This window comes from Microtus pennsylvanicus, chromosome X, assembly GCF_037038515.1.
Source record: "Microtus pennsylvanicus isolate mMicPen1 chromosome X, mMicPen1.hap1, whole genome shotgun sequence".
NCBI lineage: Eukaryota > Metazoa > Chordata > Mammalia > Rodentia > Cricetidae > Microtus > Microtus pennsylvanicus.
The window spans coordinates 114,671,750-114,815,928 of NC_134601.1; the positions used below are offsets into that span (position 1 = coordinate 114,671,750).

General features: G+C 40.3%; 1 non-coding gene and 1 pseudogene across 1 annotated transcript; one reads left to right on the forward strand and one right to left on the reverse strand.

Annotated features, from left to right (window-relative positions):
* The first annotated feature begins 18,673 nt into the window (after positions 1–18,673).
* Positions 18,674–96,395, forward strand: LOC142840503 (heat shock protein HSP 90-beta-like; annotated as a pseudogene).
* Positions 89,612–89,730, reverse strand: LOC142841838 (5S ribosomal RNA). The gene has a single exon (XR_012909105.1). It is a non-coding gene; the product is annotated as a 5S ribosomal RNA (ribosomal RNA).
* Positions 96,396–144,179: the final 47,784 nt, after the last annotated feature.

The window sequence follows — 144,179 nt, forward strand, 5'->3', positions numbered from 1 at the left end:
ACAAGGCTTGCCACTCTCGCCATACCTATTTAACATCAGTCCTTTAAGTCTTAACTAGATCCATAAGTCAACTGAGGGAGGTCAAAGGATACAAAATGGAAAGGAAGAAATCAAAGTATCTTTATTTGCAGATAATATGATAGTATACATAATTCACCCCAAAATTTTCACCAGGAAACTCCTGCAGGTGATAAACAACTTCAGCAATGTGACTGATAAAAGTAGCAAGAAACAAGATTAACTTTAAATATCTGTAGCCCTCCTATATATAAATGATAAACAGACTGAGAAAGAAATCAGGGAAACATCACCCTTCACAATAGCCACAAATAATATAAAATATCTTGATGTAACTCTAATCAAGCAAGGGAAAGATTTTATGACAAAAACGTCAAGTCTTTGAAGAAAGAAACTGAAGAAGATATCAGAAGATGGAAAGCTCTCCCATGTTCTACTAATCAGTGGGATTAGTAGAGTAAAAACAGACATCTTACCAAAAGCAATCTACAGATTCACGGCAATCCCCAATAAAATTCCAGCACAATTCCTCACAGATCTTGAGAGGATTTTCAGTCTCTTAGGGAAACAGACACATACACCCCCCCAAAAAAAGCAGTCAAAATTGTCCTGAACAATAAAAGAATTGTTGGAGATATCACCGTCTCTGATTTCAAGTTGTACTACAGAGCTATAGGAATAAAAACTGTACAAAATCAGGCATGTTGATCAATGGAATCAAACTGAACTCCCAGACATAAGTCCACATACCCATGGACACCTGACTTTTTATATAGAATGCAGAAACACACACCTTGGAAAAGGCAGAATCTTCAAGAAATGGTGCTGGTCAAACTGGATGGCTGTGATGCCTTGCCTGGGCTGCACCTAAAGCTCACAAGACTTTCAGGTGTTTTGTTTGTTTGTTTGTTTGCTTGCTTGTTTTTTTGTTTTTTTTTTTGTAGTGAAGGAGATTGAACCTTAGGCCTTGTACGTGCTAGCAAAGAGTCTCATTAGGTTACCCAGGTTGGCCTTGAACTCACTCTGCACCCAAGCATGCCTTGACTCTGTGATCCTCATGCTTCAACTTCCAAAGCAGGTGGCATTAAAAGCCCCCTCCATCCAGGCCCAACACAAGCTTTAGGATCAGTAAGTCAAAGTTCATATCATCGACGTAGTTATGGGGTTTTCATCAGCATTGTTAATCTTTTCAACGGAGAGAACAGTGCCCAATTGTGACATGCAAGGTTTGCTACCTCGTCCTCAATAAGTTTCACCCAAGATCACTTGCTTTCTGACCCTGTACTCTTCTCACAGCTCTGGAAGGTGTCGGTTAATTTCTAACACCTTGCTCTGCCAGCTCATTTAAGTGGAGTCGCATGTCTGAAGTCAGTTTATCTAGGACGTGAAATGGGGATTGGAGTATGAATGATTCACTACAGAACTATCCTCAAGAGCACTCATGAATAAGAAAGTGAGAGAAATGGAAAAGAACAGAGAGATGCAAAGGTGATGCTTCAGCCACAGTCTAGCCTACCTTGATCCCACGAGAAACTCAGAAATGCAAATGGCTTAGTTATAGTACACTGTGGCAAGGGAGAGGCAGGATTTCATACTGCTCCCTCAAAGCAGTAAGTCATTGGCTTTGAGCAACTCCACCGAGGAAGTACAATCTCCGGGGCATTCCCAGGGAAAGAACTCCCAACCGATGTGGGACTCCCCTCTGTATGCTGTGAATATGTTTTATTACCATTGGTTAATAAAGAAGCTCCTTTTGCCTATGGCAGGGTAGAATATAGGTAGGCAGGAAAACTAAACTGAATGTAGGGAGAAAGAAGGAGTCATGCAGATGCCATGTAGCTGCTAAAGGAGAAAGATGTTTGAACCTTACCAGTAATGCAATATAAAGATTAATAGAAATGGGTTTATTTAAGACATACGAGCTTTCTAGGAATACGCTTGAACCAGTGTTGCAATTAATATAGTTTCTGTGTGATTATTTGGGTCTGGGTGGCCGGGTAACAAAAGTACAGTCATTGTTTACACCCAACTGGCTAAGGACAAGTCGGAAAAGTGTACAATTCTAAGCCATGAGCAGATAGTTCTCGCAGTATATGGCTATAGCCCAGCAAAGGGGAGCTGAGTAGTATATCTATAGGTTTCAACAACATGTTACCAAGAATCATCCTTTGGGAAGAAAAAATACATGCTTTTTTGTGCATGGCCTTCTTCTGATTGAATCTTAAAAGACTAGTTAACTCTCTATAAGACTATTTGACCTGGTATAGTTACCCAGTCAACCTCATTGTTGCTGTAAGGTCATATCAGACAGATATCTGTGTCATGCCAAACCACCTTGGAAAAGATAATACTAAGTGTTTAGCCTCCATCTAGAATAAGAAGCAGTAATATACATGTATTGTCTAATATGCTTGATTTTAGCTGAAATTCCATGTGACCCTTCAATTTAATATCTCATTGGGAATTTTATGGACTTTCTGTGTGGCTAAAACCAAAGGAGAGATGGTTTGCTTTGCACTGCTGACCACACCGAGGTCCACAATTTGTCCTGCAAAGTTTCCCAGATAGCTGAATTTCTCTTCCTGTCAATTTCAGACTGTTTTCAAAATAGCACACAAGAAATTTTTTTTCAATTTGAAAAGTCATTTTGTGAGGACATATTTGTTTAAGACATGCTCAAAGTGCTCTTGAAAATGACTTGGCAGAGCGAATTGGGGCCCTGCCCCTTCAAATTGATCAAAGAAGTTTTAACTACATCTCTGAAATAAAATAACAAACTATTCTCAAACTCACTTTTTTCTTTGCTGATAATTTATCTCCCTTAGTTTTTAATTTTACTTTTAGTTCTTCGATAGTTTCAGAAAGAATTTTACTCCTTCTCACGCCTCTTCCCCCTCTCATCCCCAGACCATCTCCCATTAAAGTCCTTCTTCTTCTTCTTCTTCTTCTTCTTCTTCTTCTTCTTCTTCTTCTTCTTCTTCTTCTTCTTCTTCTTCTTCTTCTTCTTCTTCTTCTTCTCCTTCTCCTTCTCCTTCTCCTTCTTCTTCTTCTTCTTCTTCTCAACAAGTACCGTGTGTGTGTGTGTGTGTGTGTGTGTGTGTGTGTGTGTGTGTGTGTGTGTAACCCACTGCATTGACTTAGGTTTTCCTGCATGAGTCTGGGTGGGGGAGTTATTGCAGGAACATAGGCAACTTAGCAGTAATTACATCCTTGAAGAAAGTGACTCCCATTTTCTCCAGCCACCATTACTGTCAATATTCCCTCAGGGAGAGGTGAGGCCTCCTGAGCCCTTCCTCCTTTCATGAAGAAGTGTTGACAGGCCCAATCTTGTGCAGGTCTTGTGAAGGTAAGCACAGCTGCGGTGAATTCCTGAGTGCATCAACTTTGTCATATCTAGAAGACACTGTTTTGCAGCAGTCTTTCCCAGTCTCTGCCTCTCACCATCTGTCCTCCCATTCTTCTGTAATGTTCTGTGTGCCTTGGGTGGGCTGAGCCCTCCCCAGAAACTTTATTTTCTGTACGTTGACCAGTTGTGAGTCTCTGTGTTAACTATGGTATACTAAAAACAAAAGAAGAAGCAGCTTCTCTGATGAGGACTGAGAGGTACACTGATCTACAGGTAGAAAGATAAATATCTAGAAGACAGTTGATATTATGGTCTGAAAAAGCATGGGACAAATCCGGACTAGCTGAACATAGAGGACAATGAGGAATACTGAGAACTCAAGAACAATCGCAGTGGGTTTTTGATCCTACTGCACGTACTGGCTTTGGGGGAGCCTAGGCAGTTTGGATGCTCACCTTAGGAGACCTGGATAGAGGTGGGCGGTCCTTGGGCTTCCCACAGGTCAGGGAACCCTTATTGCTCTTAGAGCAGATGAGGGAGGGTGACTTGATCGGGGGAGGGGGAGGGAAATGGGAGGCGATTGCGGGGAGGAGGCAGAAATCCTTAATAAATAAATAAATTAAAAAAATAAAAAAAATAAAAATAAATAACCATAGTAGGTTCGCCCTGGGGCCTATGACCTCATCAGTCACACGATTTTGACCAAATATATAGTACCGTGTATGAGTCTCCTTCTGCGGAGCAGGTCTTAAATCCAATAAGAAAGTAATTTGTTACCACTCATAACATTCATCCCATTATTTCACCAGCAGGTATGTCTTCCCAGCCTGGTTGTTATAGCAGTTCATGGGGTTCCCAGATGGCTAACATTGTTGATGTCCTTTCTCCTCGCACAGCCATCATGAACACCTTGCTTCACTATGAAAACTGGCCTGAAGGGAGGAAGCTTCCAGGTGAACACCGGTTTGGTTTCTCTGTATCCTTTGGCTAAAGTATGTATATGTTATTTTCAGCAATAGAGTCTTATTATTAAAATCTATTCATCCCATCTAGACAACTCCATGAAAGGATTCTGCTTTTATTCAAGTTTACCTGTTAGTTCCTAAAACATGAGAATGTGAATCACATATGTCTACATACATGTATATATATATATATATATATATATATATATATATGAACAATGGTAGCTAATGTTTTTATTATACCTCAGGAATCTTAGTTAATATGACAAATTTTATTTATACAAATGAATCAAACATTAAGATAAATGCTAAAATTGCAAAGAAGAATGAGACGTAAATCCAACGCTGAAGTTATTATTCACAGAGCCCCGAGATGACCAGACCATATTCAAATACATTAGAATAAATCTATGAACGATGAGAAACAGAACAATTTTGTTTAGAGTGGTTTAAGAGAATGTGATTGAAGTGGCATTTTATCTGGAGCTTAAAGAAGGAATGCATTTTCTGGTAAACCTGTTGTAGTTAAATAAATATTCCAATTTATAGAATAATCAGTGAATTTGTTTTTCAAAATTTAAGGTCACTACTTTTCTAGACAACTGAGTTCTGAAGCTTCCAAAATAAAATCATAATAAAAGTAATAGGAATCAACATTTTGGCATATAAATCCAAATCTCCAAAAAAAAAGAGATCACTTGATATGGTATGAATAGTGATGAAAAATTGCAAAGATCTTTGTTTCCTATCTAATTATTTCCTTTATGCATCCATTTCAGCAAACATTTACTGAACATATAGTGTTAGCCACGCATAGCAATGGTATTTGAGATGCAGAAAAAATGGTATTTGCACAGAGTTTGAATTCTAAAACTTCAGAATATATAGCCTTAGGCAATGAAAATGGTCAATTTTTAAAAAGGAATTTACATCTACAGTATTATATGTTGTATTGTTTATATTCTTCTTCACCAAAAATTTTTCCTATAGTTAAAATTCAAATGGAATAGTTCTGACCACATGCAGGTAACTCAAAGAAGGCAGGAATGAACATTAGTGAATATAAGGAGAACATTTCAAGGGAGTCTGCCACCTGAGCAGTTCCAGACTATGGAAGATGGATTAGGCATTGCTGACAACCATGAAATTGATGTAGCTAGAAAATGATTCAAGCATAAGAGTCACAGTCATAGTCATGGGATTTGGAGATAGAAGGAAATCCACTCATCAGAAACAGAAGTCTGTTTGTCAAACACTCATTCAATCTAAATAGGTCTTCCTGTGCTACTACCGTGGGTCAGGATTAATGTACTGGGGGGAAATTGGCATGCCAACCCACAAGCAGAAGACAGTCAAGAGTAGGCCACCCATTTGAGCTGCAGTCATTTTAGGACTCCCCATCCTTAACGCTCCCCTTCTCTCTACCTTACTACAAATATTAAAAGCAAAGCCCAAAATCTTAGACTTACAAAATCATTACAGTTTAAATGGTGAATTCATTCCTGAGATCAATTAAGCTCAAAATTTGCTCTTAAAAACCAAAAGGCCAAAGTTACTCCATGATCAACAGTCCACCCCTAGAAAATGAAATACATTTCCACAAAGACCTGTACAGAAGCTATGCTCACAACTGCCCAAATCTGAAAATAACCAAATGTCCTTTAAATACTCAATAGTTATTGATGGAGTGGAAATCTACCCAGGAAGGAAAGGTATTAAACATGAATATAAACAACATTGATGAGTTTCAGCACCATGGATGAATGCACAAAGGGGAAAAAGAATTTTACCATGCTAAGTGAAAGGAGTTGCTCTCAAAGGTTGAATTCTGGATAATTCCATTGTCACGACCTCCTCGGACAAATCAAAATTGTAGGGATGGAGAACAACTGGAGGGTAGCTAACGTTCAAGAGTGGAGAATCTTACTAAAAGGCATCCTGGTGGGGTGTCTTTGAAGTAACAGAACTGTTACAGATCTTGATTGGGATGGTGGTTACACTAACCTATGGGGAAACTCACATAGCTGGGTAGCAAAAGAGATAATTTTTATTACTATTAAAACACAATACATTCCAGTCTCATAAAATAGCTGTGTATTAAGCTACAATGTGGAGTGGTAATCAGATCCTACACAGAGAGAAAAAAATCTAATTTATTTTTAAAAAGTGAGAGGGAAGAAATCTTGAGCAGGCATTTGAAGCACCTGGAGGTGGATTTGCAGAGGTGGCAACATGTGGTGCAGGCAAAGCATAGGCGAGGGGAGGGGAAAGAGCAAAGAAAATGGGGCCTGAGAAACCATGTAATTTTCTGACATCACAGTTTGTTCAAGGAGCAATTCGGGCTCAGAGCCATAACAACACTGATTCCAAAAGACGGGAAAGTGGGATGAAGTGTTTTAAAGCAAATGGCATAGCTCTCAGTTTTGCGCAAGACTTAAAATCTGGGTAGGGAAAAGCTAAGTCAAAATGGGAGGTGGGTGAGCAAGCTGTGACAAGAGGACTTGTTTCCCTAAGCACTTCTGTGGGGTGACTCTTGCTACTAACCTGGAGCACTGAGCACAGGCAAGTTTATGTGCTTTCCAAGACAGTATCAAGATTATCTGCATGCCAGACATGGTTACACATACCTATGATCTCAGTACTTGGGAGTTAGAGTCAAGGGAATCAGGAGTTTCAGGCCAGTCTGGTCTACATGAGACCGTATTCCCCCTCCATCCCAAAAAGATGGCCAGCAAGATGGGCAAAAGCACTTGCTTCCAAGTCCAATGATCTGAGTTCAATCCCTGGGACCCACATTATAAAGGAGACAACTGATTCCCACAAGTTGTCATTTGACCTACAAGCACACATAGGTGTGTAGCATCTGCATGCCCACATATATACAGCCACAGAACTAAATAAATAAATTTAAAACTTGAAACAAAGGAAAAAAAATCACCTGCCTAAATAAATGATATTTTTGCCTTGCTGAATGAACCTAACAGCCTTATGTCAATTCTCAGTTCTTCAAATAATACACACACACACACATACACAAACACATCTGTATACTGGTGTTTAGAAAAATACTTATTTCAGCAAATGCAAATGTAATTAAACAAGTCTTAAATGTTTCAAGGCCTTTAGATATGTCCTTTTGGAGGATATATTTCTTCAATGGGTAATCCTAAATCAAGTATTCTTTTGTTGGTGGTGTTTTTTTGTTGTTGTTGTTTTTGTTTGGACTTCTTTTTTGAGACAGGGTTTCTCTGTAGCTTTTGGAGCCTCTGTCCTGGAACTAGCTCCGTAGACTAGGATGGCCTCGAACTCACAGAGATCCACCTGCCTCTCTCTCCCGCGTGCTGGAATTAAAGGCGTGCATCATCACCACCACCCAGAAAATCAAGGATTTTTAACTAGGGACATGTATGCTTCCCATGACACATTTAAAAAAAAATTCTGGAGAAATCTTTTGTTTCACAACTGGGGAAGTGAATGTGCTATTGGAATCTAGTGGGTAAAAACCAAGGGCATTGCTACACATCTTTCCATGGACAGGATAACCCCATGACAAAGAATGATCCTGTCCTAAATGTCAGTAGTGTTGAGGTTGACAACCCTCGTTACAAGCATTCTAATATAACATATGCCATTTTTCCATTAACGTACCACCTTCTCCTGAAATAACTTTTAATCATTAGAGGTTTTTGTAACACACATGTGATTCGTCACTTGGGTTTCCTGACTTCACAGATGAAGCTACTGATCAACCACAGGAAGCTGCAAACTAAAGCAGTGGCTCTGACTCGTACACCAAGTCCCTGCAAGACTGCACGCGTATCCACATATGCTAAGTACATTTTCCACATTTGGTACTTTTTATGGGGCAAATAAAACCCACGCTGCTTTCTCAAGATCACACAAAGATCAATCACTGTTCTCCATGGAAACATCACAAAGGAAATGTGCTTGCCCATCAAGGTCAGTGAGTCTGTCTCTGTGAAGGGACTATTTCTGTTCAAAGGCCAATGACAGGTAAGATCGGAGTGTTTCCATGGCTCTTGAAAATTTAAAGAGTATGGATGTTTTCAATGTAATATTCAGAAAGCAACTATTAATTTTCACTTCACTTTCTGCTACACAACAGAATTCAAACAGCCCTGATAACATCACTCAGAATCTTCTGTACCTCTCTGCCCTTGTCTTTAGAAGCTTCCTCTTTCAAAGCTGATGCTGTTGTCAGTTGGGCAATTACAAATTCCTACTCACCTAAATGTACATTAGCAATATTTCTGTATAATCCAAGACCCGGTGAATAGAAGTCAAAAGTTCCATGTCTTTTGGTGGAAGATTAACAGAAACACTAACACTCATGTTCAGGTAGTCTTCTTATACATACTGAGCCTTCTTTATTGCATCACAGATGTTTGAGCTTTTCAAACACTTCTCTCTCTCTCTCTCTCTCTCTCTCTCTCTCTCTCTCTCTCTCTCTCTCTCTCTTTTATCTCATGTCCCATCCAGGCTTAAAGCCTCAGCATGAAGGCACAGTGTGCCACTATCTTTGTTCCTCATTCCATTTCTTGAAAGAAAGCAATGAATGGTGTCAAGTCTAAATGGAAGCAAATATGCCACATCTCGCCCTGCATCTGTGCCTGACATTTCAAAACACCTCATATAAAAATCTTACGCCAACAGTTGCCACTGCTAAATGCCTAAAGCACTAGACGGATGACTAATAGCTCTAGCCCATGTCTTCCATCTATGTGTTATTATGAAGGCAATACGTTGGTTGGGGATGACAAGGACAGTTATTCAAAGAACACGTATCCCAAAGGCCTAATCTTCCACAAAGAGCTTTTTTTTCCTGTAAAAGGAAGAACATTTCATCCTGTGCTCAAGAACCACCTGATGCGATGAGCTTTGCAAGCTTCTGGCGTTTGTGCCAAAGAGAAGTTCTATCAGAAAAGGATGGTGGTATAAAACATAGTTCTAACCGGAAATTGTCATCGCCAAGGATTTGGGGGAGAAAGGTAGGTACTGAAAACTACATGTGTTAAACCAGCAAACAGAAAATCTCCCATTGGAGGCCGTGTAGCAGGGCCAAACGCTGAAAATATAATTGAAAACGTAAGACAAATAGCCCTCAAAGTCTAAAACTGAATAGCTTAAGGACATCACAGATGTACATACTCCACTTATTACCAATTCTATACAATGGTGGTTAACCCTCAAATTTCAAATAAAAGACAAATTTCCTTTTGGTAGATTCAAAGAATATTATATCATCTGATACCCAGATGACATCAAACACAAATTAAGTGTGGGTTTTCTCCAGACAGCCACGTTTGGCAGCCATATGTGGACAGTTTCTAGAATGGTCCCACTTTCAAACATTTTTATCATCTTGCCAGATCAAGTGCTAAATTTCAGTTTAGAAAATATGGTCACACTGTGCTCAGTGAAGGGCTGGTCTCCCATTAGGAAGCTGTCTCTGAGTTGTACACTTGTAGTTGATTCCTATGGAAAGATTTTTTTAAAAAATAAAAACTGGTACCTTGATGGCTGTTTGTCTTCAGGGGAGAAGGGAGACTTTGCTGTGGATGCTTCTACTGGGGAGCTGTGATTCCTATCAACTATCATGCCTCTCATTATTCCAAGGTCTCTGGAAGCATGAGCTACAGGCAGAGTTTCTGCCTCTTGCAAACAATGCCCTTAATCAAATAGCAACAGCCCTGAAACAGAACACACACAGTATTTTTTTTTTAAAGAAAAAAAAGTATGGCTTATTTTTATCCTGGTCAGGCTCTGACATTTATGCTGGACTGCATAAAATGAATTTATTTTTCTATGTAATGAATAGCCCAGCCCTTGACTGCATATACTCCAGGTTACATTAATGCTAGAAGCAAAGAGGATAGGAATTTAGCAAGAGGACTAAATATTCTGCCCAATAAAACCACCAAAAACCTCCTGGTATGAAAGAACTTCTATGTTGCCTCCCAAAATGATTCATAGTTCACGTGTCCTATTTTCTCTTGTCGTGTGGGCAATTTTCAAAGGCATCATTGGGTCAATGGCAGTTTGACAGAAACCACTTTAAGCCCCTTGTCTGTCTGCATGTGTAGCCCTTTAATTCCCAGACGACCATCTTCCATGGCTTCCCTGTTGTGAGTGAGGAGTATCAACGTGTGATGAACAAATTGCATTCCTTAGTTATTGTCAGGAACAAAGATTTAAATTACATGTTGAAACTGGTATTCCTCTCTTGAAACTATTGCTAAATGAAGCATGAGTGATATGACTGTGAAAGTCCTTCCTGACTAGAGAATAGTAAGATTTGAAAACAGTCTAGAGCACTGGTGTCTTATAAGGTAAGAAGAAAAACTGCCAACACTCGGCAATTCTTGGGCTCCTGGAGACCCTGCTCCCTTGGGGGTCATGTCACTCCCTTTCTTCTCATTCACATGACAGCGGATATCTTGATGTAAGATCAAAGTTGAAATGATTAAATGTCCTTCAAGAAGAAGAATACAAGAGGAACCAACTCAGGGACGAAGTTAGAAATTGATGACCAAAGCACATGCAAGATGCAAACTGGGCATCGTTTGAGATACTCGAGATGAGAGGAACCCTACCCCATCCTGCCACAGCCTCTCGTGATTCCTTCCTCTTATTTTCATGAAAGCAGCAAAAGAAGACAAAAAGTTCCAACTCGTAGTCCTATTGATGAGCATTTAAGGTGCTCATCAATTTAAACTGTCTGTTTAAATTGTATCAATCCATTTAAAATGGGAAATGAAATTTAAATGAAAACAGGCTAAAGGATTTCTGCAAGATCCTGAATCCTCCTCAAATGAACTTGACTTTAAATGCTCCACTTGATAGATCCTTGCTTGATAACATACCCCATGTTCCCAACACACATTTGCTCGGGTATATTGAATATCTAGGAACCTTTCTTTCCTTAAAATGGTTACTCATTCAAGAAAAATTAGCAGAGTTTCTAGTGTCTATTCAGCACTCATTTCTCATAGTATGGGGTGCAGTGTAAAAAGTGGATTTTCTCAGAACAAAGAATCACAAAAATGTACATCATTGGTAATACTTATTGGTATACACAATAATGGCATTCTTCTTTTTAGTATAAAAGAAAACAAGTAGTTTTTCAGATATAAAAATTTCAGAGTAAGAGAAAACATTAACTATAACCCCCCCAATGGAAACAGCAACATTGGTGTGAATTTGATACTTCAATATGAAGTTTTCTGTAAATATATATATATGTGTGTGTGTGTGTGTGTGTGTGTGTGTGTGTGTGTGTGTACATGTGAAGACATGTTTTCTGGCTCTGTATTAAAATGCCCTAAAAGCAATATTGTCCAAATCACATGTCACCTTGAAATCTATTTTATCTCTAAGATGTGCTTCTCACTCAAAAGAAAGAAAGGCTGATTCATACAATTAGAGTCTGAGACACATTGTGATCCAGAATTATGTAAAAGGAATGCTAAATTTATACAATCATCATTTTTATAAACCCCAAAAAGTAATTGACTTAGGCACAGATTATCAATTGGAATTTTAAAAGAATAATAAAAAAAAGGGCTAAAAGAACAGTTGGTAGGGAACAAAGCTTCCTACCGAGTCAAAGAATAACCAAGCAGATCAATCTGATCCCAGAGAGTAAAGTATAAGTGCAAGACAGGGGATCAAGCTGTCATCACCCTAATCCAGGGCTCAGTCTTTGTATCAGCAATGGTAGACTAAGCAACTATCGTGTGTTACATGATTTGATGCATTAGAATGTGCCCATCATTCTAGCCACAAATACTGAAGTTTTTACAGCCAAATCCCTGTTTACAAGGAACGCAGCTAAATACAGCAAGGGACACCACAAGGAAATAACCACATAAATCCAGAAGGTGAAGCACTTTGGGCAATTTGTCCACCACTAGTTCATGGTCATGAAAAAGAGACAGAACAAAAGAAATGGATAGGGTATAGTCACCTGCATTGAGAGGTCTTGGAGTAGATTCTTTATAATTAAAGACAGTTTGAAAACAATAGTTTCAATTTGGTTAAGTATTTATTAGATCATATAAGTCAGTATAAATTTACCTCAAATTGTGGTAACGTTATTTTGTGAAAGATACACACACACACACACACACACACACACACATACACACACGATCTTGCTATGTAGCAGCCTAGCCTGGAATTCATTTTGCAACCCAAGCTGACCTTGAACTCCCAATCCTCCTCCATACACATAATGCAGGGCTAGGATTACATGAAAGTGCCACCTTGCCCAGTTCACAAGATAGTCTTAAAACATAGACACTTGATAACTTAGAGTGATGTGTGGCACAAGCCAAGCATAGAAGTGAGTGTGGTCCATGAACCAGCAATATCAGTATCAGCTTGTTGGAAATGCAATTCCCACACTAGGTCCCCTGGGTGGGAAATGATGATATGCATTTCAGCCTCTTCCCCTAAAGTCTTTCCACAGCCTGAAGAGTGCATCTATCTCTCCATCGGAAACCACTTAAGAGTGAATGGCTGAGATAACCTTATTTCTAGCCCCAACCTCGGGTATGCCTCCAGTCTATCCAGTCTACCTGCAAGTGGACTGAGATCTAGCCTCTCTAAACATACAAGTTTAAACCCTCAATTTACCCACCTCCCTCCCTCCAATCGTTCCTGCCTTGTAACTGCTCATAGTTGCTTTGCAAATTTCAACTTTAAGAGTTGAGCCTTGGATTCTGGTGAGTAGAGATGGTATTATTGTTATTCTTTTTAAAGATATAAGGGTGGAGGAGTTTTAGAGGGGCAGCGGTCCCACGAGGGGTAGGAGCAGGTGACCCTGAGGCCTTGGTGAGTCCCCCAGGCCTCAGCAAGTCCCCTGAGGCTTTGGCGGGTGGGAGACCTCAGTGGATGAGAGACAGACAGATAGATACATCATGATCATACAGAGAGTGTTTGGATATAGAGCCTGTTTAGTGGGTTATGGAGAGAAATGGAAAGGGGAGGAGGAGGAGGAGGAAGAAGAGAGAGGCAGAGAGTGAGGGAGAGAGAGGGGGGATGGGAGAGAGTTGGCAGGGAGAGAGAAAGGAGGGGGAAAGAGAGAGCAGAAGTTACCTTTTCAGAAGAGAGACAAAAAAGAGAAAGAGCACAGGCTAGAGGAGGCAATGGGATATCCACTTCCCTCAGTGGAAAGGGAGGGGTGGGAGAAGGTGGGTCTTGTCTCTTAAAGGGACAAGAGTACCCAGGTGACAGACCAGGCCAGCAGATCATAACAATTATACCTCAGCAGGGCATAGCACTCACCCGCTAAATGTACATAATTCTCCTAGAGGTGAAGGGGTGACTGATTTCTGTTGCCTTACTTCTCTTCCTGACAATGTTATCTAGCTCAGCGTGAGCTATGAAAATCCACTCCCCTACTAGGTATGCTGTTTTAAATGGTGCTCCGAAGATTCACATCAACACAGAACCTCAGAATGTGACCTTATTTGGAAACAGGATCGTTACAAACATAATCAAAGTTTAAAGATAAGGTTCTACTGCATGAGTGGGACCCAACCCAATGACTAGGGTCCTTATAAAAAGAGAGACATTTGAACAGAAGACACATACACCCAGAGAATGTCACGTACTGTGGAGGTAGAAGGAACACTGAGAATTGCCAGCAACAAGCAGCAGCTAAGCTTAAACAAGGAAGGCTCCTCCTGTACAGCCCCTGGAGCCCTGACAGCACCCTGATTTCCACATCTGTGAGAACAAATTGTTTGTTGTCTTGTCCATCACTTACTTATAGTGGCCCTAGGAAGCTAAAGCGCCGGATAATCCTTCCATGCTAAATGCAGAGTGAGAATATTATTATTAGGGGAATTGGCTCACATATGCTTGCTTTGTGCAAAGCACTGGGCTAAGTATTTTACAGCAGTTGTCTAACTCAGTCTCAAAACAGTCCTGTAAATTACATAACTCTGTTCTCTGTTCCATGGGTTAGAAAACTGCAGCTTAGAGAAGCTTGCTACCTTGCATAAATGCATCAAGTTAGTCAGTGACAGGCTGGACTGAAGGCATCTGTCTGATTCCACAGCTCATGTATTTAATCACCATGCTATAAAGGTCAGGATGAAAATAAAATCACATTTTTTTACCAAGATTTTTTAATGGCGTTTTTTTCCAGGGTTATCCCTCATATGAATTTGTATTATTTCCAAGCCAAAGGGGGAGAAAATGTCAAGGCCCTGAAAAACTGGTGACCTAGAGATATCCAGAAGGCTGCCACAACTCTTGATCTTGTCTCAGGAACTCTATCAATCAAAGAAGTGTCACTGTGGCTGTTGTACCACTTACTGGCATTTCTCCATTGTTTCTGGATATCGGCTTACACCAAAACTAAACCTAAAAGAGCTTCCAGTCAGGTCTATCCTACTTAAACTCACAACACTTGTTGTTGTGGGGTGGTGGTGGTGGTTGTATAATTCTCATTCGGACAGAGATAAAACAAGCACCAAGAACAATCAAAAAATCCAAAACCTTTATGACTGTTGCCTAGGTGAAAAATATCTTCATTAAATGGCCATTAGCTGCCTACACTAAGCTGGAAGCCAAAAAACTCAGTCGAAAATGAACCCATCTTTTGACTCAACAGCCTCTTTGGCTGCAAAATCCATAGCTACATCTTTATTGGTACCATGAGCTGCTTGTAGGAAAGGAGCCTACTAAGAAACATTATCCTTAAGTAATTAACAACTCAAATATGTATTTGGTGTTTTGATGATCTAACTATGAGAATTCAAGGTTTTTAAATTGCTAATATTCAAAAATTCAAAATTTACTACTGTTACCAGTAAAGTTGTTTTTATAAGAATCCTAAGTGATGAAAATGATTTTGCTTTGATTTGGTTTAATTTGGAGAGGTTTTGTTTTGCTTTCAAGTACCACAGCCCAGGAAATTGGGCGAGATTAGCTACAGCATGAAGCTAGAAACATTTGGGGTTTCTCAATTTTTTTCCTAAATTATAAATAAATATCTTCCTTACCTACCAGTTCCCAAAGCAGTTTTATTCTGTTTTCAATTTCTTTTCTGTGTTCATATAACCTGGTAAATTAGTCCCCAGTTGGTGTTGACTGTGGAACACTGGAGAGAAGAGGAAATTTTGAGCAGTGTTAGAGTCAGTCCCATCTATCTCACAATGCTATTTCTCTCCTCTTATACAGAGGGTTAAAGCTTCAAGCATAATGTTGCATTTGATTTTTCACAACGCTTACAGAAGGTAGGCAAAAAACGCATCATTGTGGCTTTTCAGGTTCCAGCAAGGAAGGACTGGGATTCTGATACCCTTTACTAAAGAAAAAGAAGGACATGTCTCAGCACATAGTGTTTTGGAGGGACTGCCATAAGGAAGAAAAGGACACCCACTTAGCCAGTTAGATCAGTGAAGATAATCTTGGCAACCAGTTCAGTGACAGATGCTCTGGCCAGATGGCCCTTTCATTCCTTTTACACATGAGGAAACTGAGGCTCATTCACTACGCAGATTCACTAGACAAATATTTATTGAATATTGTGCTTGGGATACAGATCTAGATTCTCAGTTGAACAAGAAAAGTGGAAACATCCAAATAGATAATTGCTCTAAAGGAAAAAGCAGAGGCTTTATTAAACAACACAATGCACAGAAGTATATGCATGTATTATATAGTAAAGAAAATTATGCCACTGGAGCCGACAATTCCCCTCACAAGAACCATAGACTAACAATGAGAAATATTCTTTAGAATGGTTGGTCAGGGTATTCCACATTACTTCACAAACAACATAGACTGTTGCCCTTGGTTGCCTCTCAGAGGTTAAAGGGAAGGCCCTGTTGCTAAGGACACCTCACTCTTAGGACATAGGACTCGAATTATTCGAGCTGGATCTAGCCTGAAAGCCTCCTTCCTGTGATCTAGCTTCCATGGTGCCAGAAAATACTCTGGAAGTTGCAATTAATAGCTCTACCCAGCTTTGACACATATGAACCTTAACAGGGCGAAATATTCATCAGTATGCAGCGTCAGAGACCAGCTTCGACAAACATACCACCTGCGAGGGTAGGGGCACGGGGATCAGCAAAGACACAAGTGAAAATAATAAAACACAGGATAAAACCAGGAGGGAGTTCCAGTGAGTCCTGAAATTCACCTGCAGTAAATTTTCAGTTAACTTTTATAACCCAACACAATAGGGGGAGAATACAAAAGACTACTTTAACATGATACAAAGGACAACTAGAACAGTTACTTGCTTCAATACTTTGAGACATCAAGCCATTAAATCATGAAAAAAGCATACTGTTGTTTAGGCAGTGAACCTACCCTAGACCAAGTATCCTGAAGGCAGCCACTCCCTAGGTCAAGCATTTTAATTCAAAAGAATGAGCAGAAGTAGGCTTGAATTTCCTGACCTTTGGTCAGGATGGAGCAGATCTACCTGTATGGGCCATCTTAATGTCCAAAATACTAAGTAACCACACCTAGGTCAGGGTGTAGCCATACTTGTTGTCAACAACTTTGAGAAAGCTAAAACTCTCTGACCTTCATTCAGACGAGGTGCAAATAGGCTCACATTTTGGGGCCTCCACAGGAGGAAGGAAGCAACACTCATGCATCAGTTTTAGTCAACTGTTGTCTAGTTGAACTTAAGGCCCATTCAACAGGAAGGAAACCATGCCTGGTACTAGATATCCAGCCAATCTCTTGGGACTAGTGATGTCTTGGGTCTTTGAAGAGGCTCCACTATAGCCAGTTGGCGAGCACAGCATAATTCCTAACCATATTCTAATCTTATCTTATACCCACAGATAAGTGTAGCCATCAGCCCTCATCAAAGAAGCAACTCTTTACAGCAAACAAAAACCATCACAGCAAACCACAACTAGACATAATGCAGAGATCAACCAATTGTGGGGAGCTCAGCCCCAGTGGATACATCCACATCACAGTTCGCATATCCATAGCTCAGGAAACATCCCAGAAAAGGGGGTTGAAAGATCGCAAAGAGCTAGAATTCCAGGAAGTCTGGTGCGGAACAGTCTCTCATAGAAATGGCTGCATAATGGGATCTGAACAATGGTAGTATCAATAGATATGCTAACAAGGAAGGGGACAATTTTTCACAGGACCACATTCCTGGACAAGGAACTACAGACTGCTGAAAGGCGGCAAGATAGCATCTCCCAGGGATGAGCTTCTAACTTTTTGCCCAATATTAAATGGTCAGCCCTAAAGCCATATAAACACAAACAACAAAAATGGACTTGGTAGGCGTATTTACACATCTGTGTATACATATACATATATGTGTGAGTGTAACAATAAAAACAGGAAAGAAGAGGCTATCAGTTTGAGAGTGAGGATGACATGGAAGGCACTGAAGGGAGGGGGTGTGGGAGGGGCTGGAGGAAAGAAAGAGGGGGGAAAGTAATGTAACTATATTTTAGTTAAAATGTATATTTTAAAGGCAGAGTGAGCAGGATGGTGGGGCTTTGGAATAAATGGAGTCTGCCCTGAGATACCAATCAAGTAGTTGCCTGAAGCCTGTGAGGCGGCCAGTCTGTGAATGCCCAAGGCAAATACATTCCAAGTAGAGGGAATGGAAAATACAAAGGCTCATTTACAGCAAGAACACACATTGAAGGTTCAGATTCAGGGAGGGCAATGTGACTGAGATAAAAGGGAAGAATAGTCTCTGAGGTCAGACTCTAGGGGACATGTGCTGGGGGAACATGTAGGACCTCTCAGCCCACAATCTGCATTTCACTCACAATATGATGAGAGAACCATTAGAGGTTTGAGACAAAACAATCTAACAGGCATGTTTGTTTCTTTTTTTGTTTGTTCAGTCATCTTTAATTAAAGTATAATTACATCGCTTCCTCCTTTCCCTAACCATTGAGACAGAGTATCATATACCCTAGGTTGGCTTTGAACTCACCAGGTAGCCAAGGATGAACTGGTCCTCTTATCTCCAACTTCCAAGTGCTAAAATTACAGGCGTGTGCCTCCACATCTTTTCTAACTTGTCACACCCGCCTTGACCAGCAAGGAAGACGCAACACTGGAGCTCTTCCTGCTAGCAGTTTATTCAGGACCTTTTTTAACAATTGTATCTCTGTCTCTGTCTCTCTCTCTGTCTCTCTCTGTCTCCCCCCCCCGGGGGGGCAAACCTCTCCCAGCCCTTAAAAAGGCACGGGCCGCCAACCCCGGATTGCCAGGTGGGCACTGCCCATAGGTCCACGCATATGCAAGCAGCTGACAATCATTTCGTGATCATAGCATGAGTCAGAGAGCACTCGCTTTCGGGATCATGGAGGGCGGGAGCCAGCACCGTCAGGTGAGGCTCCACGCAGCTCTCTACATTGCCATCAGGTGTGGCTCCACGCAGCTCTCTACAATGACTGATATTTTAAAAACATCACCTGCCAATTGTGTTGAGAAAAGATTGTAAATAGGATGAAAGTAAAAACAGTGGTAGAATCCAGAACAGAGATAAATGCAAAGTGAGCTTCTGCTGCTGCTTCTGTTGTTGTTGCTGCTGCTGCTGCTGCTGCTGCTGCTGCTGCTGCTGCTGCTGCTGCCGCTGCCGCTGCCGCTGCTGCTGCTGCCGCTGCCGCTGCCGCTGCTGCTGCTGCTGATGATGATGGGGAGAAGTCAGAATCAAATTATTTTTCTGAGAGAACTGAGTGGATTCTAGAATAATTGGATATGAAGTACAACAGAAAGAAAAGTACCAGAAGCAAATTTAGTTTAGAACCTGAATATCCAGGTAGATTACAGTCCCATTAATATAAATTATGCATCAGCATATTTTTCTGTAAAAGCCCAAATAATAACTCCAGCTTTATAATATCTGTTGTAACAGCATCCAGACTATAAGTGAATGAATGTGCGTGGGTCTGTTCCAATAAAACTTTATTTAGAAAAAGAGATAGTTTTCCTGGCTTAAATAATAAAGACTATAAGGATGAAAAAGACTACAAAGATAATTCAGGATGAGGTGTAAATGGCCTGTAGCAGATTTCATTTCCAAAGATGGCCACACCAGCATACTTCTCGCTCTTTTGTGATCCTCCTCAAGAGACTGAGTTTACCCTTTCCTGAATATAAGCTGATCATTGTTTGACCAATGAGATGTTCATTTTGCTTGACTTACTTCGTCAGTGACACAAAGCAGAGGCAACATTCTGTGCCTCCCAAGATTAGGCCCGAAGAAGTCTTGAAGCTTCTGCTTTTATCTCTGGAATTTTCACAGCTGAAAACCTAGCTGCTGGGAAGTGAGGAAACCTAAGCCACCAAGGACTGTAAGGAGAATAACTGAGATAGCTAAGATTCCAGCCAATGGCCAGCATCAAATGGCCGCATAACAACATGCCATTTTGGAAGTGGTGCCTCCAACTCCATTACACATCCCAGGTGGTACCATATATGGTAGAGACAAACTGTCTTCATGAAGCCCCGCCTGATTCTAGATATCATGAGCAAATAAATAACTACCATGTTAAGCCACTTTTATTTGGGGTGGATTTTTCCTCAGCAATGGATCTGAGGGCAAAAATGACATCAGTCAGCTTTCACTGAATTACGCTACAGTGAAAAGTGACTAAAAGTCTCAGTAGTTTGCAACAACAAACCTTTATTTCTTGCTGGTTATATGTTGACTGCAAAATAATAGTTCTATCACATAACTTCTATATTCTGGAATCCGGCTAAAGGCACAGTGACTGTCCTCAGTACAGTATCAGAAGGGAAAGGGCAATAGCAGAACAACACAAAATGTCTTAAAGCATCTGATCAGACGTGTGTATGTCTCCATCACTCCCATTTCCTTAACCAAAGCCATTCAAGCAAATTTCCTAATAGTGGATACTTGGCAACAAGTACTTATTATAGCCTGTGTATGAAATGTTTCCCACAAACCCATATGCTGAAGGTTAGGGATCCAGATGTGGTGCAACTTGGGGAGATGCTTGAAGCTTCAGGAGATGAGTCCTGGTGGGTGGAAGTAGGCTCCTTGGGGAAGGTGCCTTTGAAAGTTGCCTTGTCCCTTCTCCTTTCCTCTCACTCCATTTATATTCTGGCCACCATTAGGTGAACATCTGCCTTCTCTATATGCTCCCATTGCTATGATGGTCTGTGTTGCATCAGACTCAAGCTACTGAAGTCAACCTACTATACAATAAAACCTCCAAGTCCATGAGCCAAAAGCAATCTTTCTTCTTTTTAACTTTTTAATACAATAGTTAGAAATGTGAATGCAACCATCTATGACTGAGGGAAAATCAGGAGTTCATTCTGTATAATAGATTTGAAATGCTTGTTTGACATACAGATGGACATTAATGGTAAGGGGTTGGCTATACAAATCCAGAGTTCAAGACAGAGGCTAAGGCAGACATTCACTTGACAACAAAGCATAGCTAAGTCATGAAACTGAGACCATCCAGAGAGGAAATCAGTTAGAAAAGAGTTCTGCTGACTAAGCACTGTGGCATGCCGAGGTTTAATGGTTTTGAAGAGGAAGTCACTCCAGCAATAAAGACTGAGAAAGGACCATCAGGAGGGAGTGGTGTTACACAAAGCAGGCAAAAAAAAAGAGTTAATAATTCAGTGTATTGTGCTGAATAGGTGGGACAAATTAAACAGTGGATGTAGCAGTGTCAAAGCCTTGGGGGAACTTTGAAAAGGAAAAATAGGCCAGGAGGGTTAGAGAGCAACTAGTGAGTGAGGAAGCGAAGAGAAATGCATGGAGCACTCTTAGAAGGTGACCAGAGAAACGGGAAAGTAGTTGGAATGGGATGAGGGTCAAAGAAGAGTCTTAAAAGAGGATGGGTGCTGCGCCATTTGTCTAAGCACAAAGAACGGGGGCATCAATGATAGTGTAGTCACCAATGGCTCAGAGAGTTTCCCTTTGAATCATCACACATCTGACACATAGTGAGGATGAGAAGCTAGACCTCGAGTCTAGTCTGATGTTCTTCCAGCAATTCAGTCTCCCCTAGTAAAATTGTTCATGTTGTTGACAGTGTGTGATCATCAGAAAGCACAAGGCTAGCACCATTTTCAATACCACCAGGCATCCAATGTGTGCTATCTACCAGGCATCCGATGAGCACTATCTAGCAGGCATCCAAAACCCATGTACATCCCCAAAAGAAAGGGACAAATCTCTTCTAACACTCCTATCTTAAGCAGTGTGTTTACAAGTACATTGTGTGTGTGCATATGTTAATGTGAAGGGTGCATATGGGTGTGCATGTGTGTGTATGTGTGTGCGTGTGTGTGCGTGTGGGCATATGGAGGGCAGAAGACAATTTCATTTGCCATTCCTTAGGCACTCTGCATCTTTCGTTTGAAACTGGGTCTCTCTCACATTTTTTGTTTTTGTTTTGTTTTTCCAAGACAAGGTTTCTCTATATAACAGTCCTGGCTGTTCTGGAACTCATTCTGTAGACCAGGCTGGCCTCAAACTTACAGAAATCTGCCTGCCTCTGCCTCCTGAGGGCTGAAATTAAAGGCATGCACCACCATGCCCGGCAAAACTGGGTCTGTTAATGACCTGGATCACACTAAGTAGGGGAGGCTGGCTAGCCAGGGTTCCATCTGTCTCTACCTCCCCAGTCCTGGGATTATAAGCATGTGCCACCATGCCCAACTAATTTATGTAGATATGTGGATCCAACTCTGGTTACCAAGCTTGCAAGTCCAGCACTTTATCAGCCGAACTACTGAATTGTGTAAGTTGTACCACCTTGTCCTATTTACATCAGTCTTTAACCTTGTCTCAATGAACTTGAGGCATTCCGTCCTTTATCAGAATTTCAAAATATGGCCAGTTGTTTCTCCCGAAAGCAAAAAAAGGGGAGAAAATAGTCTGCATAATTTCCATAGCTCTAACAATATGAGCCTAAAAACCAGGTTTTGTTTTCCTTTTGGGCTTCTACCAAGAAATAAGAGTGGGGGAGACTCTGGCTGCATTCCCTGTAACGACCTCTAATTATGGCAACAATTAACATCTGCCACCTTTTCTGTTTCCTCAAGTCTTTCTGTTCTTTCTCTAAAGATCATAAAAGTTAGCTGCATGCTGGTATCAAGAGAAGGCATCTGATCTTCCACTGTTTCTAGCTTTTGCGCTCACTGCCCCACTCCAATATTTAAATATACGGCTGGGGTTCATGTGCCATTCATTCTCTGTGTCTTTCTTCTTCTAACCACAGAGCTCCTCGAGCCATCCCATCATATGCTCAGACATGGCCACAATACTTCTGGATGTGTAAGAAAATCTCCATCTTTTCTGATGCTTCTAGGAATTAACGAGAAACTTGAAAAGTGGTCTCTCACCCTTCCTACCTAGAACATGATCTCGACTCCAGTCTAGATGGCACAATATGGCAAAACCCAAGATTCTTCCAGCCACTTCTTAGTTTGTTCCTGGAAATAAGAACAAAACTCTGCCCTCAGATGTCCAAACGTTTGGAAGTGGCTCACTGTGCTTCGAAAACGTGCTGGAGGCAGCTCATACAGGCTCCCTAGAGCTAGAGCCATTTTATTCATCTCTCTCCAACTTCTCAACCAATTATGTCATATTAGTAACTTGATAATAGAAATAGAGTACTTACAGAAATGGGAAAACATAACACATTGAGTCTTTGAATCCCAGCAGTGCCAACAAACAAACACGAGACCTTCACAGGATATTTAACCTCTCTAAGCCTGCTTCCTCTTCCACTAGCCAGAGAATGCTTTTTACAGAGGAGTATTTTGAGAATTATGGTTAGTGGGGATTTTCAATTATTATTTTCAGGTCTGTAATTAGCCATATGACCACATCAAATAGTACATTCATGTGCCTTTGTCACAGAGAAAAACAATGTGTTTTGTTTCCCCCTTTTATTTTAGCTTCTCAGCGAAGAGCAACCTCTACCTAGCCTTACTGTTAGCACGTATGTGCTAAAGGATGTAATAAAGAAAGTCAATCACAATACCCCAATGAACCAATTCCTGTGTCAACTCCTCAAATCATCAGTAAGAATCACTATCAGGGTGGGAGCCTGGAAACATGGCTCAGGGCTTAAGAACACTTGCTGCCCTTACAGAAGACCTGGGTTTGATTGCCAGGACCCACATGGTGGCTCACAATTATCTGCAACTCCAGTTCCAGAGGATCAGACCTCTTCTTCTGGCCTCTGAGGTCATCAGGCACGCACATGGTGCACACACACAAACACTTGCACACATTTTTTTTATTTTTCAAAGAATCAACATGAAATATGAAAAGTAATCTGGGTGTCTCTCATTCTTCCTTTAAGAATGTGCCATTTCCCATCGCCTTTCATATTCTCTAGATGGCACTGACAGAGACCCTCTGGGTATGACAGTTTAGTTCTCACCTGGTCTTCTCCTGCATTTTGGCCTTATTAATCTAAAAGTTTAACCATGGGCACTTGTCACTTTTTAATCTAAAACTTCCCTTTCTGGATTTGTGTGTTTCCCCTTCCCTGGGCTTTCCCATTCTTAGCTATATTTTAGAATCAGATGGAGAACTTTAAAAATATTGAAGTTTGTGTTCTACGTCCAGAGATTCTGGATTTTTTGTTTCTTTGCTTGCTTACTTACATGCTCTGGAGGTATGGCTTGACATGAGGGGGTTTTTTTATTTGTTTTTTGAGACAGGGTCTCGTTGCACTGCCCATACTGGTCTAGAAGTCACTTTGTGGCCCAAGCTGAGTTCAAGTTCATGATTCTGCCTCGCTTAGGCTTCGGAATGCTGGGATTATACCTGATTAAGCAGGAAGATTTTTAAGATGACTATAACATATCACTAAGATTATGACTCCCTCTTGCCCAACAGGCTCCATGAGAGTGTTGCACACTCTCTCACACCTGATGCAGAGTATAGTAGCAACTACTGGTCAGTAGTGTAGGAATGCATTTAAGCTCTTACCCTTTTCACAATTCTTTCTCACACAAAGAAGAAAGTAATCGTGATCCACCTAACATTCTGATCCTAGAGACTTGAGTCCAGCAATCCCAGGAGCTTCTGTAATTAGATCTTACGGCCATTCGTTGACTCAAGGAGTGGTTATTCTTACACCAGTGATACACTCTAACCCTTCTTTCACATACTAAAGAGACAAAAATGAGTCCATGTCTTTCGGAAGCTGAGGGACACCTAGCAACAGTTTTGTTCATGAAGGAGAAGCAAGACTACCCACCCGGAAAATGCTTGACAGAAACAAGCAGAATACCACAGTAAAACTTCTCAGGGGATAATTGAGACCTCCTGGTCCATGGATAAATGTGGCAGCATGAAACCTTCATCCAGAGCCTCTACGGAAATTCCTCATGCCTAATCATTCACAGTATTTGGAACGCACTGAATGGATACTTTATGTATGACTCCCAATTACACACCATGAGAAATATAAGGAGGATTTGGTTTAACAAAAGTGAAAATTGCATATGTTGTCACACACACGGTGAATTTTAAACTCCTTCCTTCGAGAGTCTTGTTCAAGTTGTTCATATGTCCATAAACTTACAAATCTACCTTCCCTCAATTTGTCATGGTTACAGCACGTGTTGACACCTTGGTTTCTACAACTAAAGTCATACTTCCGAGAAAATAGCTTTATTATTTGCCCAGGAATAATAAAAAATTCTACAATGATCTTGCAGCCAAAAAACAAAGAAAACCCACCTCCCTCTCTCCCTACAAATCTGAGATTCTTCCCTTGCGAATAATCCAGTTGGGAGGAGTAATAGAAAATTCCTATGACTTAATGAATCAATCAGCTGCATCCTTATCCCTAGAAGGATGAAGAAAGACCGGGATCCGTGAACTAGCAAACATTTGGAAGAGAAGGAAGAAGGCCATGCTGAGAATCCTGGGAAAGTAATTTCCCCACCTCCATATCCCACTTAAGGCTAGTAATCCATTTCTGCTTTGGGTAAAGTCGTCATAAAGTCCAGTATACCAAACTGGGCTTGATTCCATTCCTGTCACAACAAGCTTCTTATGTCTGCTGACTTCTACTTGTTTAGCTTTTTTTGGCATTTACACCTAAACATCCTGAATATTAATTGCCTATAAATATCTCTAGGTCTTCTGGTGGGTGGGAGGAACAGTTCTCATCAGGGGTCCTACTGGCATTTCAGATGTGAAAATTCTCCCTCATGCTGGACGTTTTCCCTCCCTCCCTCACCTCAGCAAATGGAATCAGCCCACCCCCCAAGTCATTGTGACAATCAAAAATGCTCCCACACATTCCCAAATGCTCGCTGGAAGGGTGATGCTGACGTGGGTTGAGAATCGCTCATTTTACACCCTGAGCAAGCAAGACACAAAAGGCTCACTGCTATCTAGTATAGTCATTTTGCCCAAAGAACTTTGCAGATGAAATTGTCATTTTATCCCACCACCTTCATTAATAAAGCAGATATTATAAATTATCAAAATACGTGAAACCTTTCTATCAGAAACAACAACCCAAAAATGATTCACCCCCTCTTGTGAGAGCTTGAACATCACATATATACCTCTTAATCTTTCATTAATCTGAATTTTCCTAATAAAATCATAAATATTTTTTGCATTTATTTTGAAATCTTTTGAGAGATTTATGAAATAATGATGCCTGAAAAGTTAGTCTGTACAACTTAAACTGGACCTATGGACAAACACATCAGTGTCCCCCAGGGGGCGCCATAATCCCCCAACAAGTCTACCAGCCCTTCCTTCTGTGTCTGGTTAGGCCAGTTGGCAGCCCACTTCCATTACCAGAGGGTTGTTGGCAGAGAGCAAATCTCCAGTGTGGTCTCTTAGGAACCAACCATGTCAGCTGTGGGGACCCATGATGCTTTGACTGCACTGAACCATCAGCCACCTTTCTCCAACATACTTCCATTATCCTTGGCCATAAGTGATTACGAGGTGGGCCTAGACTGACCTGTCTCCAGGTGAGCTCTTGAATTAACCCTTTTCTCCAGGGTGTAAGCATTCCTTTGCAAAAAATCTTAAATGCTTCCATCCACTCAGGCATACGATGTCTACATTCATCTCACCAAGAAAGAACCTGCTTTCTACTTTTGTAATTCCCCATAAATAGGGAAGAACTCGAGGCATCCCAAGCCAACAACCCTTATAGAAGAGTTACTCACAGTAAGCAGAAGCTAGGGGCAAATTCATCAACTAGAAACCAGATGAACAAACTGTGGTATAGTCACATAAGTGTATAGTACCCCCAAAATGATCAATAAATGATTGATACATTTGATATTTATCCATGCTCTAGTGTGCATTAGAGTAGGCGTGAGCAGGCACTCAAAGGAATGGAGCACATTTGTTTACAGAAAGGCAAGTGGGGTGATACTAATGTGTCATAAAATTTTGAATAGTATGACCACAGATGGCACAGCGGGTAAAGGCACTTGCCCCTTTGCAAGTCTGGCAGCCTGGGTTTGATCCCTAGAACCCACAAAGATGAAGGAGAACTGGCTCCACAAAGCTGTCCTCTGATTCCCAGACACACCATGGCACTTGCACCCACACATACACATCAAGTACATACATAGGTTACTTTTAAAATATTTTAATTAAGGAATTTTTTCAAGGTTAAAATACTGATTGTCTCTGGGAGAAGACTGTATTTGGGGAGAAAAGCATAAAGGAACCTCCTGAGGAAAATGAAATTGTTTTATATTTTTATTTGTACACTAATTGTTTGAATATATAGCATAAAGTTAACCTATACACTTAAATGTTATGTGTTTCAGTCTGGATAAATGATTGTTCATTTTTGAAAGTCCTGAGCAAACATAAAGTCATGAAAACAGTTAAAAAGCCCCAGTGAAGCCTTTGTCTTATGATGCCTAATGTTCTTAGCAATATTTCCTCTCACAACATAGTTCATGCTTTCTTCTGAGTTTTACATACTTTAACAGAAGTTACCAGAAGTCCTTTCTTCTACAAAGCAGCTTGGCCTAGGGAAGTATCAAGAAGTGTAAATAAGCCCCAAACACACCAGCAGCCAATAGACTCAGTTTTAAACTTCATGTTCATTATGCAAGAACTTCTTCTTTACCCTCAAAACCTTGTGGGGATCTTTGAGAGAGGCCTCAACCTCTACAATGGCCGTTGGAGCAGTAATTCCTCTATGTGCCAAGATTCCTCCTTTCTCAAATTCAGTCTTTGTTCGCGTGAATAATTTATGACATATTGTATAGAAAACAAACACAGAGTCTACCTGATTGACTGCCCCTTTTAGCCTTTCAAAATGCAATAAAGCAATTTATCAATCTAAAATTCTTTTCCTGAGCAAGCATTTAATTACTGCACAATTACTCAGACCATGCCTCTGAACTGGTACTTGCTAACTCTAGAGCAATAATAATTTAAAAATGGAGGAAACTATTCAAAGAATCACATTCCACTTGTATACAATGGCACAGTGGGCTTCTTTGACTGCTTACGACACATTTTATCACAGTAAAACCAATTAGAATTTCAAAGGAAGTTATTGCAGCATTGCTTATGGGTTTTTGTTTCTCAATAGTCCAAGAAAAACTTGATGAAAGCTTGATTTATTATTGCAAGTCAGAGTTCAAGGCCACTAGCTGAGCTCAGCAGAGGCAAACCCAACAAGAAGCCAGGCTGAGTAAAAGATGTTCCAGTAGTCTTTTAGATTTTATCAAAATATGAACGCATTAAGCAACAAGCAAGTTGCAACTACAAAACCAAAACAGATTGTAATGTATGGTTCTTTGCAGGCGTTAGACGCTGAATCAAATGAAAAATTTGAAAGCAATGGCTTTCAAACTTTTCCCTTTATTTTTGTGTACCTGCATATGTTTGATTGATGGGGGCACGAATGTGCCACGTGCATGTGTAGAGGTTAGATGACAACTTTGTGAAGTTGGTTAGTCTCCATCAGGTTTGCTCCGCAATTGCTATATCCAATGAGCCATCTTACCAGCCCAGAAATAGCTTTTTTCTTGTTTTGTTTTCATTTGGTTTGATTTGGTTTTGGTTTTTAGAAACAGGGTTCCCTGTGTAACAGCTTTGGCTGTCCTGGAACTAGCTCTGTAGACCAGGCCAGCCTTGAACTCACAACCCCTGCTTCTGCCTCCCAAGCGCTGGGATTAAAGGTGTGTGCCACCACTGCCCAGCAGCAAGAGCTTTTTAAGAAAGAAGTGACCTACAGGTAAGGTTCCATTTGGATTGGCTTAATTAAGTTGTAAGAGCTAGCTAGAAATATGCATGAGCTAATAGGCCAAGCAGTGTTGTAATAAAAAAATAAGGAAGTGAAAGCAGGAAAAAAACATACTCCCTTTGGCAGCACATACACTAGAATCCGGGTTTCTTTCTTTCTTTGCGGTCAATGTGTGAAGCATATATGACAGCTGCTGACCCTAGGGGTTGCTTCCCAGATTTGCTGGAGTACCATTTCAGATGGGCTGCTTCAAGAGCAGACACTGGGACTTGGATTTGTGTGAAAGGCATTTATGAAGAAAGAGCTCCTGGGGTAAGCTGGCAAAGGAAAGAAGGAAGACAGGGAAAAGGAGGAAACCAAATGAGCACGTTCTCAGGCATCTGGACCTCCCAGTTCATTTGGTCCCATGGGAAGCTTGAGAGCATAAATCCTGCCTGGAGACATGTGAGCATACTGAGCCAATATTGGTCAATGGACCAGAGGTGGGAATAGGAGGGCCCCGTCAGTAGACCTCCAAAAAAAGGTGTAGACAGCCATACATTGGGAAATGTAAAGGCGAAGTGGAGACTGGAAATAAAGAGTCTTGGTTTTCAGCATTTACTCATTTTCATGGAGTAAATATTTCTACCTTCGCCAATGTCAAGCTTCTGACTTGGCATCATTAAATGTGGAAAGAAAGACATGCACATAACACCTTTATTATATAATATACCTACTATATGAATTCAATAGACATATATAACTGAGTGCACAGATAAATGCACGTACCAAAATAAAACAAACCGGGGATTTGGGGGAATTCACTAACTTTCGTTTTATATAGATTATTTTATTGTTTATGTATAGAGTCAGTTCTTCTTATACACAGTTGTTGAATTCTAGAAAGCTGCTGGAACAGTAAATTACGATGTTTCTAGAAGAAATACAAAATTAAGTTCCTATGGGCTTCTGATCAAAACTTCTGCTATTTATCAAGTGTTAGTATACATAAACTTGTTTTATTTGTTTTTCTATTTAAAAACACCTTCTATAGTATGTATTGCTGATTCATGAGCATTGAATTCAGTGCCTAACCAACTATAACTTAGGTATGAATGAAGTTTATCTAATATGTGTATTTTCTTCAAAAAACACACCATAGCCTTTTTGTGCCCTGGAACACTAAAAATTACTTCAACACTATGTTTTGGGTTATTTTAAACAGAAAAGTGAAAAACCTGGCACTAAGTATACAACAAAAGAATATTTGTTTAAAGTATGGGAGCTGAAATGAAAAGGCCTTGTTCAGCCTTAGCTGGGAACATGCACGTGGGGCAAGGCAAACTTCTCACGGCTTTGCACGTGCACATGTTCACAAATGGCCACAGTATCGGCTTACGGTTACAAATAAATTTTATTGAGTAGGCAAATTCACAGACACAGAATACATGAGTAACAAGGGTCGCCTATTTAGCATTATTTTTAATAATAGATATGGCTAGCAACCCTTTTCAGAATTCTGGAAAATTGACGTCAGTTCTTGTGAAGCTGCATAAACCAGCTTCAGCACAGCATGGACTAGACTAGACCATTCTGATCACTATCTCTACTGGTGGGTAAACCTACAAAGCAGAAACCAGTTCTTTGTTGTTGTTACTATTCTAGCCACTAGGACAAGTGCCTGGCTCACGGCAGGTAATCAGAAACTGGTAACGGGCGAATGACTACAAACAATTTTCCTCTTTTATGGTGGAAAAATAATAAGCTCATACCAGCAAGCATGTTTTGCTTATAATATACCTTATTTGAAGGGTTTTGGTTCCCATCCAAAGTTTATGTCTACAAAATTTGGTGCCCAGCATTTATAGTTTTACAGATAAGAAAATAAGGCACTGAGCTGGGGAGACCATTCAGTCAATAAAGTGCTTGCTGCAAAAACATGAGAATTTGAGTTCAGTCCCCAGAACCTACATTAAAAAAAATAATGAAATCTCTGGGCATTATGATGTGTGGTCATAATCCCAGCACTGGAGAGGCAAAGAACCAGGAAGACCCTGGAATTCCTTGGCAAGAAAGTCTAGCTTACCTGGTGAGTTCCAAGCCAGGGAAGGACAGTGTTTCAAAAAAATGAGGTAGCCCGTATCTTGAGGAATGACCCTTGAGGCTGTGCTCTCCCTTTCACACATACACGCCCACATGGTCACAGGCACCAGCGTACACAAACACACATTCACATGTGCACATAAAAATGAAAAGAAGGCCCTGAGAGTAAGTGGATTCCCAAAGATGACAGTCTATTAGAAGGAGAGCCAGGGATCCAAAAAAAGAAAGAAAGAAAAAAGAAAAGAAAAGTAAAAGAAAAATCTTCAGACTTCAAATCATGTGGCTGCGCCACACTAGGGTTATTGACAATGTGGACAGCAAATCTATCTGAGCTCTGCGTGTACAGAGCACCACATTTGCTTCAAAGAGTTCAAGTGAACAAACCACTAGTCTACCCAAGGGGAAAATAAACAGCATTGAAAACCACCTCCAATAAGAACTTTCTAGTCACTTAGATTATATATTCTTACATATGTGTATGTTTCTAGATTTTAAACACAAATCATTTAACTGCAGGTATATTTGTCTCATCAATGTTTAATGGAATGTTCCAGAATATATCATGTGCTGCAGACTGCTGAGGTATCTTCTGAGACTTCTGCAAACTTCTAGACTATGAAATGACAAAAATGTTTGTGCAAGCTCCTGGCTATCTCCTAAATCATATTTCCTTTTAAGAGCAACTTATTTCCTGTTCGTGTCCACACACCGCAACTTATCTGCTTTTCAACTTTTACCAAGGTTTTCTCTTTCACTTACAGCCACGACTAACAAAGAACTATCTTTTAACTGCTTTGTACCTGATGCAAGTGGAGAATACAAAACCACACCAGGGTTGACTGGCTAGGCAGCCTGTGACATTAAGTGCTTAAATGGTACAATTACATTGATATAACACAGCCTCAGAAAGTAGAATTTAAACTGCTAAACAAGAATCTGGAACAGCAGATGCCCCCAATTGTACTACCAGATTCAGATACTGATTCATCTTTAGAGATTATAAATCATGGCAAAATAATGTCTGGACCCTAATAGGTACTCAACAAATAGCTCAGTAACTAACCAAACTCTGAGCTCTCCTTCTTTAGGGTAAAAAGTGTATAGTCATTGAATGAAAGATGTTCTTCGCTCTAATCATGGCTACTGAGCCACCTATTAGCTAACTGATGTCCAGGAAAAAGGTTGTTGCTTATTTGCACATAGTGACTAAGCATCACTGAGTCACTTTTTTTTCTGATTTCTTAGTATGTAATTCACAATCAATCTTTTTTTTTTCTATGTAGAGGATTTGTAACTGCCAAGAAATGAAACTCAGATCATCAGTGAGGGAGAATGACTCTCCACCAAGTGTGAAATCTAAAAAAAGATTTGAAATGATCCTCCTGAAATGCATTTAATAAATGTCTCCCCATGGGTTAACTCATTGCTTAACAATTGCACGTCTGGAAATTTCACCTTAGAAATAACAAAGAACGCATGTTTTGCTTGACAAATGAGATTAGAGGATACTAAAAGAAAAAGTAACAGAAAAAAATAGTAACAGTCAAGAAATACAATGGTAAGATATTTGTTCCCCACCAATTAACCTGCCAGGATTTAAAAACTGCACTAATACCCACCGTTGTTAAGGATGAGAACACTTGGTGTAATTGGTGCACCAGGTTTTGAGGCGCACTTGCCTGAATGTATTGAAATCCCAAACGTCCATACTCTGTAACATAGCTATTCCACCTCCAGGCATCTATCATATAGAAATATCTGCACATATGCAAAGTCTCCAGATGTAGATATAAGACTAATTGCTACAATGACATTTATTGTTTCTAAAAACCACAAACAAAAAGTCTGTAAATATTACCAAGAAAGTCTATATTACGTCATGTTAGTATAGTGGAATAACTTGGATCCATTTACAAAAAGCAGTATGTTGGAAATACAGAAGCAGTCTGGTGGTTAACAGTGCCTACTGCTCTTGCAGGTGGCCTGGGTAGGGTTTCCAGTGTGAATACTTATCTTCAGCTACAGGAGTTCCAATACCATCTTCCCACCTCCACAGGCACTTCACTCATGTGCATGAACCCACACTCACATACCTAGGTAACTAAAACTAAGATATTTCTTCAAATGAAGCAGGGTACAGATATATTAGCATGGATCAACCACCATGGCATATTACTAAACAGGAAAGACAAGCTGCATCATAATGTATGGTCTAATAAAAACGACTGTGAACAGCAATGTACAGACTCAAATGTGTATGTACAGAAAAGGGTATAAAGGGAGACAAGATGAAATGTTTGTGGTTATTTCTTTGGAGATTCAAAGTAAAGAAACACTTGTACATTTTATTATATGTACAAAAAATCATCGGAATTTTGCTAGTATAACAGCACCTGGATAATCACTTAAGTCATTTTTATAAAATAACAAAAGCATAACAATTTCTTCTTTAAAAAAAAATTCATCCCCTTGAAAAAGACTACCTATTGGAAAGTAGAGAAGCAAAGGAGACATTTTGAAAACTAACAGTGAAAAGTCTAAGAGAGTAACAGTGGCTGAAAGTTCAAAGACTAGTTGCTGACTCTCGACTCTAGAAGTTAAAAATTGTCCACTGGATGATGATCTCAGGAGTCACAGGGTATTCAGGTTAACAGAGACCTTGACTTAGTCTGATCAGAACCTGAAAGGAATGTGGGAAAATGTTTCCATGTCAGCAGCGAAAGGTGTCCACAAAGTCTTTACCATCCTTCCCTTCCAGAGGCAAGGGTTCAGCTCCCCTTGGCTTACATCTAGGCATGCTCTGTTATCTGCTTTGACTAGTAAAAGATGGCAGAAAGGACAGTGGGCTGGTTCTGAGCCATAACACTGAGCATCAAGCCCTTGGATTACCTGCCAACTTCCATTCTCTGATTCTAACAAATGCAAATTATACTGAAATCACCACCAAAGGCAGATCCAAGAAGCCACATGGAGAAAACAGGTAGCAAAGAACTGAGACCCCACATGACACCAATATAAACCAGGTTTCACACTTTGGAGTGTCAGATACTCTGGGCCAGAGACAGACCATCTCAGCTGTGCCTCTCTAACTCACCAATCTATAGTTAATCTCAAGAAAAATAGCTTTTTTTTCTTTAAATCACCAAGTTTTGAGTAGTTTGATATGCAGAGATAGGTAACCAAATGTGGTTCTTTTCCTCCCCATTATGATATGCTGCAGAGTTTTTTTCTCATTCCTGAGTTCATTTATTTTTTTTAAATTTATTTATTTATTAAAAATTTCTGTCTCTTCCCCGCCACCGCCTCCCATTTCCCTCCCCCTCCCCCAATTAAGCCCCCCCCAGCCCGAAAAGCAATCAGGGTTCCCTGTCCTGTGGGAAGTCCAAGGAACCCCCATCTCCATCCAGGTCTAGTAAGATGAGCATCCAAACTGCCTAGGCTCCCACAAAGCCAGTGCGTGCAGTAGGATCAGAAACCCATTGCCATTGTTCTTGAGTTGTCAGTAGTCCTCATTGTCTGCTATGTTCAGAGAGTCCGGTTTTATCCCAGGCTTTTCCAGACCCAGGCCAGCTGGTCTTGGTGAGTTCCCAGTAGAACATCCCCATTTGTAGTTTGATACAGTTGGATTTTACCACAAACTCTATAGATATAATTGAAGTGATATATTATTTGTGCTTTAATAAATAAAGCTTGCTTGAAGATCAGGGGGCAAAGCAGCCACACTAGTCAGCCATATGGGCTAGGGAGTGGTGGCACACACATTTAATTCCAGGACTCGGGAGACAGAGGCAGATGGATCTCTGTGACTTCAAGGCTACCCTGAGCTACACAAGATCGATTCAGAAACAGATCCAGGTGATGGTAGCTCACACATTTAATCCCAGGGCTTTGGAGCCACACACCTTTAATCCCAGCACACAGGAGCAATATGGCTGGGCTGAGAGAGAAATATAAAGGGGAAGAGACAAGGACTCAGTAGAGTGTGGAGTCTGAGGATTCATGGAGATGGGATCTCACCCATTCAGTCCGAAGATTTGGTAAAGGTAAAAAAATCTCTCTAGTGGTAGCCAAATCCAGTTCAGTCATTTCCTGCCATCATATAGGAAATTCTTTCCTAGAGAAATTAAAGAACCTAATGGCTATTGTAGAAACCATACTGCTATGGATGATAGATCAGCTATAGAAGAGAGAACACAAAAAATCAGGAGAAACCATAAAGCAAGGATTTTTGAAAACTTCTATAAATGAACAAAGACCAAGATTAAAAATACTAATAAATGACATTATCATTGAAGGTCTAGTAAACACAGGTGTGGATGTAGTAATAATTTTATCAGAATCTTGGCATCCAAATTGGCCTCTTCAGGAGGTAAATGTTCAGTTTTTAGGAATCAGAACTTTATCTCAGGTAAAGCAGAGTGTGAGATGTGTTGAATGTACAGGAAGGACAGAGAGGAATATTAAAACCATATGTGGCTAACATAGAAATGAAATTGTGGGGACGTGACTTGTTACAGAAATGGAATACTCACGTTAACATTCCCCTAATCTTATAAAAAACATAAATTAAGGTATGTTTCTGGGGAAAATATTACAAGATATTATAAAGAACAATCATTGATAATTCAGGTTGTACAAGAACAGGGCACAACAGCTGCTGATATTTCAAAGGTACCAACAGCCCTACCTTTAAAATAGTTGACAGACAAACCTGTATGGATTGCACAATGGCCTTTAACATCAGAGAAACTGCAGACTTTAGAACAACTGGTACAGGAGTAACTAAATGCTCAACATATTGAAGAATTAACAAGCCCTTGGAATTCTCCTCCATTTCTTGTTAAAAATAAATCTGGAAAATGGAGAATGGTAACAGATCTAAGAGCTGTTAATAAGATGATTCAGCCAATGGGCTCTCTACAGTCTGAAATTCATTTGCCTTCTCTATTGCCTAAAGGATGGCCCCTCATAATGATTGATTTAAAAGATTGTTTCTTCACTATACCTTTACAAGAAAAAGGCAGAAAATATTTGCCTTCACAGTGCCTATTATAATAATTCTCAGCCTGCTAAGAGATATCAATGGAAGATTCTCCCACAGAGAATGTTAAATAGTCCTAACCTGTGCCAATAATTTGTATGGCAGCTGTTGGAAAGATATGTAACCAATTTCCTCAATCTATAGTTTATCATTACATGTATGACATTTTACTATCTCATTCAAATGTAGATACTTTAGAAAGAATGTTTGAAGAAGTAAATAAAATTTTGCCTTCTTAGAGATTATAAACTGCTCTTGAAAAAATAAAAAGAGGAGATTATATTAATTATTTAGGTTATAAAATAGCTTTTCAAAAAATAAGACCCCAAAAGTGCAAATTAGGAAAGATAAATTTCAGACTCTTAATATTAAATTTTTAAAGATTGCTAGGAGATAATTCCCATCTATGGCAAACTATTGGGATAAAAACTGTTGAACTGATAAATTTAAACAAAACCTTAAATGGTGACAAAGACTTGAGTAGTCCCAGGAAATTTTCAGCTGAACCTGAGAATGGATTGGTTTTGATTGAAGAGAAATTACAGAAGGTACATGTGGGTTGTGTGGATCCGAATCTTAACTACATTCTTCTCATATTACCCTACAAACATTCCACTACAGTAATTGTAATGCAGAGGGAAGATATATCTTAGAATGAATCTTTTAAAATCATATAAGTATGATTTAAAAAAAAATAAAAACTTATGTGGAAAAGGTCTCTGAGTTTATTCTAAAAGGAAAATTGAGACTTTGTCAATTAACAGTAGACACAGCAGAAATTATTGTACCTTTTAATAATGATCAAATTGACAAGTTATGGGCAGAAAGTGAACCCTGGAAAAGAGCTTGTAGTAATTGGTTCCATCCAGGAGGAAAGTTGAACAAAGGAGATTAGATTCAGAGTTCTTGTTTTGAAAAGAAAAAAGGAGGAATACAGATATGATAGAATTAAATGGTAGATTATTAAATCTACTCTAAAAAGAAAAAGGAAGCATACAGATATGATAAGATAAAAAGATTATTGAATTTACTTTCAACAAAAGCAAGTACTAGTTGTAAATGTTTTACATTGGACTGGACATTTGTATATTGTATACAAATTCTGTATATTGATACAAATTTGAGATTAATTTTGTTAGAACATACTGTACAGGCATGTCTACTGTTGTTCAAGGTATCGAACTTATACAACTCATTTAAAATGTAATGTGAATTTCTAGTTCTTAAAAATTATTATTACTGATTGTTAAAGATAATAAGGTATTGCAGGTTAGTAGTTAACCACCTATTACAATTGAACTTGTAGTCACATTACGTATGTTTTCAAGGTCAAACCAAGATATATTTTAGACAGACAGGTCATCTTCAAATAACTAAGAGATCTACAAAATATGACATTTAAGATGCTTTAATAACATAGGCTCTTTTTATGACAATAAGACATATCTGCTACTGGCAGCACCAATCTACTTCAGAGAAGATGATGGACATTGTACTCCACATGGAGTTTACTTTCTCTGTGGCAAAAGTAAGTCACTATATAAGAAATTGCCCTTGCCTCAACTGCTGACAGTATGCTGTCCTAATAAGATAAGCATAACTGGACACAAAAGAAAGTGACTGTAAAACATTGTCAAGACAAGAAGGGACAGTCCTTCAGAGAATACTGCTTCACAGAAAAGTCTGTCAAATATTCTAGGCCCCAACATTGCAGAGGAACTGTGGGTACCTCTCCAGGTAGTCAGTTGTTTCTGTCATTTCTCATATTTTTGGAAGTCGCTTGCTCACACTTCCTGCTTACTCAGTTAATATTATTTCCTTCTTGGGTCTCTGAAGGAGTTGAAGACTAGATAGTTACAGTTTTCCTTGTTTACCAGATGCAGAAAGCAAGTTATGATAGAAAGTAAATTAGGTACAAGACTTTGGACTCACCAAGATAGTCTAAATAGAGGAATATTTTCTCTGAATTTCTCAAATACAAATGAACTAGACACTGTTGATGTATTTATTGTCTGTATATATTGTATATACTTATTGTGTTTATTGTATGTAATTTTTCTTATTTTAGTCATAGCTTTTTTATTTTAGACTAAAAGGGGAAATACAGTGTTATATTATTTGTGTTTTAATAATAAAGCTTGCCTGAATATCAGATGGCAAAGTAGTCACACTAGTCAGCCATATAGGCCATGGAATGGTGGCATACATCTTTAATTCCAGGATTTGGGAGACAGAGGCAGACAGATCTCTGTGACTTTAGAATTTCCCTGGTCTACACAAGATCAATTCAGAAACAGATCCAGATGGTGGTGGCTCACACGTTTAATCCCAGTGTTTGGGAGTCACACACCTTTAATCCTAGCACTAGGGAGCTGGAAACAAGAGCAATATGGCTGTACTGAGAGAGGAATATAAAGGGGAAGAGACAGGAACTCGCTGGAATGTGGAACCTAAGGATTCGTGGAGACAGGCTCTCACCTTTTCAGTCTGAAAATTTGGTAGGGGTAAAAGGTCTCTCTAGTGGTTGGCTACTTTGTTTTTCTGATCTTCGGCTTGAATCCCAATATCTGTCTCTGGGTTTTTATCATTTGTGCTACACATAATGCTGACCATGAAAACAAACTAACACCCTGACCCAAAAGATGTAATTGCCAAACAGAGATCTTCCTAGAAACTTCCAACTAATATTTGTTAGTTAGCCGATAATACATGGGTGGTTTTGAGCTGGAAATAATCAAGGCATTACTGAATTTGTAAAAACCAAATTGACAACCCCAACATTACAGGTTATTCTCACATCTCTGAAGCCTATTCTATAGAGGTTCATTCAGAGGCAGAGCCCTCCAAGGGTGGGTATACCCTGGTTCTCCCACCTGGTCTGGCATGGATGGGGACTGTCTATGAGTCATTGATGGTCTGAGTGGGGCAGCAAGTGAAGAGGATTCTGAGTGTGGAAGTGAACAATGGCACAGATGTGATCTTTGGGGACAGTCCGGGTGGGTCCTGGAATAGAGCTTTCAACATAATTTGGACCCAACGAAATCTGAATGCTTGAATTCTTGAAGCAAGAAGTGAGCAATGTCTGTCAAAACTGGCTTCAAGTTTCTCCAAATGCAATTATTTTCTTAAAAAAAAAACAAAGAAGTTGCTTGATTGCCCTAAACCTTGAAGTTATCTCTTCCTAAGAGCCACAGCTTCAAACAAACACATCTCAACTAGTCACCAAAAAAAAAAATACTGTCTCCATCCAGATGAATGCACACAGATGTTTCTGACTCCAGTCTTGCATGAAAATAAAATAATTAAAATGCTCTTTCCCATTTTTGGATTTTTTTATGAGAAATAGTTTATTGGGACTTTTTCTGGCTACTATACAGCTAAATTTTTGAAACCTCCCAAGAATAATTATGAATTGTTCTAAATAAACAGATGTGAGCAGCATCTACCCTAGATCTAGAGCCTGATACTCTGTAGACCAACAGCATCAGCTTGTTGGAAAAGTCAAATCCCAGGCCTCACCCAGACCTACTGTGTTCAGAACTGAATTTCTAAGAAGGTCCTCAGGGCATTTAAATAAACAATACTGTTGGAGAAGCAGTGCTCTAGGGTACCACATTGTGTGGCTGCTACTTTAGGAACAGCCATATCTTCCTACTTCTGTCAAACAGAATCTATTTTCAACACATGTAAAAGTTGACAGTGAAATGAAACAATAGGGGTGTAGTAACTCATGCCTGTAATCCAACATGGAAACCAACAAATAATCTTGAGAGGCCAAGGCCAGGGGATTGTATGACTGAGACCAACCTAGACTACACAGCAAGACCCTGTCTCAAATATAGAGAAGGAAAAAAAGTAAGAAGAGAGGAGGGGGGAGTTAGGAGGAAGTAGGGGATAAGAAAATTGAAAGAAAACAATCACTCCAGACAGAAAAATACACTGCTTCACTTGGTAAGAAGTGTGTGAGTAGGACTTCGTCTAGATGGGTGGTATCAGGCACGGAATCGGATTCCCCAGAAATTGTATCAAATTCCAAAACCACAATTCTTCAGAGTGCAACCTTATGAAGAAATAAAACCTCAGTAGCTGCAATTAGCTGAGATGAGGTCATTCGGGAGGAGGGTGGACACTTATCCAATATGACTGGTGTCCTTATAAGAGGAAACACCCAAGGAGAAGACAGTCCCGTACTTATGGAAGCAGAGACTGAAGGGACAGAGCCATCGTGCAAGCCGAGGAACAGTCATGATTTCCAATGACAAGAAGCTAGCAAAAGTGAGAAAAGACCCTCCCTCACAGGTCTCATAGGGAGTATGGCCTGCTAGAACCTTGATTTTTAAATCTCTAACTTGCAAAATTGTGGCGCAAAATACTTCCATTGTTTTCAGCCACCCGGTTAGTTAACTTTGTGATAGAAGTCCTAAAAAACTAATATAGGCGCTAGAGAGGTGGCTCAGCAGTTAAGAGCCCTGATAGCTCTTCCAGAGGACCAGGGTTTGATTCTCAGCTCCCACATGGCAGTGCACAACTATCTGTAATCCCAGCTGCAGGAGATCTGGCACCCTCACACAGATGTACATGCAGGAAAACTACCAATGCACATGAAAATAATTAAATCTCTTAAAACCCTAATATAGGCAGTCAAAGAACTTAAGAACTCATACTACACATAAGAGGCCTGACTCCTGTGTAGGCCTTGAAGGGGATGCCTTCTGCAAGCAGAGCCTCCTGGGGCTTCTGGGATGAAATTTCTCTGTGCACCCCTACTGTCTCTGATTGTAATATCACAAAACCAAATTTTCTGGAAATATCTAATATATGTTTCAAAACAACTGAAAGAACTTTAATGTTCTCACCATAAGGGGGAAAAAAGGATAAATGTTTAAGGTAATGAACAGGTTAATTGTGTTGACTTCATCATTGCTCAACATATACATGTACCAAAATATCACATAACATTCCCTAGTATTTCCAACTGTTACTTGTCAACCCAACATCAAGTTCAAAAACAGAAAAATGTTAAGCAAAGGGGCCAATGTAGCTCACCTTTAAAAGCACCTCATATGACACCCTCCCCCCTCACCGCCCTTTGTTGGTATTGCTTTAGTCACTGTGGAAATGCAAACCATGAAAGATAGCAAAATGTTCTTCAGAATCTCACTCCCTGTTCAGGAACTGAGCAATCAAGCTGGTTGATTTGCTGAAGAGGAAGCTGCAGAAAACACCTCTCACCAGTCCCTCTCTGACTCTAGTATTCTTACTATGGCAAGAAATTTGGTTTGGGCTTGTTCCCTGGACAGCCACATGGAACCTTCTACTATTCTTTGGGTTCCTGAATCTTGGACTCAAAGGGCAAATCCTGCCCAGTGCCCTTTCTCAAGATACCAAACGTATGTTATTTGTTTTCTCTTATCCCTCCCTGTGGTTTACCAAGCATTTCAAAAGATCTTAGAGCCAAAAAGAACCTCAGTCAAGATCTGGTCCAACTGTCTTACACATGGTGAAATGGAGGTCAAGAAAGGTCAAATGTTGGGCAGCAAAGTCAAAATAAAAAAAAATAAAAGAAAGAAGAAAAAAGATGCCAGCCAACTCTCAGGTTTTGCTTCTTGTTCACTCCTCATCTGAACTAAGGTTCGGATTCTGCAACAACTTGAGCACAACCTTTGAAGTTGAACAGACTTCAGTTTGAATTTGAAATCTTCCACCTATGTGCTGTGTGACCCTGAGCAGTTTAACCTCTTGGTTTACTCATCCTGCCCATTAGGGATAACATATCCTACCTCAAACACCATTAGAATGATTGATGAGATAACAGATGGGAAGGTCTGTGTCCCTTGAATAGGTTCAGCTCACAAAATCTTTACCCTGACCTATTCTGCCCCTGAGTATCTTCCCATTCTGACTTCATCAGCGTTGAACAAGCAACAAGATGCCTGCAGCTGTTTCCGGCATGTGCTCAAGGCGGGTAAAAGAGACTGCCTCTATTTGTAGCTCTCTTAGGAGGAAAGAAATTTCCTAGAAACCTTTGAACAAGCTGACCCAAGTCTCATCTGCCAGAGCTGGGTCATGTGTCTATTTAAGGAGACTAGGAATAACCTTCAGCCAACTAGGTTTCCCCAGAATATGTAGATAGGATTGGTTTCCCTCAGAACACATGGCGGGGGGAGGGGATCAAAGTGGAGAGGGAGAGCAGCTCTGTTAGAAGAGAAAGCAGAAGGCAGAAGCAAGGGGAAGCAAGGCCTAAGAAGGGTAAGAAAGAAACAGACAATTCTAAGAAATGCCTTCCATTCACTGCTGGGTTTGTGACTCTGAAGTCTGTTTGAGAACTCTTCAGTAGAGGTTTGAGTTGTAGAGACGGAAGGCTCTCCCCAGACCTATATTTCACTCAAGGGGAGTTTCCTAACATTCTTGCTGCAGGATTTTACCACCCCTCTGGAAAATCTGTCAACTTTTAGCTACTTATCCTGGGTGACTCACCACCTGCTGTAGGCTCCCCCCCACACCATGACCAGTCGAAGTAGAAGTGGGTACCTAAGGATAAACTGTCTGGATGAGTACAGACTTTATGTTTATCCAGCTCTTAGACATATCTCATGCTAGCCGTGATCTTTAAGAAAAAAGAACGGAGAGAGGTGAAACAACTTGCCCCAAACTCAGCTATTAAACAGCATTGTTGGCTCTAATGTGCATCCAAAATACAATGTGCTTACTGCTACTTGCTCTGCCGCTTGGAATCCTAGGTAGAAATTTGACACATGTGGCAGTCATGAGCAAAGCAAGTAATTGGTACCAACTGAGTGGGAGTTCTACAGCCCAAATCCCAGGATGCTCAGTCCATCAAGATTCATTCATTTTCTGATCCAAAATCTTTCTAGGCACACATACGAGGTCTTCCTCAGTTTAAAACAGAACGTCTTGAGTATTTAGTAAACATTTGCAGAGCAGTTTCCATGTGGTAGGCATTGTGTAATGTGCTTTACAAATATTAACTCAGTTCCATTTGGTTCTAGAGAAGTCCCAATGTCCCGCAGTCATATGCGCTTCACCAAAGCCCTGGATGATTTATTCCCTTGGCAATCCACCGAATGTGATCCACAAGTCAGGAACAGATCAAACTTCCAAGCAGAAATCTGTTCCAGAGCTTAGCAATCTTCTGTCCTGTTCTTTTATTAGAAACAACCTATGCCCAAATTACCAAGATATGCCAATGCAACCAAATCGTAGTACAGCCTGCAATTGCTTGAGGAAAATTCTGGATTGTTCAAAACTTATTATAGAACATAATCTTTTTGTAGCGTCTTTTTTTTTCAATCGTGGCAGATTATAATCTTCCTTAAAAGGCAGGGGAACTTTCTGCACTGAGTTTAAGAAGGCCATAGGGCATTGGCTGGCAATGCTTTGTGTCAACATCCTTAATCTTCCTGTTGGTATTTTAAAATAACAGGTCAGCCATGCAAATTATAAACTGTGCAGTGTAAAAGTCCCTGTGAAGTGCTGCCATTTGCAAGAAGATGGGCTTTCTGACAGCCAAGAAGTCATAATATGTCTCCTTGGTTTCCATGTGACAGTAATTAGCATCTAAGCTCTGAAGTGTTTATTCCCACAGCCGAGAGGATGGCATTTGTAACAGGTTCCAACGGAGAACCATTACTGTTTGCAATATACAGTTCCTATTTTCAATATGGAAGCAGAAAGCCTTCAAAGTGGAAAAGTAGAGACTGGGAGATATTTCCCTTCACTTACCAGCTTGGGATCAGAGTTTTAAGGAGGATGAACGGTCAGCAGCCTCATTACTCTTACAGAAACAATTCATGCTTCTATAGACACGATCGGCAAAGTGCCTATGGGTGCCTTTTTCCCTTTCACGTTTTTCTCCTTTTTCCTGTTTCATTTAAAATGTTCCATACTTATATTGCAATACCAATAAAAATGACTGTTCCTCACATTTTAGGAGACTCCAGAAAATTCCATTAAATTGTAAAGAATGTTGCTTATTTGAAAACATATGGTTTGTCAGCAATAAATTGCCTTTTCATTAAACAGACTATTATGAATAAGCATTCTTCTATAAAATGTCAAATGAAGAAAATTAAAAAAATTTTTCTTCCTTCAAGCCGTCTACACCAATGTTTCTGAGATGTCTATGTGCAGAAGACTTGCTCAAACAGAGTCCTATCCAGTCACGTGAATCTGATTCAGTAGGTTTGGGGTGAAGCCCAAGTTTCTTCAGCGCCAACAATTCCCCAGTAACTGCTGCAATCAGCTGGAAACCACCCTTGGCACAGTTCTGGACTGGGCTAGTAATCTAGTCAGTAAAGGCAGAAACCTCACTGTGAGAATTCCTGTCCCACAGTGAAGAAAGACACAAGGAAAAAATACCAACTCGGACTCCAGAGGTGGTTCTGCTAGTCAAGTGCTTGGCACACAAGCTTAAGAACCTGAGTTCAGATCCAGACAAAGTGGTCTGCATTTGGAATCCCTTTGTTGGAGTGGGCATGAGAGACTGGTAGACCCCCTGGGACTCTCAGGCCAGTTAGCCAAGCCTAAAAGGTAAGTTCCAGGCCAATAAGAGACCCTTTCGAAGACAAAGAAGAGGAAGAGATAGAGAAAGATACTCAACACCAACCTCTTGCCTACACACAGACATGCATATACACAGCGATTATCCACACTGAAGTACTATGAATTTCCATCTCAGCTCAGTTCAGCCAGCTTACTGCGCTGCCTTGTACTTCAACAGCTGGAGACATCACTTGTACCCATCCAAACAGGGTGTGGAGGTAGCTGGAGGCTGAGGCAGGGGGGATTGTCATGAGTTCAGGCCCAATGTGGACTACAGAGTAAGACCTCATCTCCACAAAAAGGAAGAAACATACAATTTAGATATGGATATAAGTTATAAGACCAATCATAACAAGGCTGTGCTTTGACAAATGCCCCAAATGAAGTACAGCATAAGTATTCAGGGGCTAGCAAAGTGGTGATAAGTAGCCAGAAGATAATCAAAGAAATAGCCTAGAGCAGGCATGTACCATACTTTCCTGTTCACAAAAGATCATATAATCTCATGTTTTCCAAAGAACGGTCAAATGAAATATTGTAACTATGACTTTCTGCATTCTGCAGATGAAGAAACTAAAGCCGAGAAGACTAAAACTCAGCTGCCAAATCATTTGACAAATAAATGTCATTTTTCCAAGATGGACTCCCACGATGAAGAAATAACACATATAAAAGTAAATTATAGTTTCTAAATGCTGATGCAAGTATCCGTAGTGAATGACATTTCTTGACCACTTAATTATGCAAGGCCCTGTGCCAAGAACTTCATGTGCATATACATCATTTCATGTGACTCTAAAAGCAATCCCATAAAATAAGTGTTATCATCATCATCATCATCATCATCTTTTACAGAGGATAAAACTGAAGCATTGAAAAGTAACATGTCCTGGACTGGAGATATGGCTCAGCAGTTAAGAGCACTGGCTCTTCTAGAGGAGCAGGTTCTATTCCCAGTACCCATGGGAATGGAATCTGGGTGCTGTCACCCATGTGGCAGCTCACAACTGTTTATAACTCTAGTTACAGAGGACATAACATCATGTTCTGTGGTGTCCAAGTATACATGTAAGCAAAACACTCATATACATTAAATAATAAGCAAATATATAAAATTATAAAGAGGAAAGGAGCAAACCCCATGTTACATTGCTAATTAGAGAGTCTTTTCTAGAACTTTAGTCTGAGTTTCTTAGAATTTTAGCAGAGAACAAAGGATAGACCATGTGGCAGGAGCTATGATACTAAAAATAAGAAGCATGTGAGATTGGGGGAGAGCCTTAATTATCATCTACCAGGAAAAGGTGGACTTGTCTATGGCAAGCAAAGAGGACTTCGAGTTTCTCTTTTGTTTTAAGTATGAGAAAGAAAAAAGTCAGAGATGTTTTAGTGTGTTTCTGGCAACAGTGTCTAAGATGGCCTAGAGAGGGACGACATGAGCTAAGTAAATAGATTGTGACTGGCAGGCGTCCCCTGAGAGCCTGAGAGCGCGCGTCAGAGGAGCATGGTAGGCCTGTAAGCACGGAATCACAGAAAGGTAAAGAAAAGAATTACCACTCTGCATGAGAGGACCCACAGTGGAGAGGCAGCAGAAGTCCCTGGTGAGTTGGAGACCTTAAACAGACATTTCAAATGCAGGCACCTTTACTGTGCGTGCAGTGCCGCATATATCAGACAGCTTTCACACGACCTTATTTTGTCTCCAGGATTAGGCTGGAGAGGCAGATATTATCTGATCCATTTTGTAGATGGAGAAATAAAGGCTCAGAAAGTGAAAACTGATTTGCCAATGGCAAAAAAGCCAGGAAACCTAGAAGCAGGGAGTACATTTCTGAGCACACACTTTGCTGAGAGAAAACAAGGCAACATTTTACAATTTGCCTGGGAGAACTCTTGTGGTGGCTCACGGTGGCAACAGGTAACAGGACATTGCTAGCTGTTTGTAAAGAGCTTTCTGAACCAAACAAAATTCAATTGGATTTGATTGTCACCTGAAGACAAAATTTGCTAATATGTGTGTGCACAGCAAAACTATACAGAGGAGAATGTGATATGCAACTTAGGCCAAAAAGAAAATACTGGCACATGACAATGCAAACTTTGGTTTTTTTGTTGGTTTTTTTTTGGCATCATACATAATAACCACAGGGCATGGGGTGTGACCTCTTACGCCAGAAAGTGATTCTCAATAGAGTCATTATATAAATGCTTACTGGATTGAAGAATAAACCCATAGATGTGTTCAGCACTTCCACAAACCTCTGTGTGATGGCTGTCACTAGAGTATAGACTAAAAGTTGATCTCTCTCTCTCTCTCTCTCTCTCTCTCTCTCTCTCTCTCTCTCACACACACACACACACACACACACACACACACCAGATATCATTCACTACCTAATATTGTTATGTAAACTCTAGCTGAACTCAAAAAACCAGATCGATGTGTGAATACAAAGACCGCTTATATAGATTTCTATTAAATGAGATACAATTAACTCCCTTGGGGGCAAAAACATAAGGTAAACCTTCATATAAATTGGTCATATTACCAACCACATAGTAGACCATGGCTGGTCAGTCACCATATTCTGCCATTCTACTCTTTTTTCACTCACCTCTTTATTACAAAAATGCAAATTAAAATTCTCAGCACAACCCCCCCTTGCCTGTTGACCTCTGGTTAGATGCTATCACGGAGAGAGAATGATAGCAGATTGGAAGGGAGAAGAAAATGGTAAGACATTTGGTTTTAGTGGGATCTGACTCAACAGACGGCCTTCTGCTTTTCCAGCACTCTGATGATGGGCAAATGCTGGTAGCTGCCAGCAACTGAACACTGTAGTGAGATTAGCAGATTTGACAGTATGGACAGCTACAGGGACCCAATTTGAGTAGTGACAGAATTCCCAAATCAGTAGCTGTGAATGACTTTTGTGGAGAGCATGATACTAGGCTCTGGTAGCAGGGTAACATCACCCCTTCAGTTTTGTTCCTTGAGTCCTCTGGTCCCAGGGAGAGGGTACTTCCTATAGTGATTACTCTGGATTTTCCTATTGTTCCCTTTCCTGATCCTTGTATCTTGCCAACATGTTGTAAACAATGCCTGGTATTCCACTTCTCTCTGAAATACTTAGAAAAAAACCAGCTCTTGACTAATCCCTAATTGCTACACTGTGGTAGTTTTCCATACCATTGAAATAGTTTGGGAGTGTTTGACAAAGGTACATTCTAAAGGTAAAGAAAGACAGATGTGAGTTCTTATCTTCCCCAGTCCTGGTATCTGGTTGTTTAGTCAAAAGCAGTTTCCAAAAGGCAAGAAATGTGTTTTTCAATCCGTTGTTTCATCTTAATTTTTATTTTCATAAAAATATGCCTCATAGGTGACTTGACATGAAAGATGTGTCATTGATTATGTAGTTTGACTTACCCTGACAGCAGTACAAACATCTCAGTTTGAATAGAGAGAAGTCTAAGTACTGACTGATAACATCTCAGCCATAAGCCAACAAAAGACTCGCTCTTCTCCTCAGAGAAAACTTGAGCAAGCAGCTTGGCAAAGTGGAAATTATGTAGGCTTTGGAGTCAAAGTGGGTTCCAATTCTAAGAGATATTTATTAGCTCTGTGACTTCGAGCCAATTTTTTAACCTCTCTGAGCCCTGGTTTTATTGTCTATAAATTGAAGCAGGGAGGTTTTCGACCCTACTGGGTTGGTGTGAAGATTTGCCATGATGTAGACAAAGTGCTCAGGGCCTTCCACGTGCATAAGTGGTGAGCTGCTAGCGCAGTGATCCACTAATGGCAATTACAGCCTTTCCTGGTTGGCTTCCAAGATACTTCTTTCTTCAAAGCTACAGCTTTGGAAATGGAAATAAAGGGCACAGCTTACTCCCATATCCATCAGCCAAAAGCAGACTCCACAGAAATCAATACTGTCTTCTCCTCAGGAAAAAAAAATCTAGGACCTTAGAACCAGTGAACTGTTAGTTTTAATCCAGTGAACTGTTAACTGTAGAAGGCAATACATCTACGACCAGAATGATTTCTGTTGTCTGCCTTGGTAGCTTCTTAAATTCCACAGTGGCAAATAAGGTCTACAGACATAGGCACAACTTCTACCTAGAAGGTTATGGTATGCGTCTGCTTTTCTTTAGTTATACCAAGTGTAGATCTGATGCAGAAACCACTGTGGTAGTCCACATTTGACTGAAGGCAAAAAATTCAAGAAAATGGGCAGCCTGTGTTTCAAGCATTTAGGAGGGGCGTACACTTTGGGTTTGTGAAGATTTGGTTCTGTTGTCCACAGGTGAAATTTCTGTTGTTGTTATTATCAAATGCTGCCACAGTCATACTTAATAACACTGCCGAGAAACATATCACTCTATTATACTTGAAGAGCATATGCTGTAGAGTTCAGATATTCCACAATTTAAAATGGGATTATATTCTGATAAATGCCTCATATTTTGAAAATATCCTAAGTCCAAAATGTATTCACTCCATCAAACCCACTTGTAACCTAGTTGGGCAACACAGGCCACTAGATTGGGAGATGCGATGCGTCATCACAAGACAGTACCATACCAGTAGGCTGGAAATGTATGTATCTCAGTGTCAGGGTGCTTGTCCAGTGTGGCCAAAGCCCTGGATTTACAGATAGGGCACTTGAGGAGTTCTGGGTTTGCTATATGCATTGTCAGGAGAGAGGTACATGCACATAGTAAGAGCAGGTGAATGGACTAAGCTGTTAAGTACATTATTACAAAAGTGAGTGCCAATAAACCAAAACCAACTTGGGGGGGGGGTCCCAAACTAAACTATCTCCCATGTTTGCCAACAGCAGAAGAGGAAGAGGAAGGTCAAAGACTGAAGTAGGATGTAAAAGGGGAGCAGTGGGTGCTTTGGGATGAGGAAGCAGCAGATCAAAAGTCCCAGCGAAGGAAGACTGTATGGCTAGCACAACAGATTAAAGGAAGCACATGGATTGGGGAAAACAATGTGCAAGACAAATCTGAGGTTTCATCATGAGGTTAGGTCAAGTCACCCAGACCAAACTTCGTCGGTCATTGTGGGCATTTGTGACTGCAAGACAAAGAGAAAAGAATGCAAATGTATTCCATTTAAGATGTGATATGATCATCTATAACCCATGCAAGTAATTAAGCAGTTGCATTAAAAGGCACCATAAAATGGAAATGATTAAAAATGACACATACACACCTTTACCGTTATTATTCACACTGTGTAGTTGGTCACCAATCTCCCCATGCAGAACCAAGACTTTGTCTTACATGCTGGTAAGAGAAATGTCTTGCCTTTCCCTCTCTCTGGTCCACACATTAGTACTTCTGATTTTCCCATTTCCATTTGTTTAAGAACTAAAATATATTTGCAAGAATTCAGAGTACACTATCCTCTCAGAGCTTTGCTTTCTGAGAGCTTTTGCAGATCTCTCCTAATTGAATGGCAATTTTCTTTATAGCAGCCTGTTTTTGTTGAGTCTTTCTAAAGCCTTCAACCCAATTTTTGCAGGAAAAAAATAACCCTTTGAATTATGAATGTGTTCATGTTTCGTCAGCTTACATAATACTTCATTAAATTATGTAATTATCTCAAAAACTGGCAAAACAGGTTAGAGACTCTTCATAAACACACAGCTTCACAAGTCGGAGCATCCTAAGAAATAAGCCACAACCAGTGACCAGAGTCAGCACACCATGGGCATGGGCTCTGTATTTTAGAGAGGACTAAAGGAAAGCGGAGGGGATATCCAGCACGTTAAGCGAGTGTCAGCTAAGAAAGGGAAACTGAGGGTAGGTTTTAAAGAGAGCACGATTTTCACTGGAAACTGATCTCTTTAAAAGCTGCTGGTTTTATGGGAACATGTGTATTTGTGTGGGTACTTGCATGTCACGGCACAGCTAGGAAGTCAGAGGACAGTATTCTTGGGTTCTTTCGCCAGGAAGGGCCAAGGAATGAAACTCAAGTCATTTGGTTTATGCAACAGGCCCCTTTACCCACTGAGTCACCTTTCTGGCTAAGGAGAATTAATTTAATGGGGGCAAAAAGGAGTAGTTGTAAGTCAAGAAGTCTAGTATGTCAGATATTGGTATTGTGGATACCATTGATTGGGTATCATGAGAATACACAGGGACACCCGAATTTAGAAGCTATTTATTGCTATTTTAGTCCATCTGAGCTGCTGGAACAAGTTGTTGATTGGCTAGCTTATAAGCACATTTCTTACATACCATCCTAGGCGCTGGGAAGTTCAAGATTGAAGCACCAACTTATTCAGTGTCTAATGACGGCCAGCTCTGTCAGGTAGTTGCTAGGTTTTTTTTTGTTTGTTTACTCTTTTGGTTCTTTGGGGAGTCTGTCACCCAGCTCCCAAATAAATCACACAGAGACTTATTCTTACTTATGAATGCCTGGTCTTAATTTGGCTTGTTTCTAGTCAGCTTTTCTAAAATTATCCCATCTATCTTTTGCCTCTGGGTTTTTACCTTTCTCTATTTCTTTTCTTTTCTTTCCTTTTTTGTTGTTTGTTTTAGAGAGAGTTTCTCCTTGTAGCTTTGGCTGTCCTAGAACTCACTCTGTCGACCAGGCTGGCCTCAAACTTACAGAGATTTCCCTGCCTCTGCTTCCTGAGTGCTGGGATTAAAGGCGTGCACCAACACCACCTGGGACCTTTTTCTATTTCTATATACCTCTGTTTACTTCTTACTCCATGACTTGCTGCATGACTGGGTGGCTAGATGGCTGGCCCCTGGTGTGTTCTCTTTTCCTCCTTTTCTCATTTCTCCATCTCTATCCGTGGATTTCTCCTATTTATTGTCTCTGCCTGCCAGCCCCACCTATCTTTTCTCCTGCCTAGCTACTGACCATTTAGCTCTTTATTAGACCAAGCAGATGTTTTAGACAGGCATAGTAACACAGTGTTACTGAGTTAAACAAATGCAACATTAAAGAATGTGATATGTCTTTGCATCATGAAACGCCACAGCATAAACAAATGTAACACATCTTCAACTAATATTCCACACCATCATATGGTCAAAAGGGGGCAGCTATAAAGCTATAAAAACCTCTTTTCTAAGGGTATTAATCTCATTCATGAGGGATTTGCCTTCATGATTTAATAATTTCCAAAGATTCCCAACTTCTAATTCTATCATGATTAAATGTGACTTTTTAACCAAGAAATTCAGAGAAGGGGACACAAGCATTCGTATCAGAGCAGAGGATAAATTTGCCAAGTTAATGAGTTGGGTGTGATGAGAGACAGAGAAGATTCAGAGAACATTCCATTTCCATGCAGTTGGCCAGCCCCTAGCTTCCATGTTTGGTAGAAAAACACACTCCCGAAAGTGGTAGTGTAAATTGCCTCTTCCACTAGTTTTCCCCTTGTGCTGCCGACTCAGCAAAGCGACAGCACTGATTTGGAAACAATGGAAAAGAAGGCTCCTTTAAAAGAGACCTGAAATCATCTTTCAAAGTATGCAGAAGGGGGGCATGATTGCCAAACCATCAATACTGTATCCAAAGCTTTCAGAAAGCTTTAGCAAAAAGACAAAGCACTTGACCTCTCTCTCTCTCTCTCTGCCTCCCTCCCCCGTCTCTCTCTCTCTCTCTCTCTCTCTCTCTCTCTCTCTCTCTCTCTCTCACACACACACACACACACACACTCCATAATCTCCAAGATAGTGACTACGTCATAGGCACCACTGAGTGTGTTAATAAAAAAAGGACTTGTTTTGCTATCTGGCAACCAAAGTATCATTCTTTCCTAGGAAATATTTTCTGGATTCCATCATCCCTGGTCATAAATTATGTATTTCTAAATTGTTGGTACTCAGCTGAAAGAGTCAGTTGGACAATTACTTTGACAGAGGCATAACTTGACAGTGATTTCATAGCACAAACTTTATTGTGCCTGCTCTGATTAAGTTTGCCATTTGAAAATAAAATGATTTGAGAAAAGTCAATTAATCGTGTACAGAAAAAAAATAAGACTTCATTGGCTTGCATGCGGCATGGAATAAAGTGCAACATTCAATTTTCTTTGGTTTCAAAAAAATTAAAGTTGTGTTAATATTCATTCCTTAATTTTTATTTTGATTTTCATTTAATCTATGGGCTCTTTCCATGGAATTTAGCCCACTTATCTCTTACTCGACTTCCCACCCGACTCTTTCCTACTCACCTTCTTATGCAGTCCAGATTTTTTACCCTCCCCTGTCATAATTAGATCAGGAACGTGTATCCTGTTTTTAGCCTTTGTCATGATTATAAAGTGGAAATCGGCCCACCACCGCATGCTGGCCATAATCAGCCTCCTGCTTGTGTCTATAAATACCGTTTGATTGGAACACAGCCAAATTTGTTTATGTATTGTCTACAGCTACTTTCATGGAATAACGGTTGAGTTGTATAGTAGTGATTGAGAGCAGGTAGCCTCAAAGACAAAAACATTTCTATCTGGCCTTTTACGGAAGAAAAAAAACATACAATGCCATACATGGTAGCTAGCCCACATGTGTAATCCTAGCATGTGGGAGGCTGAGACAGGAAGATTGTTGTGAATTTAAGAGCAACTTACGTTACGTCATAGTGAAATTCTATCTAAAAAAAATAAAAAATGACAGAGACGAATGAGAGAAGAAAGGGAGGGAGGGAGGGAGGGAGGGAGGGAGGGAGGGAGGGAGGAAGGGAGGGAGGGAGGGAGGAAGGGAGAACTCTGCAGCCATGCTCTCAGGGTCTCTGGAGGAGCCAACAGTATGGTTTGCTCTTGTTGAACTCCTGGGATGTCACTCACCATCTTTTCACTGCTCTGTCTTTTACAAAATCACTCCTCCCAAAAGTCACTCAGAAGACTGTAGCGATCGTCTATAGTGTTAAAAACAAGAAGGAAGGCAGGAAGACACTGAAGCACTGTCACTTCAGATGCCAGGAGGCAGGTGTTTCTGTGGATGCCATTTATAAAAGCCACCTCAGCAGGAAATGTGTCTTCCATTTTGCAACTTCAGTGTCCGAACTGCAGTGTTTATTTTCATTTGTCCTCTTGCCTCTGTACCACCTCTCTCCAGATGGAAGAGCTCCCTGGGGAAAGGAGGCATACCTGCCAGCTTTAAATCCCCCAGCAGAAGGAATTCAATGGCTGAGTCGACTTTCAGAGCTCCTGGGCACAGCACCAACATGAGCTACCACAGCTGGCTGCCAAAGGCTGACGGTGGCCAGGGCTGCTTTCATTTTATTCTTTGGCTTCTATTGTCCCAAGATTTTCCCAGATGTCTACTTTTTGGCTTTGACTTCTACACTGTTGGTTTTACCTTTAATTTAGGAAGCATAGTTTGTTGTCCAAGAAGTTTGAGTCCAATCAAATTTCTCCTTACTCTGAACTGGCAAAATAATCCCTTAGGGAAAACACAAATACCATCCCAGAAGCCTGTGTGGAGTGTGTGTGTGTGTATGATTTTACAGTTCTTTATTATTATTATTGTTATTTTTATTTTTTTCGTTCTTTTTTTAAAAATGTTTTTATTGAGCTATATATTTTTCTTGGCTCCCCTCCCTCCTTCTCTCCTCCTCTCCTGCCCTCTTCCATGGTTCCAATGTTCCTAATTTACTCAGGAGATCTTCTCTTTTTCTACTTCCCAAGTACGTTAGATCCATATATGTCTCTCTTAGGGTCATCTTTGTTGTGTAGGTTCTCTAGGATTGTGAATTATAGGCTAGGTTTTTTGTTTTATGTCTAAAAGCCACTAATGAATGATTAAATATGATATGGGTCTGGGTTACCTCACTCAATATGATGTTTTCTAGACCCATCCATTTGCCCACAAATTTCAATATGTCATTTTTTTTGTTGTGTAGTACTCTAATGTATAAATTACCACATTTTCCTTATCCATTCTTTAGTTGAGGGGCATTTAGATTGTTTCCAGGTTCTGTCTATGACAAATAATGTTGCTATGAACATAGTTGAGAACATGTCCTTGTGGTATGGTTGCACATGCTTTGGGTATATACACAAAAGTGGTATTGCTGGGTCTTTGATGTAGGAAGTCCTGTAAATGTGCTGCTTTTATTAGTTAATAAATGAAGAATCTGCATTGGCCTGTTATAGGACAGAGCAGAGCCAGGCAGGGAAAACTAAACTGAATGCAGGGAGAAAGAAGGCAGAGTCAAAAGATGCCATGGAGCTGCCATAGGAGACAGATACAAGATGCCAGTTGGAACCTTGCCAGTAGGCCACAAGCCTCGTGGTAAAATATAAAATAATAGAAATAGGTTCATTTAATATGTAAGAACTTGCTAGGAATATGCTAGAGTTATTAGCAAAGCAGTGTTTTAAATAATATAGTTTCTGTGTGATTATTTTGGTTCTGGGAAGCCGGGAACAAAGAAGTGGCCTCCTACTACAAATTGGTGCCAAACTTGAGGCAACATTTGTTGACAGAGGTTTCTGTCCCACCTAGTCCTGCAGTCATTCAGTCAAAGAAACACACAGAGGCCTACATTAATTGTAAACTGGTTGGCCTATTAGCTTAGGCTTCGTATTAACTCTTACATCTTAAATTAGCCCATAATTCTTGTCTGTTTAGCCGCATGGTTTGGTACCTCTTATCAGCGAGGCATTCTCATTTTGTTTCCTCTGTGTTTGGGTAACAATTGCAGACTGAGCCTTTCCTCTTCCTAGGATTTTCCTGCTCTGATCACCCTGCCTCTACTTTCTGTCTGGCTACTGGCCAATCAGCATCTTGTTCAACCAATACAACTGACAAATCTTTACAGGGTATAAGACCATTGCCCCATAGCAGGTATTGAGGTAGGTTGTTTCCTAATTTTCTGAGAAATTGCCATATTGATTTCCAAAGTGGTTGTACCAGTTTGCACTGCCACCAGCAATGGAGGAATGTTCACTTTACCACACATCCTATCCAGCATAAGTTGGCCTCAGTGTTTTTGATCTTGGCCATTCTTACAGGTGTAAGATGGAATCTCAGAGTTGTTTTGATTTGCATTTCTCTGATGGCTAAGGACATTGAGCATTTCTTTAAGTGTCTTTCAGCTATTTTAGATTCCTCTGTTGAGTGTTGTCTGTTTAGGTCTGTGCTCCATTTTTTTATTGGATTATTTGTTCTTTTGATGACCAATTTCTTGAGTTTTTTGTATATTTTGGAGATCAACCCTCTGTGCAATATGGGATTGGTGAAGATCTTTTCCCATTCTGTAGGCTATCATTTTGTCTTGTTGACTGTGTCCTTTGCTTTACAGAAGCTTTTCAGTTTCAGGAGGTCTCATTTAATAATTGTTTCTCTGCATGATTGTGCTACTGGGGTTATATTTAGGAAGTGGTCTCCTGTGCCAATGTGTTCAAGTGTACTTTCCACTTTCTCTTCTATGAGGCTTACTGTGGTTGGTTATATGTTGAAGTTTTTTATCTATTTGGACTTGAGTTTTGTGCATGGTGGTTGATATGGATCTATTTTCACTCTTCTACATATTGATATCCAGTTATCCCAGCACCATTTGTTGAATATGCTTTCTTTTTTCCATTTTATATTTTTGTACTACTTTGTAAAAAAATCACATGTTCATAGGTATGTGGATTGATATCTGGGTCTTCAATTTGATTCCATTGGTCTGTTTTTAGGCCAATACCAGGTTGTTTTCAGTACTGTAGCTCTGTAGCAGAGTTTGAAGTCAGGGAATGTGATGCCTCCAGAAGTTCTTTTATTATACAGAACTGTTTGGGCTATTTTAGGTCTTTTTAGTTTTCCATATGAACTTGAGTAATGTTCTTTCGAGGTCTGTGAAGAATTTTATTGGGATTTTGATGGGCATTGCATTGAATCTGTAGATTGCTTTTGGTAAGATTACATCTTTACTCTGTTAATTCTACCTACCCAAGATCATTCCATATCGGGTGTCTTCAATTTCCTTCTTGAAAGATTTAAAGTTCTTGTCATACAGGTCTTCCACAAGTTTGGTTAGAGTTACTCCAAGATATTTTATGTTATTTATGGCTATTGTGAAGGGTAATATTTCTCAGCCCATTTATCATCTGTGTAAAAAGGGCTAGTAATTTTTTTTAGTTAATCTTGTATCCTGCTACATTACTGAAGGTGTTTATGAGCTGTAGACGTTCCTTGGTAGAATTTTTGGGGTCTCTTATTTAAATTATCATAATATCAGCAAATAGTGAGAGTTTGACTTCTCCTTTTCTGATTTGTATCCCCTTGATCTCCTTTTACTGTCTTATTCCTCTAACTATAACCTCAAGAACTATATTGAGTAGATATGGAGAGTGGATAACCTTGTCTTGTTCCTGATTTCAGTGGGATCACTTTGAGTTTCTTTCCATTTAGTTTGATGTTGGCTGTTGACTTGCTGTATATTGCCTTTATTATGCTTAGGTATGTTTCTTGTATCCCTGCTCTCTCCAAGATCTTTATCATGAAGGAATGTTGTATTTTGTCAAAGGTTTTTTCAGCCTCTAATGAGATGATCATGTTTTTTTTTCAGTTTGTTTATATGGTGGATTACATTGATATATTTTCATAGGTTGAACCATCCCTGCATCTCTGGGATGAAGCCAACCTGATCATGGTGGGTGATTTTTCTGATGTGTTCTTGGATTCGGTTAGCTAATATTTTATTGGGTATTTTTTCATTAATGTTCACGAGGGAGATTGGTCTATAATTCTCTTTCTTAGTAATGTCCTTGTGTAGCTTGGGTATCAAGGTAATTGTAGCCTCATAGAAAAAGTTTGGCAACTCATTGTTCCTTCTGTTTCTATTGTGTGGAACAATTTGAAAAGTATTAGTATTATTTCTTCTTTGAAAATCTTGTAGAATTCTGTGTTGAAACTATCTGTCCTTGGTGTTTGTTTGTTTGTTTTGCTTTGGTGACTTTTGATGACTGCTTCTATTTCTTTAGCAGTTATAGGTCTGTTTAATTTGCTTATCTTGTCTTGATTTAATTTTGGTAAATGATATTTATCCAGAAAGTTGTCCATTTCCTTTAAGTTTTCCAATTTTGTGGAGTACAGGTTTGTAAAATATCACCTAATGATTCTCCGGATTTCCTTCATGTCTGTTGTTATATCCCCTTTTTGTTTCTGATTTTGTTAATTTGGATATTCTCTCTGCCTTTTGGTTAGTTTGGATAAAGGTTTATCTATTTTGTTGATTTGCTCAAAGAACCAACTCTTTGTCTCATTGATTCTTTGTTTTGTTTTCATTATTTCTATTTGTTGATTTCAGTTCTCAATTTGATTATTTTCTGCCATCTAGTACTCTTGGGTGAGTTTGCTTCTTTTTGTTCTAAAGTTTTCAAATGTTATGTTAACTCACTAGTGTGGGATTTTTCCAGCTTCTTTATGTAGGTATTTAGTGCTATGAACTTTCCTCTTAATATTGCTTTTATTGTGTCCCATAAATTTGGGTATGTTTTGTGGTCATTTTCATTGAATCTTAGGAAATCTTTAATTTCTTCCTTTATTTCTTCCTTGACCCACTGATGATTCGGGTGAGCATTGTTTAATTTCCATGTGTTTGTTGGCTTTCTTGAATTAGTGTTGCTGTTGAATTTTAATTTTAAGCCATGGTGATCTGGTAAGATACATGAGGTTATTCCATTTTTTGTATCTGTTGGGGTTTGCTTTGTTACCTAATATGTGGTCAATTTTTGAGAAGGATCCATAAGAAGCTGAGAAGAAGCTTATGTTTGGATGTAATATTCTATAGATATCTGTTAAGTCCATTTAGTCATAACATCTGTTAATTCCCTTATTTCTCTGTTAAGTTTCTGTCTGGCAGACTTGTCCAGTGGTGAGAGTGGGGTGTTGACGTCTCCCACTCCACGTCTCCAGTGGTGTGTGGGGTTTAATGTGTGATTTAAGCTTTAAAAGTGGTTCTTAATCGCAGTGGGTTTTTGATCCTACTGCACGTACTGGCTTTGGGGGAGCCTAGGCAGTTTGGATGCTCACCTTAGGAGACCTGGATAGAGGTGGGCGGTCCTTGGGCTTCCCACAGGTCAGGAAACCCTGATTGCTCTTAGAGCAGATGAGGGAGGGTGACTTGATCGGGGGAGGGGGAGGGAAATGGGAGGCGGTTGCAGGGAGGAGGCAGAAATCCTTAATAAATAAATAAATTTAAAAAAAAAGAAAAAAAAGAAAATCATTTATACAACAGAACAAAAAAAAATAAAAGTGGTTCTTTTACATATGAGGATGCCCTTGTATTCAGGGTATAGCTGTTCAAAATTGAGATTTCCTCTTGATGGATTTTTCCTGTGACTAACATGAAATGTCCTTCTTTTTCTCTTTTTATTGATTTTAGTTTGAAGTCTATTTCATTAGCTATTAGGATAACTACACCCGTTTGTTTCTTAGGTCCATTTGATTGGAAATTTTTCCCCTAACCCTTTACTCTAAGGTTATGTTTGTCCCTGTATGTAGCAGAAGAATGGATTCTGGTTTTGTATCCAATCTGTTAACCTGTGTCTTTTTATAAGTGAGTTGAGTCCATTTATATCAAGGGATATTAATGACTAGTGATTGCTAGTTTCTGTTACATTTGTTTTTGTTGTTGGTGATGTTATTGCATGTGTTTTTCCCTTCTTTGCAATGTGATGCTGTGAGATCATCTATTGTCCGTGTTTTTCTGGATGTAGCTAACTTCGTCAGGCTGGAATTTTTCTTCTAGTACTTTGTGTAGGGCTGGATTTGTTGCTAGGTATTGGTTAAATCTGGTTCGATCATGGAATTTCTTGTTTGATCTATCTATGGTGATTGAAAGTTTTGCTGGGTATAGTAGTCTGGGCTGGCATCTGTGGTCTCTTAATGTCTACACAATGCTTGATCAGGACCTTCTGGCTTTCATTGTTTCAATTGAGAAGTCAGGTGTAATTCTGATAGGTCTGCCTTTATATGTTACTTGGCCTTTTTCCTTTGCAGCTCTTAATAATCTTTCTTTATTCAGATGTTTAGTGTTTCGATTATTATATGGTGAAGTTACTTTTTTATCTAGTCTATATGGTGTTCTGTAAACTTCTTATATCTTCATTTGCATATCTTTCTTTAGGTTGGAAATGTTTCCTTCTATGATTTTATTGAATATATTTTCTGTGCTTTTGAGTTGGACTTCTTCTATCCCTATTATTCTTAGTTTTGGTCTTTCTATCATACCCCATATTTCCTGGATATTTGTGTTAAGGTTTTGTTAGATTTAATGTTTTCTTTGACTGATAAGTCTATTTCCTCTATTGTATCTTCAGTCCTTGAGATTCTATCTTCCATTTCTTGTATTCTGCTGTTAATGTTTGAATTTGTGGTTCCTGATCATTTTCTAATAATTTCCATTTCTATAATTCCCTCATTTGTGGTTTCTTCATTGTCTCTATTTAGGTTTTCAAGTCTTGAATCATTTCTTTCATATATTTGATTGATTTTTCTTGGTTTTCTTTAAGGAATTTGTTGATTTCTTCCATTTTTTGTTTGTCTTTTCCTCCATTTTTTAAGAGAATTTTTCATTTCCTCTTTAAGGGCCTCAAACTTTATCCTAAAGTTATTTCTTAGGTCATTTTCTTCTGCTTCATCTATATTTGGGTGTTCAAGTCTTGCTGTTGTAGGGCCACTAGTTTTTGTTGGTGTTGTGTTACTCTTTGTGATGTTTAGTGTGTTCTTACCTTGTCTACCCATCTTTTCCTCTGATTGGTGTAGTTGGGGCTGTCTGTGTCTCTGGTGATCAATCTTTCAGTGGATTCAAGGCTCAGATGGTTGCTCCTCATGGTGCAGTCAAGGCCACAGTTTCAGTCACTCCAGAGGTCACTTAGTTTTCCTGGAGGTTGTTCAGGGCTCTGGGGCATTCTGCCCTGCTCCTATGGAGGTCACTGCCTTGGGCCTGCTCCAGCTGAGGTCATTGGCTCAGGCCTGCTCAAGAGGAGGTTGCTGGCTCAGGTCTGCTCCCTCAGAGGTCACTGGCATGTGCTTGCTCCCTTAGAGGTTGCTGATTTGTGCCCTGTTCCACAGAGGTCTCTGGTTTTGACCTATTCCCACAGTGGTGGCTCCCTTGTACCTGCTCCTGTGGAGGTCATTGCCTCAGGCCTGCTCTGGCTGAGGTCACTGGCTCAGGCCTGTTCCCACAAATGTCCCTGGCTTTGGCTTGTTCCCACAGAGGTGCCTGGTTTGGGCCCAGTCCCACAGAGATCTCTAGCTCAGGCCTGCTCTCTCAAAGGTCCCTGACTCATGCCCGGTCCCATGAAAGTCTCTGGTTCCATCCTGCTCCCTTGGTGGTCACTTCCTTGTACCTGCTCCTGTGGAGGTCACTGCCTTGGGCCTGCTCTGCCTGAGGTTGCAGTCTCGGGCCTGCTCTTGTGGAATTCTCTAGCTCAGGCCTGCTCTTATGAAGGTCGCTGCCTTGGGCCTACTTCAGCAGAAGTTGCTGACTCAAGCTTGCCCCCTGTGGAGGTCTCTGCTTAGAGCCTGCTCCAGCTAGGTCACTGGCTCAGGCCTGCTCCAGCAGAGGTTGCTGGCTCAGGCCTGTTCCCACAGATGTTCCTGGCTTGAGCCTGATCCTGTGGAGGTCCCTGGCTTGGGCCTGATCCTACAGAGGTCTCTGGCTCAGGCCTGCTCCTTTGGAGGTCCCTGACTTGTGCCTGGTCCTGTAGAGGTCTCTGGCTCAGGCCTGCTCTGGCAGAGGTCGCTGACTCAGGCAACCACAGTCCTCTGCACGGACAGGGAACAGGAACCAGGAACTGAATCCAGCAACCCGAAGAGAGATGATTCTTCAGTTTTTAAGCAGAAAATTGAACAATAAATACACTCTAGTCAGCACAAAATGGTGGTCATTGATAAAGTATACTCTTCAGGTCCATTAGAGAACCTGAAATTTGTCCAATGAAGAGTCCTTTCTTAGGTTCTCAGCTGACTTGTAAGGTGAGAAGTTTCCACTTAAAATGGTAATAGCACTTAAAAGAGACCAGGCTTTCACTATGGCTACATATAATCAAATCAGCTAGGCAAACCCTGGAAAACTTGATATGGAGAAAGGAAATGATAAAGTCCCTGCATAAGGAACTAAAGAAAGGCAAATAGGACAGTTATCCTAATGAAGAGGCCTGCAGTGTTCTGCACTCCTTACCTAATGGGAAAGCGTAAACACAGCTCTTGCCACTGGGGACATGTGCATCACCTGGGACTCCTTCCAGCTGAGACTCTGACAGTACCCCAGACCTGCTACCTTGGACCAAGATTCCAAGATGATTCATATATTGTTCTAAGAAATGACCACCAGTATTTTTTTTTAAAAAAAAATACTTTTTCACCAGGCAGTGGTGGCACACGCCTTTAATCCCAGCACTCAGGAGGCAAAAACAGGTGCATCTCTGCGGTTCAAGGCCAGCCTGGTCTACAAGAGCTAGTTCCAGAATAGGCTCCAAAGCTACAGAGAAACCCTGTCTCAAAAAACAAAACAAACAAAACAAAAAAAAATACTTTTCTCATTTATTAAGTTCTGGTTCCGTTTTTAATTGATTCTCAGTGCTAAGCCCACCCTTCTACACTCTGCTCTGTAACCTGACAGGGAGGCTCTGCAAAGAACCTCCATCACTTTCAGTCTTGCTATCTGGATAACCCTTCCCCCAGGGGTCTGTAGTCAAACCCACCATCCTCACCTCTCAGCTTAGCACTAAGCAAGTGCATATCTTCAGAAGTCCAAGTGTCAGTAAGATGGACCCTGTCCTCTACATTTATATGTTTGGGTTTTTCCAGTCTTTTCCTTTATTCTCTCAGCCTCAGAGATTGGAGTTGTCCCATGCAGTTGCAACACTCCATGACACTTTTGATTCTCTTTTTACCTGCTTGGCTACCTAGTGAGCAACTTTATACCTCACTGGCAATGTTTCACACAGAAATATCATTGTTGAAATAACTGGTAGGACTTCTGTGTCCTAACTGGATCCTAAAGTAATACACTAGAACTGTGGGTTGAGGGGATGGTTCAGCAGTTAAAGTGCTTGCCACACAAACATGAGGAATGAAATTCAGATCTCCCAGAAACCCTTGCAAATGTTCAGTGGGTGTCTCTACTCTTTGGTAATTCAACCTGGGAAGGAGAAACAAGGAATCCCCAGAGGAAGGAACATAAACCATATCAGTAGGCTCTAGGTTTGATGGACAGATGCAGCCTTGATGAATGAGGTAGAAATTGAGGATAGTTCCAGACACCAACCTCAGACTTCCACATGCAAGCACTTGTCACACACATACACACATGTGAATACACACACACACACACACACATACAAAAAAAGAAATCTATGAATACCCATACAGGCATTACACACACACACACACACACACACACATGCACACACACACACACACACACACACACAGGAAGAAAAGGAAAGGTATAAAGTAATACAGCATAACACTAAAACTAGCTCAGGGACAGTTCCCATGGAGCAACCTAGTGACTTTCTACTCCACCCTTCTCATCATAAGGGAAATATAAAAAGAACAACACACTGCATGTTTCTCAGGAAAAGGCCTTTCTCCCTCATAGGCTATGTCAGCTCTACTTAGGGGCCAGAGCTAAAGCTAAAGAGGAAGCACTCCTGTCCCCATCCCCACTTGCCCCTAGCCCACCCATAATGTCTCTTCTACTTCGCCTTCACAGTGAAATTCATGTGTTTCCCCTCCAGCCCCCCTTGTTACTTAGCCTCTCTGGGACTGTGGATTGTGGCATGATTATCCTTTACTTTACAGCTAATAGCCACTTATAAGTGAATACACACTATATTTATTTGTCTCTCTGGTACTGGGTAACCTCACTCAGGATGATTTTTTTTCTATTTCCATCCATTTGCCTTCAAATTTCATGATACAATTGTTTTTAACTACTGCGTAACATTTTATTGTGTAAATGTGCCACTTCTTCAGGTGAGAGACATCCAGGTTTCCAGTGCCTCACTCTTATGAATTGAGTAGCAGTGAACATTGTTTAGCAAGTGTCTTTGTGGATAGATGGAGAACCCTTTGGGTATATGCCCAAGACTGGTATAACCAGGTCTAGAGGTAGATTGATTCTCAACTTTCTGAGGATCCACCATATTTTCTTCCATGGGGGATGTACAAGTTTCCACTCCCACCAGCAAGGAAGCAATGTTCCCTGTTCCACATCATCTCCTGCTCCAGCACGAGGTGTCACTCGTTTTATTGATCTTAGTCATTCTGATGGGTGTAAGATGGAATCTCAAAGTAGTTTTGATTTGCATTTCCCTGATATCTAAAGATGTGGGTGAGGGAGGGATGAAGGAAGAAAGGAAAAACAACTGGGTTAGGTGGGCATTTAGGAGGTGGTGATGTAGAAAACCAGTGCAGTGGAAACTTCCTGGAAGTTATGAGGGTGACCCTAGCAAGGTCTCCTAGTAATGGAGGATCTGGAGCCTGAGCCAGCCATCTTCTGTAAGCAGGCTAGGCTTCCAGTGGTGGGACTGGGACACTCACCCAGCCACAAAACCTTTAATCTACAACATGTCCTGCCTGCAAGATGTGCTGGAGCAATGGTGCCTCAGAGCTTGTGAGAGTGGCTAACTTGAGGTCCAAGACTCATAATGATATTCTGCTATAGTCATAGATATGCCTAGCCCTATTGTCATAAGAAAGGTTTCCTCCAGAAGCTGATGGGAGTGGATGCAGAGACCCACCTCCAATCATTAGGCAGAGCTCTGGGAATTCCCTAGTGCTGTAGGATAATGCTTTTGTATGCTGCAAAATTTTGTCACTTGTATTGGTTTAATAAAACACTGATTGGCCAGTAGGCAAGCAGGAAGCATAGGTGGGACAACCAGACTAAGAGAATTTTGAAAGAGGAAAGGCAGAGAGTCAGACCATCCAGGCAGAGAGGGAGCAAGATGAGACTGCCTCACTGAGAAAAGGTACCAATCAATGTGATTAAAAAATAGACAAGAATTATGGGTTTAAAGTTGTAAGAGCTAGTTAATAATAATCCTGAGCTAATAAGCCAAACAGTTCATAATTAATATAAGCTTCTGAGTGTTTCTTTGGGACTGGATGGCTGTGGGACCAGGTGGGACAGAAACTTCTATCTACACCCCATAAGTGCAGGAGGAAGACTTTTAGGAGCCAGAGGGATGGAGGACACCAAGAGAACTTGGCCCACAGGACCATCTAAGCAGGGCCCATAGGGTTCACAGAGACTGAAGTGATAATCACAGAGCCTCTATGGGTCTATGCTAGTTTCTCTACATATATGTTAGGATTGTGTAGTTTGGTGTTTTTGTGGGACTCCTTACAATGGGAGTAAGGGTGTCTCCAACTCTTTTGCCTGCTCTTGGGACCCTTTTTCTCCTACTGGGTTGCCTCACCCATTCTTGATATGAGGGTTTTGCCTAGTTTTATTGTAACTTGTTATACTGTGGTTGACTGATGTTACTGGGTGGCCTGTTCTTTTCTGAAAAGAAATGGAGGGAGTGGATCTTGGGGAGGGGGACATACTAGGAGGAGTGGAGGGAGGAGAGGCTGTAGCCCAGATGTCCTGTATGAGAGAAGAATAAAGAAAAGAACAAAGACAAGGCAGAGAAGAGGGCACAAAAAGAAATTTCTGGTTTGCTGACCCAGGTGGGACCAAGACAGTTCAGAAGACCTGTAAATTTCCAGTGCTGAACTTCTCCTAACATCAACTGTGCCACCACATAGTCCCATTCTAAGAGGAGGGCTCAGCACCTGGCCAATGAATTCACTCTCCTGGGAGAAGTGGGGAGTTTCATCCCATAGCAACCAGCCTTTCACATACCACTGAAAGGGTGCTGTGTTATAGCAGATGTATGTAAGGAGAAGAGAGCAGACCAAAATATAAGCAGAGAACCCCTGATGCTTACCACGGAAACACACAGACATGCAGATGTAGAATACCACAGCTGTGTGTTACCTTGTGCCTTGGCATGAGTCATAGTTCCCAACTATGGCACCAGAAGAGGTAGATTCTAGCTGCTCGAGTGTCCTTGGATCTTCAGAAGCACAAAGTTATTAGAAATATTTAACCAATTAAATTAGAAAGAAAGCCAATCAACCAACCAACACACAAAGAGTCAGGGTGTTTAAATTTGCAAAACCCATCTACAAAAAAAATGGGGGCATAACAAGAATAGAGTGAAAAATAAAGATTGACAATAAATTCCAAAAGGAACACTTCAAAAATTATGTAACTTGATATAAACTGGCGTAATGAAGAGGAATGGCATAAAACAAAAGGAAAGGCAGATTTTTCAAGGAAATCAGAACCAAATTTAGAATACTCTATGTCCTTGTAAGTTCTGAAACCACTTAAAAGTATTGTCACTACAAATCATCTCTACACATTACTTGGACAAAGGGAAAGAGAGGCCACATCATAGTGTTGGCTTCTACTATGTGTCAAGGATTAAGGTCAAGAGACATAGATGGCATCAGTACATTTTCTCTCTGCAGTCAAATAAACCTGTGGTTCTGAGCATCCCTACTGAGGATGGAAATGAAGCTCACATGTCGTGAGTCTTACTGAAATTTGGGCACATGGGCAACTGCAACAGGGCTACACAGATGCCATAATCTGTCACCCGTGCCATCCAGCTGCCTCAAAATAGTCTATATGTACATTAGTGGCGCCCCAATTTTTAACATCCTGCCTTCATTTATCATTTCCCGAGTCTTGATTAAAACCAGTTTTGCTGGATTCAATTATGTAAGTGGTGTGTTACATAAGCCTCCTCTGGTTCTACTAGTTAAGTATGGAACTTCCAGCCACTAAGAAATCTATAGTTCAGCTCAATCAGAAAGAAAAGCTCCGTTATTATCTCCTTTGTCAATTATACCCTCAGGCTTTAGCCACACAATGGTATTTATCACCTGATAACACACCAGTGAAGGCTTGGACTAGGACAACAAAGTGAAGTGTAACTAATTCACCGATGTCCTACACCTCACCTGTAGCGGCCACTCCATTCATCATGGTACCCACCAAAGAGAACATCAGGGCGCTGCTTCTGTCTTGTGAGCTTTATTTGAAGAGGGTCAATAGAACCTGTCCTCTCTAAGTGCTGGCTCTCAAGCTTGAATGTGTGGCAGAACATTCTGAAGGGCTGGTTAAAAACAGCTTACTAGCTCTACCGCCCCCTCCACATTGCTGAGTTGGTGAGTGAGTCTGGGGTGGAATTTTAAATATTTACCTTTCTGACCAGATCCCAAGTGATGCTGACACTGCTGGTCCCAAACCACACTTTGAGACCTACCATTCTATTGAAAGGCATAAAAAAGGAACTCAGGGCTAGAGACATGGCTCTTGGTAAAGGTGATGCCCATGAAAGCCGTGCATGAGAACCTTGTTTAAAATCCTGGTGCAAAGGTAGCAGCATGTGCTTACAATTACAGTGCTGGGGGAACAGTGATAGGCGGGTTTCTAGAACTCACTGGCCAATCAATCTGACATACTCAGTGAACTCCAGGTTCAGTGAAAGAACCTGTCTCAAAAAAATAAAGTGGAGATTGAGAAAGAAACCCAATGTCATTGACCTTTGGCCTTCACAAGCACTTGTGCTCGATGTCTCTGTTTGTCTGTCTCTCTTTCTCTGAACAAGATAAACACCTCCCTTTCTTCTATAGTAATGAAAGCAGTTTTTCATTTAGGGTAGAAATGGTCCTAGCTGAAGGATTTTATTTTTCACTATCTCTTGTAACTGTGAATGGCCACATAACTAAGCCCTGCCCTTTTAGCTCTGAGCAAAACAGTGTGTGTGAGACTTGCAGTAAGCCTGCTTAAAAGGAGCAGGAGCCCTAGAAATGAGCCCAGGTTGTCCAGCCTTTCTGCAATCCCTTGCCCTTCAGTGCTTTCTGGATTCTAATATGTGACACAGCTGCCCTGTCATGAGGCACTCTGTGGGGAGACCAGCAGGAGTGAGTTTGAAAAAGGCTCGTCCCAGACCTTCCAAAAACTGCCCTAACTTTCCCCAGTTGAGCCTCCATGCTGACACCCTGGTTGCAGCCTGAGTTATCCTAGGCCACAAGCGCTCAGCCAAGAAGCTCCTGACTCTGTCGCACATGAATGTTGAGATGAGAACAAGAGTCGTTCCGGTCCCGTGTGCAGAGCTCCTAATGAACCTACCAAGCCAGGGCTGCCTCCACATCTTCAGCCCGCTGGCCTGGCACACAGGCAGGGGAACTAGAGCCCGGGCACGTCCTGTGCTATGAGGATGGCATCCACCTGATGAGAATGGTCATGGAGGGAGGCATCTGGGCCCCAGCAGTACCAAAAACCAACACGGGCTTCATGTTTCCTGACTTTGCTTAGGAAGCTTGAACGAGTTTATGGATGCCTGGCTCTTCTCCTTTCATCAAGTCTATAAAACAACAATGGTATAATTTTTAGCAGACACTTAGTTTGTACTGTGTTCCAGAAATTTAAACACTTTGCAAATATTAACCCATGAAAGACACCTCAGAGTCTTACTGCTTTTTTCCATTCGGTAAGTAAAGAATCTGGGACACAGAGAAGTTAAGAAGCTTCTTGAAGGTCACACAACTAGGAAGTGGTAGAGGCAAGATTATAAACCCAGGCCATCTCAGCCATGGAATCTGGGTTTTTAATGCTAAGCCCTGGTGTGCTAACATTTACCAAGCACTTACTGAGTGGCAGGCATCATGCTAAATCTTTACACACGAAGGAACTAGACTTCAGGGGGAGTGAAGCGACTTTCTCAAACCCGCAGGGCTAGAAGTGACAAGCTGAAATTTAGATCCACATTTCTTGGCCTCCAGGGGCCTATATTTTGAATACTTGCAAAAATGGGACTTGGATTTTAGGCCTCACTGATCTTCAAGTGTTCTCCGGGTCATATTAGGTAGCCCAGCGTTCCCTAAACTTGTCTCTGTGCTTCATCCAGAGGTCTTGATAAATTCAGGTTTTAGATCAACACATGAGAGCCTGGGCCCAAAGCTCTGCACTTCTCACAGGCACCCAGGTGACTATGGTGCCGCCCACACAGAGAACACTGCGTAGGGAGACTGCAAACAGCGAGAGATAGGCATAATCCTTAGCAAACCTTGGGTTTTAGAGGCTATAAAACAAAAGAGAACTAGAAATGTTCAATCAAGTTCTTTCTGGCTCTTGAAGTGCTTGACGTGGTGCAGAATGTGATCCCCACACCTTTAGAGCTCTGTGACCAAGCAACTAAGTAATGTAAATGACCACACACATCATTAACTGCATCTGATTCCACAGAAGACCCACACGTCCAAGTCTCTTGCTTTAAACCAATGAGGAAGCAGAGCCGGAGAGGGACTTTCCAGGTTACAGGGCTGGGATCCCTGACACAAGCTGATGCTTCTCAGACCTGGTTATGCCCACAGCTGTCCTGTTCAAATGTAAAGGCTGTTTGTGGGTGTCTGAGATAGCACCATTTCTGCCCTCTCCTACTGAGCTGTCCCCTACTGCTGCCAGCCAAGGGCTGGGCTCTGAGGAGCACCCACCCAGAATGCTTTGTGAATGGTGCCTCAGGGTCAGCAATGCAACCCCCATAGCCTGAACAGACAGGAAGCAAACATGAGACAGGAAGGAATAAGCGAAGTGGCCTGAATTTAGGAGGATCGCTACCACAAACAAGGAAGGTGAGGTTCCCACGTGGCCTGAGGTGCAGAGGAAGTGGTTAAAGTCCCTGTGAGAGCTGACAGCTCGAAAGCAAAGAGGTACCACAGCCAGCCTAGTTTCTGCCTCTGCAGCAGGCGTCTGCTCATCGTTCTGCGACAGGAAAGCCTGCCCACCCTGGAGCTGACCCAAGCTCTAAAATTAGGCACAAGCCCAGGTGACAGAGAGTATAAAGACCCTATCTTGGAGGCAGAACCTAGGGGCTAGCCTCAGCTGGAGCCCTGGTTTCCTAAATGTCTAGACCAGTGGTTCTTAACCTCCCTAATGCTGTGACCCTTTAAGACTGTTCTTCATGTTGCGGTGACCCCCAACCATACAATTATTTCCATTGCTACTCCATAACTGCAGTTTTGCCACTGTTATGAATCGTAATGTAAATATTTGTTTGAGACAGAGGCTTGCCAAGGAGAGTTGTAACCCACAGGTTGAGAACCACCGCTCTAGAGCCGTCTCTCTTCAATTAGAGAGTCTTTAGTCATATCCACTCCCTACTGCGTTGCTCGCAATATGTCAGGTGTTGTGGGAGGTGTGATGAAAGTAAAAACCCATGTGCTCTCAATCCTCACAGACTTTACCATTGATTTCAAGGCATCCTGAACCTAGCAGGGAGGTGTGGGTGTTTGGTGAGGACTTCGGAAGGGACAAGAGGTACGGGTCTAAGGAAATCAGAGCTTTCTAGGGAAAGTTGCTGAGTTGGGAGGCCTTAGGCAGGTGTGAGTGCGCATTAGAATGCCCTCAATTCTCACTCTGTTCCTGTATCTTCTGCCTTTAGCCTGTAACTTCTTAGCTTTCCCATCCCTGCACTGAGGGATCAGGCCTTGTAGCTTGTTTTGGCCACCTAGAGTTACCCACCCCCTGCCCTGGGGCATCCAGCCTTGTGGCTTGCTTTGGACCAAAGGAGGGATCGGAGAAATTACCTAATGGATCCACTCACCTTTTATAGTTCAGCCATCACTAAGGATATAGGCTTAGGCTACTCTATCAAAGGCAGAGACAAGCAGGCCACAGTCAACCCACTCTAGTTATTCCGGTGAAGAGATTTTCAGACCAATATATGAACAAGTTCAACCAAGGGCAAACAGAGACATCTAGTCAACTGTTTCAAGCACAAAGTGTTTATTGTTGTATGCCATGGAGGTTTTGTGACTGTTCCAGACATCATTATTATGAAAATAAGTAACTGATATAATAAGCAAAGAGGTTACGAGAATGGAACACTTGAGTCTTGCCTGCAGAGATTCCTTTGGAAAACTAGCTTCATGTGATTTTAATAACTACTACTTAAAATAAGGCTCTGCTGGTTAAATACGTTGGAGAAATGCCGAGTAAATGAAAATAACAGGTTTCTTGATAGAGGGCTTCCCAGAGACTTGTCTGCAAAATTGAACATTGTGAATCTCAGAGAGTGACTGTTCGGAATGCAACATTTCCCAAACAGTATCTGAAGCGCCCCACGGAGCTCGAGCGAGAGTTCAGGAACACATTATGAAACATGCCAATCCCAGAAAAACCATGTGCCATTTTGCTAGTAGCAAATAAGTTGCCCGGGGCAGGGATAGTGTCTTTTCTATTTGGTTCTGTGCCTCAGACCTACAGCACTGTTGGCCATAGTAGAGGGGCTCCGTAAATAGGTGCACATAAGAACCGGGGGTGGGGTGGGGGGGCTGAATGTGGTGCATGTTATCCCAGTTCCTGCATCCGTGCTGCTTGCTACCTATGCTGCCAATAAACATGTCCACTTTGTCACCCTGCTCAGCCCCAACTATTCTTCAAAGTTCTTTCTCTGAAAACATCTCTGACCTTCTCGAACAAAGTTGGGCAATGCAGCCACAGGATGGGGAGATGCACTGTTGGTTTAATTTTTATTGCACCAGGAACAGACTTCTCCACACTGGAGTTGTTTGAAGAGTATGCACCGGAAGAAACGGGAGGAGAGGCTAGGAATGAAGAAGAGAGGGGAAACAAGAATGAACGGGCACAGGGAGAGATAGATGGGAGGAGGGAGAGAAGGGTGGAGGAGGAGAAAGAATGGAAGGAGGGGGCAAGCAGAAGAAGAAATGAATGAAATGTACTTGGGGATCGTATCATAGCAACAAAAGGCTGGTGTCTGAAAATCCTGAAGAGATGGCGCTAGGAGCATGTGATGGAGGCAGATGAACACAGGGAAATGAGTTCACTCTTGATTCCACAAGGAGCTGCGGGTTAATATTTTAAGCAATAAAGTAGTATCAGATAAGTATTCCTCAGGAAATTGTTTACTATTTGTTGACAGTGTCAAGCTAAGGATTCCACAGCAAATCGAATCGAATTTGTCCCTTACTAAAGGAGACAGTATATAGCAAAAAGACAAGTCACCCAAGTTCCTCAACCACCTTAAAAAAAATAAGTACCTGCAAAGGGGAAATACTATACTCAGCTTAGGCCTGGTGATCAGACATGGTCACCCATGCAACCAAACTATTCATTTGCATGCCCAAATGGAATCAAATCTGCAACAGGGTCATCAAGAGAGAAGCACAAGTCCCAAGAAGAAGAATCTACTAGCAAATTAGAACTAAATATTTTCTTCTGAAAGCCAATAATACAAAAGCAAGGGTTTAATCAAGACCTGTGCTTCGCCAGCCCATACGCATGGAACATGAAGAGCCTGTCAACATTACAGGCTGCACTCTCTGCCCTTTATGGTTTCCAGCAGATGCTGACAGCTTTCTCACAGCCCTCGTGCCTGCCAAAGTGGAAGGTGTGGTTTGTGTTTGCCAAAGGCCGCCTAGCATTATAGGTACCTGAAATGTTCTCTGCTAAGTAAGAGAAAACAAGAAACAGAACATAACAAGTGTGCCTGTTGCAAACAGCTGTAGTCCTGAGTAATTCAAAGGTGGCTGAGAGCAGTAAGTTAGCTAAATGTTATTCGTATTGACATTTAATAAAAGGTGAAAATTCAATTCAGCCCCAATCTAAACAAGCCAAGAAAAATTACAGAACTGAAATGGCTATCCAGAAACTTCCAGTAATGCAAAAGACCCCGTGTCTGTGTCTGTGTCTGTGTGTGTGTCTGTGTGTGAGTGTGTGTGTGTGTGTATGTCTGTGTGTGTGTCTGTGTGTGAGTGTGTGTGTCTGTGTGTGAGTGTGTGTCTGTATGTGTGTCTTGTGTCTGTGTCTGTGTGTGTGTCTGTGTGCACATGTGAACACACACACAATGGAGGAGGAAGCAGGTTAGAGGAGAATGTGTGAGAAAACTTTGGTTTCGCGTATATTCAAGTGTCTGTCGCAGTCAGTCATTGCGGAGGAGCAAGCATGACATCTAGGTACTTCCCTGGGAGGGATGACTTTAATAATAGCTAAGCATTACCCCTAAAGAATCTATACAGTTTTTGTAAACTTGGGGCTGGAAATACTCGAGAATACCCACATCCAAATAAAAAAAATGAGAATGGTCCCAGGGATGCAGCTTTGGAATATTAATGGACCTAAACAGCACGCTTGTCTGATTATATCCAGGATGGAAATAACAGAGAAATGTTTATATTGGAGAGACTATGCTAAAGGCTCAGAGGCTAAGGAGCTGGTTTAGTGGGGAAGAGCAACCACATTGGAAGGATGAGGACCTGAATTCAAATCCCCAGCACCCGCATACAAAGCCAGGCATGGTTATGCTGATCTGTAACCTCAGACTAGGAGTCCGAGACAAGCAGATGCTGAGAACTTCCTGGAAGGAAAGCGTGAATGCTGGCTTCACTGAAACACCCTGTCTCAAGGCAACAGGGTGGAGAGCGATAGAGAAAGATGCTGTCATCCTGCTCCGGCCCCTCCACATGTGCACACTGCATTCTCCTTCACACTCACAGGCATGGACCACATGCGCATAGGTGACATACTCAGAACAAGGAAAGAAAAATAATTATCAGAAAACAAGAATTGTCCGTGTGTTTACGACTACTCAGAAAATGGGCACTTCATAGCCAAAATGAGGGTCCCACCTTCCCTAAACTGACCCTTGATAGCAAAATGAGGGTCCCACCTTCCCTAAACTGATCCTTGATAGCAAAATGCCCTCCAAGCAGATAGGCACATTCTATTTCCCAAATCCTGGGGATACTGCCTTCGATGTCAAAACTGGCTTTCCATAGGTGACGAAGTTTGAGATGGAAAGAATGTTCCATCATATCCGGGAGCCCCACATGACACGATCTGTAGCAGAAGGTAATCTGACATACACAGAGGAGGCCAAACCTGGGCTGACTGAGCTTCAAGTCAAGCAATGCCTGACAGTCACTAGGAGCTAGAGAAGGCAAGAAACAGGATAATCACCTGGCATCTCCAGAGGGGCCACACACCTGTCTAGACCTTGATTCTGCCCAAGTGATACTGACTGGATTTCTGGCCTTCAGTGCAATGAAAGAATCTTTGCCTCTCTCTGTCTCTCTGTTTCTGTCTTGGTCTCTCTCTGTGTGTGTCTCTGTCATCTCTGTCTCTATCTCTCCTTCCATTTATATCAGAATGGCCTGAAAACCACTATGTAGCTGAGGATGACCTTAAGCTTGATCTTTTGACTTCCTATCAAGTTCTGGGGTTACAGCCATGCACCACCACATCTGGTTGATGTGCTACTAGAAATCAAACCCAGGACTCGGTGCACACTAGGCAAGAGCTCTACCAACTGAGCTAAATCTCCAGCTCCATATGGATCTTCTTTTAAAACCACCACTCTGTTCCCACTGGCTCACTCTAGGATGAGTGCCTCAGGCATTTGGAACATGGGAACATGAGCCATTACATCCACATAGTTGACCCTGTCTTCCCTACACCTTGGCCCTTCATGACCTGCTGGCCTGGCTTTTATTTCTTGCACACAATGAGACTTGTGGATAATAATTTGGCTGTCTTTGTAGATGAGATATACATAGACAGATGGATCGATAGACAGACAAATAGATAGATAGATAGATAGATAGATAGATAGATAGATAGATAGATAGATAGATAAATCATAAGTTATAAACTCTTTGTTCTACTCAGTGGGTTTCCATTGTGATTCAGTTTAGACTTACGTGCTCTCTCTCCTTCTGTTCCTGATTTGGACCTTGAGATTTATGTCCGGTGCACCAATGTGGGTCTCTGTCTCTGTCTCCTTTCATCGCCTGATGAAGGTTAATATTCAGGAGGATGCCTATATGTTTTTCTTTGGCACTGGCTTTGTGGGAGCCTAGGCAGTTTGGATGCTCAACTTACTAGACCTGGATGGAGGTGGGGGTTCCTTGGACTTCCCACAGGACAGGGAACCCTAATTGCTTTTCGGGCTGAGGGGGGGGACTTAATTGGGGGAGGGGGAGGGAAATGGGAGGAGGTGGTGGGGAAGAGACAGAAATCTTTAATAAATAAATAAATTTTTAAAAAAAGAACTTTGTCAACACAACTAAAAAAAAAGAAATTAGTCTAGACACACAAACAAAACAGAAATATGTTCCATTCTGTCCTTGAAGAATCAAAGAAAAAACCTTCAACTTTCAACTTCAGCTCCAAGCCTATGTAGACACAAGCCTTTGCTGATGCAACCAGGATGTGTTGGGTTGTACCCATCTCTCACTTCAGTCTTCTTCTCCATGACTTGTAGTCTCTAAGCTTTTCCTAGGTTATTGAAATATCTGCAAGAATTTCAGATGCTTTCCCACCCTAACATGTAGTAATCACAGCAAGAAGAGCTTACCTCTTTAATGCTTACACAAGGGAAAATTCCCAACAGAGCTCTAGTTGGTCCATCTGGGGTGATAGCACCACCCTTGAGCCAATCACAATTGCCAGGGAGGTTGTTATCTCTATGAAATTGTACTTTTCAAATATTTCCATATGACCAGTATCTAATATGTGACTCAACAAAGCTGATCTTAACCCTAGGATTAGCTATATTTGAAATCCTCTGTTGGACAAGCAACAGCTCCCCAACGTCTCCGTAGACGACACGAAGGTAGCCTACTCAAAGTAGGATGAGTCGAGAACTAATGTGAGCAGCACGGAAAGAACCTTCGGAGAATATGCAGACACTGCACTCATGTTCTTCTCTCCTCAACCTTCCTATAGAACAATTCACTTTGCTTATGGAAAAATCTTGTCCAGAAGAATTGGGTGGAGATGAGTCCTCATCTCTGCTGCAGGGTTGTTTGGATAAATAGCCCAAATTGTCTACTCAGTACATGTTGTCCTCTCTTGGTAAATTTCAGGAGCCTCTTTTGGCCCATAGATTATGGAAAGAATAACAATAAACTATATAGACAATAACTTGGGTTCTCTGGAAGAGCCACCAGTGTTTGTAACTGCTGAGCCTAGAGTCACTTTAAGCACCCATGACATTCATAATTTATAGCTTGGCTAAGGCATGAAATGGCATTGCTCATGCTACAGAAAGCCATGAAAAGTATTTCATTAATGAATGAGCTAAACTGACCACATGTCAACCGTATCTCAGAGTGGCTTTGATCTTTTTTCCTGCATCCACAGAAGGATGAGAACAAGGAGGAAACTTAGTTTGTGAGAAACAGAAAACTATTGATATTGCTGCTGGAAGTGAAGAACTGGCAGTCTTCTACAAATAGACTCCTAACTGATAAACCATATTAGAAAATTGTAAACCAGGTGTGAGGGTACACACCTATAATCCCAGCACTTGAGGGTGCTAAGGCAGAAGGATTTCAAGTTCAAGTCCACCCTGACCAGCATATAAAGACCCTGTCTCATAAATAGAAAATAAGAGAAGACAAGGGGAGGGAAGGAGAATGGAGAAAGAGAGCAAGGTGGTGTTGTGTTAAGAAGAGAGAAGATCATCACGAGTCTAAATAAACCTATTATGGTCTAATATGAATTGTCCCCCAGAAAGGCTCATGTCTCAGGGGCTTGGTGCTCATCTGATGCTGCTGTTTTGAGAGGTTCTGGCAACTTTAAGGGGTGAGACCTGAGTGAAAAAAGTAGGCCACAGGGCATGGGTCCCTGGGGGACCCTTGTCAATGACCCCTTCCTATATCTTTCTCCGTTTCTTACCCAGCATGACATGAAAAAGTCCCTCCTTCATAATATTCCACTTGACAATAGACCCAGACATGCAGTTAATATGTTAGTTATGTTAGTATTGATGGAACAGTCTAAAACTTTGAGCCACATGAATGTTTAATCCCTTAAGGTGACCCTATCAGTAGCTTGTCACAGAAACACAAAAGTAACTAACACAGATCCCAAACCTTTCAGCCTTGCTTGAGTGAATACTGTAACTTTAAAAGCTATAATGTCTTCAAGAAGGACCTAGAAAACAAACTTAATATAGGAAGGGGGGGCACTTGGTTCTAATGTATACAGAGTATTTATATAACTTTCCTGATTCCTATCTCAGTTGTCTTTTCTTGGAAAGACAATACCCCAAAGCTTGGTGTGTGCATGGAACAAAATTTTATTTGCTCATGAATGCACACTCTATACTGGACTTGGCTACACAATTCTGCTGATCTTGCCAATAATCACTCATATGCTTGAACTCCAGGTCGGATGGGGCCTGGGCTCAATAGGATGCCAGAATTCTCAGGACTTTCTCTCTCTCTGTCTCTGTCTCTCTCTCTGTCTCTGTCTCTCTCTCTCTCTCGTATATATGGTATGGTATGTGTGTGTATTTGTGGTATGTGTGATATGGTGGGGTTAGGAGGGTGTGTGTGTGTGTGTGTGTGTGTGTGTGTGTGTGTGTGTGTGTGTGAGATCTCTTTCCCTCCACAAATTCTCTTCTGCAGAATAGCTGAACATCTTGCATAGTGGTTCAGAGCTACTAAAACCACAGTCAGGAGCTTGCATTTCTTCTTAGGCTTAATCCCTGAGCACACTTTGTCGATTAAAGTGGATCATAATGTCAACTTGATTAAAGGTAGTTACTACATAAAGACCAAAAATGTTGACGGACATACTTTCTGAGAGCTATAGCTATAAAAGACCATACAGTTTCTCTGTACTGTAGTACTGGATGCTTTAGTGTATTCCTTCAGTGAATAAATCCAGATTTATCCCCATTTTATAGATGATTAAAGTGAGGCTTACTGAGGATAAAGAAACTATTCTAAAGTCGTCCAGTTAGATTTGATTCCAAAGACAGTGTTCAATCCACTAACCACAGGAAGTCATTTTAGCCTCTGAACATGCAATTAAGCTCAGTTCTTGGGAATGTATTCATTAGGTGTTCCCATTGGGTGTTCCCATTGGGTGTTCCCTGGTAGAGGAGCAAAACAAAGGCATCCTTTCATCTTCCTTTCTTTCCCCTTCAGCTTCTACTACAAAATTAACATCCTCTACTTCAGGACTTCCAGTAAGTCAGCTTTCAAAGGCAATTCCATCTGATTTTCTCCAGGCTCAAAATTACTGATACTTCTGTGCAATAAATGGTACCCGAATCCCAGTAAAGGCTGGGCCTAAAGACACATACCCTTATGTTTCCCTTTGTGTCTGATTTCCATAACTGTCTGTAGCCTAAGATTAAGGCTTTCAGTATCCCTCAAAAGGGGAACTATGCTGCCTGCCAGTTCTCATCTTGAGATCCTTAAATCTGCTTTCGGGGCCAGTGAGGGGTGTCAGAGAGCCACTGAGCAGAAGGTGACACATCTCCATTATTAGTCTCAGAAGGAGGAGTGGACACTTTGGAAAATAAAGTTGGGGGATCCATGAATCCAAAGGGAGTCTCCAAGGAAGGGTTCTTAAAAAATGAATTAAAATTCTAAAAAAAACTGTCCAGAGACTTAATCTAGCCACAAATAACTATTAATATATATTGATATAAAATTTTGACTTTGACAGCTTTTCAGAGCAATCTGGTGCCAAGTCATTGCAATAAATGTTCAATTTCATTTCCTGTTTTTCCTGCCCTGGGCTCTGAAATGGTTTGGGAAGAGACAAAACAAAAAAAAGGGAGAAGTATAAGAGTGTGCCTACTTGAGTCACACTCGGGCACATGTTCCTCACATGCCAAATATTTCCTTCTCTAAGTTCTACCCCCTATTTCCCAGGGATGCATTCTGTTCCTAACGACACCATCACAGTCTGTGATGCAGAGTTCTCTCAACTTTAAACATCCTTAATGCTACAACCCAGGCTGAAAGCTCTCCAAGGACCTTAAAGTGTGGCAGCAGCATAGGAGCCCTTTGGGGGAGTATTTGCCGACCTCCACCCTGGATCCTGGAATGACTGGTGAATAGAGACAGTGTGAGTCTGCACGCCGCTGGGTTTGAGCACAGTCCCCGCTTTAAGCGGCTGCTATTTTGTACACACAGGAGACGATTTAATGATGATGAGAAATTGTCAGTCAGTTCTCCAAAGTCTATAATATACAACAGAGTATGAGGCAAAAATCAGTAAAATGTTTAAACTCTGTAAATAAAATATTAATGATATCATTTAAGTGACTTGTTTACCACTTAAGATAAGCCGCTCATCAACACAGTAGTGATTGCAGATATATCATTAAAATGGGCCCTGTTGATAGACTTCTGTAACACTTGATTATGGCAGTAATACATAAAATATACTCATGAGCAGTATGTGAAAATCTATCTTCTAGTTTTATAATTATAACATGAATTTATAGCCCAAAATTTGCTGCTTATAAATTATAGTCACAGCTTAAGGAATTAAGGGAAACATTAACTCTTACTCAAACTAAAATATTTCTTTGTTTTCTCATTTAATTGTTTGTCAAACAAAAAACAATCTATGATGTGACATGTAGATAAGTCTAGGATCATAAACTATTAGGATTTTCTTTTCCCTGCCAGACACACCTTTAGCATATAATTTTTTTTCAATTGTGCTTAGCTGTATCCAACATTTTATGTTTCCTAGGGTAAAGGACATGAAAGAAAAATGCGCTCAAACATTCCACCTTTACATTTTTACTGAGTAACCTTCACTGTTACAGGACATTGGGAATGCAGTGTTTGACAGCAAGTGAATCCTTGTTGCAAGGTATGGGTACCCAGCTTCATTGGAATAAGTCTTTTCCCAGTTCTTTTGGGCATGGGTTATGTGTTACAATATGCTAAGGGCCAAAGAATGGCAGGACAACCGAGTAATATTTCCTCTGCAATCAAGAAAACACAATTGAAAAATACCGCTCATGGGCTATAACTTTCAAAATAGTCAGCTACTTCTCCAGCCAGGCCCCGCCTAATAAAGGCTCTGCAGACTCTGAAAATAATGCAAGGGAACAAGAACCAAAACATGATCCAGTGAAAGAAATTTCAGTTTCAAACTATAGCAAGTCCATGTGAGCTACCTGTAGTATTCAAAGTGTGGCATTTTCTAAAAACTTCTAGTCAGAATCAGGTAAACAAGTCCTCTGATAAACGACTAAGAAGAGCAGTCTGGAATCCTGACTCTAGAGCAACATTCTAAATGACTGTATACAGACTATTGGCCTCCCTAAATTCTCATACCCCTAGTGTACAAGAGCAGTACTTCCCAGACAATATTTCTGGCTAATATACACTACTTGGCTGTCATTCGTATCACCAATAAAAATCATCTCTAACATTTATTAGGCTAATTAACAAAACCTATAATATTGATTTGAGATTAAGATATTTGAAGAATTATAGCAATTGTTTTTGGGAATGTTGATTTCTGATTAGAGTCTATGGAGAGTTAATAATCTCTGGAATGAACATGCTCAATTAGAGAATCTCAAATGGCCACCCCTATGGTATATATTAAAACTAAAATGCACAAAACATCAGATTATCTTTGCTAGAGTACCTTAAACTACGTCCAAGCAACCACATGTTTTGAGATATGATGCCATTATGGCAATGATTATAATAGAAGGTGGCTTTTAAGATTTTGTTTTCCATGTATCAGTTTTGATCAATCTGAATGACTTTGAGGTAAACAACACATATTTGCTAGAGTTACAATGTGATCCAATAATTCTATTTCTGAGTATACTTTCACAAATCTCAAGGCAGGATCTCAAAGAAAGTTTGGCGTATCCACGTTCATAGTGGCATTATTAAGAACAGCTAAAACGTGGGAACAATATGTGTCTATAAACAGAATAAATAAATAACTAAATAAGATGCAATACACACATGCAATAAAATATTTACTAAGCTTTAAAACGGAAGAAAATTCTGTCACCTAATACAACATAAATGAAGCTTCTGGGAATGATTTCAAATGGAATGTTAAGTACAAGACAATTACTATCTAGTCCTGCTTTCACGGGGTACCTACATTTTGTGGTTTGAATGTGGAATGTCTCCTGGAGACTCATGGGCTAGTACTGTGTAGTTGTCAGGGCTGAGGGGAGGGAGAATAAATAGGGAGTTATTTGATAGATAACAATTTCAACTTCCCAAAATGAAAATAGTTCTGAAAATAGATGGCAATGGTGGCTACTCAACAATATAATCATACAACAAGTGATATTACCATAGTAAATTTAGCTTTATATGTACTTTCCTATAGTAAAATGGGTGAAAGATCACTCATATCTGCTTTTCTCCTGTTGTGTGTGACTTAGTCTGATGATGATATTATATGAGTTTCTGTCTCTCTGTCATTATCTCAAACCTCCAGGAAGAGTCCACTAGTAAGAGAGACATTGTGATAAGACTTTAAAGGACTGCAAAGCAGTCCACTGTTGCAAATGAGGACTCTGGTGGAGGAGGAACCATAGAGGAAGCCAGGCAGGAGGAACCATAGAGGAAGCCAGGCAGTATACCAGAGGCCAGTACAAAGGTGTTTCCACCAGAGTAGGTAAGAAAGCCACCTAGGAAGTAACATTTGAAGTGACATTCACTCTCAAGTGCCACCCATGAATTTGAACCACCCTGAGAATTGTGCCTCCTTAAGTTTTGGCCCAAGGCTTGTCTTACACTACTTTGAGTCCTTAATCTCAATATAAGGAGCTTGGATTATAGCCCAGTGTCCACGGGGAAGCTTTAAAAGAGCCTGAAGGAAAAATACAGGTTTTTGAATGAAAACAAGTTACTCCTTTTTTTCTAAATTTTTTAATTTAGAGGATTAATTGGAAAGAGGTAAGGGTGAAAACAGGGAGATTAATTTACTCAAGACGTAATTAAGTAATGAGGTAAGGCAGTCATGGGTTGGAGAGTAATGGATGCATAAAGAGCTAAAGAGGGAACAGAATTGAAAGTGTGGTGACTAATTTAAAGTAGTGTTGACAAGGGAGACGAATAGCCACAGTGACTTCTTCCTTTGCTTGGGCTATGTTGACCACAGGCCAAAGCCACCGTGCCTCTAATAGAAGAACATTGCTCCATGCTTCTTCTCTTCCTGCCTTCTCCATAGATTGAATAGGGCTGGGGACAGAGTTTGCTTCTACTCCTAAGTGGCAAGGATTTTCCATTATTCTTTCCCTGTGGTTAGTTGGGGTCAGTTGCTCTTGCTCACCTTCTAATTATTTCTTTGAGCAAAAGGAAGTGCTAAAAAGGTACTTCCAGGGTGGGATAGCTCTACTGACTATTACCCTATGTCAGGCCTCTGTAATCCTAGAACAGCAGGAATGAGGGAGAAGAGAAGCAAAGAGAGAAGCAAAATAATGTCTAGATGAGCTGGCACTGACTCTCAAAGAGACAAAGCCAACAACTTCACCATGCGAGACACCTCCAGACAGGCCATATGCAAAGTGGTGTGTCAGAATAGCACCACGACATGGAGGGGAAATGGGGTGGGGGGACTTTAACAGCTGGTCACCATCTACCCCGTGTTCCCCGTAGTCCAAAGTTCACCCCAAGTGAAGTTAACTCATATGCATTTACCCGATTCCCGAATCACTGAGAAAACAAGATCCACAATCTGGAGTAAGGGTGGGAAATAGGAAGTGGAACTAAGAGTCTGGCCCATGCCTTAAAGAAAAGGATCACTGGGGCCAGGCAGAAATGAATGCTGAACAACACAAACAGCAGAGAGTCATTGAGACAAAGAGGTTAAGTGTGTTTTGGAAGGAAGAGAAAGTGGTCTGTATACACCATTGACTGAAACCCAGAATGGAAAGCAAACTACCATTCATTTGACTCCTAAAACCATAACATTTCTGCTGTGATTCCCTCGAGATTTGTCTTCTGTTCTATTGATAAAAAAAAAAAAGACACTTGTAGTTGCTTACTCCAAAACCATCTGCCTTGCTTTGTCATAAAACTGATTCTCAGGTAAACACACAGCCACCCATAAGACTACATTTTACAGTGTTGGCACTATTCTATGTTTAACATATGTTTTAACCGATGATATGTAACATGAATTCTAATTGTTCTTAATAATAAAAACCAGAGTAAGATATAGGGGCGAAAGCTGAGAGTTCAGAGAAGCAGAGCGGTCAGCTACTAGAGAGACCTTTGACCTCTACCAAATCCTCAGCCCAAAATGGTGATCCTGTTCTCAGACTGCCTCTTCAGGCTGTGTCCTCTAACTGACTGCTTCAGAATACATCTTCAGACTGTACTTACTGAGCTATTGTCTCCTTCCAATTTATATTCCTCTCTGCTCAGCCATATCGCTCCTGTCTCCACCTCCCTAGTGCTGGGATTAAAGGCATGGGATCACTGGTGCTAGGATTAAATGTGTAAGCCACCACCACCTGGCTCTGTTTCCCTTTGAGACTAGATTAATCTAGTGCAGCTCAGGGTGACCTAGAACTCACAGAGATCTGTTTGCCTCTGCCTCCTGAGTGCTAGGATTAAAGATGTGTGCCACCACTGACTTCTATGATTATCTAGTAGCTTAGCTCTGCACTCTGATCTTCAGGCAAACTTTATTTGCTGGATTACAAAAATGTATCACGACAATGATATATAAATATACCTATATGGAAGCCTCTAGAACACCTTCTTAAAAGATAAAATAGTGGCCTTTTCCCCTTGTCCATTTTTATTTCATTCCATGAATCTAGAAGTGATTGTTGGAACTCTAGCCACCATTTTGGACCATAAAGACAAAGGAGGATGGCGTGAGAAACACAAAAGAATATGAATCTTCTTTATTTTAAGTTATTATACCAGCATTTTGCTGTCTACTCTTAGATTTTACTTACATAGAGAAAAAATCATCTTGCATTTTTTTCAATACTGAATCATTTATTTGTTACTCTTAAAGGCTTTTATTTTTTATTAGACTCAGATTTATAAGTAAAAGCTCTCAGTGAGGACAGCTTACATCTTTTGGCAATCTGTCCCTGGCATTTTTCTTTAATTTCCTTCATTCTCTTGGCTAAAATTTTAGCATCGTCTACAGTTTTCTCCTTGTTTTTCCTGGTATGTTGTTTCTTTCGATCAATACATAGGTGTTTACATTGCAGGACATGTGGAGTAACAAGATGCTGAATCTTGGGTGGGCTTCTTACCTTCATTGTTTAAGGGCTTTCTGATAACATATTGGTGGACATTATTTCCTCTTTTAGATCTCAACTGCTGAGGCACAATAGAGTCTGCCAGGCCAGGAATATCATTCTCTCCTTTTTTACAGTGACAGAGTTGAAAATGCCCAGATTGTCATCCACAATGCGTCCATGAACAAACTTGTGCTTCTCCTCTCCAGGTCTCCTTGAGCCACAAGAATGCTCCTTACTCAAAAGTAGATGCACTTTGCTCTGGGTCAAGATACCTTGGTTCATGAAAAAAATCATTTGTTGTTCCTACCACAGATTTAGAACACATAACCCTTCCATTCTTCACCCAGAGCATCAGCAGCTACTTCTGTGACCATGCGCTTCTCACAGAAAGTGCAAAGCTTGCCTTCATTGTGTACTTTAATGAATTTCTGACAGCTGGTGTCTAGGAAAGAGATATTCAGCTTCATCTTGACATGACCACCTAGTGGGCACCATACAAAAAAAAGAGTCATCTTCTGTATTTTTATACTTCCCTTATGTGGTGGTTTGACACAAAATGTCCCCAATAAGGAGTGGCACTATTAGGAGGTGTGGCTTTGTTGGAGTAGGTATAGCCTCATTGGAGGAAGTATGTCACTGAGTGGGTGGGCTTTGAGATCTCCTGCACTCAAGCTATGCCCAGTGTAGCACAGTTGCTTCTGCTGTCTGTCAATCAAGATGTAGAACTTTCGCCTCCTTCTCCAGCACCAAGTCTGCCTGCATGCCACCAGGAAGATAATGAGCTAAACCTCTGAAACTGTAAATCAACCCCAATTAAATGTTTTCTTTTATAAGAGTTGCTGTGGTCATGATGTCTCTTCACAGCATTAGAAACCCCAATGAAGAGACCTTTTTTTGACCTTATAACACATGTAGCTGACCTGATCACTCTAAGAATAACATCCTTTAGCATCTTTCTTGGAATCCAAACCAAATTTGTCAGTGATTTCTATGTGTCTCAAAGCTTCCAGGACATCCCTATGTTTTATAATTCTTGCTAATTCCATTTAGTGTTGCTCATATGTATATGTTTAGGGCTGACTACTTGAGAGTGGACAGCCTGTCAGGGAGCTCGTCCATGGAGAAGACTGATTCTTCCTCTCTTAGTAGCCATTAATTGCCTGTGGCTCTTTACCTTGTTGTAGCAAATGGAGACCACTACAGAAATACACAGCTGGTCAAAATGCAGAGAAATGCTGAGCATGGAGTATCCATCCCCAGTTGATAACATCTATAACACAACCCCTAAAGCTCAAAGAATATCATGCAAGAGAGGGTAGAAAGATTGTCAGAGAACCAGGACATCTGCTACAAGATAATGTTTTCATATATATATATATATATATATATATATATATATATATATATATATATCATATAGTGGCACCCATCAAAGCTTAACAATATGTTCACCTAAATAACACCCACACTATAACAACATCAGCTGACAACTTAACATGGATGGATTTTTAATGACAAAATTGCCATTAATCAAGCATTTTTATCATATCCTCTCCTATTCCCCTCTTCTCTGGCAATGATTATTCTATTCTAGAGACCTGCACAATTAGATTTTTCTTTTTAGACTTCATATATGTGTATAATAATATGGTATTTGTTTTCTTATGACTTGATTGTATCACTACAACAATAATCTCCAATCTCACCAATATTGTCACAAATGACAGGATTTTTAATCTTTTAATGGATGAATAATGTTCTATGCTTTGTATGTAACACACTTTCTATATCTAGTCATATATATATATAGTTTGTTTCCATTTATTGTTATTATGACTAGCACTGCATTAAATGGTTTTCACTGCTAAGAAATGATCAGTGCTACTGCCTCTGACCCAGAGCAGCGCCTAAAAGCCCAATGTGTACATTGTAACATGTCTGATGACTTTAGCTTTCTTCCTTCCAACAATACCAGGTTTATATAAGGGTACATGTCCATATACTTCCCTTCCTATACTCTGTCATCCCAGAATGAACAGTCAGAAATTATCTCAGTGATGAGTTCAGGTCACATCTGGGGAAACTCAGTAAATTTTGTAGCTCTATAGAAATGGAAAGGGGAAGAAGCATTGCAGAAAGTTCCAAGAGGATTATGTGAAGAAGTTCTGCCAGAACAATCCAGCTGGATTGTTCCTTTCTTCTTCATGTGGAATCTCTGCTCAAAGCGCACATGGAAACACACACACACACACACACTTGCCCATGAGAGTACACAAGTCCTAAGCAGAATTTGTCAGTTTCCTTAGTCAGGCTTGGTTTTGCAATCAGTGATAAGCCCCAGCAAAACAAGTTTTTGCTGGACTACGTTGGAGTAACTCAAAGCAACCGGACCAAATGGCCCAAATACTTGTCAGAAGGCAAACATGTGTTTGCTACTGAGCCAACCAGAACCTTAGGTAATGAGATTTAAATGAGAAAAAAATAGAGATTCTTCAATAGTAAAAACGTAATCATTTCTTTTATGGTTTGACTACAAATAATTCTTGAACACAGCTTGGCAACAATACTATGTTAGGATGCCAAAAAGCACAGAACCTGGCCCTTACACCCTAAAGGGGACAAAGGATTCCTCTCTTTGGTCCTGATATTTCTTCTAATATTTCTCCACCCCTAAGGGATGCTTTCTGCCACGGCCCCTCTCCGTAAGATCCTGAACAAATCCAGATCAAAGTTTGATCTCCCCTGTTATTCTGTCAGGTATTATGTATATCACAGAACTGAACAGAAATGGAACTCCTCTTGCTCTTGCCCTCTCCAATGCAACCTGCCTACAGGAGCACCTGCTTGGCTCTACTGTCGCTTCCCCAGTATGAGAACACCAGAGAGGGGCTTCCTTGATCTGAAAAGAAAGTTGCAGGGTTTTATGTTTGTTGATCGATTGTAATGGTTTTGTTTGTTTGTTTGTTTGTTTGTTTTTAATTGAGGTAGTAGCTGTGTAGCCCAGGTTGGCTTGGAAGTTACTAAGTAGCCTTAGTTGACCTGCAAATCTCCTACACCAGCCATCCAAGTGCTAGAATTATGCATAGGCCACCACACCCAGCTAAACCTTCACTTTTCTACTTACTTCCTTTTGATTTGAATAATTAGAGCGGAAAATAACAGACAGGTTGATGTGGGCCTTAGTTTCACCAGAGGTGTCTTTCTTGCTTCTATTACTACCATGAGGAGAATAGGTCATGGCTAATCCTGTCATTCAAGGAGAATAAACATGAAGCAAATCTGAACTCGGCCTACAATTAGAGCAGTTCCACTGAGCCCAGCACAGCCACTCTGCCCAGATTGCAGACATATGCATACTAAAGGATCATTGCCACTGAGATCTTGTGGTTGTTTGCACCAAATGGTAATGGATACAAAACTATTCATTCATTACAAATAACTCAAAAGTACAACTCTGGATTCCATTTGCTTGGTTTCAATGGCAAACCCTCTGACTCAAAATCGGATGAGCTCAGACAAATTATTCACACTTTGCGCTTTTGTTTGCATATCCATAAACTGGGGGAAACATGTTAAGAGGATTAGATTTATCAAAACAGTCAAAGTACATGAAGCAATACCTGGCACACACTAAAAATAAATGTTTTCCAGTGTTCTTTCAACTAACAATAAAGCTGATATTATAGTTTTGCATAGGAATACAAAGTTAAGATGCAACTTGCAAACCCAAAGTTCTAGCAGGGATTTTGATTGAGATTGTATTAAACCTATAGATTAACTCAGAGAGCACTGTCATAGTAATAGTTATATGCATATTTGTATTTATATTCATAAGAATATTTCTCTATTTGGATGTTTTGTTTGATCTTTCAGCAATGTGTTTTACTTTAAACATTAAAATCTTGCAGCTATTTGGTCAGATTTTTTTTCTCTTATATTTATTCTTTGGGACTTTCAGATCATGCATCTCCATTCCATTCATTTCCCATCCCTTTGTATCCACCTTTTGCTCTGACAACCTCCCCCAAAAAATAAAATAAAATAAAATTTAAAAGAAAAAAAATGAGAGAAGGAAAAATTGATCTTGTCATGGAAACTGTAGTGTGATACAGTGAGCCATTCAGTAAACCCTTTTATCCATTGGTCTGGTCTGAGGCCTCTGGTTTCTGCTACGCTATCAAGGTTGGGCCTTCACTGGAGCTCCTCTTGGTTATCCTGCTGTTGCCCGGTGTTGTGGAAATCCTACAGTTTTGGGTCTGCAGAGTCAGTCCATTAACATGCTCCAGCCGATTGATCACAGATGGGGTCGATGTTGGACTGGGCCAACACATAACCCTGATCCTAGGCCTGAGTAGCTGCAGAGTTGGTCAGCCTGCAGCTTTCCACTGCCCTCACCACCAGGGTGAGCACTCCTGCACTGTCTTGGTGAGTTTATCCCTTACAACAATGAATAATGGGTGGGGCCAGTTCTCCTACTTTCCTTCCTCCTGGTAAGATTTCCCCCACCTACACCTTCAGGGTCAGCTCCACTGTGCTGCCCAGGCATGGTGTAGGGGCCAGTCTCCAGGGCCGACTCTCCCACTGCCTCAAGTGTTGACGGGGGGCATCTCTCCCCTGCCCAGGCCACCACATGACAGATGAGCAGTGGTGACAGCTCTCCTATGCTAAAACTTGGGGGCTGACGCACCCACACCTCTGCTAACAGGGTAAAAAGAAATAAAAGAGCAAGAATATAAGATTCTAAAAGAGGAACTGACATTTAAGGTTTAAAATACTCTCTGCAACTGATATCCACTGGCAAAGGGGAAATCAGTTTTCTCCAATGGAGATAACTGGGTATATCAGTCATACCACAGGAAGCGTCCATGCTCAGGAATAGTTAACCAGCACAAAATGAACATAGTTCTCTTTGTGGATTTTTTTTCATTTCATTTTGCTTTTTTTTTGGCTTTTATTTGTTTGTTGTTTCTTCATTTCTTTCTTCTTTTGTGTGTTTGTTTTGGTTTTCATTATTGTGTTTTTGTGAGATATTTTTCTATTCTTTCGTTCTTTAGGGGTTTGTTTCTAGTTTGTTTTGAAAGAGAGAAAGAATATAAAGTTGTATGGAAAGGGAGGTGGGGGAGATCTGTAAGGAGTTAGGGAGGGGGAAAATATGATCAAAATATGTTATGTGAAAAAAGTATTTCAATAAAAGTAGAACTCAAGTTGAACTTTAAAAAGAAGGGATATGTTATACTTTGACAAAACTAAAAGTGCAGGGTCAGGCAGAGGCATAGACAAATGCTTGTGTAACTCAAATGAAGCATCCTGTGTTAGTCAATATTCAGAGGTTTAATCCATTATCAGCATGGTGGGCAGTAAGGAGGGATGCAGGCAGACATGGTGCTGGAAAAGAAGCTGAGTCATACATCCAGATCCATAGGCAGTAGGAATAGAGAGAACCACTGATCCTGGCTTGGGCTTCTGAAACCCCAAAGCCCACCCCCAATGACATACTTCCTCTGACAAGGCCACACCCACTTGAACAAGGCCACAAGTTCTTCCTAATCCTTTCGAGTAGTGCCACTCCCTCTGAGCCTATGGGGCACATTTTCTTTTAAACCACAACACATCCCTACAAAAAGGTCAAGGGAATCTGTCTTTCTCATTGTCTATCTAGAGAAATACTAGGATGAAAGACCTGCCATGGCCTTGAGGTCATTGTCTAGAGCATCCATTGTCAACCCATGGGTTATAACCCCTTTGGGGGTCAAAGGCCCCTTTCACAGGGGTCATCTAATACCATTGAAAAACACAGATATTTACATTACTTTTCATAACAATAACAAAATTACAGTTATTAAGTAGCAATGAAAATAATTTTATGGTTGGGAGTCATCACAACATGAGGAACTGTATTAAAGTGTGGCAGCATTAGGACACTGGTCTAAAGGGTAAAAATCATTTACCATTAATTTTCTCAGTGAAAGTACCAAAAATGAGCCTACAGCTTGGAGATGCCTCTGGAATTTCTGCCTTTTAATCAAAATATTGAACTGTTCTGAGGCTAAAAATAAAACAAATAAAAATGAAAGTTGACAATCCACCACCAAATTTTATATAAATAGTTGAAAGAGTCCCCATATCTTGAGAGGAATGTAGGAATTACTTCCTCAATGGGGTTCTCTCCTTTCAAGTGTCCCTTGAAAACAGGGAAAACAGCCACTCCATCTGGACCATCTTCTTCCTTATGTCCGCCATATAGGGCTTGAGAGATGAGTCAGTGGGTGCTTTTTTTTTAAAGCCTACAGCACCCGGTATTCCCAGGCGATCTCCCATCCAAGTACTAACCAGGCCCGACCCTGCTTAGCTTCCGAGATCAGACGAGATCGGGCACATTCAGGGTGGTATGGCCGTAGACCAGTGGGTGTTTTATATACTGTTCTATTGCTGTGAAGAGGCACTATGAAGGAAACTCTTATGAAGGAAAGCATTTAATTGGAGGCTTGCTTAAAGTTTCATTTTAAATGTACTTGCCTAAAGTACATTTTCATCATGGTGGAATGTGAGTCAGCAGGCAGGCATAGTGCTAGAGAAATAGATAAGAACTTAATCCTGGTCAACAGAAAATGAGTGAACTGGGTCTAGCATGGGCTTTTGAAACCTCAAAGCTCATCTCCAGTGACACACTTCTTCCAACAAGGCCACACCTACTTCAACGAGGCTACACTTTCTAATCCTTCTAATCCTTTCAAATCCTTTCAAACAGTTTCACTCCATTATAACCAGGTATTCAAGGTATAGAGGCCATTCTTAATTAAACCACCACAGTGGGTAAAGGGACTTGCTGGAATGCGTGATAACATGAATTCTATCATTTGGACCTTCACTTTTATAGCATGGCACAACCTCCTGACAAAACATACATACATATATACATACATACCTTAGTAAAAAGAGTACCACAGGAAAGGGCTTTAAAGGCAGAGGTGTACTTCTGTAGATTAAAGGTCAGCATTTGCAAGTGGCCTTGCTGGTGGACACCTTTAATCCCAGCACTTGTCAGGCAGATGTCTGAGTTCAAGGTCAGTTTAGTCTACAGAGCAAGTTCCAGGACAGTCAGAACTACACAGAGAAACCCTGGACTGAAAAGAAAAAAATGAAAGGAAGGAAGGAAGGAAGGAAAGAAGGAAGGAAGGAAGGAAGGAAGGAAGGAAGGAAGGAAGGAAGGAAGGAAGGTCAGCATTTGCAGCCCAGCTGACTGTTCTTAAAACCCCTCTATCTTCTATCTTCAACACCACTAACTGTACTGGTCCAGGGCCTGCTCCAGGCCCTAGGCAGTTACCTTCTGGAGGCAATCCTTTTAGATCAAAGATTTTGGCTGGGCATGTTGGTGTATGCTTTTAATCCCAGAATTCTGGCTAGTCTTATCTACATAATATGTTCCAGGACATCCATGACTGTAGAGAGAGACCTGTATCAATAGAAAAATGAGATCTTGCAGAGCTAGTCAGTATAGTGATATTTTATTTGTGTTTTAATTAATAAATAAAGCTCGCCTGAAGATCAGAGTGCAAAACTAGTCACACTAGTCACACACACAGGCCAGGCAGTGGTGGCATACACCTTTAATCCCAGCAGTCACACTAGTTAGCCATAGAGGCCAGGTGGCAGTGGTGCACACTTTTAATTTCAGCACTAAAGAGGAATATAAAACAGGAGGAGACAGGAGCTCAGGGTAACAGCCTCATTCTGAGGATTCATGGAAACAGGATTGCCCATTTCGGTCTGAGGTTGAGGTAAGAGCTAGTGATGGGCCACTTTGCATTTCTGATCTTCAGCTTGAACCCCAATATCTGTCTCTGGGTTATTATTATTTGTGCTACAAGTCAGCTTCAGAATTTCTACAGAACAGAGGGTCTTGAAGAAACATCTCTGCAAAGATACAGCTAATATACCACTTATCCACAGACAGAATATATGTGGACTGCAGAGCTTTGGGAGTATGGTATTAGAATGTAATAACCACAGATAGAAGGTTCTCTCTCTCCCTCCCTCCCTCCCCCCCCCCCCCTCTCTCTCTCTCTCTCTCTCTCTCTCTCTCTCTCTCTCTCTCTCTCTCTCTCTCTCTCTCTTTCTCGTAGAATCCAGCTAGGCCCAAATCAGCCAGCTTGCATCACAAGACTTTTCTCTGACCTCAGATCTTGGTGAATTATACCATTTGCATAAAGGAAATCTAGGCCTCTTAGAAACTGTCACATGTGAATCTTTAAGGTCTTATCTGGCAAATCTGATGGGGGCGTCTTGTCCACATATGTCCTTAGGCTTGGTCTATATGCTCAAACACTAGTGTCACCTTAGTCTCTTGGTCAGTTCAGGAAGTAGCATAGACATCCTCAGCCAGACAACATAGGCATGCTCAAATGTTTCCAGCGTCCTCAGTAAGACTACCTCAAAACCCACTCAAGCTCCTCCTCTACTGGGGACTCTCAAAGGCCATAAAGTGGCCACTGTGCAAATCATGGACCTTATACAATATTCCATAAGCGCTGCTACCAATTTCAACCACTGACATGTATTGAGAGGCAAGCATTGTCAGATAAAAGGAATATCCTGATGATGAGCCAGGAGTGGCAGAGCTATTTATCAGAGCCTAGGAACTGGTTCCTGTGGTACCATATTCCAAGGCTAAGTCCCATGTGGCTGGATGTCATAGGCAAGACCATAGACACAGGCGGCAGACTCCCTCAAGTCCTTGGTCAGATTTATGCGTAAGTATTTTATAGATTTTTAATGATGTTATTTATCCATGATATTATTTCAATTCACAATTGTTCATCACTACAACATTCTAGTGTATATTTGACCTTGTATTGTGAAATTGTGGTAAACTAACTTAATCGTTTTAGTGGCTTTTTGATAGACTCTTTTGTATTTTCTACATAGATGGTCTTTTTATTTGTTCTTAAAGACAATTTTATTTCTCCCTTTTTCTATTTCTGGTCTTTTTATTTTTTTTTCCTTGCCTTTTACCACGAGCTAGGATCCCCAATACAATGTCAAATTAGAAATGATCAGAACAAATATGCTTTAATTTGTATTATTTGACAGTTTCATGCATATTTAAAATGAATTTTAGTCCTTTTATCTTTATTACCCTCTCTTACCACTCCCCCACAAACACACATTTAATCTCCTGCTGGACCCCTTGTCAGATAGTCCTCCTCGTAGTTTCTTTTTTTCTTTTTACATATGAACCACCGAGCTTAATTGCTTTCTTGCCTAAGCCTGGGTAGAAGTTTACTGGAGACACTGAAAAAATGACGCACTGCCCTACTCTCTTGAGGGTTGGAGATGATGTCAAGTTTTCACCCTGAACATCCTTGGTGCTAACATTCAAGTCAGAGACTGTCTGGGCCCACCCTGGTCTGGACTAATGCAATGCTTCCCCCACCCCCACCCCCTACCCCCCACACCCATGGCTGAGATTTTAAAACCAGAAGGTGAGGAGTTTTGAATTTCAGCCAGAACTTGGTCAACATAAGTCCCTCACCATGAATGCTTTCTATTCTAACAAGAAATGTTCCTTCAGAAATTGATCTCTAATGCTTCTGATGTCATGGATAAAAGTTGCTGCTGTGATAGCCTGACAGATCTGTCCAAGTTGCACAGGGGTAAAAAGCTGAAAATTGACACCATCCCAACTCTCAGAAATGCACCCTGACCTTGGTGGAGACAAGTATTGGCATGATCAAACCTGACCTCATAGATAATTTGAAAACCATTGCTCAGTCTGGCACAAAACTTTCATGGAGGCTCTCCAAGCTGGTGCAGATGTCTCTAGGATTTAGCAGTTTCATGTTTGTTTTAGTTAGGATTTCTACTGCTGTGATAAAACATCATGACCAAAACAACTTGGGGAGTAAATGCTTAATTTCATTTTACAGTTTATAGTCCATCATTCAGAAAGTCAGGTCAGGAACTTAAGGTAGGAACCTTAAGAACTAATGCATATGCCATGGAATGATGCTGCTAACTGGCTTGCTCCTTATGACTTGCTCAGTCTGCTTTTTGACACAGACCAGGACCTCCTGCCCAGGTTAGCACCACCTGCAATGAGCTAGACCCTCCCATGTCAATCACCAGTTTTAAAAATGTCCTAGAGGAGTGGATCACATCTTTAATTCCAGCACTCTGGAGGCAGAAGCAGGTGGATGCCTATGAGTTTGAGGCCACCTTTGTTTACATAGAGAGTTCAAGGACAGCCAGGGCTATACAGAGAAACCCTATCTCAAAAAATATGGCTGGAAGTGGTGGTGCAGCCCTTTAAGCCCAGCACTTGGGAGGCAGAGACAAATGGGATCTCAATGAGTTCAAGATCAGCCTTGAACTTGGTCTACATAGTGACTTCCAGACAGCCAGGACTACATAGAAAGACTCTCTCAAAAAGAAGAAAGAAAGAAAGAAAGAAAGAAAGAAAGAAAGAAAGAAAGAAAGAAAGAAAGAAAGAAAGAAAGAAAGAAAGAAAGAAAGAAAAAAGAGAAAAAGAAAAAAGAAAGAGGAAGAAAGGAAGAGGAAAGAAAGGAAGAAAAAAAGAAAGAAAAAAGAAAAATGAGTCCATAGGCATACCTCCAGGCTTTTTTTTTTTTGAGACAGAGTTTCTCTGTGTAGCCTTGGCTGTCCTAAAACTCGCTCTGTAGAATAAGCTGGCCTCCAACTCACAGAGATATGGATGACTCTGCCTCCTGAGTGCAGGATTAAAGGCATATGTCACCACCACCCGGCTGCATCCAAGCCAATCTTATGGAGTGATTTTTTCCAATTGTGTTTTCTTCTTTTCAGATAAACCTATCTTGTTTCAAGTTCACAAAAAAGACAGTATTGGATTTCATTCTGCATCTCTGGTGGCAGAGAAAGTTGAGATCACAAAGTACAATGATGATGAACACTATTGAGTCTTCTGCTGATGGATCCTTCACTGTAGAGGCATGTCATGGTGAGCCTATTGGCAAGGATGTAAAAGTGATCCTTCATCCCAAAGACCAGACAGAATGCTTATAGGAGAGTCAAGGGAGTGGCTAAGAAGCACTCACAGTTCGTGGGCTATCCTAACACTCTATTTGGATAAGGAAGGACAGAAGAAGATCAGCGATAATGAGGCAAAGGAAGAATAAGAAGAGGACAATAAGAATGATGAGGAGAAGCCAAGACTGGAGCTGTGTAACATGAATGGCCAGGCCTGCTTGTTGTTGGGGTTTTCTGTCCCACCCAGTACCCCACAACTGTTTAGCCCCAAAGAAAATCACACATAGATCTCCATAAATTATAACCTCTAGCCTCTCACTGGCTAACTCTCACATCTTGATTAACCCATTTTTCTGATCTATGTTAGCCATGTGGCTCAGTACCTTTTTTCAGTGGGGCAGATCACATCCTGCTGCTTCAGTGGTCTGGGCAGGAATGGGAGGAATCAACTTCCTCCTTCTCAGAATTCTCCTGTTCTCATTATATTATTTCTACTTCCTGTCTGGTTTTCCTGCTTATATTTCCTGCCTGGCCAAACAGTGTTTATTTATAACATGATTGACAGAATATAGACAATTCTCCTGCACCAGAGCTGGAAGGTCAGATGAGAAGGATGATACTGACACAAATAAGAAAAAAGAAAACTAAGGAGAGATACATTTGTCAGGAATAATTGAGCCAGACCAAGACCATTTGGACCAGAACCCTTGATGGTATCACTGAAGAGGAATATAGTGAATTCTATAAGAGTTACACCAGTGATTGGGAAAACCATTTGACCATCCAATACTTCTTTGTAGAAGGTCAGCTGGAATTCAGGGCACTGTTCATCATCTCTTGGCAAGTTTCTGTTGTCCTCTTTGAGAACATCAAGCTTTGTTCCATCATATGTTCATTATGGACAACTATGGTGAGTTAATATCAAACTATCTCAGCGTTATCTGTGCTATGCATGGCTCCAAGGATGAACATCCCCCAAGAAATGCCCCAGCAGAACAAAACCTTGAAAATCATCTACAAAAACAGTGGGAAGAAAGGCCTTGAGCTCATCACTAAGCTGGCAGAAGACAAAGAGAAATACAAGAAATTCTGTGAGGTACATTCTAAGAACCTAAAGCTTCGAATCCATGAAGATTCCACTAACTGGCAATGATACTTCTCTGAGCTACTGGGCTACCACACCTCTCAGTCTGGATATGAGATGGCTTTCATATCAAAGCGTGTATCTCCCATGAAGGAGACACAGAAATCCATTTGCTACCTTACTACTGAAAGCAAAGACTGGATAGCCAACTCTGCCTTCATGGAGCATATGAGGAAGTGGAGCAGTGAGGTGGTTTATATAACTAAGCCTGTTTACAGGGGCTGTATGCAGCAGGTCAAGGAGTTGTACGGGGGAAAGCCTAGTATCTTTGACCAAGGAGGGCAGGTAACTACCAGAGGACGAGAAGGAGAAGAAAATGGAGTAGAACAAGGGAAGTTTTGAGAATCTATAAAATCTCATGAAGATCTTTGGTAAGAAAGTTGAAAAGGTGACAATCTCCAATAAGCTTGTCTCTTCACTATGCTACATTATAAAAATCACTTACGGAAGAACAGTCATCACAGAGCAGATCATGAAGGCCCACGCACTCCAAGACAACTCTACAACTGGCTACATAATGGTCAAAAAACACACAGAGATCCATCCTGACCACCCCAGTGTGAAAGTCCGCAGCAAACACACAGAGATCCATCCTGACCACCTCAGTGTGAAAGTCCGCAGCAAACATACAGAGATCCATCCTGACCACCCCAGTGTGAAAGTCCACAGCAAAAGACAGAGATCCATCCTGACCACCCCAGTGTGAAAGTCCACAGCAAAAGACAGAGGCAGACAAAATGGCAAGGCTGTGAAAACCTAGTAGTGCTACTGGTTAAAGCCACTTTACTTTCCCCTGGCTTCTCTCTGGAGGATCCCAAGCCTACATCTACTGAATGATCATAGTAGGCCTGGGCCCTGATGAAAATGAATTGACAGTAGAGGAGCTGAGCGTAGTTTATCCCACCACTTTTGCATGACGCGATGTGGAGGCCCAAAAATATGAGCCTATTTCCATCTTGTCTGAAGGTCAAGAGAGTTTGGGGGTGCTCAAAATTGTTGGCAACAACCAGGCTTACACCTCCTGACCCAGGATTTGGTTACTTGATTGTTTTGACATTAAGATGGCACACACGGGTAGATCCACTCCACCCTGACAGTTAGGATATGCAAGCATACTTCTGCGCCTTTTTTTGTATTAGGAGGTTTAACCTGGGCAGTGGCTGCCTTCAGGATACTTGGTCTAGGGCGACTTTACTTCCTAAACAACAGAATGCTAATGACTTGATGACTCAAAGTTTTGAAGCAATTGAGTGTTCCAGTTGTCCTTTGTATCATGTTAAAGAAGTCTTTTGTCTTCTTCCCCTTTTTGTATTGGTGTACCTGTGTACGGAAAATTAAACGCGGGGGATTTCAGTGTTCATTGGAATTCCCTCCCAATACTATCCTATGTTTCTGTTTTATTATTTTTACTTGTGTCTTCATATTCTTTACTAACATTTTTGATTCCTATGCCCCCACTCTGGTAAGTGTATTTTTGTTGAAGCTGGTCTTGACAATGAGGATACTGTCATTTCACATGGAAGTAGACTTCCCACTGGGAAGCCTATGCCCTTTGTATGTTTCTCCCTTTGGCTCTCCAGCAGCCTTGGCTGACTCTGACCCACCTAGCTCTCTGCTGATGTCTGCAGGTTATCTCTTCCCTCCTGCCCTTAGTGTCTTAAGGAAGAAAAGTCTCCCCTCCTTCACCAAAGAGTAGGACTGGGTGTTGTGCATTATGTTTTGTTCATTTATTTATTTTGTTCTGAAATGAAAGGTATGTACAATAAAGAGGATGCAGTTTTAAAGAAAAATAATGTCCACAAATCTCTCAACAACCATTAGCTACCAATAGTTCCTCCAGGAGGGATGGGACCTCATAGGTCCCCTCCCCCATCCATGATGAAATGCTGAGAAGCTTAATCTGGTCCAAGTGTTATTCAGATAACCACAGCTACAGTAAATTCAGGAGTGCAGCAGTTATGTTGTTTCCAAAAGATGCCTTTTTGTTACATATCTCCCTATTCTCTGGCTCTTACATTCTTTCCATTTCCTCTTTCATAATGCTCTGTGAGCCTTGAAGGGGGAAATATAGCTGTCCATTTAAGGCCAACCATATCAAGACCATTTATTCTTCATACTTTGGCCAGGTATGGGTTCTTACATTAATGGCCACCCACTATTTCCATTGTTCTTGAGACAAAGGGATAAGTTTAGCCTTTCACCACACAGATCAGCTATAGACTATTCAACTGTGTCAGTGTGTGTGTGGGGGGGGTGTGGCAGGTGTGTGGATATGGATACACAAATGCGCACATGCAAGTGGAAGCCAGAGACAACCTTGGGTACTGTTTTTCAGGTACCACCCAACATATTTTTTAAGACACGGTCTCACTGGCCTGGAACTCATAATGTAGGCTATGCTGACTGACCAGAAAGCCAAAGAAATCTACATATTTCTCTCTCCCCAGCACTGGAATTACAAGTTCTTCACCATACCTGGCTTTTTATATGGATTCTGAAGACGGAACTCAGGTCCTCATGCCTGCAAGTACTTTACCAACTGAGCTAGGTCCCTATTTTTTCATTTCCTGGGTAACATCTTTTGATATACAACGTTTTTAAAATTTGTTTGTTTTCAGGCCGGAGAGATGGCTTAGCAGTTAAAAAGTGCCTGCCACCAAGACTGAGAACCTGAATTTGACTCCTAGGGCCCACATGGTGGAAAGAGAGCACTGATCCCCAGGCATTGTCCTGTGTCCTCCATGCATGTGCCATGACATGTGCATACCTATACTCATACACACGCATATAAATACTTTTTAAAGTTTTCAATTTTCACAAAGTCTAATTCATTGATTTCATTCTTTAGCTACTCGTGTTTTTAATAGCATATCTAAGAGACTTATTCTCAGTTCAAGGTCATGTATGTTTTCACCTGTTTCTTTGTCAGAGTTTATAGTTTTGGCTCTTAGATTTAGATCTTCAATTCATTTTGAGTTACTTTTTGTCTATGCTGTGATGTATTGAAGATAAATTCATGGTTTTGTGCTAGGATATCTAGTTTTCCCTGCACTTTTTAAAAAATAGACAGTCCTGTGCTTCTCCAAAAAATCTTGGCACCCATGTTGAATGACAACTAACCACCTATGGATGGATAGGTAAGCCAAATCTTAATTGATAAAAAGTTGCCTTTAGCTGATATGGTCTAAATTCTATACCTACAGGATACTTCAAGTTATATTTTGTTGAAATATATAGATATATAAGCTCAAATAGTTTCTCAAGTAGTGACATTTTGCTTCTATTAGGAGTATCTTTCTTTAACAAATACTTTAAATGTGACAAAAATTTTAAAATAAATTGTCTCTACTTTTGATTCTTCCTAATGGTTTGTAAAAATGTAACGCTGCAAAATTGTAAGTCCTCTCAAAATCATTCTATTTTTATACAAACTAAAAAATTATCCAATTAAAAATAGGAGCTTCATCAAAAGATGCTTCAAAGTAAAATATGCCAACATTCAATTATAGAATTGCAAAATTAGATCTTAGAAACCATTTGGACTCTCATCATTTAATTTCAGTTCCCCTGAAATAAACTCAATGCTTTCCTGTTTGCAAGCTTTGTTTGCATAATTTTACTTTTCTAAAATTATCAAATGAACTTTTAATGAATTCTTTGATTAAAAATTTCCAAATGCTTTTGAGAAATCAAAACAACAAAAGCTGGAAGACTTTAAAAAAATCTGGTTAGTTTTATGTCAACTTGACACAAGCTAGAGTTATCAGAGAGAAAGGAGCCTCAATTGAGAAAATGCCTCCATAAGATCCAGCTGTAAGGCATTTTCTTAATTAGTGCTTGGTGGGGGAGGACCCAGCCCATTGTTGGCAGTGCCATCCCTGGGCTAGTGGTCCTGGGTTCTATAAAAAAGCAGGTTGAGCAAGCCAGGAGAAGCAACCCAGTAAGTAGCACCCATCCACGGCCTCTGCATCAGGTCCTGCCTTCAGGTTCCTACTCTGTTTGAGTTCCTGTCCTGGCTTCCTGCAATGATGGACTATGATATGAAGTGTCAGCCAGATAGATCCTTCCTCCACAACTTGCTTTTTCATCATGGGGTTTGCTTCATTGCAGCAATAAACACCCTAACTAAGACAGCAGTGCCAATGTAGGACACATAGAGTGATTAACAAAGTAGTTCTTTAAGGCTCAAACATTTGATGATGCATGCACTAAAGTGCTAAGTATCTTTTTTATTATTTAAAACACTTTTGCGGACAATGTATTCTGGTCATGTTTTATCCTCCTCCAACTCCTCCCAGATCTTCCCCTCCTCCCTACCCGACTTCATTTTCTCTCTCTCCCTCTCTCCTCCCTCCCAAAATTACAAAAAGAAAATCAAACTAAACCAAAATAAATAAGATCTTCATTTAGTATTAGTTTTCTGTTTTGCTTTGTCTGTGGAAGCACATCTCACCACTTTGTTCAAGTCGGCCTGGAACTTGCAATCTTTCTGTCTCAGATGAAAATACACTGGAATGAACAACTATGTCAGGTTTCAACATCAATTTTGTCATAAAATTTGCATTTAAGTTACTCTAATATTGCATAATTAAAGACATTTGTAATTCTTGACAATAACAACTTCTGTTTCGGTTGGTGGGATATTGTAGTTTGTCTTTTTATAGTGAACCATGAATCATGTGTGCACCTTGACTCTTTATATAGCTCAGTTCCATAGGGTTCTCCGTTATTTTTTTTAAGAATATTGTCCTGGCTCTGATGTTAGATTTTTAACAACTTAGATTTGAACTACTATCCTCTTTGTGATAAGTCATTTTATTTCCAAATACTAAAGTTTAAAAAATGAATTTACTATTACATGACAGATGTTATACCTTGAACAGAATGAATCTCTGAAGGTTTTATTTAGATACACAAACCAGATGAAAATATCAAGCTATCTTTGAAATGAACTGATGATATTCGAAGCATCTGATAACACTAATAGAAAATTGGTATCAGGTAACTCTTCATGACCTTCCTCACCTTGTGATGGAGCCAACCCAGCAAGAGCTATTGCTTCACTTTTTATATCAGGACAAGAGAACCCTGGAGTAAAAATTAAGCTGGAAGAGAAAGTGAAAATAAATGTTGTATAAAATCATATGTAAATATCCTTAAGACATGGGCAATGAGTGCCCTGTCTGAGATCACTGTGGATCACAGACATACCTAAAGGGTAAAAGCATTTTAAAACCCATGGACAGCTCTGCTACTCACAATCAGTCTCAGTGATGACAGACAGTGAGCAACCACTCTAAATGTCTACATTCAAGATTAATACCTTGGCTGGAAATGTAGCTCTATCAGTAGAATGCTTGACTACCATGCATAAAACTCTAGGTCCATTCCTAGCATCACATAAATCAGGTATAGTGGCATGTGCCTTTATTTCAGGTCATGGGAGCTAGAGGAAAGAAGATTAAGGACAGTGAGTTTGAGTCCAATCTGGAATACACGAGACCCTGTCTCCAAAAATAGATTAATATTTTTTGAACTTTTTCCTGATGCCGTAGACAGAAAAAGCAACCACATTCAAAAACACTAATAGCAAAATCAGAAACAGGAGCAATTTTACAGGACAGGAAAGAAGCAATGGAGAGACTTATAAAAGACAAACAGAAAGTTAACTTGTGAGATGCCGGCCTTCAGAGAGCCGGCCTGCAACAGATCTGTACATAAGCAGGTATCACTTCCTGCTACTATTGGACATACTTCTTTTCTTTTTATCCAACTCCTGAGTTCTAAGGGAACAAATGATTTCATATGCAGTTCCAAAACTTAACATAATAAGGAATTCAAATTACTCTTAAATTCATATATGTATGCATACTTATATTTATTTGGATGTGCATATGCCTATAATTATATGCCAATCTGGCTATAAAACAGGTCAATTAGAAACTAAGTAGTCACTAGGCAGTGATGGCACATGCCTTTAATCCCAATACCCAGGAGCCAAAGCAGGTAGATCTCGGTGAGTATGAGGCCAGCCTGGTCTACATAGTGAGTTTTAGGACAGCCAAGGTTACACAGTGAAACCCTGTCTTGAAAAACCAAAAAAAAAAAAGAAAAGAAAAATAGAAAAGAAATAAGGAAAGTAGGCATTGTTCCCTAGAATTATAACTAGATCTCCATCTATAATTTGTTTTGTTTTGTCTGATTTTCCTTTCTTCCTTTGATTCTCCTGCAGCCCAAAGGTTGGTCCTGAACTCACACTCCAGCCTCCAATCTTGAACATGCATGTGCCACCATGTTCAACAAGTTTCTTTCCTTCCTTTCTTCCTCCTTTCCTCCCTTCCTCCACCCCCTTTGTCTTTTGAGGCAAGGTCTCATGAAGTACAGTCTGATCTCATACTCGATATGCAGTCGAGAACGTTGCTGAACTGCTAATCCTCTTGCCTCCCTTTCCCTAGCCTCTTAAGTGCTGGAGTTACAGACACCTGGATCAGAAAGTTGTTTAACACAATTTTCATTTCATTTGGACTGTAAAATGTCATGATATTCATTAACTATAATTTATATTTTACCTTTTAGTTTCAATTGATACTTTTTCTTCTAAATATTTAAAACTATATCATTTATAAAATCATAAATTGTATAGCTTAAATTTAAAATTTACTTTACATTCCTGTATGAACATATATCCAAATTTCATACATTTTGAATATAAATGGATTTTACTGTTATAATCCTTTAGACCTTTACCACTAATAAAATGCAAATTACATGAAAAATCTTTTTAAAGTGGTACTGGAGGTTGAAGCCACTGCCGCTCATGTGCTAGGCAAGTAGAACTACATCCCCATACCTTGTTGTTTTAGTTATGAGACAGTCTTACTAAGTGACCTGGGATGGTCTCAAAGTACTGATCTTCTTGCCTTAGGCTCTTCTTTTTAATTTCAGGGTTTTTTGAGAATTTCATTCATGAGTACATCATTTTCCCCCCTTCTCTCCAGCATTCAATCCTTAACCACCTGGTATTGTATAACCTGTCAGGCTGCTTGTCCCTGAAGAAAACTGAATTACAGGCACCTGGCTTGTAAAATCCTTTATCACAATTTTTATTTCATTTTGACTGTAAAATTTCATGATATTCATTAACTATACTTTATATTTTACCTTTTAATTTTAATTGCTACAACAGTCACTGATTACCTGTAGCTCTTCACCTAAGGGTAGAGTTTTCTGGTCCTCTGTATCTTAAAATCATTCTGGTCCCTCTTCTGTCATTATTTTCCCCTAAGCCTTAGGTGTGGGGCTTATATTTCAAACTTATATTTAAGTTTGGCACCCATGATCACTTGTTTTCTGCATTTTGACCAGTTGTGGATCTCCGTAATAGTCTTTCTCTATTACAAAAAGCATCATCTTTAATGAGGAGTGATTCATACCTTCTCTGTGGGTGTAATGATAGTATTTAGAATATAGTTAGAAATTGTATGATTCTATGGAAATGTCAGGAATAGGTTCTCCTCTGGGTCCATGGCCTCTCCAACCACAAGTAGTTACTGGGCAAGCTTTACATCTAATTAGACAGCTGTTGGTTACTCCCAAGACAAAAATGCCACTATCACACTACTGGGGATATCTTGTCTGGATGGCTAATGTTGTGGTGGTATTTAGAGTGGGGTAGGACTGTTGATTGCTTTTCTCCCTTGGCAGTTTGTATGTAAATTTTCTAATACTATGAGAGTTAGTTCTCAGGGAGGAAGCTATCAGGTCAGTTCCAGCTCAGTTCCTTTAAGTCCTATGTCTGACGTACATAGAGTCTTCAGCAATAGGGTCTTGCCTTCCATTCCCATTCCAAAGACCCCAGTTTTCCCAGTGTCACCCTACATAACATATGTGTCCTACTGATGTGGGAGTGTCATACATCAATCTGTTGATTTCATTGGTTAAGCAATAAAGAAACTGCTTGGCCCTCATAGGTTAAAACATAGGTGGGAGGAGTAAACAGAACAGAATGCTGGGAGAAAGAAGTTGAGTCGAGGAGTCACCATGATTCTACCACTCCAGACAGACGCAGGTTAAGATCATTCCTGGTAAGCCAACTCGTGGAGCTACACAGATTATTAGAAATGGGTTAGATCGATATGTAAGAGCTAGCCAATAAGAAACTGAAACTAATGGGCCAAGCAGTGTTTAAAAGAATACAGTTTCCTTGTAATTATTTCGGGGTATAAAGCTAGCCGTGCGGGCGGCTGGGTGGTGGGACACAGCCCCACTGCTCCTACTACAACATCCTACCATTTCCCTCACTAGACCTCTCCTCCCCATAGTCCCTGTCTATGTGTTTCCAGTACATACATCTAACCTACGATGTTCCACTTTCCCAATGATCTACCAAGAGACAGCCTACATAGCTATGCATATGATTCTGGCTGTGACAAGAGTCACAAGAAAGGCTGCAAGAGCAATGGCAATAGCCTGTATTGTTTGGGTAGTCTCTTGAACCCCCCTGATCAACAACTCAAAACGTGGTTATCCGTGCCTGGCACTGAGTTTTTGTTAGCTAGTCTGTGGCTCCGGGGAGAGAACATCATCATGTGCGGCATGGCTCCATTTAAATACAGATATTGTCTATTTCAAGTAAATATTAAATAATATGTTTCCCTGTGGCTTTTTCAAGCATCCTTAGTGGTATCTACTTCTCCTCCTTCCCTCTCCCTCTCTACTGCCCTTTCTCCCCAGTTAAAGGACCAAAGTTTTTCCCTTTTCCTTCTTCATAGGACGTCTTCTGCCCTCTAGAATTCCCTCTCCCTCATCACATAGTGATTTTCTAATTTTCTGGTTTCTGAAGTTACTCCAGGTTAGTATATTCACATCTAAAGACTCATCTTTCACATCATTCACATCTAAAGCTAGAGTCTAGGAGAGAGAGAGAGAGAGAGAGAGAGAGAGAGAGAGAGAGAGAGAGAGAGAGAGAGAGAGAACAATTCAGGTTCTGGATAACCTCATTCAGTATGATAACTGCTAGATCCATCCATTAACCTGTAAATCATTTTACTGCTTAAAAGAATTCCTCTGGCCGGGCGGTGGTGGCGCACGCCTTTAATCCCAGCACTTGGGAGGCAGAGGCAGGCGGATCTCTGTGAGTTCGAGACCAGCCTGGTCTACAGAGCTAGTTCCAGGACAGGCTCCAAAGCCGCAGAGAAACCCTGTCTCGAAAAAAAAAAAAAAAGAATTCCTCTGTGTATGTACAAGTGCCACTTTTTCATTTTCTATTCATCACTTGAGGAACATTTAGGTTGTTTCCATTTCCTAGCTACTGTGAATACAGTGGCAAGGAACTTGCCTTAGCCTCTTAAGCACCTGGAATCGCAGGCAGTACCAACACACATCTCATGAAGATCTTGAGTACAAAAGTGAGATTACTAAAATAATAAAATAAAGAAAAAATTTTGCCTGTATTTTTGTTGGTATGACTATTAGAGATTAAATGCAAGGCCTCAATGCATACTGAGCAATTGCTCTATCACTGAGCTACATATTCAACATGAACTTTATGGAATAAATGCATAGTAATTCATGAGTCACGTATTAATTTACTTACATTACATGTCTAGACTTTGCCAACCCATCCAGACACTCAGACATATTTAAGTTCAGTCATCTTTGAGTTTTGCCAATTCCATATTTTAAAAAAACCATAGCAACATACACTTTTGTCATAATGAAGGTATTTTTGTTCAGGTAGGAGCACAGACATATTTTATTTAACAGCCTGCTATCTTGATTCATAACTTGTAAATATTTAAACCTAATGGAATAAGGGCTTTCATTTGTCCTCTTGCCCCAGGCCCACAAATGTCAGGAATAAAGCTAGAACACACCATCTGCAGATGTGTATGGCAAATCACCATCCCCAAGCAGGCCTTGTACAGTAGCAAGTGCTTTTAGAACTAGACAGCAGTATTTTATCAGCATCTGCATGTCTTCTGTTTTCCATGTAGTTACTGATACCTGGATTGCCTTGTGGAAGGTAATAAATGGCCACAAATGCTTTCTGCAAGTTAGACACCTGACATCAACGTTCTTTAGAGGTAAAAGTCTATTTAATTTTTTAGTGACTATTCCCTTGGGCTCATTGCTGCCTGAAGAGTTTATTGCAGAAACAAAAATAATAAGCATTAGCTAACAATATAATAAATAATAGATGTAGGCTTATGCAGCACAATAAATGACAAAACCTTTGCAAGCTAAAGCAGTGAGATTCCCTTTCTACCTTCTGGAACAGCCCAGATCCGCATTTCTTTCCTGCACACACTTCATATTCATCTAACCTATAATGTCCCATATTCCCCACTGATACACCAAGAGGCAGCTTACAGAGCTTTGCATATGACTCTAGCTGAGAAAAAAGCCACAATAACTGAGTACTATGCAAAGAAGCTCTTGAGAATAACAGCTTCAATTATTTCTTGCAGCATTGCCTGAGATCAGAACACAACTCCTACAGCGATGTTGGAAATATTTAGCTTTATCAGGAATAGTCTGAAGGCTCTCCTTCATTGTGAGGCAGCTCTATCATGTAACAAGAAAGTCAGGCAAAGAAAAGCGGGGCACTGTCTTTACTCCAGATGTAGTTGCATAATGAAATAAGGTCTCTGATGAATCTTGATCGCACTCACTACTCGACAACTCTGTGACTGAATCTGGAAGTGCCAAATGGAAGTCCACCACTTGCTCCAACTTTTCTGATGCCTGATAATAATACTTAATTTTAAAATGAAGTCTGGGTTATAGATAGCTAGCGCTCAATTAATAGAATGATTGCCTAGCATGAGCAATGCCTGGGGTTTGAGCCGCAGCGCTGCAAGAAACAGACAGTGACACATCCTTCTTAATCACCGCACTTGGAATGTAGAGCCAAGAGAATCAGGAGTTCAAGTTCACGCTCAGTTACATAATGAGTTCGAGACTAGCCTGGGATACATAAGACCAGAGAGAAAGTGGGAGGGAGGGAAGGAGGGGGGAGGGAAGGAAGGAAGGGAAAAGGAGGGAGGAAGGGAGGGAGGGAGAGAGAGAGAGCGAGCTTATGACAAATGCTAAACTAGGCAGAATAATAGAGCAATGAGGATAAATCAAAACTGTGTCAGGCCCACAGGGAAATAAGTTCACTTTAAATGCTCCCTGCTTCTGATTCATTCTGCAGGGTACAGTCAAGGTGGTTTTTCTAAAGTATTGCTCTGATAAGATCAGTCTTTGTTAATACACACTTCAATTACTTTCCACTCCTCTATTTTTTAATTAATTAATTGTGGGGAGGGTTGAGAAAGGGTTTCTCTGTGTCATCCTTGTTGGTCTAAAACTCACTGCAACTCACTCTGTAGACCAGGCTAGCCTCAAACTCACAGAGATCCCCCTGCGTCTGCCTCCTGAGTGCTGGGATTAAAGGGATGTGTCACCCATGCCTGGCCTCAAGTACTCTAAAGTTAATACCTAGGCTCCCTAATGCAACAGGCTAGCTCAGGATATCTTAGACCACCACTCATACTTCCACTAGACCTAAAGGAATTTTTTTTACCTGATCTTCCATCTTCTTAAGATAGTCCTCCTCCGTGGCTTGTTTTTGATAGACAATTGTCCTGTCAAGACACATTGTAGTCATAGCCTTTTCTTGTAAGAAAGAGGTCTTTTCTGGCCCGCTCTTCTAACCAGGTCATCTGTCTCTATTCCCCAGGGATGCCTGTTGAATGCCTATATTAAGGAGGTGATAGCACTAGTTTCACTCCAGATTTGACTGCATGATAAAATAAAGCCTTTGATTTATTCCCCAGCTCAGATTTTCCTTTATCTGTGGAACTCTTGGAAGCTAGAGATTTCATTATCTCTATATCCTCAACACTTAAAACATTAGACTAGTCTAAATGAAGTTGAATTATGTTGGGCTGAGTTGAGCACATTTTTAAAATTTATTTTATTATATTTATTTATTCAGTCTGTATGCACATGTGCATGTGCAGGTCAGAGGATAACCTGCTAGGAATGCTTCTCCCTGTCTACTACCTAAGTCCCCAGTATCAAACTCAGGTCATTATGCTCGGCAGCAAGTGCCTGTACCCACTGATCCAGATCAGATCACTGGCACCCAGTGGTACCAATTTGAAAACAATATTGGGAACCCAAATATTAAGAAATCTAAATGCTTAGTTGATGAAATTGTGCTGGGTGGATGCCTGACAAAGACAAATGGGGCAATTCTGAGCAGAAAGAAAGCATGTAGACAGAATTAGGAAAAACAGTCTGGGATTGTATAGAGGATGAACTGAATTTCTACTCATTCTAATATACTCCCAACCAATAATATTCCCAGTAAACATTCTCACAGTCTCCTTCCACTCACTCCATGCAAGCCTATAAAAGTAGCAAGCACATGAGAATATAAGTCAAGAGCTATCATTTTTAACAGACATAATCCTGATTATCTTTAATATCCTTACTATGTAAACAGAGAACTCTTGTAAATAGGCATGAAAAAACTAACACCAGCTGGACCACAGGAAAAGAACATAAATAGAAATTTCACAAAAGAAAAAAAAAGACCAACAGATAAATTAGTAATATGATGCCAGTTTTGCCTATCAAATTGTCAGAGACTATAAAATTAATACTACTTGGAGTTTGCAAGGGTTTAGGAAAATAACACTCTTATATTAGGTGTGAGAGTGGAAATTAGTATAAGGCTTCTGGAGAAGAAAATTCTCAGATAAGAAGTCAAAGATATATTGTACAAAATAGTCAGCACATTTACAATCACTCAGAAATCTGGAAAACTGAGTAGCCAATAAAAATGAAATTAAAACTAGTGTGGTACATTAATTAATGATACATAAATATGTCCAAATACTAATACCCTATCTTAGTCCTTGTTCTATTGCTGTGAAGAGGCACCATGACTACAGTAACTTTTATAAAAGAAAACATTTCATTGGGATGGCTTTCAGTTCAGAGGTTTAGCCCATTATTACCATGGTGAGACACGGCAGCATGCAGGCAGACATGATGCTGGAGAAGGAGCTGAGAGTTAATAATCTTGATCCAAAGGCAATAGGAAGTCAACTGAGATACTGAGCGTAGCTTGAGCATATATGAAACCTCAAAGTCCATGCTCACTGTGACACACTTCTACAAAACCACACCTTTTAATGGTGCCATTCCCCATGGGGCCCACTTTCTTTCAAATTACCACATACCCCAAAGCTGCAAGTGTTGCCTTATTTAGGCAAAAGAACTTTGCAGATATAACTGATGATTCCATGAGTTTAATTATTTAATTTCATGTAATTATATAAAAAATCACAATATGCAAATATTAAGAACTCGGACTGCTTCATGTTCATATTATAACTTTTGGGTTATAAAATAAGATATGCATATATACACAATGCATGCTTTAGATGATATTAAATATCTAAGTATTACCAATGATACTTGTAGAAAACTGAATGAACTGGCATACTACAATAACCCAGGACTTCAGTCCAACTTTCACTATATTCAAAGCTTTCTTTTAAAAACTTGTAAAGATAATTAATTAAAAAGATAGAACTCCTAGCAGTCAAGTTGTTTTCGTGTGTGTGTGTGTGCACGTGAGAGAGAGAGAGAGAGAGAGAGAGAGAGAGAACACTATCTGTTCTTTACTTTAACTGTGGGAGTGGAATGGAACTTAGGTTAGTAGGCTTAGCATCAAGCACCCTTACCTGCTGAGCCACCTAGCCATCCCAGTAGTCAAAATTTTTAAAGTTACCATTATAGTATAGAACAATTAATTTAGAATAGCCAATCATTACTGACTTACAGCTGAGGCTGGTGGAAGGAGATATCCTCATGTAATTCATTTTTTCCCTAAAATAATATTTACCTAACTTTGTATTCTTTATACTTTTCATGATGTAAGGGTTAAAGATTCTACAACATGAATGCTGTTAAACAAGAGCTTTGAATTTTGCCTTATATATTTATTCACATTTTCAATATTTGTAGACTTAAAAAAGAAAAAAATGAATTTACTAAAGCTATTGAGTTAATGTGCTGTTTTTATCTCTATTTTTATTATCTGTATATTTTTCATCTATTTTGATTTCTGAATAATTATAGTATTTTAAAGTAACAGATTTCACAATATTATGACATAGCTACACTTCATTCAATCAGTAAAATTTAATATAAAATATGAAATTTAATATGTTCACTTCAAATTATATGTAGAATGTATATCCACATTAAAAAGGAGTGATCAAACAGTAATAAAAATTCAAACATAATTGATGTCATCTTAAGATTTCTGACATTGTTGAGTTTTACTTTTTAAACTAATCTGACTATATATCTTTCTTTTTTAAATTTAATATATTTTATTTTCTTAGAAAAAGAAAAACTATCTTTTTTCATTTTACATACCAATCCCTGTTCCCTCTCCCTCCCCTCCTCCCATTCCTTCCACCTACCTCCCACCCCACCCCCCCATCCACTCCTCAGAGAGGGTAAGGCACATTGCTTTGGGGAAGGTCCAAAGCCCTCCCTACTATATCTAGGCTGAGCAAGGTATCCATCCAAAGAGAATGGGTTTCAAAGAGCCAATACCAGCAGTAGGGATAAATCCTGATGCCACTGCCAGTGGCCCCTCAGTCTGCCCCAGCCATACAACTGTCAACCACATTCAGAGGGTCTAGTTTGGTCCTATGCTGGTTCCTTCCCTATCTAGCTGGAGTTAGTGAGCTCCCATTAGCTCAGGCAAACGGTTTCATTGGGTTTCCCCATCATGGTCTTGACCTCTTTGCTCATATTCTCACTTATTTACTGTGTTCTTTGCTTTGCAGAAGCTTCTCAGTTTCAGGAGGTTCCATTTATATATTGTTGCTCTCAGAGTCTGTGCTACTGGGGTTATATTTAGGAAGTGGTCTCCTGTGCCCATGCCTTGAAGGCTACTTCCCACTTTCTCTTCTATCAGGTTCAGTGTGGTTGGATTTATATTGAGGTCTTTAATCCATTTGGACTTGAGTTTTGTGTATGGGGATAGATATAGATCTATTTTCATTCTTCTACATGTTGACATCCAGTTATGCCAGCACCATTTATTGAAAATACTTTCTTTTTCTGTTGTATAATTTTAGCTTCTTTGTCAAAAATCAGCTGTTCATAGGTGTGTGGATTAGTATCCAGGTCTTCGATTCAATTCCATTTGTCAACCTGTCTGTTTTTATGCCAATAGAAAGCTGTTTTCATTACTGTAGCTCTATAATATAGCTTGATATCAGGGGTGGTGATGCCTCTAGAAGTTTATTTTATTGTACAGGATTGTTTTGGCTATCCTGGGTTTTTTTTGTTGTTTTTCCATATGAAGTTGATTGTTGTTCTTTTAAGGTCTCTGAAGAATTGGGATTTTGATGGGGATTACATTGAATCTATAGATTACTTTTGATAGGATTGCCATTTTTGTTATGCTGATCCTACCTATTCAAGAGCATTGTAGATCTTTCCATTTTCTTCTTCAATTTCGTTCTTTAAAGACTTAAAGTTCTCATTGAATACATCTTTCACTTCTTTCATTTGTATTACCCCAAGATATTTTATGTTATTTGTGGCTATTGTGAAGGTTGGTGTTTCTCCGATTTCTTTCCCAGCTTCTTTATCATTTGTATATAGGACAGCTAATGAATTTTTTAATTTATCTTGTATCCTGCCACATTACTGAAGGTATTTATCAGCTGTAGGAATTCCCTAATAGAGTTTTGGGGTCACTTATGTATACTATCATATTATCTGCAAATAGCAAAAGTTTGACTTCTTCCTTTCCACTTTGAATTCCCATTTCTCCTTTTGTTGTCTTATTGCTATAGCCAGGACTTCAAGAACTATGTTGAATAGATATGGCGGAGAGAGTGTACAGCTTTGTCTTGTTCCAAATTTTAGTGAAATTGCTTTGAGTTTCTCTCCATTTAATTTGATGTTGATTATCAGCTTGCTGTATATTGCTTTTATTATGTTTATATATGTTTCTTGTAGCCCTGATCTAAGACCCTTATCATGAAGGGGTGTTAGATTTTGTCAAATGCTTTTTCAGCATCTAATAAGATGATCATATGGTTTTTTTCTTTCAGTTTATTTATATGGTGGATTACATTGATAGGTTTTTGTATGTTGAATCATCCCTGCATCTCTGGGATGAAGTCAACATGATTGTGGTTGTGGATTATGGATGATTTTTTATGTGTTCTTGGATTCAATTTGCCAGTATTTTATTGAATATTTTTGCAACTATGTTCATGAGTGAGATTGGTCTGTAATTCTCTTTCTTGGTTGAGTCTTTGTGTGGTTTTGGTATCAGGGTAATTATAGACTCATAAAAAGAGTTTGGCAATGTTCCTTCTGTTTCTATTACATGGAATACTTTGAGGAGCTCTTCTCTGAAGTTCTGGTAGAATTCTCAACTGAAACCATCCGGCCCTTGTTTTTTTTTTTTGTTTGTTTGTTTTTGTTTTTTTGTTTTTTTATGGCTACTTCTATTTCCTTGCAGATTATAGGTCTATTTAAATTGTTCACCTGATCTTGATTAATTTTTGTATGTGGTACCTATCCAGAAAATTGTCCATTTCTTTTACATTTTCCAATTTTGTGGTGTACAGGTCTTTGTAGTATGGCCTAATGATTCTCTGGATTTCCTTTGTGTCTGTTGTTATGTCCCCATTTTCATTTCTGATTTTGTTAATGTGGATGTTCTCTCTCTGCCTTTTGATTAGTTTAAATAAGGATTTGTCTATCTTGCTGCTTTTCTCAAAGAACCAGCCCTTTGTTTCCTTGATTCTTTTTATGTTTTCTTTGTTTCTATTTTATTGATTTCAGCCCTCAATTTGATTATTTCCTGTTGTTGTTGGGTGAAGCAAACAGTTCAAGACTTGGAGCCTGAAATAGAGGCAATAAAGAAAACACAAACTAAGGGAATTCTGGATATGGAAAATCTGGGTAAATGAACAGGAACTACAGAGGCAGGCATAACCAACAGAATACAAGAGATGGAAGAGAGGATCCCAGGTATTGAAGATACTACAGAGGAAATAGATTCATTAGTCAAAGAAACCATTGAATCCAACAAATTCTTAACACAAAATTTCCAGTAAATATGGGATATTGTAAAAAGACCAAACCTAAGAATAATAGGGATAGAAGAAGGAGAAGAGCTCTAGCTTAAAGGCACAGAAAATACATTCAACAAAATCATAGAAGAAAACTTTCCCAACCTAAAGAAAGATATCCCTTTGAGGATACAAGAAGCTTACAAAACACCAAATATACTGTACGAAAAAAATGTTCCCTCACCATATAATACTCAAAATGCAAAACATACAGAATAAAAAAAGAATATTAAGAGCTGCAAAGGAAAAAGGTCAAGTAACATATAAAGACAGACTTATCAGAATTACACCTGACTTCTCAATGGAAACCATGAAACCCAGAAGGTGTGATTGTTTTTCCTTGGTTTTCGTTGAGAGATTTATTGATATTTTCCAGTTTTTGGTTTGTCTTTTCCTCCATTTCTTTAGGGGAATTTTTCATTTCCTATTTAAAGGTCTCTATTGTCCTCAGAAAGTTATGTTTAAAATCATTTTCCTCTGCTTCTTCTGGGTTAGGGTGATCAAGTCTTCCTGTCGTGTGACCACTGGGTTCTGGTGTTACCATGTTGCTTTTTAGGTTGTTGGATGAATTCTTGCATTGGTGTCTACCTATCTCTTCCTTCAATTGGTGCCGCAAGTGTTTTTGCCTCTTGGTCCAATCCTTTCAGTGACTGCCTGTGTCTTTGGGAACTGATCTTAGTCTGCTCTGTGCTGTCACTGTGTGTGTCTCAGGGAGCCACTAAGGTCTCTCTTGGCCCTCTCTCTTGGCCTGCTCTCTTGCCCTGCTCTCTTGGTTTGCTGCTGTCTTAGCCCACTCTGTACAGTCACAGCTTGTGCTTCAGAGTTCCTCTCTTGGTCCTCTCTGTGTATAGTAGCATGCTGTGTTTCAGAGTTCCACTGGACAATGTGTCTTTCAAATAATTTAGATTTACATTTATCCTTACCTCCAATAAAGTTGTATATAAGTCTTTCATCTTGTTCCTTCTTTTGTGTTTTTATCTATTTAAGCCATTTTCCTTATTGTTGTCTTCTTGTGGGTTGAGTTATATCTCTCTTATTCAGCTAAATAATTGATTTAGGGAATTATAGTATGCCTCTAACTCATAGTCTGCCTTAAGTAATGTAACACTTTATATATAAGAATCTCACAACACACAGAGAGAGGGGTGAAAATTATATAAGTACAATATTCTCATACATGAAATTCTCAAAAAATAATTAAAGAATCTTAAAACGCCATATCTCTATTCCTTCCCCAGACCCAGCCACTGGGGACTCAGAATCTCTACAAATTCTTATGTATTCTCTGGCAGCCTTTTCCTTATTTGCTCCTTCCCCCCTCACTCAGACCCCCCACACACTATTAATACATCTTTTTTCCCATTATGCTCTAATCTTGCTAGACTAAAATTTTAAAAAAATTCACTGTGATATGTATGCAAACTCATGACCCCTAAATATATCCACAGACTACTCCCAAGAACCTGAAAATGTGACCTAATATAGCAAAAAGACCCTTACATAAGTAATTACACTAAGGATCTCAAAGTGGTAAGATTATTTTTGATTGTCTGAGTGGGCCATAAATGTAATATCACAGGGTCTTTATGAGAAGAAATCAAGCCAAGTGGTGGTGGTACACACCTTTAATTGCAGTACTCAGGAGGCAGAGACAGGCAGATGGATCTCTGTGAGTTCAAGGCCAGACTGGTCTACAGAGTGAGTTCCTAGACAGCCAGAGATGTTACACAGAGAAACTCTGTCAAGAAGAAGAAGGAGGAGGAGGAGGAGGGGGAGGAGGAGGAGGGGGAGGAGGAGGAGGAAGGATGAGAAGGAAAATTGTCAAGAAGGCAGGAGCTAGAAGCAAGAAGACAGACTTTCTAAAGCTTCTGGAAAGAAAGCAATTTTGCTGATTTTTTTTTTTTTTTTTTACTTTATCCCAATGAGATTGACTATGCAGGTCTGACCTATAGAACTATAAAATTAAATTGTTATTTGATTGCACTAACTTTATAGTGATCTGTTAGAGCAAAGTTAAGACACTAATGCAGTCATTAAGTTACAATTTTGGAATATGTATGCATTCCATGAAGACTTATACATAAAGCACATTTCTATCATACGACCAAAAAAAAAAAACCTGTCTGCAAGGAATTGTACTGGTAGATACTGTTTTCAGTAGTGACAGCCAGATGCAACAGATAATCCCTTAGGCAGACCTTCAGGAGAGATCACAACTATCAGGGACCATGAAGAAATAAAAAGTAGCATTTTGGGGAAAGACAATATTTTTAGAGCCCTCCATGAGCTTAGCAAATCTGAGTCAGTCTCTATTTTCTCTCAGGTACCATTTTTTTTATTCTCTCATACATTACATTCTGACCATGGTTTCCCCTCTCTCCACTCCTCCAATACCCTCCTCCCTACCTCTCCTTTCCCCCAGACTGACTCCTCCCCACCCATTTTCTTTCAGAAAAGAGCAGGCCTCTTAGTGATAGCAAATGAACACAGCATAACAAGCTACAATAAGACATAACTCATATAACATAAACTCATATCATGGCTAGACAAGGTAACCTAGTAGGAGGAAAGGGGCCCCAAGAGCAGGCAAAAGAATCAGACACCACTATCCCCATTGTTAGAAGTCCTACAAAAACCCCAACCTAAAGAACCACAGCATGTATGCAGAAGGTCTGGTGCAGACCCACGCAGGCTCCCTGATTGCCACGTCAGTCTCTGTGAGCCCTGCTTAGCTGACTCTGTGGGTTTTCTTGTTGTGTCCTCAACACCTCTAGCTCCTACAATCCTTCCTCTCCATCCTCCATGGGATCCCCAAGCTCTGCCTAATGTCTGATTGTGGATCTCTGAATCTGCTCCCATCAGGTGCTAGAGGAAGCCTGTCTGATGAGAACTGGACAAGGCACTGATCTATGAGTATAGCGGAATATCATTAGGATTCATTTCATTGAGTTTGGTTTTATCCTAGGTCTCTGAGCTATCCAACCTCTGGTTCCAGATCATCCAGGTAGTGTCAGACATGGTCTCTCTCTCATGGTGTTGGTGAAGGCTGCCCATTCATTACTGACTTCTTAGACCCAAATAACCACACAGAAACTGCATTAATCATTTTTGTCGTAACTAGTATTACCATCCTAAAAATATCTTTCTAGACCTTAAAACATCTTTTTAGATAAACAATTTAAGCTTGTATGTTTCTCACCTCATATACTTTACATCTTTTATGTAAGATTCTTTTCTAAATTTGGTAATAAGGAAAACTATAAAAATTATAACTATGTAGTTAATCCCCGTCAGAGACCCAAGAAGGATAAACTATTACTTGAGTAAACAGGAAGTGCAGAGAAGGTAACTTCCAGACTATAGAAATGACAGAAACAGCTAGCTGCCTGAATAGTCACCTAAAGTTTCTCTGTAATGCTGGTTGTATCCATCTTCAGCCTACAGGCCTAGATTACCTGACAAGCTTTTCTGTGAAGCAGGATGTTCCAAAGGACTGTTCTACCTTGTATTGGCAAAGTCCCAAAGTTGCTTTCTTTTCTGTCCTTCTTGTCCAGTTTGGACAGCATGCTGTCAACAGTTGAGGCAAAATGGCTAGCTTTTGCCATAAAGAAAGCAAACTCCATATTCTTCGATGCCCATCATCCTTTTTTTGAAGTAAATAATGCTTCCAGGAGCAGATGTGTCTCACTATCATGAAAAGCCTTATATTACTGAAACATTTTAAATACCATATTCTATAGGTCTTTGAAGTGTTTGACAATCACCTATCTGTCTAAAATATATATCTATATGACCTTGAAACCATACCTAAGATGGCTATAAGTTTGATTGTTATAGATGACTATTAACCTGTATTTCTTTATTATCTTAAATACCTATAAAGGACTAAAACTTTACATAACATTTTTAGATGTGCTGCTTAGGTACAATATTTTATACAAGAATAGAAACATATACAGCATAACAAAATAACCTTAAATTTGTATAAATAAATAAAAATATCATACTAATGTAAGATGTTTGAGACTAGTGACTATTCGAATGTACTTCAAAAGTTTAACAATCTACCCTTTATCTCATCATTTCCATATTATATCCCCATTTTTCCCTTTAGAAATAGATCCTTGAATATAACTCCTTTGTTTAGCTTTTTCCTGACCATGACCAATAACAACTTGTAACCAACCCCCCTAAATGATGACAAACACTGAAGGACCAAAAGCCACTCACCCCACCTCTTGGAAATGTGGGTGACATGTTCTCTAGAATCCTCCCTATTGTCTGGGGGTATTGGCATCTTTAGGAGATCCTGAGAAAACTAGGAAAATGGTCAAGTCCTGAACAAGCTAGTCATAACATTTGTTGTCAGTCTCTGTTCAATGGGAAAGTTCAAGGCATATCTGAAGTCTTGACTGAAGAAGTCTGTGAGGCTGGCCCATCTCAGCCAGCAGCCTTGAAGCTGTTCTCTATAGAACTCTGAGAAAACTACAACAAAGGCACTCTGAGAGGCTGGATCACCTGGGCCACCCGTTTTTATTGGTGTTTGGTCTCCTTGCTTTGAAAATATATGAACTTTTAAAGGCAGTATATATATATATATATATATATATATATATATATATATATATATATATACATATATATACATATACATATGTAGATATGTTGTAGTCACTGCAACCATATGTTCATCACAGATATGGTTCCTAGTTTCTGGCCTGCAAAACACTGGCCCTGTTTACAGTTAGCTATAGATGAGGAGGTCTTGTGTGCCCTATGCCTTACTGCTGAACTATTGGCTACAGAGGATTATGTTGTTAGCTGTATATCTACTGGGGAGCTCACCAGGAGCCAATGGTTAGTATCAAACCTAGAGTCACACAGGCAGTTGTGGTTAAACTCAGAGGGTCACAAAACAAAACAAAAAGCTGTTAATATAGGAAAGAAATCTGTAGGAAATGAGACTGACAAGAATGGGAAGTAAGTGAGAGAAATGGGGCAAGAATAATCAGAATTATATGCATGTACAAAATCGTCAAAGAACAAAAATTTATAAACCTGACTTTAAATATTTTCCCATTTTATTCAGATTATTATCTTTTTAAATTAAATTACTACCTTGAATTTTCATTTTGATGCTTGGGTTTTTATTTTTCTAGGATTTTTGTGCAGGGCATGGTCTCATTTAGCCTAGGTTGGCCTTTAACTCCTGGTCCTCTTGCCTCTACTTCCCACATGGTTGGATTACAGGTATGTGTTAGAACACGTGACCTGTCTTGAAGTTTCTACATGTAAGCATCACCTTAGCTTTATTGACCTAAAATTTGAAAACAATACAAATTCTAACAATTATGTTCTTCTGCATAGAACAAACACTTTTGCTTTTCTTCAAAATTGTACCAGTTTACTGGGAGGTTTTTTATAGTCTTTGTGTCTCCTTTATTATGTTTCTTTCTTTCCCCTTCTCAGCAGTAATTCCCTCTGTGCATGTACTTGGCTAAAAGAAAGTAGGTGTTTATAATCTGCCAGGAACCATTGAGGATAAGAGTGAGAGAAGTTAATCATGTTGATAAGTATTGTGTGTTAAGTGCAAACAAGTGAGTCTAGGAAGCTTTCCTATAATAAAGTTCATCCAGTCTTATGCAAGGATTGAGTGATATCTAGTTTAGCTAATATTGTGAGTTTGGCACTCAAAGGTGACCATATAAGTTTAAACCATACACAGAGACACAGACACACACACATGCACAGACACACAGACACACACACACACACACACACACACACACACACACACACACACACTTCTCTGATTAACCTGTAAAGATTTTATTTGCTGCCTGCAGGATAAGGTCACATTCGAGTCAAAGAAACTGACAATGCCAGGAAAACATTTTAAAGAAGCACACACAAGGACTGCTTGCTCTCTCTTTATCAAAAAGGGCATCTGATTAACCTTCTTTGTAAGATAAGAGAAAAAATTACATGAATAGCCCACTGTGTGTGTATCTGCTCACATTACCACTTAAGATTTTTATATTTTTTTAAAAAAAGATAATTTCTAATTTCCATACTCCTGCGTCTAGATGAAATTTAGTTAATTCATTTTCTAAGACCATAGTAACTAGTGAAATATTTAAAATGACAAGAAATAGAAATAAAGCTTCTGAACTCTGGCATAAATGGCATCATCACTAGAACAGGAATTTTGAAACTTGGTTTTCTGCTAAAGCATCTATGGTTGAGTTTGCAGATAACATTAGTCACATTCTCCAGGTGTGGTAGTTTAAATGTAACTGCCCCCATAAGCTCATAGGGAGTGACACTATTAGGAGGTGTGGTCATGTTAGAGCAGGTGTGGCCTTGTTGGAGGAATTGTGTCTCTGTGGAGGTGGGCTTTAAGGTCTCATATAGGCTCAAGCCACACCCAGTGAGATAGTTCACTTCCTGTTTCCTGTAGTACTCTCAGCTCCTGCTTCAACACCATGTCTGCCTGCATGCCACCATGCTTCCCACCATGAAGGCAGTGGACTAAATCTCTGAAACTATAAGCCACCCCATTAAATGTTTTCCTTTATAAGAGTTGCCATGGTCATGGTATCTCTTCACAGAATTAGAAACCCTAACTGAAACACCAGGTATTCTTATTTTGTGTTCCTCTGGGCCAGGTAATTGCTATCACTTTCTGATAGACTTGTGAAAGAGAAGGTGTCCATTTCAGATGTGTTTGTCTTCTACTTTTTGAACTTCCCTTTTGCCGCAGGCACTGTGCAGGCACATTTATCCCCCAAAGGATAGGTATACTAATATTTTCTCCATTTCAAAATTGTAAAGATTAGTACACAAGGGCATTCAGGTGGTTTCCTGCAGACAAAGCTGGGCAACTGGGAGCTAGTGGTTCTGAAGCAGGGCTTCCATGCTAATGTGCTTCACTGAACTCATTGACATTATTTGTACTAAATAGAAATTAAAGGCTTCAATTTCCCTTCAATTATTATAGCAGAGTACCTGTTTATCACTGTATGCAGTTTTAAAATTACTTCTACCTCTTGCACACCTACCTGACTGAATTGTCATTGTTAAATCAGTTTATTTGAATCAATAAAAAAACTTTTAAGCAAACACAAGCCTCAAACTACTATGTCCAGGAATTTATAATCTGTAATATTCCAAGTTTTCCAGAATCTTTCTTTCATTGTGAAAATGTCAGCTTTACCTCTTCCAAGTACAAAGATGGCCACATGGAAAGTTTCATTCTTCTTTTTTTATGATTTATTTATTTTGTGTACATTGGCATTTTGCCTGTGTGTATGTCTCTATGATGGTGTCGGATCTGCTGGAACTGGAGTTATAAACAGTTGTGAGCTGCCTGCCATGTGGGTGCTGGGAATTGAACCCAGGTCCTCTGGAAGAATGGCCATTGCTCTTAACAGTTGAGTCATCTCTCCAGCCCAAAACTTTCAACTTTGTAAGATTTAACAGAAGAAATTAACAGAACTAGGAGTTCCTCAGCCTGCCCTGTGTTATCAGAATTTTCAGTTTACAGACAAAATCTAGAAAATAGTGCATGATACATTATACCACGGAACTACATCCTCACCCTTAGGTGGTTTGTTTGTTGGCTTGAGAGTCAGAATTTCACTCTGTAACCTGACTGCCCTCAAACTCTCTGCAATTCTCCTTCCTCAGACTCCCTATTGCTGGGATTTTAAGTATGAGCCATCTCGTTCTGCTGCCAATCCTTGGTTTCTTGAGACAGGATCTTCCTATATAGTTCAACCAGTTTGGCCTTGAATTTTTTGTGAAACCCAGGCTAACCCCAATCTCTCAATTCTCCTGCCTCCACTCCTGAGAGCTGGAATTATATACATATACCCACAAAACCTGGCTCTATCAAATCTCAACATGAAACAAAGGTATCTTTCTGTTTTATTTGACTAAGAAAACCAAAAGCCTAGGCAATAGGACATTTTATGCTTTTAAGTATATATTTTTTCATGTTTTGATTCTGCCTTTCCTTCTATGTGATCATAAAAAGATGAAACATTGAGGAACTTTCACAGAGAAGGAAACTGAGACCTAGAAGTCTCATCTCAGCTTTGTAAATGGAAGTGAGAACTAGTTCTAAATTTTTCACTGCAACCCTCTTTATCCCACCGCATACTGCCTCGGAATATCTTCATTTCAACTTGCTTTTTTCGTCATTCCAGACATTCCTCAGACTTTCTAACTGCTCAGTGAGAAAACTGTGACTACAGTTCCCTAGTAGAAGCAGCTTCCAAATTCTAATGGGCTCCTATTTGCTCCTCCTAACGATACTTAAACACCACTCTGCTAGTGTTGATTTTTCCAGCTCATCAGATAACAAATTGAGTCACTTCTGTGTTCCATGTGGCTGGGACATCCAGTTGCTGACTAATGGGACATTCTATGGAGGGAGGGAAGCAATTATGGCGCAAATCAGAGGAGCAGATACCATTTTTTTCATAAACTCTGCCTAAACCTATCACATCAGTATAAACAACCATTGAGAATCGTCCATGTCTCCGACTGCTACCTCTTCAATTGTATGTCTTTTTTTATAAATTCATTTATTTGTTTTATATGCATGGTATGTGCATGCCATGGCACATGTCTGGAGGTCAGAGGACAACCTGCATGTGTCACTTTTCTTCTTTCACCCTGTGGGGCCTGGGTGTCAAACTCAGGTCATCAGGCTTGGCAGCAAGTACCTCTACCTGCTGAGCCATCTTGCTGACCCATCTATTTTTTTTAATTATACACGAGGGTTAGTGAGATAATTAATTATGTGAAGTGCTTGCCACACAAGCTTGAGGAGCTGAGTTCAGATTCTTAGCACCCACATAGAAGCCAAGTGCAGCTAATCCCAGCACTAGGAAGGCACATCCCTGGACTTGGCTGGTCAGCCAGGCTAACCAAATAACTGAGCTCCAGGTTCAGCAGGGAAGATAGAGAACAATTGAGGAAGACATTGAAAAATGGACATTGACCTCTGGCCTAAACATGCATACATATGCACACTATATAAAAATCTAAAAGGTCATGGAAGCATGATTACCTTAAGGCACACAAGGAAATTAAAAGCAGAATATCCGGTCCAGATTTTTGACACTCCCTGATACAGAGCTGGCTTTCTTCCTTTGCATAGCAGGCAGACTACTTCAAGTAGTTGGCCACGTGTGAAATATTGCCCCGTGCTGGGTTTTCATCAGAAAAAACAAACAGAACCCAAGTTTCCTCATGTGTAAAAAGCAAAACACAATATATCCCTCCAAGCGCTGTGAGTACTGTGGGGGTAAAGCAATGGAAACAAGGCCAGCACAGGTCTAATGCATAGAACATGCTTCTGAAATAGCAGGGCATGGAGTGAACATAGAGTTCAATGCCAGGGTCACTGTCATCACTATTGACATTCCGTTGCCATGGAGCCTTCAGCTGCGGGCTTCTCAAGGACACTCTCAGCTCTAGAGAGACTCCTATGTTCTACAGCACATTCCTTCCTGGGTAGCCGACAAAATGAAAACACAGATGCATAAACTCATGACCACTTAGATACAACAGTTGACAGATTTGATTGGTCACCTTAGTCACACAGCTCCCTGTGGTCTAAGTAGTCACTGCCCCCCACTTCTCTCACCTCTGGCCCCTCCTACTGTTGTCTCCTCCTTTTCACAGGTGAGAGCCCCAAAAGCACACATAATAACCACCACCACCCCCTGCCACCACACAGAAAACTCTCAGAACCTGATTCTTAGGGCCCCACCTGCCATACAAAGACACCGGAGTAAAGAAACAGTTGGAGTTTGAGATTTAAAATTATTTGCAGTTTTGGATGGAAATTTTATATCTTGCCTAAACCTATTATTATTAAAATATATAGAAGGCACTTGAAATTCAGAACAACTTTCAAAAGCTAATTCTTCAAATCTAAAACTACTGGTAAGTAGGACTAGAAAATTAGATGCTGAGAAAAGTGGTCATTTGGAACAAAAGTAGTGGATGTAAGCCTTACTTCCTATATTGTTTTCTGAAAAATTTGAGTTACATGTGTCTTTTTGTAGTATAAGAAAAGAATAAGGCAATATGGATATTTCCCTGATTTCTACCTAACGAGATTTTAAAAGTAATTTCATCTGAGTTTTAAATGAAAAACAAATTATAAAAATAAAAAATACATAAAACATATACCTCATCACAAAGAATTAGTAACTTTATTCTTGGCAAAATTAACCTTTCACATATTAAATCTAACAAAAGCTTAACACAAAATATCCAGGAAATATGGAATACCATGAAAAAAACAAATCTAAGAATAATAGGGATAAAAGAAGAAGAAGGAGTCCAATTCAAAAGCACAGAAAATATATTTAACAAAATCATAGAATAAAACTTTCCCAATCTAAAGGAAGATATTCCAGTGAAAATACAAGAAGCTTACAGAACACCAATAGACTGGATCAAAAAACAAGTCCCCTCACCACATAATAATCAAAACACTAAATATACAGAATAAAGAAATAATATTAAGAGCTGCAAAGGAAAAAGGCCAAGTACCATATAAAGGCAGACCTATCAGAATAATACCTGACTTCTCATTGGAGACAATGAAAGCCAGAAGATCCTGGTCAAGCATTATGCAGACATTAAGAGAACACGAATGCCAGCCCAGACTGCAATGCCCAGCAAAACTTTCACTCACCATAGATGGACAAAACAAGATATTCCATGCAAAACTAGATTTAACCAATACTTAGCCATAATCCCAGCCCTACACAAAGTACTAGAAGGAAAACTCCAAACCAAGGAAGTTGACAACATCAACAAAACACAGACAATTGATAATCTCACAGCAGCAAATCCCAAAGAAGGGGGAAACGCACAAATTAACATCACCAACAACGAAAACTAAATTAACAGGAGATAGCAATCACTGGTCATCAATATTCATTAATATAAATGGACTCAACTCACCTATAAAAAGACACAGATTAACAGATTGAATATGAAAACAGAATCCATGCTTCTGCTGCATACAAGAAATACACCTCAACCTCAAAGACAGACATGGCCTCAGAGTAAAGTGTTGGGGGAAATGTTTTCCAATCAAATGGACCTAAGAAACAAGCAGGTGTAGCTTTCCTAATATCTAACAAAACAGACTTCAAACAAAAATCATTCAAAAAAGACAAAGAAGGACATTTTATATTTAAGTCACAGGAAAAATCCATCAAGAGGAAATCTCAATATTGAACATCTATGCCCCAAATACAAGGGCACTCTCATATGTAAAAGAAAAACTTCTAAAACTTAAATCATACATTAAACCATACACACTAATAGAGGGAGACTTCAACACTCCACTCTCACCACTAGACAGGTCAGTCAGGCAAAAAAATTAACCGAGAAATAAGGGAACTAACAGATGTTATAGCTCAAATGGACTTAACAGACATCTATAGAATATTTCATCAAAACATAAAAGAATATACCTTCTTCTCAGCACCACATGGAACCTGATCTTCAAAATGTACAAAGAACTCAAGAAATTGGTCATCAAAAGAACAAATAACCCAATAAAAAATTGAGTACAGATCTAAACAGAGAACTCTCAACTGAGGAATCTAAAATGGCTGAAAGATACTTAAGGAAATGCTCGACATCCTTAGTCATCAGAGAAATGCAAATCAAAACAACTCTGAGATTCCATCTTATACCTGTAAGAATGGCCAAGATCAAAAACACTGATGACAACTTATGCTGGGGAGGTTGTGGGGTAAAGGGAACACTCTTGCATTGCTGGTAGGATTACAAGCTGGTACAGCCCCTTTGGATGTCAGTGTGGCAATTTCTCAGAAAATTAGGCAACAACCTTCCTCAAGACTCAGCAATACCACTTTTGGGTATATATCCAAAGGATTCTCAATGGTGCCACAAGGATATGTGTTCAACTATGTTCATAGCAGCATTTTTGTCATAGCCAGAACCTGGGAGAAGCCTAAATGCCCATCAAGCAAAGAATGGATAAGGAAAATGTAGTACATTTACACAATCAAGTACCACACAGCAGAAAAAAAACAACATCTTAAAATTTGCAGACAAATGGATGGATCCAGAAAACATCATATTGAGTGAGGTAACCCAGTCCCAGAAAGACAGTTATCACATGTACTCACTCTTAAGTTGTTTTTAAACATAAAGCAAAGAAAACCAGCCTACAAATCACAATCTCAGAGAACCTAGACAATAAGGAGGACCCTAAGAGAGATATGTCTCTAATCCACATGGGTAGTAGAAAAAGATAAGATCTCCTGAGGATATTGGGACCATGGCGACCGTGAAAGAAGGTTGAAGTGGTGGGGAGAGGCAGGGAGGGGAGCAAAGAAAAATGTAGAACTCAATAAAATCAATAAAAATAATTAACCTTTCACAAAATGTGCAGTTCCTGAAGAATGGCGCCCAAGGTTAACCTCTAGCAACTGCATGCATGGGCATACAAATGCAAGCACACATACCATAAACACAAAAAGAAAAACTAATGTTTAATAATATCCTCTTTCAGCTATTTCTTAACATTCACATGAGGGGCTGGAGAGATGGCTCAGAGGTTAATAGCACTGGCTGCTCTTCCAGAGGTCCTCAGTTCAATTCCCTACAAACACATTGTAGCTCACAACCATCTATAATGAGATCTGGTGCCTTCTGGTGTGCAGACATACATGCAGGCAGAACACTGCATACATAATAAATAAATCTTTTAAAAATTCACATGAATTAGATGAGGGAGGGCTCATAAAGCCCCACCTCTAGCTGAGCAGCTATTGGCAGTTGATGGCTATGGAGGGAAGGAAAATCACTTTTTTGGGGGGAGCTGGTCACTGGTAAGTGGCCCTTGCTCCAGTGGATGCCCATTCATATACAGATTGGCAACACCAAGTGGACCGAGTGGGTTATCAAAGAAAAAAGGCATGGAGTTCGAAAGAGGACATGGAAAGTGTCTAAGAGGAACTGGAGGCAGAGGAGGTTAGATATGATTAAAGTACATTGTGTATACCAATGAAATTCTCAAATAGTAAATAAAGATAGTATGATTTAAAAATTCACATGCAAGATATTTTAAGCTTCAATGTTTGAACTCAAGCAACCAGAAGTGTTTGAGGGTTGGTGAATCATATTAACTAATATTTAAAAGAGAAGTCTGACGTGGGCTTATAAGCTAGACAGGTGCAAGGGAAGCTAGTCAATAGGAAGCATGGCCAGCTTATGGAAGGGAAACAGACTTCAGGTGTCACTACTGGCCCACACATCCCCATACTTTGGGTACTTCCAACTTTGACCTCTCAAACATGGCTATTTCAGGCACAAATATTTACTCAGCTCTCCCTGAGTTTTGATATCATTTTCTTAAGAGTCAAAATCCATTCTAATGGCCCAAGTCACACTCTAGATATCTCTTGTGGAACCAAGACATTATCCCTCCCAAATCATAAAATAGATGTGTATCAGTTATGAAGCTACTTTCCCATAACATCAAGCCCAGTCTTATCATACTTTGTGATGCTGTGGGTGAGCCCCTATAAGCCAGACTTCTCTTCCACCACCTTCTCCCTATACTGATTCTGCCAATGGAAAGGTCTAGAAGCAAACTGGAAGTCTAGACGTCTGGAAAAGAAATCAAGGTTAACTCTTTTCTGTATTTACTTCCTCTAGCTAGCAGAATTAGTTTGGCAAGACTTCACCCCAGTGGTGGTGATTCATGCCAGTCGGAGCAGTAGATTCAAGATTTTGATCTTCCCAACACTTGCAGAATGAGCTCATCGTGCCTCCTTTAAGCTCAAAGACACTGGTGCCAGCCCATTAGCCCTCACTCCTCCTCAGAGGTTCAAGTGCATGACTCACCCGGGCCTTTCCCCTCAAGCCTTTATGTTTTAAAAATTCCAAACGCTTCCTTTTGATTTTCCATTGCTATGGGTGGTGTCCTTTTGAGTGCTTGGGGTGAAAACCAGGACATTGTTTATGCCTAAGCAAGTGCTCTGCCACCAAGTCACATGCCCAGTTGTGGGTGTTTTCCCTGCATGTATATCTGAGTACCATGTAGTGGCCTGGTGCCTTTCAAGGCCAGGAGAAAGCGTTGGGTTCCCCAAACTGGAGTTATGGATGGTTATAAACCAAATTGGTTCTGGGAATTAAACCTGGGTCCTCTGAAAAACCAGCAAGTGCTGTTAATTGCAGGTCCATCCCTCCAGTCCTGAAACTTTGGATTTTTTTTGAGACAGGGCTTTGTTATATATAGTCCACACTGACTTTAAATTCCTGATCATCCTGTACCCACCTCCCAAGTGCTACCCTGCAAGGCTTTTGGTGTCTCTTTTCTGCTTTCAGGTCTCTAGTGCCTAGTTAACAATGTGGCTCACACTGTTAGGGTTCTTACCCGTCTCTAATTCTGGTCCTAGAGAATTTCATGACCTCTTTCTGGCCTCTGTGGTGCACAGACATATACTCACACAAAAATGCCCACATACATAAAAATAAATTTATACTTATAATAGTATAAAATATGAAACAGGGATAAATTTGACAAACTTGTCTAGTGGAAGTACACTGAGAACGGCACATTGATGACCAAAATTAAAGGTGACACAAGTGAATGGGAAAACATACCACACAGGGGTCAGGAAACTCAATATTGTTAACATGAATTCTTCCCCCCACACTGATGTATATATGCATATACTAACAATCAAAATCCAAGCAACCCTGATTTTAGAAACTAATGAACTGATACAAAAATTGAAAGGACTTAGAAAGAAAACGAAGTCAGAGTATTTACATAGGAACTCTAGAAATCATAATGTAAAGCCACTATCCTGGCTAGTTTTTTGCCAACTTGACACAAGCTAAAGTCGTTAGAGAGGAGGAAGCCTCAAGTGAAAAAAATATCTCCATAAGATAGGGCAGTAGGCAAGCCTGTGGGGGCAGAGTTTTCTTAGTGATTGATGGGGGAGGACCCAGCCCATTGTGGGCAGTGCCATCTCTGGACTGATGGTCCTGGGTTCTATAAGAAAGTCTGAGCAAGCCATTAGGCACAATTCAGTAAGCTGCTCTCCTCCGTGGCCTCTGTGTCAGCTCCTAACTCCAGGATCCTGTCCTGTTTGAGTTCCTGTTCTGGCTTCCTATAATGATGCACAGTGCTGTGGAAGCATAAGCGAAACATATCCTTTCCTCCCCAACTTGCTTCGGTCATGGTGTTTCATCACAGCCATAGAAACCCTAAGACTGCCAAAAAATTAGAAACCAATTGGATGGTATTGGCAAAAGAATTAATATATAGGGCAATGGAACAGAATAAAGGGTCCATAAATTAATCCACCCAATCTTTAACAAATGGTTTATTGTTGCAGCTGTTGTTTGTCTTGCTATGTAGCACATGCTAGCGTTAAACTTGTGGTCCTCCTGCCTTCACTTTTCAAATGCCGGGATTACCTTGGGGAAAGGGTTCTGTGAAGCAAGCACAACCACAGCAACTTGGACAATTGATTTTTGATAAACTAATCTCATATGGGGATCTTTTCAACAACGGTGTTGGAACAAGTACCCAATCTTTTGGGAAAATATTAATCACCAATCTTATCTCACATCACACATGAAACTTAACTCCAAATGGATCACAGAGCTAAACAGAGATTAAAGATAATGCAATTTTTAGGGCCAGTAAGGCGGCTCAATAGGTAAAGGCCCCTTGATGCCAAACCTGACAAACTTGAGTTCAATACTCAAAGCCAGATGGCAAACTCAGAGAACTGATTCTAGAAACTTGTCCACTGATCTCCAAATGTGCACACACATTCCCACTAAATAAATAAATAAGAAAAAAATAAATGTTCTAAGATACAGGTACAAAGGGAGAGAATGGTCCAGGAGGCTATCAGAAGCAGAATGAAAAGCTGAGGGAAGCTTTTTGGCTCTGCATTGGCAAACCTACCTGGATTGCTTAAGGAATAAACAGCAAGGAGCCCTGTGCAGTTGGGATTCTGTGAGCAGAGGCAAGTAGTAGAAAGCAAGATGAAAGAGACAGATGGACAGGGGACAACTGCAAGCAGGCAAAGAAAAACAGAAAAGATAGAGTTACTATTGTTGTCTTACAATTTAGAAGGTTCTCTGTGTTCGCAGGGTATGCAGAAAAACAGCAGAGTTCATTGGAAACTGTCTAGGCAAAATAATAATAATAATAATAATAACTGCATGTAGCAGGTCACCATTCTGTATTTTCTTCTCTCTTAGAGAAGAGCCTGTTTTGCAGCTGCCATTGTTATTGTTGTTTTAGCCTTTAGAACTCTAGAAGAACTTATTTGGTAATATGATATGAGGGTCTAATTTTTATATCAGAGAGCCAACTGTTCTAGCATCATTTTTTGAGTTTAAGTCTTCCCCTTATCAGTTTTGGATAGCAGCCAAATGATATACATATGATTAATCATATATATGCATATATATATATTAATGGTTCTTTTGTAAAGAGTACATTCTCTGCTCTGTGTCTTGTGTCTCACATTCATTGGTCTATTCATGTCCATACCATTCTTTGCAAATTGCAATTTTGTAATGTGTCTTGATTTCAGCTGGGCTGGATCTCGCCCCTCCCACTGACTTTTGTTTTTACTTTCTGAATTTAAAAGGTTGGCACATTATTGTTTCATATTAATTTTAGAAACATTTTGCTGTTGAGTTCTCCTAAAATTCCTATGTATGTTTTTCTATTTTATTACATTTAATTTATAAGATAACCAAGGAAGAATTACATTTACTCTCTTCAGTTCCTCCAAGCTTTCCATTATCAGGTTCATCAGTAAAGTTAAAATCGGTCTCCACGTCCTCCTTCCAGTCAGTTGACATTACTGTTAGAAAATAATGCTTGCTGAGCTTTATAAGAAATGCTAGTAATAAAAAGAAAGTTTTTGTGTCCGACAAACAATAACAAAGCCCCCTTTATCAGGCATAAAATTGGGCAAACAAATAGAAAAAAGTAGGCAGAAGATATGAAAAGGAATTTTCAGGAAAATTCCAAACAAACGATTTACATATTCAAGATTTAGTCAACTTAGCAACTAAAGAAACACAATTATTTACATCTGTCAAAATGAAACACTTTTTTATGATTATTTCCATTTTTTTCTAAATGCTGTACTTTCTGCCCTTTTATAAAGATATACCAGCAAGATATTTGATGCTCTTAAGGTTTAGTTGGTTGGGAAGAAAATACAGTAAAATTTTCTGAGAACTGTTCCCACTTGATCTTGGTGATTCCAATCTAAAGCAAAAATTAAAATTACTGTGAAATAATGCTCATCAAAGAGCATTTGTGACAGCAAAACTTTCCAAAACTCTAATATCTGACACCACAAAAAGAATTAAGTAACAGTATGGTACAACCACATGAACAATCCAAGCATCACACAACACGTCTGAAAGTCTTTCATAGCTGAGAAAGGCGTGCAATGAGAAATATTAAATTAAAATGGAAAATGCAAAATATTACATCTCATTTACATACCATTAACCGTGTGTGTGTGTGTGTGTGTGTGTGTGTGTGTGTGTGTGTGAAGAATAACTAATGATTTCTGAGTAGTGGATTACCAGTGCTTTTTTTCTAGTTTGTGTGTCTTTCATAAATTTTCCAAATTTTAAGCATGTATTATAAAAGACATGAAAATGTTAAATAAATAATATAATGCTCTATAGGCAACAAGAAATTTGAAAGAAGCTTTTTGAACTCTTAGTTCACTTTTAACCGTGTATCCTGTGGCATGCAGTGATGGGTAGCTAAACCCTGCCTATAGACTGACTATTCCGTGCTTGAAGAGTGAAATGTGTTGGCCACAACTATTTAGAGCCTAATGAAATGCGCAGAGTCAACATTCTATAGCTTTGTATAGTGTGTCCTAATCTACTTGGTGAATATTTATGAGCGTGTCTGGATCTAGGTTTTACATAACATTGGCATTTTGAGAAAGATGAGTTTGCCATGATGTTGGCAAAAGCAAAAGCACTATTTCTAAGGCTTATGTTGTCATTTGGTCCAGCTTCGAAGCCCAGCATGCCCAGGCACACCCACAGCCTTGCTGGCTACTGTAATTCGCTCCCTTCCCCCACCTCCCCTTGTAGCCAGGAAGGATTCCAGAGTATCCTTTTACACTTATGTGTAGCTGCCTACCAAGATATTTTTATCGTATCCTCAAACCCACTCATCTCCTCTCCATTCGCCTTCTTCCACCTTCAATAACTTCAACACTTTCCTCTTTCTGTAAACGAGGAAGTTCTCTTGATAATGTGTATTTGTTTTGCTAAGAAACAAATTGGAAGTAAGCCCAATTCAGTGTCAATAGAGCTCCTAAAGAGGCCTGCTCCCCACCTCTGTTTTGGCCTCTTGGTCAAATTTACTCAGCTTTGCAGTTAGCATTCGTCCCACTCACAAGCCTGGGCTTTCTCCAGAGAATGAAGAACCTGGGCCTGGAGCTCTGTGACTAATCACGTTTGCCCAGCCCTCCCTTTCCCTCATTAAACAGCTTTTAGAATTCAGCTTCCTCTGTCTACCAGTGAGTAAGTGAAAGGCAGAGGCACACTCTATCCCAAGCTCGAGTCTAACATAGCAGCTTCCTCTTCGCTACTTCCCTGGCAGCATGCTCGTGGGTGGACAAACACCCAAGTATTTGGCCCCATCAGTGCTGTGCACATCCACATCCATGCGCCCTTAGCTAGGAAATAGATACCAAATAGGGCTACGGAGAACTTTAATTCTCAAAATACCATGACGGCCCACGTAGTCAAACCCGTAATGACAGGAGTTAGGATGTAGGTTGGTGGTGCCAGGCCCCGGGTTCAAACTCTGTCATAAAAATACCACAAGATTCATGAAGTCCTTGTTTTTTATTGCTGAGTAGTACTCTAATATGTATAAATTCCATACTTTCTTCACCCATTCTTCCATTGAAGGGCATCTAGGTTGTTTCCAGGTTCTGGCTATCACAAACAATGCTGCTATGAACATTGTAGAGCATATACTTTTGTTGTATGATAAGGCCTCTCTTGGGTATATTCCCAAGAGTGGTATTGCTGGATGGAAATAGAAAACACTATCCTGAGTGAGGTAAGCCAGACCCAAAAAGAGGAACATGGGATGTACTCACTCATATTTGGTTTCTAGCCATAAACCAAGGACATTGAGCTTATAATTAGTGATCCTAGAGAAGCTAAATAAGGAGAACCCAAAGAAAAACATATAGGCATCCTCCTGAATATTAACCTTCAGCAAGCGATGAAAGGAGACAGAGACAGAGACCCAAATTGGAGCACAGGACTGAAATCTCAAGGTCCAAATCAGGAGCAGAAGGAGAGAGAGCACGAGCATGGAACTCAGGACCGCGAGGGGTGCACCCACACACTGAAACAATGGGGATGTTCTATTGGGAACTCACCAAGGCCAGCTGGCCTGGGTCTGGAAAAGCCTGGGATAAAACTGGACTCTCTGAACATAGCGGACAATGAGGACTACTGAGAACTCAAGAACAATGGCAATGGGTTTCTGATCCTACTGCACGCACTGGCTTTGTGGGAGCCTAGGCAGGTTGGATGCTCAACTTACTAGACCTGGATGGAGGTGGGGGTTCCTTGGACTTCCCACAGGACAGGGAACCCTGATTGCTTTTCGGGCTGGGGGGAGACTTAATTGGGGGAGGGGGAGGGAAATGGGAGGCGGCGGCGGGGAAGAGACAGAAATCTTTAATAAATAAATAAAAAAAAATAAAAAAATAAAAAAAAAATACCACAAGAACAGAAAATGCACGGCTGATTGGCAGGGAAGTTAGTGTATAATGATTACACATTTTTCTACTTAGAAAATGAAAAGTTGTGGAGATGGAAGGTGGTAATGGCCACACACTGATGTGGATATATTTAATGTCACTGAATGTACAAATCTTGTGTCGTGTGTATTTTATGATCTAAAAAGAAAGAAAAATTCAGTAGAAGGGGAAAATGGAGGAAAAAAAAACTGCCCTGTTTCTCCGAGTAATCCAAACCCATCTTATCTAAATGCCGCCTCTTACTTAGCATTCCAGATGGGTGAGCTCTGAGATAGTCAAAGTTCCACACCAGGTCAGCTGGTGAAAGGAAACTGGAAAGCACAGGAGAGAAAGGGGACTTGGATACGCCAGTGTCCCCAGAGACTGCAAAGAAGCAAGCTGCACTAAAAGGCACTCTGGCTCTGGAAACGCTGAAGGCTTGCTTTTGTCCACTGGCTTTTGAAATCTTCATTTCTAGACTTCACTTGCTTGGGGGTTGGGGACCATGAGCCATCCAACCGCAACTGTACCTTGGTTATTTGTCCAGCAGCTTTACACCGTGTCGCCCTGTGTTTGGGGGGGGGGCGGGGGAAGGACCCTTTCCTCCTCCTCCAATCTTTTCTGGCACTTGAGACCCACCCTAGCTGTGCCTGTCTCTAACTCAAATATCAGAGAAGGGAGACAGGACGAGTCAGTGGCCCTGGGAAGCCAGCTCGTCCCGGTTCTGAGCTAGCTCCCGAATTCCTCGGGAAAATTCCTAAGGCAAAAAAACTGGAATTTTTGCTGGAACAATTTTCAAGTCGAGCAAATCTGCCACATTCCTTAAACGACAGCTGCAGTAAGTGCAGCTACTGTGCTGTTGTGCAACATTCAGCCAATATTGGCACAATCGAGCACATGGATAAAACATGACATGCTTCCTCTGTTTTCCATGTTTCACCACAAAATTCTGTTCAGAAAAGTCTGGGACTCTTCAGTGCCTGTCATAGCTCTGGGCTCATCTGGAAATCTGGAAAGTGCCCTTTTTGGAGGAAAACCCCACCCGTCATAATGGCAGACATCATTCCCTCCTCCCCCTGGAGCCGCACACGCCTTTCTAACCTGACCTAATGTCGTGGCTCCAACAACTGTTTTTATTTAGCATTTGAAGGTGATGATATGGGGGGCCCCGGGATTTTTACATTCCAATTTCCTGAGGTAGCTGAAGACCCACTAATCTGTAGAGACCAAATCCTTCCCTCCAATGAACCTTTTACAACTTCCTTCCTCTGTAGAGACAGTATTGGCAACACTTCCCCGAAGGTGCAATCTGTTTAGGTGGAACATCAGTGGCAATTAGCAGCAACGTGTGACTTTAAGTGAGCTAAAAACAACAAATTTTGAACCTGAAATTGCAATCTATGCAGCCTAGGTCTGACACAGCAGAGAGAGAGAGACAGGAAACTACCCACGGTGTCATAAAATCGATCTAAATTAATTTCTTCTTGAAGGGTAGGAAAAACACAGATCACCACTTTCAGAAAATTGTTGGAAATATTTGGAATACCTCCTCCTGAAAGAAAATATTAACCTGTCTTTTACTCAAATGAACCTGATAAATTAAAGAGAAGGGTTAAGGAGACAGTTGAAAATAATTTTCAGATTAAAAGCAAAATGTCTATAATGCCAAGCCAAAATATTCTCCAAGGTACATATGTCTAAGAAGTGAATTACATATCTCAAGATCCCAAAGATCATTCCAGATTCAATTTCATAAAACAAGTACCATTTCAACTAAAGTGTTTATTCAACAATAGGATTGCCAAACTCCAACCAATGCACCTTTGCTGTTGCAAAATTTCAGCCCAATAATATTACTTCAAAGTTCAAACATGGCACGTCACAAATACAAAACTAAATGGGAGCAGCCTGACCTAGCAAAGAAGATATGTTATTCCAGAAGTGAAGGCAATTTAGATTTTTGTAAGATTAAATTGAAAACCTCGTAACCCAGAGGAACACTTTGGTAATCTATTAGATGAAACTTTTATAAAGATCTGTTTATTTTATGGGTATGAATTTTTGCCTGCACACATATGTGCACCTTGTGCCTGCACAGGTCATTAGAGGGCTTTGGATCCCCTGTGACTGGAATTACAGACAACTGTGAGCTACCATGTTGGTCCTGGGAATCAAATCCTGGTGCTCTGCAAGAGCAACAAGAGCTCTTAACCCCTGAACCATCTCCCTAGCACTAACGGATACCTTTTTAACACTAAATTGCTCTTTCTTGATTTATGTTCTTTTGATTACTTGCCATTGCAGACACCAGGATTTTCCAAATAGATTTTCCTGTAATAAAATCCCTAGGCCTTTAACAGCACACACACACCCGCCCCATGAAAGAAGCCTTGTTCCTTCTTTAACACCTGACTACAAAGAATGTAAGACATCCACATTGTGAATAATCACACTGATAAAGGTATATTGTCCAGTTATTTATCAAAAGTCAGATTCAAACAAAAGACTTGATAATAACCCAAATGGTCATGAATGGGTAACTCAAAGGAGGAGGAGGAGAAGAAGAAGAAAATATTCTCTTTATACATATATAAAATGTCATTAGACTACACTCTAAAATATAGTAGTATTGGGACAAGCAAGGTCCATGACAGAGAGTACAGAAATATATCATCTATTTGTGTCTGGGGAGAAGATGGATCCATTGTTAAATGCTTGTCATACAAGCAGAAGGACCTAAGTTTGATCCCTAGTACTCATGTAAAAATTAAAATAAATAGGCATGGCTATACATACCTGTAATCACGATACTGGGGAATTAGAGACAGGAGAATTTCTAGGGCTTGCTGGCCTGCTAGTCTAGCCAAATCAATGAGCTTCAGGTTCAGTGAGAAACTCTGTCTCAAAAAAATAAGTGGAGACCAGTTGAGGAAGACACTAGACATCAACTTCTGACCAAGATACACACATGCGTGCACACAAATACAGAGAGAGACAGAGACAAAGACTTAGAGACAGAGGGACAGAGAGAACATATTGTTTGTGTAACAGGATAGGGGAAGGAATATAAATTGTTATGTTTTGCATATGTACTCTTTAAATTCCTAAATAATTTTAAAACTGTACTAACTATGAAGGGAAATGAACAGAGGGCTGGATTAAGACAAAATTTTCCCTCCCCATTCCTCTTCTCCCCTCCCCAATTCCCTACCACCTTCCCCCCACGCTGTAAATACTAAGGAGATCTTGTCTACTTCCCCTTCCCAGGGGGATCTATGCATGTCTCTCTTAGGGTTCTCCTTGTCTCCTGTCTTCTCTAAGGTTGTTGACTGTAGATTGGTTATCCTTTGCTTTATGTCTGATATGAGTGAGTACATACTGTGTTTGTCTTTCTGTGTCTGGGTTACCTCACTCAGGATGGATCAGGAAGGTTGAGTTGGATGAAAGACAAAGAGAGAGAGCAAGGAAAGAGATACTTTGGAAGTGGGAGCTATTATAGGGCTAGTAAGAAACCAAGTACTAGGGAAATTCCCAGAAATCCACAAAGTTGACTCCAGCTAAGAATCTAAGAAATCACAGAAAGAGTACCTTAACAGCCATTCACCTGTAATCAGACTGATGACTACCTTAATTGTCATTATAGACCTTCATCCAGTAACTGATGAAAACAGATGCAGAGATCCATAGCTAAGCTCTGGGCCAAATTCCTGGAGACCGTCATAAAGAGAGAGAAGTGATATTATAAGCAAAGGGGCCAAGACCATGATGGGGAAACCCACAGAAACTGTCATAGGAGGCTGCTTGTTGGTTCCCAGCTACCCGACTAGCTCAGTAGGTAGAGCATGGGACTCTTAATCCCAGGGTCATGGGTTTGAGCCCCATATTAGGTGCCAAATGTAGTGGGAGGCTGCTTGTTGGTTACCGGCCTCCCAGCAAGCTTAGACTCAAAATAATCACACAGAAACTGTATTAATTAAATCACTGCTTGGCCCATTAGCTCTAGCTTCTTATAGGCTAACTATTATATTAATTTAACCCATTTCTATTAGTCTGTATATCGCTACATGGCTGTGGTGTTCCCAGTGTCTGTCTCTGGTGGCATCTATATCCATGGCTTCCCTCTGACTTGGCCCTTCTTTCTCCCAGCATTCTGATTAGTTTTCCCTGTCTATGAAAGTTCTGCCCTAGTAACAGGCCAAGGCAGTTTCTTTATTCATTAATGATAATCACAACGTACAGAGGGAAATCTCACATCACCTCCCCTTTTCTATTTAAATAAAAAGGAAGGTTTTAACTTTAACGTAGTAAAATTACATATAACAAAACAGGTATCAAGCAAGAATTTCAGTTATTATATTTATATCTACTTTATCTTTTATCATAACTAAGGAAAACTATAACTATAAATTCTTCAATTCCATCAAAGACTCTAGAAGGATATAATATTATCTAAGTAAACAGGAAGTACATTGTAAGCAACTTCCAAAACTCTAGGAATGACAGAGACATCTTGGTACCTGGACAGTCATCCAAAGTTCTTCTGTACTGTTGGGGCATCCATATTTAGCCTACAGGCCTATAGTATCTTGTGGACTTCTATGAAGCAGGAAACTTCAAAGACAGTTCAGCAGTTTGTCAGTCCCTTTTTTTTCTTATGTGTCCTGCAAAATGTCTGGCAGACTCATGAAGCAGGAACCCCGAAGGATCATCTTGCCTTTAAGCAAGTTCAGCAGTCATTTCTCTGTGGGTCCTGCAAGTCTAGTTCAACAGTCCAGGCAGGAGCAGTTTCTTGCCTAAATGGCTAGCAAACTCCATAAGGAGCCTCTTCAATGAGAAACAGCTGACCCTAGCAAGTGGGAGCTCACTCACTCCAGACTGATGGCTGGGAACCTGCATAAGATCCAACTAGACCTTCTGAATGTGGGTGACAGTTGTGTGGCTTGGGCAGTGTGTGGGGCCACTAGTATTTATCCCTAGTGTATAAACTGACTTTTTAGAGCCCATTCCCTATGGAGGGATATCTTGTTCAGCCTAGAAAAAATGAGGAGGGCCTTGGTTCTGCCTCAAGTGATATGATAGACTTTGTGGACTCCTCATGGGAGGCCACACCCTCTCTGAGGGTGAATGGGGGTGGCGTGGGGAGAAGGTGAGGGAGCAGGATGACAGGAGGGAAAGGGAACTGGGATTGGTATGTAAATAAGATTATTATAAAAATAATTCTTACCACATATACTTTTATATATTTTAATTTTTGAAGTATATGTAGTATTACTCTTTGAGTATATATAAATTTTGAAAACATCAGGTTAGGATGAGCAAAATGGCTCAGTAAGAGAAAAAGACATCAACTTTCTACGCTAGGAATTCCTGGTTCTCAAGCCTTTTGACCCAGATTAGAATCTCAGACTCTTGAACTATACTGGTTTTCCTGAGTCTCTAGCATGCAGAGAGCAGATTATCAGACTCCTTAGCCTTCTGCCTCCACAATTTTATAAGCCATTTCCTTATTGTAAACCTCACATACATAAAGCTCACACACATGTTCACACATACACAATTTCTCTGAAAAACTCTAACTAGTTCAACAGCCAGTACTCACAGCATCTTCTGCACTATGGACTCTCAGCCTTAAGCACTTAACAGAACTACATGAGAAGAGTCTTAAGCTGGTTCACTGGGACATAGCCCCAGAGATTTTACATTAAGCTGAATATAGGAGACAGGAGAAGCTCTCAAAAATTTGCCTTTCTAGAACGTTCCCAGGTGGCATTAGGCTGCCACTCCTAGCACTCCTCCTGCCTTACATCAATCATATTTACCTCTTGCCTCTTTTCCTCTGTAGACGACCTCAGTTCCGTCTTAACTTCCTTCAAGTTCTATCCTCAATATAAGCTTCTTCTCTGCTATCATCGTACAGATTCCAGTGCATGACCTTATTTCATCAGACTTGGAATAGGAGTAATTATTATGCAGCCAAAAGAAGAGTAAACCCTTTTGTGAATTACCTTTATTGATTTCCTACACTGATTAAACCCACAGGGTAGAAACTTAAGGTCTGGGTCAATGGTAAACACTTGTTTAGCCTGTGTGAGACCTAGGTTCAAACTTCAGTATCACAAAAAAGTGCAAGAGGGTCATCTACAACTCGTTTGAACTGTCTGAAAATGACATGAGAAGGACCCAAAGATTGGTAAAACATAAAAGGTTCAGAGGTGCACTCTATCCTTTGTGTAGATGAATTTACAGTAATCATCTAGGTCAGTATTCTCATGGGGAAGGTTGAGAACAGAGGAAGAGCTCCTGTGACTGGGTGGGAGTGAGCCACTGATCACCAAGCTTTTCATTATTCTACTTAAGGAATCTGAGTCCCTCATTCATGGAAGTAGGCCACAAAACAATCGTGTTCGTTATCCTGGGAACATCCTGTCTAAGATCCAGGTTGAGAACCTCTGCTTTGGACCTTTCATAGCCCAAGAACAGGATGGCAGTCAGTTTACCATCACTCAGTGTAACCTGTCACTGCACGGGCTCTTTATCCTTAGGAATCAATGAAGGTAACACTTATTCAACTCCAACCCTGTTCAAATCACTGTACCAGGGATGGCATATCTACTCACCTCTTTATCTCCTTTAAATATTTCATCAAGACCAATGTTGGTACTATAGTGAAATAATGAAAATTACTCACCCTGGTCTAGGCCAAGACTACCATCTGAAAAGCGGGAATAACCACCTTCTTGGGATTCCTTGATCCTGGTGTCCCTCACAGTGAAGCCATGAAATGCAGCATTCTGTGTGCAATTACATAAGATGTGTGTGCTTGACAAATGGCAAGTTGTGTAATAATAGTCAATGAAAAGTTACTCTTGGTTCCAACAGTCCCCAACTCCTTTGCCAAGTAGAGATTGGGGCTACCACCAACAAAAGCCATTTATTCTCATTTTCAGCTATTCAATCCTATCTCTAGCAGAGTGGTGGCTTATTTCTACAAAGTTTTTTTGCTCTTTTGATAGAATGACTTCCTTCAGGATACCCTAGTATATATAGACCAGTGGTTCTCAACCTTCCTAAGGCTGCAACCCTTTAATACAGTTCTTCATGTTGTGGTGACCCCCAATATTAAAATTATTTTCATTGCTACTTCATAACTGTAATTTTGCTACTGTTATGAATTGTAATGTAAATATTTTTGGAGATAGAGGTTTGCCAGGGGAGGTCATAACCCACAGGTTGAGAATGCTGGTCTAGATGCTATAATAGCTATTAGTCATTGTGTCTATTTCAGATTAAATTTAAATTATTTAAACAATAAAGATAAAAATTCTATTCTCTTTTTAAAAATAAAATTAAATAAAAAATTCTATTCTCACTCCTGCATTTCAAATTCTCCATGGTTACCCACAAAACTAGCCCAAACAGACATTTCTATTGGTACAGAAAGTTCTGTTGGGCAGGATCAGTCTAAACACTCTCCTTACACTTGATTTATTCAAATTCTTATTCTCAGAAATTCCTAAAAAGAAAGTGGGTTTGTGGATGTAGTTCAATTTGTAGAGTGCTCGCCTAGCATACCCAAAGCTGTCAGATAGATCCCAACACCACCTCAGCTACGTGGGTGGTGAATGTCTGCAATCCCAGCACTCAGGAAGGAAAGGCAGAAGGATCAGAAGTTCAAGGTCAATTTGGCTATGTGGTGAGTTTGAGGCCAGTCTGAGCTGAGTGAGACTCTATGATGAAAACACACACACAAAAAGATTTATTTCTTAATAATTTAGAATCTGCTGTCTTTATCATCATGTGAATGCTTCCTCTGTGACTCTTAACTGCCCAAGCTCACTTTTTAAATAACCTAAAAATCATCTGTATTTGTGATTCTCCAAGTAGAGTCTAGAGATGATGGAAGGTCCCCTAAGACTCCTTCAGGATATCTGCAAGATCAAAACTGTTCTTGCAGTTATATAAGCCTCAAAACAGTAGCTTTCTGGGCTCCTTAATTTGTTTGAGAGTGTGGAAGGATGGGGAGAGAAGACGTTTCCAGCAATTCTGAGTTACATTATTAATGTTAACGATGCCATTAGGTAACTTTATTTTTATTCTTCATCTTGAAATGAACACATGACTAGCTAAGAGAGCCCAATCCCAGCCCATCCCCTGCATTGTTCCGACCTGGTCTGCTGTAGCATTAAGGAAGCAGTCATCTGAAGTCCTTGTAGAGTGGCACTATCATGAAAGAGATTATCTCTGCTGTTCCTAGTATAAGTTAGCAGGATGAAATCGGACAGCAGGCAATGAGAGGGAATACACAGCACTAATGTCCTTCTCCCGTCCCCCAGCCAAGCCCTGCCCTCTGTACCTAAGCCCAAGTCGGAAGGAGAACAAAAGCCAAAGCCAGAGAGTGTGGTGCCAAGGAAAACTGGGGTGAGCAAGAGGCACGTGCATATCAGTGACTACAAATACGATTGGTATTAAAGTAATCCATCAAGAAATAAATGAAAACGTTTGGAGATATATTCTAATGTGTTTGGGGGATCAGCTCTATCTCACCAGAACAACAGGTCTGGAGAAGTGTTTGTTCTCAGTTGCTTCCATTTGCTGGGTTTACTCTTTTACTAAAGAGTTGGTGTTGCACAGGAAAGGGACGTGTGTAAACATATCTGAAACTGCTCAGTTCCTGCGAGCTTGGGAAATCAGGAGTGGAGATAAGGTGAGGCTTCCTTTAAAAAACACAACCGATTGTTATTGCAACAGAGTCTAAAGCTGGAGAGCATAACAAACTTATAATTATTAATGAAGAGAAACCTGGAACTAGGATGCTGATCTGAAGGAGATTATCAAAAGATTGGGTACATTTATATTGCTTATTGTTTCAGACAAGTTCTTTATCTGTTGTCAAGGCTGGCCTTGAACTTCTGGTCTCAAGCAACCCTCCTGCCTCAGTCTCTCAAGTAGCTGGGTTTACAGTCTCTCTCAGAAAAAGATTTATTGAAGACTTACTAGAGTTCTGCTTCCTGCTTTTCCTTACTTCACCCAGGCTAATTGGCTCTAATCAAAACCTCTGCAGTAGTAGCAACAGACCTGGCCTTCCTATGTGCACAATGTTGCTCTGAGCACTTTGGATGTGTAGACTCATCATTGCCTCAAACCTGACTATTAGGTGGATACTCTTACCATTTTATCAGGGAGACACACAAAGGTGAAATAATTGTTCATAGTCTTTTGGTTTTTGAGGCTAGTGATTCTAACGATTGGGGAGAAGTATAATGAAGGTAGGAAAGACAGAATTCACAGCTTGCCATAAGAAAAGAAGCATTTGCTCCTAAGATTATTTCTCTTTAAAATTGTCATCTAGTGTTTTCTAAAATAATTGTTGGAAAAAAATGTTTCGTGTTTATGTGATTAAATATCTCAGTAGAAAAGACCTCTTTATCACTCTCTCTCTCGCTCTGTTTTTTCGAGGCAGGGATTCTCTATGTAGCCCTAGCTGTCCTGGAACTCGTTCTGTAGACCAGGCTGGTGTCAAATTCAGAGATCCGTCTGACTCTGCCTGTGAACTTCTGGGATTAAAGGTGTGCATCACCACCACCTGGCTGTATTTATCTTATTTATTTTTTGTCTCTTCAATTCTCAGTTGCCATGGGTGAGCAGCTCTGCCCTATTTAACCCTTCCAACCATAATGTTTTAACCTGCAGAGATGACTCAGTTTGCTACTCTTGTGAGGCCCAGAGTACAGTTCCCAGAACCCATGTTGGGAAGCTCACAATGACCTGTAACTCCAGCTGCAGGGGATCAGACACCTTCTTCTAATCCCTATAGGCACCTTTACTCATGTGCCCATACAAGACACACACAAACATATATACACTATTCAAAATAAATATTTTGTAACGATAGTAACTTCAATGCACCCAGCTAGCTGGGGACTGACACTTCTGAAGCCATGATCCAAAATAAATCCATCTTCTCCTACATTGTCTCACATATTTTGCCATCGTGACAGGAAAGTTAATGAAACTATTCTGTGCTTCAGTTTTCTCTGGGTTGCTTTGATTCTGAGGCTGATGAGCTTTCTTCTTATGGTGACAAGATGGCTAAAAAAATAGGTTCAAGTTTTTATCATGTCTCCGCAGAAACGTTAGCAGAATTTCAGCCCAAGTGTCAAAGACTGTGAAGGATTTCAGATTTTCCATATATCCTGGTTTCATGGGTGCTGGTAGAAGATCAAAGTCGATGGACAGATTCCTTATATTGGTATCAATAGCTAAGGGTCGGCTGATCATGATTTTGCTAGTGTGCACCAAAATCAGTTCCAGCAAGGCAAAGAGGGCCAAGTGATACACGTACCCACAGTGGATTATATTTCTGGAATGGAATGTGATCTGAATCTTTTTTAATGGGTACAACGCCTTCCCAGAGGAAGGGTCCAGAGGAAGACTATCTTTATTACACTGGGCAGTAAGCACGTCTATCTTTCCTCTGAAGAGATACAGAGCTTACAAGTCTGCAGTGCATAAATTCCCCTGAAAAGATAATCCAGAGCAAAAGCATTAAGTTCTTCACTTATAAGACACACAGAAATAATACAGAACCATGGAGAAATGTATCCTAACACACAATTCTAGAATCTACTTTCACTAGTTTATCTATGTCACATGACTCCCATTTTATCATTGAGATCAAGGGAAAAGGGTTGAATTGACTACCAAAGACCAAGTCATGTCCCAGAAGCAAGAAGTGTGTTGGTCAGTGTTCTCTAGAAGCAGAACTTAAATAATATAAACATATGTACATATATACATGTATAGACAAATGTACATATGTATATATGTACACACAAACAGATAGGTAGGTAGACAAAACGGGCCCTGTTGCTCACCTGGGCAGCACAGTAGAGATTGACAGAGGCATGAGTGAGATAGCCCTGAGTGTGTGAAAATTGGATAGCTGGCCACACCATCCTTGTCTGCCATGCTGTGGTGAGGGCGAGGGAAAGATGCCCTTCCCCGCTTGATCCTGCCTTCTGTGGTAGGTAAGGAAGCTGACCTTCCCTCATACTCGCTGTAGCTCTCAGGAAAGTGAACCCTGCACCACACTTGGGCAGCATAATAGAGCCAACTCTGCTGGCAGAAATGTGGGTAAGACAGCCCTGAAGTTATGAGCATGGGAGAGCTGGCCCCATTACTCATATGTCATGAGGTGACATGGGCAGAGGAGAGATACCCTACCCCCACCCACACATCAACACCTGAAGCTGGTGGGAGAGCTGGCTCTGGGGTCATAACAGTGGTAAAGTTGAAGCTGCCCTTCATCAGCTGCAACCCTTGGGAGAGCAGGCCCTGCACCTTATCTGGACAGCACAATGGAGCCAAACCTGTTGGCAGAGGTGTGGGTGAGCCAGCCCAAGTTGTCAGCATGGAAGTGTTGTCGCTATTACTCATCTGTCATAAGGCAGCATGAGCAGGGGAGAGATATGCACCCCCTCCAGGTGTGAACAACTGAGGCAAGAGGAAAAGCTGACCCTGAGGTCATAAGAGCAGGAGAGCTGTCCCTTCTCCTCATGAGCTACAGCACCTAGGAGAGTGGCCCCTATACCTCATCTGAACAACACAGTAGAGCTGGCCCTGAAGGTGTAGGTGTGAGAGAACCAACCCTGAGGATGTGAAAGCTGGA